We start from the raw sequence: 121,896 nt of genomic DNA, 5'->3' as shown, positions 1-121,896 counted from the left end.
AAGTCGTTCAGTTGAGTTTAATTGCTATATTGTAAGTACTTCGCCACCATGGCCTATTTATTGCCTCACCTCTCTTATCCTACCTCATTTGCACATGCTGTATCTAGATTTTTGTACAGTATTTTGATTGTATGTTTGTTTATTCCATGTGTAACTCTGTGTTGTTGTATATGTCGAACTGCTTTTCTTTATCTTGGCCAGGTCGCAGTTGCAAATGAGAACTTGTTCTCAACTAGCCTACCTGGTTAAATAAAGGTGAAATAAAAAATAAAATTAAAAACACTAAGTTGACTATGCCTTTAAACAGCTTGGAAAATTCCAAGCTGAAAATGATGTCATGGTTTTAGAAGCTTCTGATAGGCTAATTGACATCTTTTGAGTCAATTGGAGGTGGAAATACACCTGTGGATGTATTTCAAGGCCTACCTTCAAACTCAGTACCTCTTTGCTTGACATCATGGGAAAATCAAAAGGCATCAGCCAAGACCTCAGAAAAAAATAGTAGACCTCCACAAGTCTGGTTCATCCTTGGGAGCAATTTCCAAATGCCTGACGGTACCACGTTCATCTATACAAACAGTAGTATGCAGGTATAAACACCATGGGACCATGCAGCCGTCATACCGCTCAGGAAGGAGACGCGTTCTGTCTCCTAGAGATGAAAGTACTTTGTTGTGAAAAGTGCAAATCAATCCCAGAACAACAGCAAAGAACCTTGTGAAGATTCTGGAGGAAACATGTACAAAAGTATCTATATCCACAGTAAAACGAGTCCTATATGGACATAACCTGAAAGGCCGCTCAGCAAGGAAGACGCCACTGATCCAAAACTGCCATAAAAAAAGCCAGACTATGGTTTGCAACTGCACATGGGGACAAAGATTTTACTTTTTGGAGAAATGTCCTCTGGTCTGATGAAACAAAAATAGAACTGTTTGGCCATAATGACCATCGTTATGTTTGGAGGAAAAAGGGGTATGCTTGCAAGCCGAAGAACACCATCCCAACCGTGAAGCACGGAGTGGCAACATCATGTTGTGGGAGTGCTTTGTTGCAGGGGGGACTGGTGCACTTCACAAAATATATAGCATCATGACGGAGGACAATTATGTGGATATATTGAAGCAACATCAAGACCTCAGTCAGGAAGTTAAAGCTTGGTCGCAAATGGACAATGACCCCAAACATACCTCCAAAGTTGTGGCAAAATGGCTTGAGGACAACAAAGTCAAGGTATTGGAGTGACCATCACAAAGCCCTTACCTCAATCTTATAGAAAATTTACGGGCAAAACTGAAAAAATCATGTGCGAGCAAGGAGGCCTACAAACCTGACTCAGTTACAACAGCTCTGTCAGGAAGAAAGGGCCAAAATTCACCCAACTTATTGTGGGAAGCTTGTGGAAGGCTACCCGAAATGTTTGACCCAAGTTAAACAATTTAAAGGCAATGCTACCAAATACTAATTGAGTGTATGTAAACTTCTGACCCACTGGGAATGTGATGAAAGAAATGAAAGCTGAAGTAAATCATACTGTCTACTATTATGCTGACATTTCACATTCTTAAAATAAAGTGGTGATCCTAACTGACCTGAAACAGGGAATTTTTACTAGGATTAAATTTCAGGAATTGTGACAAACTGAGTTTAAATGTATTTGACTAAGGTGTATGTAGTAGGTCCTCTCAGTCATGAAAGATCAATGAGAGAAACGTTTTTCTGTGTAGAAAAGCGTGATCTGGGCCTCCCAAGTGGTGCAGCGGTCTAAGGCACTATATCGCAGTGCTAGTGGCATCACAACAGACTAGGGTTCGATCCTAGGCTGTGTTGCAGCCGGCTGCGACCGGGAGACCCATGAGGTGGCACACAATTGGCCCTGTGTCAACCGGGTTAGGGGAGGGTTTGGGTAGGATGTCCTTGTCCCATCATGCTCTAGTGACTCCTTGTGTTGGGCCAGGCACATGCACGCTGATTTTGGTCACCAGCTGTATGACATTTCCTCCAACACATTGGTCCGGCTGGCTTCCGGCTTAAGCTTGCAGAGTGTAAAGAAGCATTGCGGCTTTGTAAATATTCACTCTTTTGAGAGTTTTCATCGTGTCAGCCTTGGAGAGAGAAAGCACCTGGTAATCCAGAGCAGCGAGAGCTTTCCTGGATGACTCATTATCGTCTGCCTCAAAGCGAGCATAGAATGTGTTAAGCTCCTCTGGGATGGAGGCTTAGGTGGGCACCACACAGCTGGATTTGTCTTTGTAGTCCGTTTGTAGTCCGTGATAACCATGCGTCACGAACATCGATTCATGTTTGAGTTTGTATTGTCTTTTTGCGTCCTTAATGGATTTGCGGAGCTCAACCCTGTTTGCCTTGTACGTGTCTCGCTCCATCGATTTTTCACATACACATATTTAGCAGATGTTATTGCGGGTGCAGTGAAATACTTGTGTTCCAAGCTCCAACAGCGAGGTTAATATCTAACATATCACAACAATACACACAAATCGAAAAGTAAAACAATGGAATGAAGAACTATAAATATTAGGACAAGCAATGTCAGAGAGGAATTGACTAAAACACAGTAGAATAGAATACAGTTTCACAGGGAGGGGTTCTGACCCAGGGCCACATTCTTACATAGGTATTCCTCTTGTCCAGATGGGATAGGGCAGTGTGCAGTGTGATGGCAATTGCATCGTCTGTGGACCTATTGGGGCGGTAAAGCAAATTGAAGCGGGTCTCTAGGGTGACAGGTAAGGTGGAGCTGATATGATCCTTGACTAGTCTTTCAAAGCACTTCATGATGAGAGAAGTGAGTGCTACAGGGCGATAGTCATTTAGTTCAGTTACCTTTGCATTCTTGGGTACACTATTACATGGTTCAATATCTGGCATACGTCAGCAACGCCTGGGCTGAGGACGCGCCCAATATATTCCTTGCAGCTGTCCAGAGTAGTAGGTCACTTTAACAGGCTGATGTTAGAAGTAAAAACTATAATCCCCAGAATTCACCGCGGTTTGCTTCCTCGAACAAAAAGCGGAAACAAAAGAAATCATACATATCTCAAAACTAATTTTTGTGAGCTGAGCCGAGAAACGGGTATACAACTGACAGTGTCCAGTCGTTACATCATACATATAAAGCAGGGGGCTGACATGGCTTTGAAAAGAATACAGAAGGTAAGTGTGTCTATAAATGTTTTTACGTCGTCATGCTAATAAACGGTTGGTCTATGTCCTGACATAAAATCCAACGATAGCAAAACGTTAGCTAGTGGCTATTGGTCTGTATGCTCTGTGCTACAACTAGCTAGCCTAGTTACGTTAACTACCAGCATCAGTCAATCATTAACTAATTAATTATCATTCAGTAAATGGCCAAATTAACTAGCTTTCGGTGCAACTTTAGTTAACTAGATAAATTAGCTACCTTTCGGTAGTTCTGTCGCTGTTCTGGTTATTGCTCATAGACAGAAATGTGGGCCTGAATAAAAACGCTTCTGGAACCGCGATCATCACGAGTGGGCTATTGTATATCTGCTTGGTTTACTTTCAGTGTATATTTCAAAATAACATATCATTTAAGGCGCATTGCTGATATCATTCATTAAATTTGGTAGTAAGTTATTGATATGGCGATCAATTCCAATCTACAGATATAAGCTAGCTATAGCAAGGCCTCCTTGATTCTGTATAAAGTCATGGACCACAAGACTGGCTTGTCAAAGTAACAACATTGTTAAAGTAGTCAATGCACATGTATGGAATTTTCCCCCCTATACAAATTGCATTGTACTACCATGCTTTTTTGTGTGCTTTTTTTTAAACAGGAGTTGCATGACTTGCAAAGGGACCCTCCTGCGCAATGCTCAGCTGGACCAGTTGGAGAGGACTGTAAGTTCCAGTACAGTTGTTGTGGCCACCCCACATAAAGAAAAATTAATGCAGAAATAAAATTGGATGAATACGGACTTTGTATGTGACTCAGTTGATAGGACATGAAGGGGAGTTTACCTGGTCAACTCATTCCTTTTAGATGACTATTTGCGTTGTATTATTGTCAATAATTATGATTTATTCTGTCTCATCTTTATTTTAGTGTTTCATTGGCAAGCCACCATCATGGGACCTGTAAGCCCTTTTCTAAATTCACATTTTTTTCTAGTATAATTTTCAACATTATGTTGATTGCTGGTAGAAGCTCTTTATTCTGCATTGATCCCATTTGTTATAAGCTCAACCTTTTTGCACCACCAAAGAAACAAGTGTTAATGGTCTCCTTGTCTTACTGTATAGCCTTCTGTAAGTGAGTTACTTACATGATATGCTTGGATGTGTATCGTCTCCAGTAAACCCCCATCACATTCTTGTTGCTATAAACAATGACACGTAAAGTGAGGTTGACTGTGGGCTTTAACATTATATGGAGTATTGGATGTTACTTTATGGTTCACATCACTGGTTTAACAATTCACCTTTCATCTCTCTTTTAGACTGACAGCCCATATCAGGGAGGAGTATTCTTCCTCACCATCCACTTCCCCACAGACTATCCCTTCAAACCACCAAAGGTTAGAAACACCTCACAGCTCCTGTTATTACTCAATATTCCCCTGGGTGTAGAGTACCCTCAACCACATATTTAGGCCTGACATTTTTTCTCTGCGTGTATTGTCTTTCCATAGGTAGCCTTCACAACGAAAATCTATCACCCAAACATAAACAGTAATGGTAGCATTTGTCTGGACATTCTGAGGTCACAGTGGTCCCCAGCACTTACAGTTTCGAAAGGTAAGACAAACTGGCTCACATTCACAGTTTGTAAACCAACTTTGTTTTGTCTCGTTTCTACCCTAATTGCACAATATGAAATAATTAAAGCAAAATGCATCTCAAATGTTTTCCTAATTTGTTCAACTGTTGCCTTGACTGTTGTGATGGTGTAATTGCAAAATAAACTCATCCTGGTTATCCTCACCTTTTGTTCTTCCAGTTTTATTGTCCATATGTTCTTTGCTATGTGACCCAAACCCAGATGACCCCCTAGTCCCAGACATAGCACACATCTACAAGCAGGACAAAGAAAAGTAAGTTAACTCTCCCACACACACCCCAATCCCTCTTTTAGCAGGAAAATGTGGATATTTTTTTATATTTTTATTTAACTAGGCAAGTCAGTTAAGAACAAATTCTTATTTTCAATGATGGCCTAGGAACAGTGGGTTAACTGAATTTCTTTCATGTTTACAGCTTCTAGTCAATTATAGAATAAACATACATTCTGAAAATAGACACTCCTACCAGGATATGTACTGTATAGTGATATGGCTGCTGAAACAACAAGACTTGCTGAATGTACGTTTTGGCTGTAGATTGCGCAATCGGTCTTTGTTAAACCTGGTTTTCATTTTCTTTTGTTTTTACAGGTACAACAGATTAGCAAGAGATTGGACTCAAAAGTATGCAATGTAAAGGACTGATGTTTTAGACAATGGAAAAAGCTTAAGCAAATGTATTTCCTGGACACCTCTGAAAACAAAGTACTGTTGCCACCCCTCATCCACACTGGTTCAAGAAAGTGTTTTATATGGGAAGCACTTTCTATGCCCAAATTAACTGTTTTTATGCTTTAAACTCAATATTTTCTTTGACATTCCCAATGTTATATAAATTATTATTCAGTTATTGCTGAGATGGCCATAAAGATTTAAAAATATATATATGAATCCAGTCCCATCCCTCATCTTATAGGTAATTTTTTCTTTCTTTTAGATATTTTTATTGTATAGTATCAAGCTATACTTAATCTATTTTTATTATTTTGCATTAAAAAGTAAAACGAATGGATCTTGTCTTTATTGTGATACTGGAGATGCGTTGTATTGTGATTTCCAGTTCTGGACCTTAGTGTTTAGAGAAGTACAGTATTTCTTTCCCATTTTGCATCAACCCTTTAACTGAAGTGGTTGAAAAGGAAGCTACATTATGGCAACATCAAAAAGCACCCTCTTATCATATCAGAGGGGAAATTGGGGCTTCTAGCACATTGGTTTTTATACCTGTCCATTTCTTTCAGATCTAAGGCTTTTTCTGGTCAGGGCAGCAGATTTCAGATTATCCCCATGCCATTTTTTTACTTCACCACCAGATGACAGCATTTACCTGTTCTCACCTGCTATGCTCAGTTCAATGGCAAATTACACCAATCAATTACAGTTACCTTGTTTTTCCTAATCAATACATCCACAGTTAATGGCATGGTACGGTTGCTTACTTCTGCGACTCTCAGGTTTAATTATTTGACAGGGAATTCTGACTTCACAGAGGCTCTAGGCCTAGGTGAGGATAAAAGTTGACATTGTGAACTTAAACATTGAATTATAATAAAATATACATACTGTTTGTTCAGTCCCCTTGATGTAGCCTATGTACTACCTGAATTGCTGTGGAATAGAGCTGTAAAATGTAGGCCTAAATTAAATTGCGTGTGAATGTTTCAATTTCAGAGGTAATTCAACTATCTACTCGTATCAACAATGTTATCTCACGGTATCAACTTGTACAGAAGCAGTTGAAAGATTAAGGCTCTTGTTTCTGTATTGCAGGGTTCCAATAGGTGGCCGCGGGTGATTTTATTTGGCCCCCAAAGTTTTCTGAGCAAAAAATATATATTTTCATTGTTGGCCAAAGGACTAAAATCACCAGGAAATCAGCTCAGTGATTTTAATTTATTTAGGAAATCTGTTCCTAAGTATTCCCATGGATAAATAGAGGCACGTGCTCATACCCCAATGTAATCAAGGTTTGAATTGATTGTATTCAAGTACTATATCTGTTTGAGCTTCTTGTGGTTATTTTGCAGTGTATATATTATTTATGTTCTGACCTCCTGACATACCACTCAAGAAAAAAATGTGCCTTGGCTGAATGTAATTTGGGCACACTGCCTCAGGATGCTTTAGAATGTGTATTGCTTCTTAAATGTTTCATGAATAGAAGACATATAAGCTGAAGTCTGCATTGGTGGGACACTTTTTGGTAGATAAATCACTCTACCACAAATCCTGTGATGTTCAATTAAGGTAATGTCAACAAAAAAAAATGAAACAAGAATTTATTATTCGGTGGACGCTACAACCCCTAAAACATAACCCTACTTTTTCTGAAGCGTGTCTTTCAGTGTTAGTGGCACACTTATGTACATGAAGTGGACACTTTTCTCATTAGAAATACATTTGTGTCCCACTCTACCTTGTGAAATCGTCAAGACTTTGTAGAGGCTTAGATAACACTGTTTGAAAATGACAACCTTTCACTAGACCCTCTCCATGTCCTTGTAAAATTGATTTGGGGACATTCCAAGCTCTTGGTGAAAATCTAATTAAAGGAGCACAGCTTTTAATTGATACTGAAACACCTATCACCCTCCAAATGCTGTCCACTTTCATAAATGTAGCCTCTTTTCTATCCTCCCTTTCTTACATGTAATGGAGAGAATCCCAATTGCATAGGCCTACTCCTTGAGTTCTCTTTTCTTGCCTCCTCAAACCCCATTGGATCAGATAGCCAGAGGTTCCACCACTCTGAGCTTCGTCTCCAATGGTTCTGAGAAGGTGAGGAGAGACTACGCGAGAACCATGAAATTGAGATTCTCCCAATTGTCCTTTCTTTCCTTTCCTACTCTTATTTCCCTCTAATTCCTTCCAATGTCATCCTATGCTGTTTATGTGCCTTCAAAAAGTATTCATACCACTTACTTAATTCAGACTTAATTCTGAATTAATTTAGACTTAATTCAAAATGGATTACATATTTTTCCTACATACAATACTCCATAATTAAATGGTTTATAAATATTTGCTAATTTATTGAAAATAAAATACAGAAATATCTCATTTACATCTCAATTTAATCAATTCACACCACTAAGTCAATACTTTCTAGAATAGCCTTTGGTGGAGATTACAGCTGTGAGTCTTTTTGGGTAAGTCTGTAAGAACTTTGCACACCTGGATTGTACAATATTTGCCCATTATTCTTTTTACAATTCTTCAAGCTATGTCAAGTTGTTTTTTGATCATTGCTAGACAGCCATTTTCAAGACTTGCCATAGATTTTCAAGCCGATTTAAGTCAAAACTAACTAGGCCACTCAGGAACATTCAATGTCACATTGGTAAGCAACTCCAGTGTAGATTTTGCCTTGTGTTTAAGGTTATTGTCCTGCTGAAAGGTGAATTTGTCTCCCAGTGTTTGTTGGAAAGTAGACTCAAGCAGGTTTTCCTTTAGGACTTTTCCTGTGCTTATAGCTGTACTCAGTGTCTTCTATTGGGCACCCCTCTGAGGCTGCATAATAATTTACTCTGTCGTCACAGAAAATGATCACAGTGGCATGCCATTCATTTTCTAATAAAAGCTGAGTACTGGGATATTGTCCAGACAAATATTTTTAGTGTAGCAATATTAAGTTGTATGAAATTAAATCAGATGTGAAAAATAAGCTATGCAAAAATGTGGGCACCCTTGTCATTCTGTTGATTTGAATACCTGTAACTACTTAGCACTGATTAATTGGAACACACAATTGGTTCGGTGAGCTCATTAAGCCTTGACCTTCATAGACAAGTGTATCCAATCATGAGAAAAGTTATTTAAGGTGGCCAATTGCAAGTTGTTGTTCTCTTTGACTCTCCTCTGAAGAGTGGCAACATGGGGGCCTCAAAACAACTCTAAAATGACCTGAAAACAAAGATTGTTCAACATTATGGTTTAGAGGAAGGCTACAAAAAGCTATCGGCAGAGATTTAAGCTGTCAGTGTCCACTGTGAGGAACATAGTGAGGAAGTGGAAGACCACAGGCACAGTTCTTGTTAAGGCCAGAAGTGGCAGGCCAAGTAAAAATATTGGGGAGGCAAAGGCGAAGGATGGTGAGAACGGTCAAAAACAGCCCACAGACCACCTCCAAAGACCTACAACATCATCTTGCTGCAGATGGTGTCACTGTGCATCGTTCAACAATTCAGCGCACTTTGCACAAGGAGAAGCTGTATGGGAGAGTGATGCGGAAGAAGCCTTTTCTGCACACACGCCACAGAGTCGCTTGAGGTATGCAAACGCACATTTGGACAAGCCAGCTTCATTTTGGAATAAGGTGCTGTGGACTAATGAAACAAAGATTGAGTTATTTGGTCATAACAAGGGACGTTATGCATGGCGGCAAAAGATCACAGCGTTCCAAGAAAAACACTTGCTACCCACAGTAAAATTTGGTGGGGGTTCCATCATGCTGTGGGGCTGTGTGGCCAGTGCTGGTACTGGGAATCTTGTTAAAGTTGAGGGTCACATGGATTCCACTCAATATCAGCAGATTCTTGGGAATAATGTTGAAGAATCAGTCACAAAGTTTAAGTTACGCCGGGGCTGGATATTTCAACAAGACAACGACCCAAAACACTGCTCAAAATCTACCTGGGCATTTATGCAGAGGAACAAGTACAAATCAAATCAAATCGAATTGTATTTGTCACATACACATGGTTAGCAGATGTTAGTGCGAGTGTAGCGAAATGCTTGTGCTTCTAGTTCTGACAATGCAGTAATAACCAACAAGTAATCTAGCTAACAATTCCAAAACTACTACCTTATAGACACAAGTGTAAGGGGATAAAGAATATGTACATAAAGATATATGAATGAGTGATGGTACAGAGCGGCATAGGCAAGATACAGTAGATGGTATTGAGTGCAGTATATACATATGAGATGAGTATGTAAACAAAGTGGCATAGTTAAAGTGGCTAGTGATACATGTATTGCATAAGGATGCAGTAGATGATATAGAGTACAGTATATACGTATACATATGAGATGAAAAATGTAGGGTATGTAAACATATAGGTAGCATTGTTTAAAGTGGCTAGTGATATATTTTACATCATTTCCCATCAATTCCCATTATTAAAGTGGCTGGAGTTGAGTCAGTGTGTTGGCAGCAGCCACTCAATATTAGTGGTGGCTGTTTAACAGTCTGATGGCCTTGAGATAGAAGCTGTTTTTCAGTCTCTCGGTCCCAGCTTTGATGCACCTGTACTGACCTCGCCTTCTGGATGATAGCGGGGTGAACAGGCAGTGGCTCGGGTGGTTGCTGTCCTTGATGATCTTTATGACCTTCCTGTGACATTGGGTGGTGTAGGTGTCCTGGAGGGCAGGTAGTTTGCCCCCGGTGATGCGTTGTGCAGACCTCACTACCCTCTGGAGAGCCTTACGGTTGTGGGCGGAGCAGTTGCCGTACCAGGCGGTGATACAGCCCGACAGGATGCTCTCGATTGTGCATCTGTAGAAGTGTGTGAGTGCTTTTGGTGACAAGCCGAATTTCTTCAGCCTCCTGAGGTTGAAGAGGCGCTGCTGCGCCTTCTTCACGATGCTGTCTGTGTGGGTGGACCAATTCAGTTTGTCTGTGATGTGTACGCCGAGGAACTTAAAACTTACTACCCTCTCCACTACTGTTCCATCGATGTGGATAGGGGGGTGTTCCCTCTGCTGTTTCCTGAAGTCCACAATCATCTCCTTAGTTTTGTTGACGTTGAGTGTGAGGAATGGCCATCCCAGACCTGAATATCATTGAGAATCTGTGGGATGATTTGAAGCGGGCTGTCCATGCTCGGCAACCATCAAACCTAACTGAACTGGAGATCTTTTGTAAGGAGGAATGGTCCAAAATACCTTAATCCAGAATTCAGACACTCATCAGAGGCTATGGGAAGTATCTAGAGGCTGTTATTTTAGCAAAAGGAGGCTCTACTAAATATTGATGTGATTTTTCTATTGGGGTGCCCAAATATATGCACCTGTCTAATTTTGTTTTGATGCATATTGCACATTTTCTGTTAATCCAATCCTCATTTCACTACTGAAATATTACTGTGTCCTTCAGTTATTTGATAGATCAAAATGAAATTCCTGATTCAAACACCCAAATATTTATAAATGGAAATTAACAGGGGTGCCCAAACTTTTTCATACGACTATATGATAAACAGAGAGTAGCAGCAGCGTAAAGAGAGGGGTTGGGGGGAGGCACACAATGCAAATAGTCCGGGTAGCCATTTGATTACCTGTTCAGGAGTCTTGTGGCTTGGGGGTAAAAACTGTTGAAGCCTTTTTGTCCTTGACACTCCGGTAGTAGAGAGAACAGTCTATGACTGGGGTGGCTGGGGTCTTTGACAATTTTTAGGGCCTTCTTCTGACACCGCCTGGTGTAGAGGTCCTGGATGGCAGGCAGCTTAGCCCTAGTGATGTACTGGGCTGTACGCATTACCCTCTGTAATGCCTTGCGGTCAGAGGCCGAGCAATTGCCGTGCCAGGCAGTGATGCAACAGGATGCTCTCGATGTTGCAGCTGTAGAACCTATTCAGGATCTCAGGACCCATGACAAATCTTTTTCGTTTCCTGAGGGGGAATAGGCTTTGTCGTGCCCTCTTCACGACTGTCTTGGTGTGTTTGGACCATTCTAGTTTGTTGTTGATGTGGACACCAAGGAACTTGCTAAACTTGTAATTTGACATTTGAATACATTCAATAAGATTAGCAAGTATTCATCTTCTGCCGATCTAACTTTCCAGTGTTTAATTGCTATATTGTAATTACTTCGCCACCTTGGCCTATTTATTTCCTTAACTTACCTCATTTGCACTCACTGTATAGAGACTTTTTGTTTTCTTTTGTTCTACTGTATTATTGACTGTATGTTTTGTTTATTCCATGTGTAACTCTGTATGTGTTGAATTGCTACGCTTTATCTTGGCCAGGTCGCAGTTGCAAATGAAAACTTGTTCTCAACTAGCCTACCTGGTTAAATAAAGGTGAAAAAAAAAAAGATATTTTATGAGTATGAATATTCTGCTGTGAATAAAAATACCCTTGCAGATTTTGAATCTGTGCACGTTCTGAGTTCTGTGACTGTTATCACATTACCAAGAGATTTATAAGCTTGTAGAATGTTTTGTATGTTTGTAGAAAGATATTTGGAAGTGAAAATGTGATTTGCGCTCTGGGTGCAGGACCTTTTACTCCTGACAACCAGTTCCCTCTGCCAAAATTACAACCGCCTAAACATTGGCTGGATTGTTCCATCAATCAAATCTCAGGAAGTAGCTCCCCACATGAGCAATAGAGGATGAGGGCAATTAACTGAAAACAATCTACTTGAAAGTAATAGTCTCTTTTATCTGTGTTCATCTTTTTTTTGGTGTGTGAAAAGGCATGACAGCAGTTTGCTTATCATGTGAATATAATGGTACATTTCAGACAAACTCCAGACCAGGGGAAAACAAATATATTTTCTAGTTAGTGAACCATCTGATTGTTGAAGTAGACTATAAATGCCATTAGCTAGCTAGGTAGCTAAATTGAAACTGCTGGGGCAAATCTAGCTAGCTAGCTAACTCCCGCCATCATCACTGCAGTGTAGTTAATGTTAACTAGGTTTGTAGAGAATATATATTTGCAGCTTTATTTTAAAGACTTGTTACTGACTTTTGAACACTTGTCAACCTACTTCTTTCCACTGCTTGTTTATTGAATAATTAGTGACTAAAAAAGTTGAGAAGAAAAATGCTCCTCCCTATTTCACTTTAAATAGACTTTTAGGCTGGTTGGGTATCATTTGGCTGATGTGCATATTTACATGTGTTTAATTAGCCTAGTTAGCCAAGTTACTGACTGACTAGGATTATTGTTATTTATTTGTTTTCGTTTCCATCCACAACTTGTATGTGAGGATAATCATACTGTCTAAAAAATTTTTTATGACAGCTGTGATGGAAACAGGAAGTTTCAGTATAATTTTATAAATGCCGGCGGATCATTTGTTAATTCGACATGGTAGGAACTTTTTGTATCGGTAAAATTAACTATACGAGAAATGGTGGTGGAAACACCTTTATGTGCAAATATTGATATAACAACCATCATATCAAAGTAAATTTATTTGGATTCATGCGATGATATGGTGGTGTGTGGTCCTCCCACTATGACTCGGGAAACCATACAGTTTATTAGGCTACAGATTAAATAAATGAGGATGAACTTCACAGGGTGGTGAAAGTGCACAGTGATTTTGATGCTCCTTTCAAGTAAATATCAACAGGTTTATTCTGGTGACAGGATGATCAATGCTTGACTGCTGTTTGACAAATACAAATATTCTTGCTCTTATCCATAATAATCTCATCATGTAGACTAGCCAACCCGCAAAGCCTACCGCACTGTATCTGCAAACTGTTGGCTAGAGTGCACTTGCCAAGACCAGAGTAGGCACAGTTTGCTATTTAACACAACAGTTTTTGTGACAAATCTATTGGTAGAGAGCAGACAGTCTTGCGACATGCAGGAGACCTGGTTCAAACCCAGTTAGTCACAAGAGCAAGATTAAATAGGGAGGGGAAAGGCTATCCTTAGGACGCCTATGACAGGGCCTGTCAAAAACTATTCAACCCCTTTGTTACGACAAGCCTAAATAAGTTTGGGACTAAAAATGTGCTTAACAAATCACATAATAAGTTGCATGGTTAACATGATTTTTGAATGACTACCCCATCTCTGTACCCCACACATACAATTATCGTCCCTTAATTGAGTAGTACATTTCAAGCTTGGATTCAACCACAAAGACCAGGGAGGCTTTTCAATGGCTTGCAAAGAAGGGCACCGATTGGTAGATGTTTTAAAAATAAAAAAGCAGACACTGAATATCCCGGAGTTTTTAATTACACCTTGTCATTACAAAGATACAGGCGTCCTTCTAACTCAGTTGACGGAGAGGAAGGAAACTGCTCAAGGATTTTCACCATGAGGCCAGTGGTGATTTTAAAACAGTTACATGGTTTAATGGATAAGATATCAGAAAACTGAGGATGGATAAACAACTCCACAGTATTAACATAAATGACAGCAATATTAACATAAGGAGCATCAAGCACTTTCACCACCCTGTGAAGTTCATCCTCATTTATTTAATCTGTAGCCTAATAAACTGTATGGTTTAAAAGCCAGCATGGATAGACATGTTTCTAGCATAAAGCATTGCGGACCAAATAAAGGGATACCTAATCAATTGTACAACTGAATGCCTTCAACTGAAATGTGCCTTCCACATTTATCCCAACCCCTCAATCAGAGAAGTGCAAGGGGGTGCCTTAATTAACATCCACAGCGACTGGGGAACAGTGGTTTGTTAACTGCCTTGCTCAGGGTAGAATGACAGAGTTTTACCTAGTCAGCTCAGGGATTTAATCCAGCAACCTTTCGGTTACTGGCTCAACACTAACCACTAGGCTACCTGCCACCCTAAATAACTGTTATAGATCACTTTGTATATTCTGATCTGTTTTATTAAGCTAACAAGGGATAGGCGTGTGCTTTTTGCCATTTTCTTTAATAAAAGGTAGGCCTATGACATACCCTCTTTTACCCCATCAATTTGAGTCTTGGTTTTAACTTACAGCCCTTCACTGACACAGAGGCGGAATTGACCGACAAAAATCTATGTATATAGCAGCCTAATTGAATCTGTCAAACAGGCAGATTGATTGTGGCATAGCTGCTGCTGCTTCATGTTTCAGCACTAAAATGTAAGTTACTCGAATCTGCCTTATTGTGAGGTCAATAACGCTGATAAATACATCATGGGCAAGAAACCTATTGATTTTAATCAAATAAATGATAGTAGTAACAAGCTATCAATGCTGACCTTCGGTCCTCCTCATCATGTCATTTACACCATCTCAGCAGCTATAATAGAAATATAATTTTGCTCTGTGCTTTTCCCGAGCATGCATTCCGTAGCAGGCGCACTTGACATTGCAGAACCAGCTGAGAATCAGAGATGAGGGGCAACATCGAGCACACATAAATGTATAGCCTAATTAGTAACTGATTCTAAAACACTGAGAATAAATTACACGACCTTCCCCTGAACTAGATTGAACAAAAATACCAAATCCTCCCCTTGATTGAAATTGAAAAAGCATGACCCGCCCCCATTTTCCTCCAGATGACCATTCTGTAAATGTCAATCCATCCCTTAGAATTAAATGTGGAGTGGAGCTTTATAGTTAGGGTAGGATACTTGTTGACATCATGTGACCTGCGTAACCTTCAAAATTATTCGGCAATCCTAATTTATTCGAAAACACCGTTTACATCATAATTTGTCGCAATGAAAAAAGTTAGACAAAAGAAGATGAACACCTCTCGAACGAATACAAATGTTGTCGATCTATAGAACATTCCTCCTATACCTATCTTCATTACACATTTTCAAATGTTTTTTTTGCGACGTTTTTGTCGGATAAACCTGAGTCAATGGAAAATAAACCTGTTGATTGGGACAAATGAGAGAAATTAATAGTACATGCTAAAGAAACTACATTTGGGAGGAGTCCCACATATTGGAGTTGTGTCTGACACCTGAAACTTTACTTGTGTTCTAGACTCAGCAAACCGCCACTCAATGGGGAAAACAGAGGGGCTCGAGGAAACGGTCGAGGAAGAAGTCAATGCGCAACAATGAGTCTGGACAAAATCTCAAAGTGATAGATAAATAAGGGAAAGTAGGTTTTACAATCCACAACGTGGTAGTTTACATTTTTTTTAGAAACGCAGTGGCCATTGGAAACGTTGCTGTGCGGCGCAATGGCTACCCAGTGCGACTCTCTGAGCGGATACTTGCAACAGTCGGACCAGGGCTCAAATAGCGAGCGTAGTACTGACTCCCCGGTCCCCGGGTCCGAGGATGACTTGAGCGGACCCCATGCCTTACCAGACCCGGAGTGGACGGAGGAGAGATTTCGAGTGGACCGCAAGAAACTGGAAATCATGTTATTAGGTAAAGAAAGAAATACAGATATTTTTGCCATGTTTTGCAAAAGTTAAAAACATTCCTTTGTTTTGAGAATGGGAACGATGCCAACTGTATGCTTCCAAAAACGATGTTTTACTCTTCAAAGGGTATTTGTAGTTTTCTCCTCCACATTCAGTTGCTTATTTTCGTGTCCAGTCATTTGTAGGCCTATGTATTACTTTGTAGCGTAGACTCTCCAGCATAATTTATTTTGTCATCATGATGGGGTAAAAGAGGGTATGTCATAGGCCTACCATCATTTGAAACATTTCTTTGTACTTTCTTTTGACCACAGAAAGCAACTAGATATTGTGGCTTCTGCTGGGATGGAATTGAGATATAATCAATGTCATATATCCCCCTAGGATGGGCATATAGTCTAATATAGTACTTTGCCTCAATCAAAACAAACTTTATAGACACGGTACAATAGTTTATGCAACACTAGTTATTTAATTCTGACTTAAGTTTAGCATTGTTATGTGTGGTCATGGTCACCACTATAGCCGCGGGAAGTAGGGGTGCTGCAACACCCCCTGTTAAAAAATCTATATTTATTTGTTTATTTTTCTTCACAAAAGTAGTGCACTGGGCCTTTACTAATATTAGCAGACTGATATAGAAGTCTGTAGCAGGAGCAAAAAAATAAATATCCACAGTATCTTGCAGGATTCAATGGGTGGAATTGTAAGAGTTGTTGCCCTGTCCCTTTCTCTGTGATTGTCATTCTAATGGTATTCAGACAAAGTAAAAATAATTCCTCAAACATTTACATCAAAAGGTGCAAAGTTATGGGAAAAGACAACATCCACATTCAATTCAAATGTTTTCTTGATCAAACAAACACTTTTTGTGCAGTATTAATTTACCATCCTTACAAACCACGTAATGCAAATGTACACTACTGTATGGTCATGTAGGTTTGTACCCTGAGACTTTCCATCACCATGAAGAATAACAATGCACAATACAATATTTGAGTACATTGAGACATCAAGTGGTTTGTGGCGATGATGTGGCTCATTTGGTAGAGCATGGCGCTTGAAATGCTAGGATTGTGGGTTTGATTGCCATGGGGGATCAGTATGGAAAAGTATGAAAATGTATGCACTGGATAAGAGCATCTACTAAAATGGAAAAGGAAGAGTAGACCATTTCAGTTTTCACATAGAAGTAAGTTGCATTTGCAAAGTATTTCAATAACCTGGAAAACATCAAGCAAGTATTTGTATATTCCACAAGTACTATCAGATTAACGGTGTTGTACAGATAATTATCAGACCCAAGTTACAAATGCTGGGGCCTCCCGAGTGGCGCAGTATTTTAAGGCAGTGCTAGCTGTGCCACTAGAGATTCTGCGTTCGAGTCCAGGCTCTGTCGCAGCCGGCTGCGACCGGGAGACTCATTGGGCAGCGTCATCCGGGTTACTTGTGAGTGCATTACATTTTTAGATAAATAAGCTTTTCGTGTGTATGGAACATTTCTGGGAACTTTTGCTTCAGCTCATGAAACATGGGACCAACACTTTACATGGTGCATTTATATATTTTTTCAGAATACATTTAATTTAAATTTTTTCCAAAAAGTAGTGCACTTGGCCTTTACTAGTCCTGTATTAGCAGACCGATATAGACGTCTTCAGTAATGTTTCTACAGCTCTACCCCACCCCAACCCCTCAGCAAAACGATCGCAGCAACGCCGCACCCAAATTACTTCCCACGGCTATGGTCAGCACACATGCATCAATAATGTTTGTACTGTGGTCAGCAGTTGAGGAGCATGCACACGACTCAACCAATGGGAGTCGCTATGAACAAGTGTGTGTTATGGTCATGACTCAAGTTTTACCTTCCTCAATAACTGGCGAAAACACTTCTCTCAGTAAGACCCCTTAATGAGACTAAACTATCCTAAAAATATGTCCTGGTCATTGGTAGCATCACCATTGTAAAAGCCTACATTTTTTTAATGCTTATTAAACCTCATTAAAAGTGTCTATGAAGACTATTTTAGTTAATAGATCATATAGTCTATATTTGCTGTACTGTACAAACCTATAATCATAGATCTGGCTGAGATACAAAGCGGACCTGCATCCAATGTTATAGTTTTCCAGGTGGTGATCTTTTTTTTTCACTCTCCTATCTAATCATCAATCTCTGTCACTGTCATGTCAGTGAACAGTTAAATGACTGATGTCAGGTTTGTGTGTGGTCAGTCTCTAATGAGACGTCCCTAGGAGTGTGTAAAGGATGAGACCATCATCCGTTATTGCAACACACAATCTTGTAGAGGAAGATTCCAGCGTTATGTAACTGAAGAAGATTCTCTATCAATCCCACATGAAGATAGTGAGTCGCCATCAGCTGGAGAAACAGCCAAAGGAGACCATACGGGGAACATTAACAAGATATGAGATAATCAACCCAATGAAAACAACCCATGAAAGCTCAAATAATATCATACAAAACAAGGGGTTTCATATTCAGCTTGACACAAGACAACCCATGCCTTAGTCTGTCTTGACTGTTATTTCTTATCCTGTTGGATATGAAGATGTCTAGTCAGTTTATTAGTCAGATTATTTTCTTTTTCATTACAGTACTCTTTTGATTATGACGAGTTAATATCTGATGAATGTTTCATGCTCTAAGCCTCTCAGTGTATGAGTGTGCCCAATATTATCCAGGTCTGTTTGGGTGGATGTTATAATAAAAATCATTGTTTAATTGGAGCACAGTTATCAAACCTGCTCTTAAATTCTGTTTTGAAGTTTAAATAAAAACAGTTTTAGGTTAATTAGGCGAGCCTGAGGATTTTGAGGATGCACTCTTTGTTAATTTAATGGCCTTGTTTTCTTTTTTTTGGTTAAAAGAAAATATGCAGTTTGTCTTTTGTATACAGGAATTATGGCAGCTGGTTTTAAAGTAACCCCCATTTTTCTGTCTCTCTCACACACTCACACTCACTTCCAGCTCAGCTCCACCTGGCTGTGGCCCCGTTGCTGCTACGCTGCTCTGCATTCCTTAAAGCTCCATGTCATCCCTGCCTTTTCCAGGAAAACAACTTAACAAGAGGGCGTCCCTAAACCCAAGTCTGCCGGACATACTGTATGCAACGTTGTGCGTGCGTGTGTGTGCGTGCACTGAGGCAATCTCTTTAACATGTTGTTTTCTAGTGCCTTCTATGACCATGGCAGGAATTCTCCACGTTAACATTCAGCCCCATGGCATGAAGTGAATATTACTCTTTGTTTCCATCTCTGGTCAGTCATTGGCCTTTTCTCAATTGGGAGAAGTCAATCCTCCTCAACTCATCCCTTCTTCTTTTCCTCCTTGACCCGAAAACCGATAAGTGGTCGCCATATGTATGAGCGTGTCAATTCGTTAATAGGTAAACAGAGGAGTTTGCTCCTCTCCTCGAGTGCCTCTGGTGGAATCATTTTGAAATCCGCCACACCCCCTTTGAAACAGCTGTTGTACTCTCAGGAGAAAAGCATGCATACATTTACATTACTACTTGTTTTATCAATAAAATGTCTAGCATAACTAGCTACATTTCTTTTTTTAACCACGTTACACATGTATTTGAGGATTCTACCTCTGTAACCATAAATTGCCCTAGTGGAAAAGGATAGTTTTAATTTTATACAAGTGTATTTGTTTCCTCCTCGATTACCTTTCACCTTTTTCAAAAAGGAGGGGAGGAAAGGATGTAAGGAATTAAGGCAATCCAATTGAGAATCTCTAAGTGGTTCAGGGTGAGTGGTCATACAATCTCAACCGTGAAACAGCAATAGCCTTTATCTACTACCTCTTATCTGGTGGAGTTCCAGGATGTACTCTATCCCATGGGGCTTGTCAATTTTTTTAAAGACATTAGTAAGAGTATCCTTGTGTTTTTAAAATGTTATATATGCACAATTAACCAGTGCATTAAGCAGTATTCAGACCCCGTGACTTTTTCCACGTGTTGTTATGCCTCTGCCTTATTCTAAAATTGCTTAAATCGTTTCCCCCCCTCATCAACAGACAATACCCCATACTGACAAAGCTAAAAACGTTCTATTTTTTTACAAGAAAACTGAAATATATTACATTTACATAAGTAATCAGACCCTTTTACTCAGTACTTTGTTGAAGCACCTTTGGCAGCGATTACAGCCTCGAGTCTTCTTAGGTATGATGCTACAAGCTGTATTTGGGGAGTTTCTCCCATTCTTCTCGGAAGATTCTCTCAAGCTCTGTCAGGTTGGATGGGGAGCGTTGCTGCACAGCTATTGTCAGGTCTTTCCAGAGAAGTAATATTGGGTTCAAATCCGGACTCTGGCTGGGCCACTCAAGGACATTTAGAGACTTGTCCCAAAGCCACTCCTGCGTTGTCTTGGCTGTGTGCTTAGGGTCATTGTCATGTTGGAAGTTGAACCTTCACCACGGTCTGAGGTCTTGAGCGCTCTGGAGCAGGTTTTCGTCAAGGATCTCTAAGTACTTTGCTCCGTTCAGCTTTCCCTCAATCCTGACTAGTCTCCCAATCCCTGCTGCTGAAAAACATCCCCACAGCATGATGCTGTCACCCCCATGCTTCATCGTAGGGATGGTGGCAGGTTTCCTCCAGATGTGAGGCTTGGCATTCAGGCCAAAGAGTTCAATCTCAGCTTCATCAGAACAGAGAATCTGAGAGTCCTTTAGGTGCCTTTTGGCAAACTCCAAGCGGGCTGTCATGTTCCTTTTTACTGAGGAGTGGCTTCCGCTGGTCACTCTACCATAGAGGCCTGATTGGTGGAGTGCTGCAGAGATGGTTGTCCTTCTGGAAGGTTTCCCCATCTCCACAGAGGAACTGGAGTTCTGTCAGTGACCATTGGGTTCTTGGTCACCTCCCTTTTTTAATTTGTAATTTTGCAAAGATTCTAAAAACCTGTTTTCACTTTGTTATTATGGGGTATTGTGTTTAGATTGAGGCGGGGAAACAATTTAATCAATTTTAGAATAAGGCTGTAATGTAACAAAATGTGGAAAAGGGAAGGGTTCTGAATACTTTTCGAATGCACTGTATATGTACCTCCAAGCCTGTTTAGGATGCTCTGATTGGTCCTTACATGTTATCGTCAGCGTTGTAACATCTGGCTCTGTTTTCATTAGAGGAGAGGGCTTTGTTGATGTGGGACTCTGTCCTGAAGTGGACACAGCCCAGAGTTTGACCCATAATGAAATCATTGTGTGGGAACTTCCAGTATATGTTTACTCCAGGTTTTATTGTCTGTGACCGTATCTCTGGACTCCCTTGCTTTGAAACTTGTGTAACCTGCACTATGCAAAAGGGAAAGGATCTGTATAAAGCCTTGCTAATGTTTTAAAGGTGCTTAACAACATTTCCTCCCATCTCAACCTCCAGCCTTGAGAAGTTTTGGAAGTCTTCATTTAGAGTAGTAAAAAAAAAAACTGTTAGGAATGTGTGTGTTTTTATTTGTGAAGTAATAAGACATCTTATCTGAATAGCCATACATAGGTCTCTCTTGGCTTGCATTGCAGCGTGACCTTCTTTCCAATCCTCCCTATAAAATCCATTAAGCCAGTATCTGTTGTTCCAGATGGTCATGAGGTGTTGAAATACATATTTTCTCCAACACGTTCACACACACGGATCTACTGTATGTCAAGACTGTTTTTACTTTGAGAGGCATTATATCACTTCTAACTGAATTGATACGTGTATACTAAGTGGGGCTGAGGATATACACGTATTTATAGTGTCCTCTGTTTTGTCTGTTTCCCCTGCTATCTGTATCAGAGTTTTTGAGCTGAAGGGAGTGTAAGATTTTAAGTTGGAGGAGAGTAGGGGTTGTTGTCGGAGAGAAACCGTTACCCAGAAACATCATGATGACTACACTGTACATCACCACATTAGAAGGAAATACCCACTAACACTGTTTAGGCCTATGTGGCATATTTTCCCTACCAGTTTGGATCAGATCCTTTTCTGAAGAATTATGGGAAATAATGAGCTGAATAGTAATAAGTCTCCTGACCATGGAGAACCTCCGTTACAGATTATTACAATTTGTTTTGGTGCCCTACTTCTAAATAAAATCACATGGTCATATTGAAATGCCTCAAATTTCCTGTCAATGCATTACCTGTTTTAAATCCATTAATGATTGTAAGGTGTCAAACTGTCTGCAGCCCTCAAGTTAGGATGACCAGACATCCTTGAATTCCGGGGTAAGTCCCCGATTTTGGTGGCCTGTCCCGAGTTAGAGCATCCCCGGAAATGTCACTGATTAGCTCTCAGAATGAAAAAAGCAACTCTGGAAGTTAAATTGATATTTAAATAATCAAACCCTGTGTCCAATCAGATTTGCATGTAAAACTTGTTTGTTCAGACCTTATAAGACCTTCTGAGAATGTTTGATCAGTGATGGGCTACATTTTAACCACCACATGAACAACATGCCCAGCATTGGCTACAAAACATGGGTGATTCTATAATTACTAGAAAGGATAGAGATAAGATAACGAGAACTGTGGATCGGTTAGTACATATCTGTGCTATAATTAATAAAAACAAAAATCCCTTTTTCCCCTTTTTTTCATGTGCATTTAATTTCCAAAATCTGGTCACCTTACCTCAAGTGCGGAGACCAAAATATAAAAGCAACATGTAAAGTGTTGGTCCCATGTTTCATGAGCTGAAATAAAAAATCCCAGAAATGTTCCGTATGCACAAAAAGCTTCTTTCTCTCAAATGTTGTGCACAAATGTGTTTACATCCCTGTTAGTGAGCATTTTTGCCAAGATAATCCATCCACCTGAAAGGGGTGGCATATCAAGAAGCTGATTAAACAGCATGCTCATTACACAGGTGCACATTGTGCTGGGGACAATAAAAGGCCACTTTAAAATGTGCAGTTTTGTTACACAACACAATGCCACAGATGTCACGAGAGAGTTTACCGGAGCTGTCGCCAGAGAATTTAATATTAATTTCTCTACCATAAGCTGTCCCTCCCAACATTGTTTTAGAGAATTTGGCAGTACTTCCAACCGGCCTTACAACCGCAGACCACATTTAAGGCATTGTGTGAGCGAACGGTTTGCTGACGTCAACCTTGTGAAAAGAGTACCCCCATGCTGGTGGGGTTATGGTATGGGCAGGCATAACCTACAGACCATGAACACAACTGCATTTTATCGATGACAATTTGAATGCACAGAGATACCATGATGAGATCCTGAGGCCCATGGTCGTGCCATTCACCCGCCGCCATCACCTCATGTTTCAGCATGATGATGTCGCAAGGATCTGTACACAATTTCTGCAAGCTGAAAATGTCCCAGTTCTTCCATGTCCTGCAAACTCACCAGACATGTCACAGATTGAGCATGTTTGGGATGCTCTGGATCGAGTGTATGATAGCGTGTTCCATTTCCTGCCAATATCCAGCAACGTCGCACAGCCATTGAAGAGGAGTGGGACAACATTCCACAGGCCACAATCAACAGCCTGATCAACTCAATGCGAAAGGGATGTCTTACTGCATGAGGCATATGGTGGTCACACCAGATACTGACTGGTTTTCTGATCCACACCCCTACCTTTTTCAAGGTATCTTTGACCGATGCATATCTGTCTTCCCGGTCATGTGAAATCCCTAAATTAGGGCCTAATTGACTGATTTCCTTATTTACATTTACATTTAAGTCATTTAGCAGACGCTCTTATCCAGAGCGACTTACAAATTGGTGCGTTCACCTTAAGACATCCAGTGGAACAGCCACTTTACAATAGTGCATCTAAATCTTTTAAGGGAGGGGGGGGGGTGAGAAGGATTACTTTATCCTATCCTAGGTATTCCTGAAAGAGGTGGGGTTTCAGGTGTCTCCGGAAGGTGGTGATTGACTCCGCTGTCCTGGCGTCGTGAGGGAGTTTGTTCCACCATTGGGGGGCCAGAGCAGCGAACAGTTTTGACTGGGCTGCGCGGGAACTGTACTTCCTCAGTGGTAGGGAGGCGAGCAGGCCAGAGGTGGATGAACGCAGTGCCCTTGTTTGGGTGTAGGGCCTGATCAGAGCCTGGAGGTACTGAGGTGCCGTTCCCCTCACAGCTCCGTAGGCAAGCACCATGGTCTTGTAACGGATGCGAGCTTCAACTGGAAGCCAGTGGAGAGAGCGGAGGAGCGGGGTGACGTGAGAGAACTTGGGAAGGTTGAACACCAGACGGGCTGCGGCGTTCTGGATGAGTTGTAGGGGTTTAATGGCACAGGCAGGGAGCCCAGCCAACAGCGAGTTGCAGTAATCCAGACGGGAGATGACAAGTGCCTGGATTAGAACCTGCGCTGCTTCCTGTGTGAGGCAGGGTCGTACTCTGCGGATGTTGTAGAGCATGAACCTACAAGAACGGGCCACCGCCTTGATGTTAGTTGAGAACGACAGGGTGTTGTCCAGGATCACGCCAAGGTTCTTAGCGCTCTGGGAGGAGGACACAATGGAGTTGTCAACCGTGATGGCGAGATCATGGAACGGGTAGTCCTTCCCCGGGAGGAAGAGCAGCTCCGTCTTGCCGAGGTTCAGCTTGAGGTGGTGATCCGTCATCCACACTGATATGTCTGCCAGACATGCAGAGATGCGATTCGCCACCTGGTCATCAGAAGGGGGAAAGGAGAAGATTAATTGTGTGTCGTCTGCATAGCAATGATAGGAGACCATGTGAGGTTATGACAGAGCCAAGTGACTTGGTGTATAGCGAGAATAGGAGAGGGCCTAGAACAGAGCCCTGGGGGACGCCAGTGGTGAGAGCGCGTGGTGAGGAGACAGATTCTCGCCACGCCACCTGGTAGGAGCGACCTGTCAGGTAGGACGCAATCCAAGCGTGGGCCGCGCCGGAGATGCCCAACTCGGAGAGGGTGGAGAGGAGGATCTGATGGTTCACAGTATCGAAGGCAGCCGATAGGTCTAGAAGGATGAGAGCAGAGGAGAGAGAGTTAGCTTTAGCAGTGCGGAGGGCCTCCGTGATACAGAGAAGAGCAGTCTCAGTTGAATGACTAGTCTTGAAACCTGACTGATTTGGATCAAGAAGGTCATTCTGAGAGAGATAGCGGGAGAGCTGGCCAAGGACGGCACGTTCAAGAGTTTTGGAGAGAAAAGAAAGAAGGGATACTGGTCTGTAGTTGTTGACATCGGAGGGATTGAGTGTAGGTTTTTTCAGAAGGGGTGCAACTCTCGCTCTCTTGAAGACAGAAGGGACGTAGCCAGCGGTCAGGGATGAGTTGATGAGCGAGGTGAGGTAAGGGAGAAGGTCTCCGGAAATGGTCTGGAGAAGAGAGGAGGGAATAGGGTCAAGCGGGCAGGTTGTTGGGCGGCCGGCCGTCACAAGACGCGAGATTTCATCTGGAGAGAGAGGGGAGAAAGAGGTCAGAGCACAGGGTAGGGCAGTGTGAGCAGAACCAGCGGTGTCGTTTGACTTAGCAAACGAGGATCGGATGTCGTCGACCTTCTTTTCAAAATGGTTGACGAAGTCATCTGCAGAGAGGGAGGAAGGGGGGGAGGAGGATTCAGGAGGGAGGAGAAGGTGGCAAAGAGCTTCCTAGGGTTAGAGGCAGATGATTGGACTTTAGAGTGGTAGAAAGTGGCTTTAGCAGCAGAGACAGAAGAGGAAAATGTAGAGAGGAGGGAGTGAAAGGATGCCAGGTCCGCAGGGAGGCGAGTTTTCCTCCATTTCCGCTCGGCTGCCCGGAGCCCTGAGCGGAAATGGAGGAAAATATGAACTGTAACTTTTTGTTCAGTATAATAAGAGGATTTTTATTCACTCAAGTGTGGGAAAGCATTGCCTCAATTTCTAAAAACAAATGTGAATATGTCCATGTATGAGTAGTTTCCATAGTTACAAGCAAGGTAAACAGATGTGTATTTGGAGACATGTTATTGTTCATTTCATGCTAACCAAATGTCATAAGTGTGGATAAAGGATTGGATAAAGGATTGTTTGTCTAGAAATCAAAATAGGGCGAGCCAAATAAAGGTTTTGACCTTCCACATCTCTCAAGAGAACTGGAGCACTGGGCCAGCCACTCTTAAACAGTACCTAGGCCAGCACAGGTGAAATACCCTCCCACCAATGATGGCAACCAGCACAGGTGTAACACACACTGACCAACGAGGTGACACCAGTTGGTACGCCCCATGGGCCAATGAGCTATACGTGCTAAAGTCCAACCACAAAACATAAATGGAAAAAACAAAGCCTGTAACCATAACTAACTGCACAGTGACACCAAGTAGTCCATGCCCTGCAACATTACCCACTCTCGCCCAATAGGAATAGAACCGAGTACATTGATGCTGAGCTCGTTTGTAAAACTGATTCTGTATGGAAAAAGGCAGACTCACAAACTGGGTCAAAATGCCAAAAAAGGGTATGTCTCCTCTCTGCTGCACATGTCCACATTCTGTCTTGAAACAGTGTGGAGTGTGCGTGTGTATACAGGCCCCCATTCTTGTCTTCCTCCTTGGTGCTGAGTAAGAGCTTTTGACAGGAAGTGAGTGTCATGTGTGGAATGTGCTGTAGGCTCTCTCTCTACTGCAGGAGAACACAGACCTGTTGTTTTAACCTCCAGAACCACATGCTGTCAGACATTGAAAGGGTCCAAAGTCATATACTATTTTAAGTGGTGTTTACTGTGGATGTTACTGTAACGGATCTTGAGGGAGCTCAAAGTTGTGTAAACCTAAATATACCATAGTAGAATAAAATAATTGGAGCTTTAACAGCACGCAGTGCAGTGCTTCTCAACATCATGGGAAGCATACATTATGCCGAAACGGTATGTGATTAAAAATCATTTAATTGATTTTCTAATCATATTGTTATTTTATCTGGATCTGTGCCTTTTGTATACTGTAGTTCACCTCTCTTCCAACCTTTTCTGGAAAAATGGTGATACAATTATGTTAAACTTTTCTTATGCAGTGAAGTCCTTTCTCCAAAGCATAATGAAGCTTTCAAGATCCCCTAATATAATTTAGCTTGGGTATTGTGGGAAAACCTGTTCCTTTACTCATGAAAATAAAACCTGGAATTGTATTTCAATGGTCTGACTTGACTTGAGCTCTCTGACCCATTTCTCTGCTTCTGGACCTGTAAATGAGGTGAAATGAATACCTGTTTTTTTTTTTTTACTTCACTCAAAGCCCTTTTTCTTCTGCACCTTCAAAGTGCAGATTTACATTCTGTCTGGTTTACGGCTGCTATAAAATGCAAAACAAGAAGTTTGGGGTGAGACACTCCTCCAGCCCCGCTGATGGAGCTAGATCTCACACTACATACCAGGTACTAGGAGAATGCTCAGGTTGTGAAATGCTTCTGGAAAGTTTGCAACAGCTCACTCACAATTCACACATGGGGGTGAAATGGGAAAATACCCAGATGCCCAGGATGTGATAACGCATGATTTCTTCACCTGATTATCTTGCCTTTTACTTAGCAATTAAACCAACAGACTGACTGATTGTAGATATGTTTTATTGTTTGTCTCCTATTTTTTTGTTATGGGCAATTCCATGGTAATGGATTTACGCTGAAACTCAGATTTTCACTTTAAAATGTATACCAAACAAAAACCATTGATTTTCAAAGTTTAACAAACCATACTCCATGGACAAGGAGTACTTTCAACAATTTCCACAGAATATTTGACAAAAACACATTTACAGGAAAAACTGTGCAGATGATACAAACTTTGATGACAGAATAAAACTGAGGTTTTACTGTAATTCTGTTTGAAAAATGTATCTACAAATTTTTTCCAGTAAATATTTTGTTTTACTTTGTAAATTGTTCGAAGTTGTCATTGTGCATAGAGTTTGTATATAGTTTGTTGAACTTTTTGAAATCAATGTTTTTTGTTTGTCATACCTTTTTTTAAAGTGAAAAGTCGGAGTGTCAGAGTAATTCCGTCACTGTGGAATTGCCCATTTGTCTTGTATTTATAGTTGGAAAAAGGAACAATTTCGTTAGCAGTGCGTTTTATTTTTAACTGTTTATGTCGGATGGCTTAAACTGTCTAGTGTTTATGGATGTTGAGTTGTGGGTTGTGTAAGCTCTGTATCATATTTTCTCAACCTGATGACCTTGGTAACTGAGTCCAGTACTGGCACTATGTCAACTCCACTGCAACATTACACATCTGGGAGTTTGTTTATTTATGTATTTATTATTTCACAGTTGCCTGGCAACTGCACATACTTTTTTTCCCTGTGAAAGGAGCCATTTGGAGATGACAGCAGTCTGCGTTCTGGACAGGAACACAATAAGAGCTTGGGTCTTCCTGGGGCATACAGTGCATTTGGAAAGAATTCAGATCCCTTTACTTTTTCCAAATGTTGTTACGTTACAACCTTATTTCTAAAATGGATTAAATAAAAAATGTTGCTCAATCTACACACAATACCCCATAATGACAAAGAGAAAACAGGTTTTTAGAAATGTATGCTAATTTCTTTAAAATATAAATCAGATACCTTATTTACATAATTATTCAGACCCTTTGATATGAGACTCAAAATTGAGCTCATCCTTGACATGTCTCTACAACTTGATTGTAGTCCACCTGTGGTAAATTAAATTGATTGGACATGATTTAGAGAGTAAAAACCAAGCCATGAGGTCTAAGGAATTGTCCCTAGAGCTCTGAGACAGGATTGTGTCGAGGCACAGATCTGGGGAAGGGTACGAAAAAAATGTCTGCAGCATCAAAGGTCCCCAAGAACACAATGGCCTCCATAATTATTAAATGGAAGGATGTCCTTGTGTGGCCCAGCCAGAGCCCGGACTTGAACCCAATGGAACATTTCTAGAAAGACCTGAAAATAGCTGTGTAGAACCTGACAGAGCTTGAGAGGATCTGCAGAGAAGAATGGGAGAAACTCCCCAAATTCAGGTGTGCCCAGCTTGTAGCGTCATACCCAAGAAGACTCGAGACTGTAATCGCTGCCAAAAGTGCTTCAACAAAGTACTGAGTAAAGGGTATGAATACTTATGTACATGTGATATTTTTATTTTAAAAATTTGTAATAAATTGAGAGAGAAAATCCAAAAATCTGTTTTTTTCATTATGGTGTAATGTTTGTAGATTGATGAGGGGGAAAATGATTTAATCAATTTTAGAATAAGGCTGTAATGTAACAAAATGTGGAAAAAGTCAAGGGGTCTGAATACTTTTTTGAGTGCACTGTACATCTATTTAAAGGGTTGGCTACACTTCCAGGATTACAGGAGGTTTCTCGGGCAATTCAATGTTGTAACTTGTCACAAAGTGCATCTTTCAGCGTTGCGCTGCTGCTAAATAAATATAGGCGAAACACTGCTACTACTTCCCTGGTTCTTCTGTCTTTACTGTCTTTACTTGTGTTCATAGTGTGGGAGTTGAGAGCTACTTGGCAACTGAAGTTTAGTGAATGGATGCAAACCTGTGTGATGGTTTGTCTATGGACCACAGAAGAAGAGACTAAATAATACTCTCTGTATCTGTTTTCATTTTGATTTCCCACTCAAGTGCTGCCAGCAACCTGTCTGTTATAAGGTGATACTGTATACTGGATGAAAATATCAGGTCTTTGATCCTGCTCATTTAGAGTAGATTTATTTGAACAGGCTTGTCAGTGACACATCCTTCTGTTTATCGTCCTGCCTAAACATTCCAGTGGTCCTTTATTATAGCTTTACATGTAGATCCATCTTAACCCACTGTCATATCATTTCTCAGAGAGGAGGATGGGGATGGCAAGATTGAAACGGCGTAGTATTGCATGCAGCACATTAATGACTGGTGAATTATTTTTGTCTTAAGCAATAACTAAAGTGTGTATGTGCATGTGGGGGAGTGCGCAGTTAGGCATGTATGCAGGTGTGTTTTAAAAATACTCCCCTATATGCGCACTTTGTTGGGTCCATGTTGAATCAGCTGATAGGTACTGAAGTTCATAGTGTTCAGCTTGAGAGCCTCTGGTTGGTGGAGAATCATGGTGAGAAAACATCCTGCTCTTTCTATATTCCACTCCATTCCATTCTATCTGTGAGTGGTAGTAGTTCGTTCAGACTTGGCCTAAGGACATACAAACCGCTCACAAGTGCACACGAGAGTTTGGACAGAAATTTTGGAAACCTGAAATTTCAGAGGTTCAGAACCTAGAATTTGTTTGCTCCAGCATTTGGCAGATCCATCTCAGTCTTAATATGCTGACATTGATTTCATTGTATCTGTGATATATTAGCTGTTGGTAATTAAGCCACCATAAGTATTCATTTACCTTGTATTAATGGTCCTTCTCTTTTTAAACCGGTGATTACTGGTCATTAAGTATTTATTTTTTTACTATTTGTGTCAGAGCAAAGATAGTTGTATGTGTTTCGCTTTAGTTCTAAAACATAAACGCACTAAGTAGGCTACCAAAGCCTTGCTCTTCTAGTCTATACCCCAATATCATCTGTGCTTAAATCACTCTGTTACTGCCTTTGGGTGCCTTTAGGTTTTCCTTACTTTTCATGCCCCAAAAAGCTCCAAACTTAATAATTCCACTGCTAATGCCTTGTGAGAGTATGACACTTAGTTTTCATCCCTGTCCACTTTGACATGTCAAGCCAATGCCTATTCTCACTTAGTTTTTGTCATGGTTTTTATACCAGAAGGTGATGCAACAATACAGCTTAACACATGCCCTCCTTGTGAACCCTCAGCAATTTTGTACCTTTTATTTATTGATAAGATCCCAGCTCATAAACCACGTGAATGGGGACTGCCGGTAAACGAAAAATTGTGACAGGAGATAAAGATCCTGTTCTTCATTTCACCTAACGTATTGCACAAGTTGACAGCAGATATTTACTTAAAAAGTAGGTACAAATATTGAAATGTACAGTTTAAGTCGGAAGTTTACATACACCTTAGCCAAATACATTTAAACTCAGTTTGTCACAATTCCTGAAATGTAATCCCAGTAAAAATTTCCTGTTTCAGGTCAGTTAGGATCACCACTTTATTTTAAGAATGTGAAATGTCAGAATAATAGTAGAGAGAATGATTTACTTCAGCTTTCATTTCTTTCATCACATTCCCAGTGGGTCAGAAGTTGACATGCTACCAAATACTAATTGAGTGTATTGCCTTTAAATTGGTTAACTTGGATCAAACGTTTCGGGTAGCGGTAGCCTTCCACAAGCTTCCCACAATAAGTTGGATGAATTTTGACCCATTCCTCCTGACAGAGCTGGTGTAACTGAGTCAGGTTGTAGGCCTCCTTACTTGCAAATGCTTTTTCAGTTCTGCACAACATGTCTCTAGGATTGAGGTGAGGGGTTTGTGATGGCCACTCCAATACCTTGACTTTGTTGTCCTTAAGCCATTTTGCCACAACTTTGGAAGTATGTTTGGGGTCATTGTCTATTTGGAAGACCCATTTGCGACCAAGCTTTAACTTCCTGACTGATGTCTTGATGTTGCTTCAATATATCCACATAATTTTCTTCCGTCATGATGCCATCTATTTTGTGAAGTGCACCATTCCCTCCTGCAGCAAAGCACCCCCACAACATGATGCTGCCACCTCCGTGCTTCAAGGTTGGGATGGTGTTCTTCGGCTTGCAATCCTCCCCCTTTTTCCTCCAAACATATCAATGGTCATTATGGCCAAACAGTTCACCATAATCACTGTGCCCAAGAACACAAAGGCAACCTGCTTAAATGACTACAGACCCGTAGCACTCACGTCCGTAGCCATGAAGTGCTTTGAAAGGTTGGTAATGGCTCACATCAACACCATTATCCCAGAAACCCTAGACTCACTCCAATTTGCATACCGCCCAAACAGATCCACAGATGATGCAATCTCTATTGCACTCCACACTGCCATTTCCTACCTGGATAAAATGAACAGTTATGTGAGAATGCTATTCATTGACTACAACTCAACGTTCAACACCATAGTACCCTCAAAACTCATCACTAAGCTATGGATCCTGGGACTAAACACCTCCCTCTGCAACTGGATCCTGGACTTCCTGACAGGCCTCGCCCAGGTGGTGAGGGTAGGTAGCAACACATCTGCCACGCTGATCCTCAACACTGGAGCTCCACAGGGGTGCGTGCTCAGTCACCTCCTGTACTCCCTGTTCACCCACGACTGCATGGCCAGACACGACTCCAACTCCATCAAGTTTGCAGATGACACAACAGTGGTAGGCCTGATCAACGACAAGACAGCCTATAGGGAGGAGGTCAGAGACTTGGCCGTGTGATGCCAGAATAACAACCTATCCCTCAACGTAACCAAGACTAAGGAGATGATTGTGGACAACAGGAAAAGGAGGACCGAGCACACCCCCATTCTCATCGACGGAGCTGTAGTGGAGCAGGTTGAGAGCTTCAAGTTCCTTGGTGTCCACATCAACAACAAACTAGAATGGTCCAAACACACCAAGACAGTCGTGAAGAGGGCACAACAAAGCCTATTCCCCCCCCCAGGAAACTAAAATGATTTGGCATGGTTTCTGAGATCCTCGAAAGGTTCTACAGTTGCAATATCGAGATCATTCTGACTGGTTGCATCACTTCCTGGTATGGAAATTGCTCAGTCTCTGACCGCAAGGCACTACACAGAGGGTAATGCGTACAGCCCAGTACATCACTAGGGCTAAGCTGCCTGCCATCCAGGACCTCTACACCAGGCGGTGTCAGAAGAAGGCCCTAAAAATTGTCAAAGACCCCAGCCACCCCAGTCATAGACTGTTCTCTCTTTTACCGCATGGCAAGCGGTACTGGAGTGCCAAGTCTTGGACAAAAAGTATTCTCAACAGTTTTTACCCCCAAGCCATAAGACTTCTGAACAGCTAATCAAATGGCTACTCTGACTTACTCTGACTATTTGCATTGTGTGCCTCCCCCCAACCCCTGTTTTTACGCTGCTGCTACTCTCTGTCTATCATATGTGCATAGTCACTTTAACTATACATTCACGTACATACTACCTCAATTGTGCCGACCAACCAGTGCTCCCGCACATTGGCTAACCGGGCTATCTGCATTGTGTCCCGCCACCCACCACTCGCCAACCCCTCTTTTACACTACTGCTACTCTCTGTTCATCATATATGCATAATCACTTTAACCATATCTACATGTACATACTACCTCAATCAGCCTGACTAACCGGTGTCTGTATGTAGCCTCGCTACTGTATATAGCCTGTCTTTTTACTGTTGTTTTATGTCTTGACTTACCTATTGTTCACCTAACACCTTTTTTGCACTATTGGTTAGAGCCAGTAAGTAAGCATTTCACTGTAAGGTCTACACCAGTTGTATTCGGCACATGTGACAAATAGATTTTGATTTGTTTTGATGTTTCATCAGACCAAAGGACATTTCTACAAAAGGTATGATCTTTGTCCCCATGTACAGTTGCAAACCGTAGTCTGGCTTTTTAATGGTGGCTTGGAGCAGTGGCTTCTTCCTTGCTGAGTGGCCTTTCGGGTTACGTCAATATAGGACTCTGTTTTACTGTGGATATAGATAGTTTTGTACCCATTTCCTCCAGCATCTTCACAAGGTCCTTTGCTTTTGTTCTGGGATTCATTTGCACTTCTCGCACCAAAGTATGTTCATCTCTAGGAGACAGAACGCGTCTCCTTCCTGAGCGGTATCGCGGCTACATGGTCCCATGGTGTTTATACTTGCGTACTATTGTTTGTACAGATTAACGTTGTACCTTCAGGCATTTGGAAATGGTTCCCAAGGATGAACCAGACTTGTGGAGGTCTACAATATTTTATCTGAGGTATTTTGCTTTTCCCATGATGTCAAGCAAAGAGGCACTAAGTTTGAAGGTAGGCCTTGAAATACATCCACAGGTACACCTCCAATTGACTCAAATGATGTCAATTAGCCTATCAGAAGCTTCTAAAGCCAATGACATAATTTTCTGGAATTTTCCAAGCTGTTTAAAGGGGCAGTCAACTTAACTTAGTGTGTGTAAACTTCTGACCCACTGGAATTGTGATACAGTGAATTATAAGTGAAATAATCTGTCTAATCAATTGTTGGAATAATTACTTGTGTCATACACACAGTAGATGTCCTAACCAACTTGCCAAAACTATAGTTTGTTAACAAGAAATTTGTGGAGTGGTTGAAAACGAGTTAATGACTCCAATCTAAGTGTATGTAAACGTCCAACTTCAACTGTATTAAAGAAAATAGTTTTGACGGTATTGAAAAACCATCCCGTGGCTATTTCCAAATACCCCGCTATACGGTATACCACCCAAGCCTAGTTTGTATGTGGAATGATGGCATAATTCCACAGCTCAAACACTGTTACATTCCTTTTACCCCTCAACCCTACTAAACAAGTGAGAATATCACTTTCTGTACTCATAATGGATACCAGACTTAATTAATCTGCCCAGGCTCGTGCTGCATCCTCCATACTGCTCCCTGGAGCTATTTTATAGTGACAGAAATTATGCTTTTGTTTTGCTGGAATATTCACATGTTAAACTAATGGCTGTGTGGGTATGATTCATTTTGATGGCGTTTTTTTTAATGGTGACATAGGCGATTACTAATCATACATTTACTTAATATTTCACATACACCCCTGACATTACAATGTTGAATGGTGAAACCCACAGATTCTTCTAAGAAGCTGGAAGCATGAGTCCATGGCTTGTCCTCGTTTAACCTCATCTTTATTTAACCCAGTCACGCATTTTTTGTTTTTTATAGAGAAGGCACTCTGATACACGTGCCTGCTTGCTGCAGTTGCACGCCATGCATCTGCTGTCAGGATGTTTTTCACTCCTCACATTGCCTTATGTCCTGTACTACACTACTGTCCCCAGTCATACCACCAGCTCCTCTGGCTGGAAATGCTGTGTTGCGTTCCCTATAGAGTACATGTGTTATCCTTTACACTCGTGGGAATTTGCCTATACGGATAGGGCTACATTGAAATGTTTTCTTACGGAAGAAATATGGAATGCATATGCATAGTTTTTTTTATTTTTTTTTATTTTTATTTCACCTTTATTTCACCAGGTAGGCTAGTTGAGAACAAGTTCTCATTTGCAACTGCGACCTGGCCAAGATAAAGCATAGCAGTGTGAACAGATAACACAGAGTTACACATGGAGTAAACAATTAACAAGTAAATAACACAGTAGGGAAAAAAAAGGGGGAGTCTATATACATTGTGTGCAAAAGGCATGAGGTAGGCGGATTATTACAATTTTGCAGATTAACACTGGAGTGATAAATGATCAGATGGTCATGTACAGATAGAGATATTGGTGTGCAAAAGAGCAGAAAAGTAAATAAATAAAAACAGTATGGGGATGAGGTAGGTGAATTGGGTGGGCTATTTACCGATGGACTATGTACAGCTGCAGCGATCGGTTAGCTGCTCAGATAGCAGATGTTTGAAGTTGGTGAGGGAGATAAAAGTCTCCAACTTCAGCAATTTTTGCAATTCGTTCCAGTCACAGGCAGCAGAGAACTGGAACGAAAGGCGGCCAAATGAGGTGTTTGCTTTAGGGATGATCAGTGAGATACACCTGCTGGAGCGCGTGCTACGGATGGGTGTTGCCATCATGACCAGTGAACTGAGATAAGGCGGAGCTTTACCTAGCATGGACTTGTAGATGACCTGGAGCCAGTGGGTCTGGCGACGAATATGTAGCGAGGGCCAGCCGACTAGAGCATACAAGTCACAGTGGTGGGTGGTATAAGGTGCTTTAGTGACAAAACGGATGGCACTGTGATAAACTGCATCCAGTTTGCTGAGTAGAGTGTTGGAAGCCATTTTTTAGATGACATCGCCGAAGTCAAGGATCGGTAGGATAGTCAGTTTTACTAGGGTAAGTTTGGCGGCGTGAGTGAAGGAGGCTTTGTTGCGGAATAGAAAGCCGACTCTTGATTTGATTTTCGATTGGAGATGTTTGATATGAGTCTGGAAGGAGAGTTTACAGTCTAGCCAGACACCTAGGTACTTATAGATGTCCACATATTCAAGGTTGGAACCATCCAGGGTGGTAATGCTGGTCAGGCGTGCGGGTGCAGGCAGCGAACGGTTGAAAAGCATGCATTTGGTTTTACTAGCATTTAAGAGCAGTTGGAGGCCACGAAAGGAGTGTTGTATGGCATTGAAGCTCGTTTGGAGGTTAGATAGCACAGTGTCCAAGGACAGGCCGGAAGTATATAGAATGGTGTCGTCTGCGTAGAGGTGGATCAGGGAATCGCCCGCAGCAAGAGCAACATCATTGATATTTACAGAAAAAACGTAGCAAGCAAAAGGGAACAGTTTGGAGATTATGGTAAAATGATTAGACCAAAGTTGACTACACAACAATTCACCTGACACAAGACTGAATCCAAACTGTTGATTTTATGTGCATTTGACATTTACTGTACTTTTCACCGCATTTGCTGATAACGAAATCAGAAGATACTCTGGAGACATTCAGTAACATGAGAATATTCCTGAAAAATGTGGGGTAGGGGCAACATAACAACACAAAAAATGGCAAGGGGTTTGAGTGCGATGACTAACTGGTGTCTTCAAGTGGCCAAACACCCCTCCAATGTGTGCCCGTTCCTAATTAATTTCAATGCACTTTTATGACTCGGAAGAGACTTCAACTATAAGGTGCTTTTTTTTTTTGCTCTCCTAGCTGTGTCGTTGAGGAACTAAGCAAGCACACTTAGTTTTGTTTGGAACACAACCCTGCATCCCCGCCATCACACAATTACTGTTGTTTACGCAATCCAAAAATGAAAGCTTGTCCTATTGCCATGTCAAGCTAAGTTATAAAATATGATCTTACAGTTTTTGGATTTCACGGGGAAATTCAGAGAGAACCAATCATAATTGCAGCAAATTTTCTTCACAATAGACAAAACAATCTCATTCTGTTCGCAACAACCCAGGGTATGATGCCATGTCATCTTGTAATTGTAGATCAAACATAGTGATCATAAATGTTGACACTATATGACATGAGTTTTATGATATGGACATGTGAAGCGCACACTTGTTTGGCTTGCTTGTATGACAAAGTGATATTCATTATAGTCCTCAACATCTACAGTTGAAGTCGGAAGTTTACATACACTTAGGTTTGAGTCATTAAAACTCGTTTTTCAAACACTCCTTAAATTTCTTGTTAACAAACTATAGTTTTGGCAAGTCGGTTAGGACATCTACTTTGTGCAGGTAATTTTTCCAACAATTGTTTACAAACAGATTATTTCACTTATTATTCACTGTATCACAATTCCAGTGGGTCAGAAGTTTACATACATTAAGTTGACTGCCTTTTAAACAGCTTGGGAAAATAATGGAGATTTCATGGATTTACAAGCTTCTGATAGGCTAATTGACATCATTTGAGTCAATTGGAGGTGTGGATGTATTTCCACACCTACCTTCAAATTCAGTGCCTCTTTGCTTGACATCATGGGAAAATCAAAAGAAATCAGCCAAGACCTCAGAAAACAATTGTCGACCTCCACAGGTCTGGTTCATCCTTTTGGAGCAATTTCCAAAAGGTACCATGTTCATCTGTACAAACAATCGTACGCAAGTGTAAACACCATGGGACCACGCAGCCGTCATACCGCTCAGAAAGGAGACGCGTTCTGTCTCCTAGAGATGAACATACTTTGGTGCGAGAAGTGCAAATCAATCCTAGAATAACAGCAAAGGACCTTGTGAAGATTCTGGAGGAAACTGGTACAAAAGTATCTATATCCAAAACGAGTCCTATATCGACATAACCTGAAAGGCTGCTTAGCAAGGAAGAAGCCACTGCTCCATACCGCCATAAAAAAGCCAGACTACGGTTTGCAACTGCACATGGGGACAATGATCGTACTTTTTGGAGAAATGTCTTCTGGTCTGATGAAGAAAAATAAAATAGAACTGTTTTGCCATAATGACCATCGTTATCTTTGGAGGAAAAAGGTGGAAGCTTGCATGCCGAAGAACACCATCCCAACCGCGAAGCACGGGGGTGGCAGCATCAAGTTGTTGGGGTGCTTTGCTGTAGGAGAGACTGGTGCACTTCACAAAATAGATGGCATCATGACGGAGGAACATTGTGTGGATATATTGAAGCAACATCACAAGACATCAGTCAGGAAGGTAAAGCTTGGTCGCAAATGGGTCTTCCAAATGGACAATGACCCCACACATAATTCCAAAGTTGTGGCAAAATGGCTTAAGGACAACAAATTCAAGATATTGGAGTGGCCATCGCAAACCCCTCACCTCAATCCCATAGAAAATGTGTGGGCAGAAATGAAAAGGCATGTGCGAGCAAGGAGGCCTACAAACCTGACTCAGTTACACCAGCTCTGTCGGGAGGAATGGGCCAAAATTCACCGAAATTATTGTGGGAAGGCTACTTGGAAAAGTTTGACAGAAGTCAAACAATTTAAAGACAATGCTACCAAATACTTATTGAGTGTATGTAAACTTTTTTTCTCCCACTGGGAATGTGATGAAAGAAATAAAAGCTGAAATAAATCATTCTCTACTATTATTCTGACATTTCACATTCTTAAAATAAAGTGGTGATCCTAACTGACCTAAAAGGGAATTTCTACTAGGATTAAATGTCAGGAATTGTGAAAAACTGCGTTAAAATGTATTTGGCTAAGGTGTGTGTAAACTTCCAACTTCAACTGTATTTTTTGAACATACATTGAGTCCTCTTAATTTACAGCAGTTCCTCACTCAGACAACAAAAAAATTGCAAAAGTTGCCCAATTTTGCGGGTGGGATGTGTGCAGCTTCTTGTTGAGTGCGGTGCTCAAGTTCAGCACGGCTGTCAGTCAAGACCCATATAGCACTGTGAAGTGCAGAGCCTGCACTCTGACATCATTTGTAGCATGTTGCAGTAGCCAGTGCATTCCAAATTAGGCACTTATTAGTAGGGTTGGGCGGTATCCAGATTTTCATATTGTCATACTTGATCTCACACATGGATTCACATTATTACCGGTTTTGTACACAAGGTGTACACAAATCAATTTGGGCGTCTATTAGCAGAATGCTAACAAAATTAGCACGTGAAATATGCCAACCAGCAGAATTGAAAATAAACTAATTGCAAAGAAAGGCAATCCAGCTCATCAAGTTATACATACAGTGTATATAGGTAGGAGCAACCGAATGTCATTTTTGGTGAGTTTGGAAATTTAAAAGGGAATGAACAAGAAACAATATGATAGACCTAAACGTTAGAAATATGATGACCATGCATCGTTTTTGCAAAAAACACCTTGCTTTTTCATTGTAAGCTCATATACTTGTGTGGCTGCCAGCGAAATAGCGCAGCACTTATGTTGTCGTCTGATGAAAATTAAGCTATTTTCTGCCGAATGTCTTGCACTAATGTATTTTCTGTGAATGAAAACTACAGTTGCTTGTCCCTGATCACTCTATTGAAGTGTAACAATACTGACTTTCAATATAAAACGCAACCCCTGTCAATACACAGCTGGACTCACCTGCTCCCGTTGTCTCCCGTTGTGCTATTCACAAACAGATACATGACTGGCTCAACTGGTCTGGAGAACTATGTAAGCTTCATAATGTAAAGTCATGTGACAGCTGACATAAAGAACGTGATGTGCTTTATCTCCTAATGTATTGAAAATGTTGACTGCAGGTATTTACTTTTTAAAAATTGCTACAAATATGAAAATGTATTGAAAAACTTCAAATGAATAGTTTAAATGATATTGATGGTATTGAAAAACCATCCTGTGGCTATTTCCAAATACCCCGGTGGGTGGTATATATTGTACACTGCCCAAGCCTACCCAAATCTGCCATTTTCAACCCGTATATACGGGTATGAGTGTAAAAGTCTACGGAATAAGGAATTTTAGAAAACACATTATTTGTATTCCTCCAGTGCAACACATACCCACTTGTGTGATTATTAAGCCTTTTATCTCAAATCATCATAATCTGTTTATATTTGCCTGCCAGCATCTTTAGAAAACACTGTTGTTGCACACTGTTTTACGACAGTCTTGCATCATATGCCAGAGAATTTTTTTTTCATAATAGAAGGATGGAGTACATTTGAATAGCCAATAACTTCAAACATGGTGACAGGCCTGTTGATCTAGTGGATTTACGGTGTAGGGGATTCAAAGGCATTTATAGTTGGACTATTTGGGTCTGATGGTCCTTCTTGTGCATTACGGATGTTTGTCATTAGTACTTTAATCATTCGATCTAGTTCACGTTTTATTTCAGACTGTTTTTAATTGGGGTCCGCCGGAGGATGAACATTCTTAGATGAATGTGCTTTTGTTTAAGGGCAATCCCACGGTAACAGAATTGCGCTGAAACTCCGATTTTCAGAAACGGAAACCATTTATTTAGAAGTTTAACATACCTAACAACTATGCACAAGGACTAACTATTTACACTGGACATTTTACAAACATGTTTTTACTGGAAGAACTGTTCAGATGCAAAGTTTGGTAACAGAATTTTTGGCAATATCTGCCTCAGTTTTCTTTTTATGTGACCATGTTTTCCAAAAACTCTTAAATCAAATCAAATCAAATTGTATTTGTCACATACACATGGTTAGCAGATGTTAATGCGAGTGTAGCGAAATGCTTGTGCTTCTAGTTCCGACAATGCAGTAATAACCAACAAGTCATGTAACTAACAATTCCAAAACTACTGTCTTATACACAGTGTAAGGGGATAAGGAGTATGTACATAAGGATATATGAATGAGTGATGGTACAGAGCAGCATAGGCAAGATACAGTAGATGGTATCGAGTACAGTATATACATATGAGATGAGTATGTAAACAAAGTGGCAAGTGATACATGTATTACATAAGGATGCAGTCGATGATATAGGGTACAGTATATACGTATGCATATGAGATGAATAATGTAGGGTAAGTAACATTATATATGGTAGCATTGTTTAAAGTGGCTAGTGATATATTTACATAATTTCCCTTCAATTCCCATTATTAAAGTGGCTGGAGTTGAGTCAGTGTCAGTGTCAGTGTGTTGGCAGCAGCCACTCAATGTTAGTGGTGGCTGTTTAACAGTCTGATGGCCTTGAGATAGAAGCTGTTTTTCAGTCTCTCGGTCCCAGCTTTGATGCACCTGTACTGACCTCTCCTTCTGGATGATAGCGGGGTGAACAGGCAGTGGCTCGAATGGTTGATGTCCTTGATGATCTTTATGGCCTTCCTGTAACATCGGGTGGTGTAGGTGTCCTGGAGGGCAGGTAGTTTGCCCCCGGTGATGCGTTGTGCAGACCTCACTACCCTCTGGAGAGCCTTACGGTTGAGGGCGGAGCAGTTGCCGTACCAGGCGGTGATACAGTCCGCCAGGATGCTCTCGATTGTGCATGTGTAGAAGTTTGTGAGTGCTTTTGGTGACAAGCCGAATTTCTTCAGCCTCCTGAGGTTGAAGAGGCGCTGCTGCGCCTTCTTCACAATGCTGTCTGTGTGAGTGGACCAGTTCAGTTTGTCTGTGATGTGTATGCCGAGGAACTTAAAACTTGCTACCCTCTCCACTACTGTTCCATCGATGTGGATAGGGGGGTGTTCCCTCTGCTGTTTCCTGAAGTCCACAATCATCTCCTTAGTTTTGTTGACGTTGAGTGTGAGGTTATTTTCCTGACACCACACTCCGAGGGCCCTCACCTCCTCCCTGTAGGCCGTCTCGTCGTTGTTGGTAATCAAGCCTACCACTGTTGTGTCGTCCGCAAACTTGATGATTGAGTTGGAGGCGTGCGTGGCCACGCAGTCGTGGGTGAACAGGGAGTACAGGAGAGGGCTCAGAACGCACCCTTGTGGGGCCCCAGTGTTGAGGATCAGCGGGGAGGAGATGTTGTTGCCTACCCTCACCACCTGGGGGCGGCCCGTCAGGAAGTCCAGTACCCAGTTGCACAGGGCGGGGTCGAGACCCAGGGTCTCGAGCTTGATGACGAGCTTGGAGGGTACTATGGTGTTGAATGCCGAGCTGTAGTCGATGAACAGCATTCTCACTTAGGTATTCCTCTTGTACAGATGGGTTAGGGCAGTGTGCAGTGTGGTTGAGATTGCATCGTCTGTGGACCTATTTAGGCGGTAAGCAAATTGGAGTGGGTCAAGGGTGTCAGGTAGGGTGGAGGTGATATGGTCCTTGACTAGTCTCTCAAAGCACTTCATGATGACGGAAGTGAGTGCTACGGGGCAGTAGTCGTTTAGCTCAGTTACCTTAGCTTTCTTGGGAACAGGAACAATGGTGGCCCTCTTGAAGCATGTGGGAACAGCAGACTGGTATAGGGATTGATTGAATATGTCTGTAAACACACCGGCCAGCTGGTCTGCGCATGCTCTGAGGGCGCGGCTGGGGATGCCGTCTGGGCCTGCAGCCTTGCGAGGGTTAACACGTTTAAATGTCTTACTCACCTCGGCTGCAGTGAAGGAGAGACCGCATGTTTTCGTTGCAGGCCGTGTCAGTGGCACTGTATTGTCCTCAAAGCGGGCAAAAAAAGTTATTTAGTCTGCCTGGGAGCAAGACATCCTGGTCCGTGACTGGGCTGGATTTCTTCTTGTAGTCCGTGATTGACTGTAGACCCTGCCACATGCCTCTTGTGTCTGAGCCGTTGAATTGAGATTCTGCTTCGAGTTAACATTAAAATATATCAGCCTCCAGAGTGGCGCAGCAGTCTTAGGCACTGCATCGCTAGAGGCGCGTCACTGAGGTCCCGGGTTCGGCGCTCTAGCGACTTTTTGTGGCGGGCCGGGCGCCTGCAGGCTGACCTTGGTCGTCAGGTGAACAGTGTTTCCTCCGACATATAGGTGCTACTGGCTTCCAGGTTAAGCGGACCGGTGTTGAAGCGTGGTTTGGTGGGTCATGTTTTGACGGAATCATGACCCGACCATTGCCTCCCCAGCCCGTTGGGGAGTTGCAGCGATGAGACGATTGAAAGTGGGGAGAAAAAAGAGGCTAAAATACAAAAGAATGGGGTGTCAGCTATGAATTAACTTTTGGTTATTGAACTACAGTAAGTGAAGCGGATTTACATCCGGTAATGGGATTTGATCATGGGTCCCTGATCTGTACTGTACAGAAATGCATAATTATGGATAAGAATGCCATTCTCTTCATGGTGACATATCTTAAGTTAGTACACAAAGCTAAAAGTATGCAATATCCTCGTTTTCATTTGGGGGTATTATTCTACGTAATGGCTATTATGGTTGGTGTGGACCGGACAAAATCAAAAACCAGTCATAGACGTCTATGTTTTACAAGTATGGACATCAAAGTAGGACACAGTAAGTAGAGTTCAGTATAGTAAATGTACACTACTGGTCAAAACCCTTGAATGAGTAGAACACCTCATTTAAAGGGGTTTTCTTTATTTTTACTATTTTTGTAGAATAATAGTGAAGACATCAAAACTATGAAATAACACATATGGAATCATGTAGTAACCAAAAAAGTGTTAAACAAATAAAATAATTTTGAGATTCTTCAAATAGCCACCCTTTGCCTTGATGACAGCTTTGCACACTCTTCGGTAAGAGGTTTTTCAACTGTATGGGCACATTAAGTGTTTTCTTGAGGCAAGCTGAAGTTTCGGAGCTGTAGTCTTACACCCCTTCATCTGTGATTGGTCAACAGTAGGAATTCTTCAAAGTCTTTGTCATTCAAGGAGAGATTACTTGTTGTCATGCACATTTTCTCTTTGAGAAATACTGCACCAAACATCATAGTTTGATTGTAAAATTGTGCGACTAAGGTCTCCACTGCAAAAACTCAAGAAATCTGTCAAATTTTGACATTATCTTAGATTCATTCTATTTTGAGGAATAGTACACTGGCTATGGCATCTCATAATGGACAAAGAGTACTATTGCCTATTTTATTCAACCAAATGTCTTTCGAGAGACACTTGTTCGGCTAGCCGAGTTTGGTTTGTGACTACTATGAATTCCCTTTGTATCCAATTTGATTGCAGAAATTGCATTACCAATTTGTCTGAAAATGTGTTATCGATTTGGTAACAGAATTGAGTTTTAATCACTTACTAATTCATAAACAAAATGTATCTGTAAAAAAATACTATACCTAATTGATAGGTCTACCTTGTTACTTCTGTGCACTTTCATTATTCTCCTCATTGAAAATATTTTAAAGCTATGTGTATTTTTGGTAATGGAATTTCAAGGCACAAGGCAATGTTTCTTAAACTTACAGAAAGCAGAACCATTTTGACTAAACTAAATATAAGTACATTAGATATTAGTTGGCAGGGTTCTTCAACATTATTGTTTTTTGGTGTATTTGTAATACCTTAACTTTTTCTGGTAGATGTTTTCTAAGACCCCTTTTCCATCTGTATGACAAGTAATCAAAGCCTTTGCTTATTCCACATTTTTAGGATGGAAAATGGTTGAATTGATCGAAAATAGTGCTGAGCGATTACTGCTTTTTGAGGATGTTTCCGTTCGATTATTAAAAATAAAAAAAAGTTTTTGGGTTCCAATTGTTTTTTAAACATTAAATTTACTATGAGTTATGTGGGTTGAACGCTGTAATAACACAGAATAAAACAATTAATAAAAGTTCCTTGATGGTAGTGTCTGCCCATTACTGCTTACAGGTAACTATAATTTATTCACATTACTTAACTCTTATAAAATATTTTAGTTGTGTACATTACTTTTGTTTTATTTAATTTCAAGTCATCTATCTATAGAGCTGCTGCCTATGCTGTCTGACAATCACTTTTGTAGTTCTTCAACGTAAATAAGGCATACTTTTATGACTGCTGAATACCAACTATCAATCACTTAGGTCATGTATTTTCAGGTAGAGATACTTCCCGAAGCAACAGCTGCTTTCTATATCACCTAATTATTGGGTATTCTTCTGTCTTTTCTGTAGCAGGCTTAAAAGGAACACAGACCGGACAAGTAGATACGCAATGGATTATCGTCACATTAGTTAATTACCACGTTTTATGTGCTAAACTATGTAGAATTGGCCTGTTAGAAACTCCCTACTACATTGCACAGTTCAGGCTGGATCTGATTTATTTCTAGAGAAACTGTGCAATGTGCGCATTGAGCTCTCAGAAAAAGAAAAAAAATAATAATAATTGTACCGACTAAGGTTTAAAAAACTAAACATAACAGGATTCTCGGTTAATCGCTCAGCACTACAAAAAAAGGCTTTAATTTGACACCCAATCTCTTATGAACTTCATGTTGGTGCTCATGGGTCCTTTTACATGGAAATTACCTTAAATAATTTACAGTCACAGATTTAGTGGCTTTCCTTCCAGGGCCTGGTTTTTGACCCCTGTTTAAATTCTCATTCTACCACTTGAATAATAATGTTATGTTGTGGACATTGAGATTTGATCAACACATTTTCTGCTTGAGAGCCTTACAGAGCGGAGTTTTGTGTGGTTTATTTCTGTCTAGTTTTCTGTGTGTCTTTTAAGAACTGTTGGCTAAACCTGAAAATGCTAAGCTACAGTCAACCTGCTGCTATGTCTCCATTGTCTCATAACCTACAGAACTAAGACAATGTTAGTATTTTGATGAATCAGAGTGTGTATTGTTTTTACTGAACAGTATTCCTTTCTGTTGGTGTTATTCTGTAATTTGATACTGTATGTTTCCAATAATGCCGGCCCACCCCCTACCAGAGTCTTAATCTTTCCCAAAGTCAGACATGCAAGGCCAGTATCATCCCATCTCCTAGTGTGGCCCTAATAGGCTGTACCATCTACCTCATCCATTTGACCTCCAATTCTAATACTCCCACCTCCTCTCAACTGTGTGATTCACCACACTCCTCATCTACAATGACCAACAACTCCCACAGGGCATGCTGACCCCAACCTGCGCCTCTTTTTTCAATTCCAATTTGAGGATTTTAACCTATTATTCAAACACAGCATACTGGCAGCGCCGACATGTCTTACGGGTATATTAGCCAGGCTCCCTGCAGTTAGACACTTTTTTTTTTTTTAAACACAGCAATTCCTTAAAGCCATTGAACATACCGATTTGGCATGTGTTTGTCTGTTGGACATTAGGAAAACGAGATTCCAGTCTTGGAGGTGTGTTTCTGACCGATTTTGCGTTTTTGTTTAATGATGAGACACTAGACGCGGAAGCCTATTTCACTTCCTCAAAATCCCCAGAATGAATCTAATATGACTCAAGAAATCTGTATTTCATTTTGACGTTTTTTGCCGAGGATTTTTCAGTTGCGCAATTTTACATCTGTGATTGGTGCAGTATTTCTCAAGTAAAATAAAATGTGACATGTCTTGTGTAAACAAAGTTGGAGCTGCTGGGCAGGTCTGTCTCACTGTATATACTATTGGATAGAGTGCAATCACCGCAGCTGTTCACCCATGTTAGTGGACAAATGGACATTGTCAAATCAAAACCCAACCTTCATTTACCCTTGAGACGCACGGATGTTTCAAACTCTGTTTTAGACGAGACTGACTTTATGACCAAAATTATCCAATTTACACTTTCTAGTCATTTTTGACACTAGAATAACTGTTTCTGACTGGAATCGATGCCACATAGGCCGTTTTGTTGCTTCTGTTAAAATATCAAACTCTTATAACTATTGGTAATTTTTTAAATAATGTTCCCTGTAAGAAAGCTGCCGCTTTCAGACTAATCGGGGACTGTGAATAGTATTTCATGTGAAATCTATGGGCTACATTGTTCTGAATGAAGCAGGCCCTCGTGTGAAATAGCTGCAGAGGTGTTTTTGCGGGGGAGTAAGTACAAGCATGTGTGCAATGTACTTTATGAAGGTATTACTCCATCACCAAGGGCCAGTTTGTGAGGACACAAAATAAAACACCTGTTGGGGTCATTTATCTTATTCCTACATTTTTTCTTACTGAGGAAATGTTATATTGAGAATGAACAGTGAAATATTTGTTTTCTTTCAAATGTCAAGCCACTAGTATTGCATTTCACCACTCCTTATGGATCACATGGTGACGGATAATTAAGAAGGTACCTTTTTAAATCTAATGAAACTGGACAGGTTTCAGAGTGGGGAAGCAACTTGGATAAATCTCAGGACCAGATATATTGATACTCAAGTTGTCAAACCCTCCACAACATTATTTACATGTTGATATCAAGAAAGCAAAAGTGCTGTATTTCAATAGAAAATCATGGTGACGTATGACTAGGGTTGCACAATTCTGGAAACTTTCAGAAAAATCCAGTTTTTAAAGAACTCCTGGTTGGAGTATTCTGGATATTTTGCTTATTGTGTGAATATTCCAACTGGGTTTTTTGTAAACCCTGTACATTTTGGGAAAGTGGATGGATTTGTTTTATATGTATACCTGTATATTTTTTGCAACCCTACATATGACATTGTCCTACAGTATTTTGCCAAGGTACATACTGTGTGTTTCCATGGACCAATTATAGCCAGTTAATCATTTTGATTGTTGACATTTTCTGTCATTTTTCTGAAGAAAATGCATTGCTATCCAGAGGTGATACTAATCAGAACATTGGGTTAAGTTGATCATAACATTAATTCTTGTCATTACATCAAGGCCATTATTTATCACTGTACACCAGTTCTGTGGTGACCCTGACCCAGTTCCGCTGAAAATGTGGTAAATCCATCAAGTGAATACAGGAACCACCTCAAATGACGGATAAATGCTCTGCGGAGAACAACTATGTATTTTACATCAACAGAAAAGCCACAGGCCAGACAAAAGGACTTGCAGAATGATCTGTATCAGAAACAAATTATTGTATATTCACTGTGGTTGGGAGACTGTTCCTTGCCCATATATAGTACCAGAAGCCGAGGTCTTTAGTATATTTTCATGGCAAGTCTTTCAAATAATGTTTCTTATACTCATGGATATTTTTACACAATTGTGTGCTCTGCCAGGTATCTGTCAGTCAGTTCTCTGGTAGCTAACATTCCTCATGCCAGCCTTACGGCACCATACAGGAGGAGACATTGTCTGGCCAAAAGTGTGAATATCCAAAAAAGATGGATCACCCATAATGGTAGTATAGCACTGAGACCTTTTATACAAAGTTCAGCAATTTGTTAAAAGGAAGTTGTATCTAATTATAAGGATTATCAAGAATGAGTTTGGTCTATCTAAATCCCAAAATTGTATATACTGATGTGCCAATGACAATACCCAAGGAATGGAGATCCACTGAAAAGCAGATTTTTGGATTTAGTCATGGTATCCTCACATTTCCAGGACATTGGATAACCGAAGCGTGATTTGGCTCTGTGAATGTTATACAGTATTGTATATTTAACAGTTAATGGTTTCATCAATTGTTTCTTTTTCCTCTCCTCTACAGCGGCCGCTGGGGGACGAGTCAATGGTGGCGAGGATTTCTTTCAGAAGGTAAATCTCTAATATGTATAATTGGATCATGTTTGGATTGTGTTCAAGTCCAGAGAAGAGCACTTTCCTTCGGGTGATGAAAGTGTCCGGTGTTCATTTAATAGGGTCCTGATTGTAGATACGTTAGTATAATTTTGACTTGAAACAAATGCACCTGAAACTAAACTATTGTGGGCCTTGCACAAGTCAGGCGTGTGCTTGACAGGTTGAGGCTGCACATTTGATAGGCCAATTTTGGACTACTCTCCACACACAGAGCATGTACAGACAGAGATGGATCCAACGCATTCATACACATATGCATCCGCTTTATTGTCATATTTTGTTACCATCAAATATTTTCATTTTTTTCCTAAGACTCAGTTGAGTTTGTACTAGTCTGCTCTACGTTATTGCATAGGCATCCAAGTATTTACCTGAAAGAAAATGGAAAAGTGTTTGAAGACACTGCTCCTGTTTAAAGTGCTGTTTCCTGAAGTGTTTGAACTCCCTCCATAGTATGTTAATATACTTTTTAATTAAATAAGGGATGGACATTGGTTTATTTTAGCATTCTTATTTGTTTATTTTCCATCTCTGGTTTTGAGGGAAGTTAAATTGCCTACTGCTATGTCATTTAATTTAACTGTCCCTACAGCCATTTCATGTCCAAGAAATGCAAACCGGGCGCCATCCCATTATTTTTTAAACCATATATGCTAGACATCTGTTTTATCTCTAAAAACAGTGCCTTCTGAAAGTGTTCAGCCCCCTTGACCTTTTCCACATTTTGTTATGTTACAGCCTTATTCTAAAATGGGTTAAATAAGTACAAATGGTCAGCAATATAAACACAATAACCCATAATGACAAAGCAAAAAACAGGTTTTTTGAAATGTGCAAGTGTATTACAAATATTCAGACGCTTTGCTATGAAACTATAAATTGAGCTCAGGTGCATCCTGTTTCTATTGATCATCCTTGATGTTTCTACAACTTGATTGAAGTCTACCAGTGATAAATTCAATTGATTGGACATGATTTGGAAAGGCGCACACACCGGTCCCACAGTTGACAGTGCATGTCAGAGCAAAAACCAAGCCATGAGGTTGGAGGATTTGTGCGTAGAGCTCCGAGACTGGATTTTGTCAAGGCACAGATCTGGGGAAGGGTACCAAAACATTTCTGTAGTATTGAACGTCCCAAAGAACACAGTGGCCTCCATCATTCTTAAATGGAAGACATTTGGAACCATCAGTATTCTTCCTATTGCTGGCCAAACTGAGCAATCAGGTGAGGAGGGCCTACTTTGCTCAGGACCTCAGACTGGGGTGAAGGTTCACCTTCCAGCAGGACAACGACCCTAAGCACACAGCCAAGACAATGCAGGAGTGGCTTCGGGACAAGTCTCTGAATGTCCTTGAGTGGTCCAGCCAGAGCCCCGACTTGAACCCTATCAAGCATCTCTGGAGAGACCTGAAAATAGCTGTGCAGCAACGCTTCCCATCCAAACTGGGTCTGAATACTTATGTATATGTGATTTTTAAGTTGGGGTTTTTCATTATACATTTGCAAACATTTCTACACACCTGTTTTTCATTATGGGCTATTGTGTGTAGATTGAGGAGAGAAATTATTTAATCAATTTCAGACTAAGGCTGTAAGGTAACAAAATGTGGGAAAAGTCAAGGGGTCTGAATACTTTCCGAATGCACTGTATGTAGCTTATTCAATTAAACTTATCTGACATAATTGTAGGTGATGCCTTGGCTTGCCAATTATGCTTTTCCAAAGCCACTGCCCTGTCTTCACATGCAATCATTACTATGCCAATGTTCCATTCCAATCTATGCTGGTCAGAAGTTTAAAAGGTCAATAATTGTACATTAACTGTAGTTATGTTTGGCGATCGGAAAAGGACAGACTGTGAAGTTTTTATTGAAGAATTTCCGTTCAAATGGGTCTGGAATTTCCCTGCGATAGCATGACCACCACACAGACCCAATTAATGTCAGAAAAATAAACATGGTAGACATCTGGAACGGTTTATTCTAAATAAAATGTATGGGGTGTTTGGACTATGTTGAAGTCGATGAAAATGGGAAGTCTTACTTACACCATTTCCTTCCCTCAAACACACCCATGTACCACACACACGTATGCAGTCCCTCATATATCACACAAAATGCACACAATGATTCCCCCTCCACACACACACCTGCACATACAGTTTTATAGTGAGGGTTGGCGTCCCAGCAATTCCTTGGAAATAAACTGCAAGTTTTTGTGAGGTCAGTAAGAGAAAAACAAAACACTCTTGCAGGCATTTCCCTGTGGTAGATCACTCTCTTACTCATTGTCTGTTTGTCTTCCGTTCAGGCCAGCTCTCAGACCCAACCACATCCAACCCCCTTTTCCCTCTCCCTCTAATGCTGGGTCCAAGCATTGTTTCCCACTCAGATCAGTGTATTAAACCATTTGTAATGTATTGTGACATGGACCTTTTGGTGTATTTGACTGTTGGACAACATACTTTGTGTAGGCTATTATGTATTGTGAAAACTACTTGACAATTTAACTCAAAGACCATGGACCATTGAACAGTTCGACAGGCTGTTGGACCATACGATGTTTGGACGGTGAATAGTTTGACTGGTAGATCGTGGACCATTAAACCTTTTGGCGTGTTGGATTGGTGGGCTATTAGACTGTGAAGAGTTGGACTGGTAGACTATGGACCACAGAGCTTTAGTGGAGGCTTCAGGCAAATGTATTTGAGTGCTGAGCCAGTCCCTCCCTCCCTCCCTCATCCCTCAGCTGTGGTTCTGTAAACAACGCCAGCTTGATATACGAGCACTGATGCACTCTGATCGGAGGCCAGAAGGATTCTACTTCATTATTTTAGAAGTACAACACCGTCCTGTAGTTCTATGCTGTCTAGTGGGTGAGAAAGGAACGTCTTTTGATTATTTTGGTAGAGAAAATGAGTCATCACATCGCAATGAAGGAATTAATTGTATGATTATTTAAGTGAAGTTGCTGACTTTGCGAGGTGTCCATTACAGCAAACCAATAGCCCTCTAAATTGGTTGGTTCCTCTGTAAGTACTTGAAAACTTTTTATGTTTTTAAAAAGTAGCAGATATTGTGCAGTTGCTCCTAATTTGGGATAATCTTTTGAACTATGCACATATTAGTTGAACACCTTAAGGTTAAGGTCTTCTCCCCAAACATAATGGAGCTCGTGAGAGTTAGCGCATGGATTGTTGGCACATGTTAAATTCATACGATCAGTCTCATGGGAAGAAAACAGTGGATGGATCACTAACTAAGACTCTCAACTGAAACAGGAGAACACCCACCCCATCCCTTTAACTCCTAAACCCTCTGTCCATCTCACTCACACACACACACACACACACACACACACACACACACACACACACACACACACACACACACACACACACACAGCTGAATCAACAGTGATACAGGAAGACAGTCCACTCCATCCATGTTGATTGCCACCGTGCCTCACACACACACAGAAAACTCTACAGAAAGTCTACACCCCCTTGAACCTTTTCGTTGCATTACGAAGTGGGATTGAAATAGATTCCATTGTCATTTTTTTTCTCTCATTGATCTACACAAAATACTCCATGATGTCAAAGTGAGAAGAAAATTCTACAAACTTTTTCAAATGAATAACAAATTAAATAACTAAAATATAGTTGTTTAGGCAAGCCTAAATTAGTTCAGAAGTAACATTTTTGCTTAATAAATCCCAAAGCAAGGAAGAGTAGCTGCAGCAGCTATTGGGGATCCACAATAAATACAAATAAGTTATATGGACTCACTGTGTGAAATAATAGTGTTTTACATGATTTTGAATGACTACCCCTTCCTCTGTGCCCCATACAACATCTGTAATGTCCCTCAGTCAAGTATTGAAATTCAAGCACAGATTCAACTACAAAGACCAGGGAGATTTTTAAAAGCCTCATAAAGAAAGGCAGTGATGGGTAACAATAACAAATCAGACATTTAAATATCTCTTCAAGCATGGTCAAATGAATCATTATGCTGTGGATGACGTATTAAACCACTCAGGCACATCAAAGATGCAGTTGTCCTTCTGAATTGAGTTGCAGGACAGGAACAAAACTGCTTAGGGATGTCACCCGAGGCAATTTTTTTAAACCGCTATGGCAGAGTTCAATGGCTGTGATGGGAGTAAACTGAGGATGGATCAACAACATTGTAGTGACTTTACCTTAATGACCTACATGACAGAGTGAAAAGAAGAATACAAATATTCCAAAACATGCATATGTATGCAACGAGGCACTAAAATAAAACTGCAAAAAAACACAACTTTATGTTTCAGTCAAACACAACACATCACAGAGTAACTGCCTCCTTATTTTGAAGCATGGTGGTGGCTGCATCTTGGTATGAGTATGGCTGTGGCGGTCATGAAATTTCATCAGTCGGTGATTGTCAAGCAAATAGCTGTCGATCTCACGGGAATTGACCGTTAATTAACATAAACACATTTAGCATCTTCTGGCTTCCACACACAGCCTACAAGCCACTGATGCAGATGCACATTTTTGAAAAGTCTAATAAATCCATGTAATATAGCCTACACCTTCACAATAAATCCATTCTTTATTTTCGACAGGTCTAAAGAAGCATGATATGAAGAAAATGTAGTCTATTTCAGAAGAACAGAATAGCACACTCTGAATTGTCCTTATGTTCGGTCCTGATCTGGCTATGCCAAATGGCTGTGGGCTACACTAGTTCATTTAGAGGGATGATAGAGTGCTGAGTACCAGTGAGTTATCAAGTTTGGTCACATGGAATTTGACTGCCTTCATGACTCGTGACCGTCGGTGTCACCACAACAGCCCTAGGTATGAGTTTTCTTTACATCTGCAAAGACTGGAGTTTAAGATGAAAGAAACAGGATGGTTTAGCACTGACAAAATCCTAGGGGAGAACCTGTTTCAGTCTGCTTTTCACCAGACACTGGGAGGGGAATTCACCATCAGCAGGACAATAACCTACAACACAAAGCCAAATCTACACTGGAGTTGCTTACCAAGAAGACAGTGAATGTTCCTGAGTGGCCAAGCTACAGTTTTGACTTAAATCTGCTTGAAAATCTATGGCAAGACTTGAAAATGTCTATCTAGCCATGATCCCCAATATCTTAACAGCTTGAAGAAAGAAAAAAAGAAAGACAAAAGGTCAATATTGCACAATGCAGGTGTGTAAAGCTCTTGTGAGACTTACCCATGAAGAATCACAGCTGTATTCGCTGCCAACGGTGATTCTAACATGTATTGACTCAGAGGGGTGAAGACTTACCTAATCAAGGCGTATTAGGGTTTTATTTTTCTTTAATCTTTTTAAAATGTGAGAATTTTTCATCCACTTTGACATTCAAGTATTTTGTGTAGATGGTTGACAAAAAATTACTAAATCAATTTGAATCCCGCTTTGTAACACAATAAAATGTGAAGAAATCCAAGGGGAGTGTAGACTTTCTATAGGCATTGTATACTCTCACGTGTACATGGCACATGTCACTGTTTTTGATGACATTCCCAAAATGACATCCTATTCGATTTGGGTTATAGCACTACGTATGTATCTGACCTTCCTGCTAGATCCAATCAGTGTAATATGTAATGAAACTGATCACAATGCTAAATGTATGCATTACTTGAAAAGGGCACAGTAGCAGAAAGACTGAAGAGTGGAACGTTAAATGTATAGTTAACCTAATATGTGCAAATAGCTGACCCATTTGAGAGGTATTTGCTGGGCCCTTCATAAAAATAAACGCTATCCACCCTTAAAATGGTGTGTGGTCTGTCAGAAATCACTCCCATCTGTATGGCCTTGCCAAGAACCGCAACTATGGAGAGGAAGCAAGTTCATGAACAAGACCCTATAGAGAAGAAATGGAGGGCGGCAAAAAATGTAATTGGCTGTAAAGTTTGGACTTAGGAAATCTATATAATTGCATATATCTCAAACATTTGGTTGTCGGTTTCATCACAATTATCTGACATCCCTTTAATAGGGTTTTGATCTGATTTGTATTAACTGGCTTTCCAAACATGCCTGACCTTTACTGAGGCATACATTTTCTGATTGGATGCAACAAAGGGCAGTGATCATCTCATAACTGTTGTTGCATTGCATGTTGCTATGCTACAGTATACAATCCCTATATCCATTGTATCATGTGATATCATATCTGATCATAGTCCATTCCCTGGCCTTTCCTGGAATGTGTCTAGTTTTGGAAATGTCTATATTTTGAAAGAAATGCATAAATCTGCATACTGTAGTTGCTCTGGTGTACCTGAAGAATTTCAAATCACCATAGAGAATAAAAAGGCGAGTTGTGTTTCTTCACCGGGAGAAAATCATTTTGTGGAATTAAGCAGAAACCCCATTATTGGCCCATGAGACGAGGGGGAGGGAAAGAGCCAAAGGGGGGAGGGGCGCAGAGCGAAATTCCTGATGGATATGATGAACAAAATGTTCCAGAGATGTGTTTGTCATACTGTTGAGTGGGAGCACATAGTTTTGTTTATAGAGTGAAAGTCTACGGGGGTGGTTCATATAAAATGTATGATAATATGCTCACGTGTATCATGGTTGAGAGAATGTGCTAAAGACTGTCTCTCTGATTCAGTGCTGGTGTGGAATGTTGGTAAAGATGTGACTTATATGTTGAATTTGGAAATCCTCGAGGCTAGATTTCCCAGTGTAAAATGTTATTTACAGAGTCCTAGATTATTGGAGGTCAACTGTATACCATGTTTTCCTCATAGTTGGAAGCAAAACTGTTTCCACATTTTTTTTTTTAAGGTAAGGACACATTCTTATTTTCAATGACAGCCTAGGAACAGTGGGTTAACTGCCTTGTTCAGGGGCAGAACAACATATGTTTACCTTGTCAGCTCGGGGATTCGATCTTGCAACCTTTCACTTACAAGTCCAATGCTCTAACCACTAGGCTACCTGCCACCCCCCACATGAAGTCCTTGCAGTTTAGAATCCTATACATCAGTATCTGTTCGATTCAGAAAACAAACGGCTCTATTCTGTTCGTTAGATAGGAAGTCCATCCAAAAATATGTTGATTTTTTTTTTCTTCCCTTCGCCCAAAAGACGACCTTCTTGGTTCTCTATTTAATTTGTATTATCTTGTGAAATGGTTAGAAATGCCACAGCCAAGGGCTTTCATGAGAACTCCAGCTTGGCAGGGCTTTTCTTGCCATTAGACAAAGATAATACCCAAGACCAGTAACATGAGCCAAGGTCTTTAGTGAGAGAATGAAAAATGCAACTCAACAAGACACATTTGTTATACTGTAGGAATGGGTTTTATATCGTGGAAGCATTTTTTAGCTGCCAATACTGTAGTGGATTTGTTTTATTGGTTTCAATGAAGAATGCAGAGACATAGCAACTGGATTAAATTTGAGACTTTTTTTTAAAATAAAAAAATAGTAAGTCTCTTATTTTTTTTCCAAAACCTGTGTTTGTGGATAGGCCCCACAATCAGTAATGCTACATAGCATAATGATGTTCTTGCATGGCAGTTCATCAACCCATCTGTGGTGTGTAAACAACAGGGATGAATAATCTAGCCTAACTCTGACCAGATATTTGAGGTATGTTGTATAGGCTACATTTTCAAAGGTTCAATAAATCTTATCTTTGCCATTTGAATTGACCAGAGCAGTCAAATGTGATTATAAATAGACATAATCATTATTCATGTTTACATGGGGCCCTCTAATAACTGCAAAAATATGTATCCTAATCTTCATATTGTTGGCCCAAAGTAAGATTGTGAAGGATTCTTTTTATGCTCCACTTCACTTTCCATATTTGTGTTTTGATTATAGTATGTTTGAGAAACTCAGTGATGCTTGAAGGGCCATCCACTCAACCATCAGTGGTCTTTAAGAGTGTGTCATACTGGAGTGAAAATGCACACGTTCAACTAGCACTGCCCAACAGGTGTTTCAGACTGGCTCTGGAAAGTCTGTCAGTCAGTTTGGAGGATGCCAAGCAGGCCTATACTTCCCAAACATATGGAAGAATTTTGACATTTCCTCTATGAATAATGTACTGGATTAAGATAGAAAATTGCAGAATGAAGGCTGTGTTCCTTATTGAAAGAGTTGCTTTTCTTTTGTATTTTTCATAGAAATGCATCGCAGTACATACATCTGGGCTCATTAACTAGGATTCAGCCACAATCTTTTTCTTGAACGGTTGATCAGGGGGCCGGAACATAATTACGAATAATTTGTAGACTTCAAAAAGCCCAAACTGATATAATATTTGACTAAAACAATCATTTCAAACCTTGCTTACATTTGTGTACGATCACATACAGTCACGTGAAAAAGCACTTGTCCCTTTTTCCCCACTTATATTTTTGATACTGAATGTTATCAGATCTTCAATTTATTTCATAAACAAAGTTATGCAACACCCAATGTCCCTGTGTGAAAAGGTAATTGTCCCCTTACACTCAATAACTGATTGTGCCACCTAGCTGCAATGACTAAAACCAAATGCTTCCTGTAGTTGTTGATCAGTCTCACATGTCGCTGTGGAGGATTTTTGTCCCACTCTTCCATGCAGAACTGCTGTAAATCAGCGACATTTGTGGGTTTTTAAGTATGAACTTCTCGTTTCAAGTCCTGCCACAACGTCTCAATTGGGATTATGTCTGGACTTTGACTAGGCCATTCCAAAACTTCAAATGTGTTCATTTTAGCCATTTTAATGTAGACTTGATTGTGTGTTTTGGATCATTGTCTTGCTGCGTGACCCAGCTGCGCTTCAGCTCACAGACAGATAACCTGACATTATCCTGTAGAATTCTCTGATACGTTGGAGAATTCATGGTTCCTTCTATTAAGGCAAGTCGTCCAGGTTCTGAAGCAGCAAAGCGTCCCCAAACCATCACACTACAACCAACATGCTTGACTGTTGGTATGAGGTTCTTACAGTGGAATGCAGTTTGGTTTCCGCCAGGCGTGGGACCCACGTCATCCAAAAAGTTATACTTTTGAATCATCTGTCCATAGAATATTCTTCCAAAAGTCTTGATGATCATCCAGGTGCTTTTTGGAAAACTTTGGACGACATGGGCTCCATTATGCCAAAAACCAAACATACTTTTACCACCATGTGAAGTTCATCGTAACTTATTTCATCTTGAGCCTAATAAACTGCATGCTTTCCTGAGTCGTAGTGAAAGGACCACACAATGTTATTGCGTGAATCTAAGTTTCCATCAGGTCTGTCATGACATTTTTTATTAGACTTTATTCACATAACCAGGTTTCCATCCAAACTTTTTATCGACATGGACATCTGCTCTAAGCATATTGTCTTTCTCTGCGTGGGTTCCCATGTGAGGTTTGGAGGTCCTTGCATAACCACTGGAGTCCATGAAGAACATGGAGCAGCTTCATACTGTATGAGGGAACATTCATAGGGTGCTCACGTGTCCAAGCCAGTCTGAGTTCATTCCTTTTCCACCCAAAAACACGAGCCCCTGGTACGTGTTAAAACAAATAATCACGACAGGACCTTTGTGAAAACAAGGAAATTGAAGGACAAGGACAGATATCTGTGTTTTGGAGATGGATGGTTTTCTGAGATTTTAGTTTCTAATGTAAACCACCAGTCAGCAGGTCTCCATTAGGCGATGCAGATGGTTCATGTTTCTCATGGCTGAACTGTTTGATCCCCAGTCTATGTTCAGGAAGTTATGTGACGGTGAGCAGCCTCATGAGCGTGTGGACGATGCCTGTAGTACCTCAGAATAACACACTCTTTCCTCTCGGACTTGTACTTTTGCTCTTTCTTTTTTTGTTTCACATTCATGCATATGCTCCTGGTTACGATGGGTAGCTTTGTAAAAGGGCTCTCACATAGATTGCAGCTGACACTTTTCACGTGTTCCTAAGCCAACAACACCCAGTCCACTTTCACAAAATATGGAGATGTTGGCTTTTTTTTGTTGTCACAGAGTACATTTGTTCCAGTAAGCTTATATCAAAAGCCATGTTTTCGCTGGATCATACCATTTCTGGTTGATTTCTCCCCAAAATGTGTAGATCGTAGACCTCTCTTCATAGGTGCTCTCCAAAGTCAGCATGGCAAGAGGTTGGAGGAGGTGAAGGGCAGTAGAGGCAATGAGGCATTGTCCAAAGTTTAGACAAGCCTCGAGCCACATTCAATCAGCCATAAACACAGCAGACGTGTGAATTTTTCTGGCTAGTGGTTACTAGAACGTGGTCCTCATTTATACTGTTTATTTGAAGTGAGGCTGGATTTCTGTTATGTTTAAAATGACACGTGTTAAGATTTGTATATATCAATGTGTACCATGCAGTTATCTGTCATGTAAAATTGGACATTTAAACTGACTACAGTATAGGCAGTCTCAAAAAGAAGCATTATGGTGTTATTGCTTTCCTGATCTCCATTTTTGTTCAGTATATTAAACATAGATATGTAATGACGCTTTCCTTTTCCTTGTTATTGATTATGACCAATATCTGTTTCAGGTCATGGATGAAACCAAAACACAGATAGCGTGGCCTTCCAAATTGAAGATCGGAGCCAAGTCCAAAAAAGGTGAATGTTGTAGGTTTTGATTCTACAACAACAGCTCAGCTGTGGTTATATCAAAAGTAACAGAACGTCCTTCTTGTTAACTGCTCTACATTTGACTCCAATGTTGCCTTTTCATTACCGGATGTAAGTCTTAAGTTTTGTTTTTGGAAGATATTTGCTGATGTCTGTACATGAAGACTATATAAATCAGTGAATTTGCAATGAGAACATAGGTTTGTTAGTTTTAGCCCTGAATGCCTTAATAGAAAATGACTCAAGTAAAAGTGAGTCACCCAGTAAAATACTACTTGAGTAAAAGTATTTAGTTTTAAATGTACTTAAGTACAGTGGTAGAAAAAGTACTCAATTGTCATACTTGAGTAAAAGTTATACACCAAATGTCTTGTTTTTTAAAATGTTATTTATGGACAGACGGGCACACTCCAACACTTGGAGGCAGTAGGGATGACACAGTTATAGGTGCATGAATTGTACCATATTGCTGCCCTGCCTGAGCATTTGAAATGTACTTTTGGGTGTCAGGCATAATGTACTGTATGGGAGTAAAAAGTACATATTTTCTTTAGGAATGTAGTGGAGAAAAAGTTGTCAAAAATATCAAAAGTAAAGTACAGATACTATTTAAGTTAAAATACTTAAGTACTTAAAGTACTACTTTTAAGTGCTTTACACCACGGGAAGTTATTATAGAGGGGACATGTCATGTATATCAAGGTCGCAGCAGCATTCATTGTTTCACCACTTACTTTAAAAACACTTATGTTTAAAGATGAAACCTTTGTGAGTTTGTACGAGGGATGTTGAGTTAGGAGTTATCTGCATGTAATGTCTGAAATTCCAGTGCACTGCCAATAAAATACTACTGCTATTTAAAGCTTGTCTGGGGGGGGTTTCGACATGCCCCCTTTGTTGACCCCAATGGAATGCCAGTGTGCATCTTCATGCCAGATGTGAAATCCCAAAACAACTTCCTGAACTTGACCCAGAAGTTGATGAGTTTACACTGGATTTTTGTTTTTAGGGCTGACCCCATTTAGTTTATTTTTTGGTCAATAGGCTGTTGGTCGAGCAAAGATTTTTTTTTAGTCGAGTGTATATATGTATGTATGTGTGTGTGTGTGTGTGTGTGTGTGTGTGTGTGTGTGTGTGTGTGTTTTTAAATGATAGCACATGAGACACCTGTCTGATTCACGCCTGTCTGAGTGGACTAATCCATTGTGAAGGCTGCAGGGATAGCACACCAGTATCACCAGTAGTACATTTCTAATCTGCAATGTTTGTTTGGTTAATGTAGTTTCTGTTAATGCATTCAATTTATTATTACCGTCTTACCGTTGTCATTGTACTGTAGGAGTGGACACGTTGTTTGCAGAGCGCACAACCTAGGCTACAAGTTTTGGTTTATTTCATTCCATTTACAAGTTGTCAATATGTTCATTGTCTTTTTGTTTGTAGCGCTCCTGTCCATCTGGAGTAAGGACACGCACCTGATTACACACATAACTAGGCCTAGGCTACCTGGCCTGCTCACAAATGTAGGCCTATAAATGTGCCCATTTGGGGATCTGATTGTATTTCTGATTGTCTTAACTCACCATCACTGTGGAGCTTTTCAAAGTATGTTTTTCTTTGCCTCAAACAGCAAGTCAACAAAGTCTGTTTTTATATCCATTGAGAATGACAATAGTTCCACAATGTAGCCTATTTGAAAAGTCTTCATGCTCTGATCTGGTGGAAAGATCATAAAATCGTCCTACCTGATTACTTCTTATCCCTTGCGCAAATAGCCTACAGCTGTGTCTGTCCGAGCTCACAGGCAGGGAAACTCTGAGGGCCCAGCATATTTTATACAATGTTACAAGTTTGCTAGCATGAGCTTTGGGCTGCACCAATTAATACAATAGTTGGTAAAAATGGAAAATGGAAATGGTACGATAACTTGGCACTCCAAATGGAAAAGATTGTAGAACGAGGAGGGTCGGGAACAGGTTTTTGTTCTTCTGGTTAGGCTATATTGATCTCGGCTCCCTCCCTCTTTAGTAATTTGTGTCTTCATTTTTAATTGCAGTACTTAAAGCATTAGACAACCTCAGTAGCCTACAAGTAGTTGATTTTATTGAAACACGGGCTGTGTCTAAGAAACCAGTGTGAAATGGCTAGCAAGTTAGCGGGGTGTGCACTAATAGCGTTTTCAATCGGGGAAGTCACTCGCTCTTGAGACCTTGAAGTAGTTGCTTCCCTTGCTCTGTAAGGGCCGCGGCTTTTGTGGAGCGATAGGTAATGATGCTTTGTGGGAGGCAGTTGTTTGTGTGCAGAGGGTCCCTGGTTCGAGCCCAGGTAGGGGCGGAAGCAAAACTGTTACATCTATATATTGAAAAAAAATACACGTTTTAAAAATGTTGACCAATCGAGTGGTCTAAAGAACAGACCACTCTTGCTCGACTAAGATTTGTTTGGAGTCGGACAGCCCTAAATCTTTTTAACAGCTCTTCTACTCCTAGTCAACCTCAAGCTCATTCACAAAACGAACTTACATTGGAAGAACAGTTTGTCCATTTTTATTCAGCCCTATGATTTGTTGGCTGTCAGCCTTTTAGTATTATATATTCCAAACGGAGGGGTATGAACAATGTCCGCTAATCTCTTCCAGTTATCTCATGGGTGCATGCACTGCATTTTTGTGCATTTGGAGGAAAAAAGACATGTATTTGTGACCCTTTCTGCTTAACAGCTGGAGGGGAGAGAGTACTCTATCGTCTAGGTACTGTAATCAACCCTGACATCTACCCACAATGACTGGATGTCGTACACCTGTGAGTTTGAGCTGAGGTTAGCCATCAACACATCTACATGAGACTTATGGATACCCATGCCATTCTGCTTCTCCATTATGTTTACATTTGAATCACGAGCTATCTGAAAGTCAATCATTTTTAAATTGGGAGTTGTCAAAAGTCAAACTATTTGTACCACTTTCTGGAATCATAAATATTCTGTCAGTGATTCATAGGAGAAACAGTATCTTAGGCTAATATTACACTTTACCAGAACATTTCACCATGAGAATAAATGGTCACTGTCCTTACACATTTATGTATGACCAGTGGGAAATGCTCTAACTATCCATCTTGAATTGACAGCATTGTATTGTATTTAACTCTTCTTTCCTACATTGTTTTATACTTGGTGTTACCCAAATGAACGATCAACTTCCTTCTGCAGAGAATATATGGTATAGTAAGCTTATCTGTGGTATTACAACAGTAGCCTATCAATTGTTCATTAATGACATCCAGGCATGAAAATGAAAGACTTCATTCATTTTAAACACCTTTTTGCCCTTTATCACTACACTCCACACATAGCCACAGAGTGGTGACTTGTCATGCAGCGCCTTCAGAAAGTATTCATACCCCTTGATTTATTCCACATTTTGCTGTTACAGCCTGAATTCAGTAGTGATTCAATCGTTTTTTTCTCACCCATCTACACACAATATTTGACTTGGTGGGAGATTTTTCGACGTGGCCTTGGGCAGGGTGCTTGAGCATATCCGCAGCGTCTAGGTCAGACCAAGCCTTGTGACGAGGTATTTGGCCTATACTCATGATGAAGTTGCACAGCTAATGTCACGCGACATACATCAGAACATTTGAAATGGTTACATACAGATTAGTCAACCTCCACACACTTAGGGAGGGTGAGTGTGGGGTTTGCTCCGGTAAACTAAGTTTATTGACAAACGAATACTATCAATCTCTAAATTCGCAATGATATGACAAATTAATCGTTTCCAAGTTCGCGAAGCAGTGTTTACAATGTCTATGCACGTGTATAACGCTTGGAGCCATTCCTCTCCTGCTGAAGTGGACTATGGCCATGCTCGCACTTAAAAGTTTAGGAAAAGATATGTGTCCTGCCAGAGTGCTCAAAGGCAACACGTAGCCCAATCAAAGGTAAAAGTGTAAATATGGCTTTATTCTCTACTTATCAACACTACTCGAGGGAGTAGTCTAGATTCAAGGCATTCGGTCAAGGCGCACGCTCTTTACACGCGGGAATCATTTTGAAATTTTTTCGCTTTTCGGGACAGCAGCACAGCGATTAAACGGATATCAACTTCCAACTTTTTCGTTGGTTCAGCCCCCATTCATTCCCCAATCTTTTAAGCCAAATTGACTTAATTCCGAGCTTTTGAATGGTACTTTAGGAAAATGGGAGGCGAAAGAAACCCCCACCTGTTTAGGCGAGGTGCTGGCTAGCGGAGTAGAAAAGAAGAAAGCCGCATACTCTAGCAGCTCAGATGCAATAATTGAATAACATAATATCCAACGTTTCGACAGGCAAGCTGTCTTCTTCAGGATATGACGACATACACTGCGGGTCACTAGTTTTATATAGTGTCAAAGGACACACACAGGTGTATGTAATCATATCCGGGTGTGGCCTGATATCATTGGTTAATTATTAGATATAAAAAATAACATACAAAAAGTGTGAATGATCGCATATGATCATAGATACAATTTGGCTACAGAGGCCTAGAGACATTTTCAATGAATAGCAGAATCACAAGAATGGTTTCAGGTCAAAGTCTACGTTGAGACCGAAGGTAGCAAGGGTTTTTAAATTAAAGATCCAGGCAGCCTCTCGTTTTAACAATAAATTGTCAAGGTCACCGCCTCTCCTAGGGAGGGTGACATGTTCAATGCCGATATAACATAGGGACAAAATCGAGTGGTTCGCTCCACTTTAGGAGAGCAGCACAAGTCCTCCCCCTACACAGAGGAGATCCTTCTGACTTAGATAAATTGGATGGTAGTTATCTTGCCTTTCCAAAGTTTTAGAATCACAGGCCAACTCTCAGCTAATAACTTTTTAAACTTCCTATTCTGTTTTTAAATGTGTACCGGTCAGATTTTATTTGTTCAAAAGTCTGCTATATGTGTTCTAAGAAATGTAAGTTAACACATCATCTAGATCATAAAAAAAACATTGTACTGCCTTATTTATAGACCTTTCCAAGGCTTATGACACTGTTGACCATTATGTTCTAATTCAAAGGCTGGCTCATAGGCCTGGATCAGGCTTCTTGCAAGTGGTTTGAGAATGATCTGTCAGATAGGACACAATGCGTGATTTCTGATGGTGCCAAGTCTGGTTTCCTGTATATTGCTAAAGGTGTACTGCAGGGGTTGGTATTGGGACCTGTTCGCTTTACTATTTACATAGACCAATAATATTTATGTAATATTTATCTATTCATTCTGTGTGCAGACTACACTGTTATGTATGCCATTGCCCCAACTATTGACCATGCTATGTTAGAGCTGCAATCTGACTTTGTTGTTGATGCCTCACAGAAAGCCCTGGTTGGTTTAAAACTTGTACTTAATGCGGGCAAGACTAAATATATGTATTCTAATTCTCGCAATGTTTTTTTGCTGGTCTACATATTTATTCATTGCATTGTTCTCCCAACGATCTGATTCCCACCTATAAATATCTGGGCATTTGAATTGAAAAATACTTTGTTTTAAAAGGTGTATGAATGAGCTAGTTAAAAAGCTACAATTTTAAAGTGGGTAGAAATAGATCTAGCCTCTCCCTAAATAGCAGAAAGCAGATTGTACAGTCAACTTTCCTGCCAGGTCTTGACTATGGTGACACCATTTACCAGATTGCAGCAGCCACTACTCTTAAACCTTTGGATGCTGTCTACCATAGCACCCTTTGATTTATCACAGGTGACAGTTTTAATACTCACCACTATGTCCTGTATCAAAAGGTTGGCTGCTCCTCATTAGTCCTGTAGATCACTTCATTATTCCCTTTTTTGTTTAAAAAGCTCCACTGCACAAGCTTCCGACTTCCCTAACTTTGCTGTTAAAATATAAAAAATATGAGAACCAACCTTGTGAATGGTTTTGGTTTCTCTTGAGGTTCCTCGGGTCTTCACCGAACTAGGTAAATCCACTTTTAATTTTAAAGGCGCTCATTGCAGGAACCAACTACAAAATACAATACAATTGGATGTTCTGGTGCCGGTCAGGCAATTTAAAATATTGATTGGGGACCTTGTTATTAAAGAATGTAGTTGTTTTTCTTGAATATTTGTCTTGTGCTGTATTGTGACACAACCCGGGATTGAATCCGGGTCTGTAGTGACGCCTCAAAGCACTGTGATATAGTGCCTTAGACCACTGCACAACTCGGGAGGCCCTGGTCACTCCCTTTTTAAGGCCAGGCACCACACCCTAATCGGATCATTTTCCCACTTAATCATATCACAGTCAACTTTTACCAGTTAAATGTAGACACAAATATAATAATATATATAATAATGTTTTTTTTGTATATATTATTTTCTGAAATAGTATACTAATACAGTGGCTTGCGAAAGTATTCACCACCCACCCACACATTTTTCTTATTTTGTTGCCGTACAACCTGGAATTAAAATGGATTTTGGGGGGTTTGTGTCATTTGATTTACACAACATGCCTACCACTTTGAAGATGCAAAATATTTTTTATTGTAAAACAAACAAGACATAAAATGTATTTGCATATCATGCAAATACATTTTTCTGGACACCAGATGAATTCCGCCGAAATATTTTTGCTTTTCTTTTGTTAAGACACTCCAGGACTGGATTTATACATAGCAGATTGTGGATGAATACTTTTTTCTTTTTTCTATCTGTAAAATAATAAAGGTACGCTTTTAAAAAGAAAATGTAATCAATAAAAGTGTTTTGACAGCATATCAACAATTCCCTTTGTTCAAGTCTGGAGAATATGTTTAAGAATAACCACGTAGAATTTGGTGAATGCAGATGCTTCTGAGACTGAGAAAAATGTTTTGACGTGTGGGAAGAGTCTGACTTTTGGGAAATGGCATTTAAAGGGGAAATCTGCAGTTGATACATACATTTTTGGGCATATAAATGAATGATATGTACCCATTGATTCTTGAAGAATATAACTTATAAATGGCTAATGAACTTAGTTCAACTGTCGTACCCCATAACAGCCCAATGTATACGCTTGTTTTACTTCAATGTTTGTAAACAAAGTCAATGTAAACAAATACTATATAGACCTAAAAACATAGTAAAAACTATAATTTTGATATTTTATATATCCAGTCCTTGTATCCATAGCGCTGTCTACAGATGTAGGATCTTAATTTGAGCCAGTTTGCTACAGCAGGTAAATAATCCTGCAGTGTAAAGAAATGTGGATTATCATTAATGGGCATTTTTTATAGGGGTTGATACATTTTTCGTCAGGGCCAATCAAGCAAGTCTGACATTTTTAAGTGGAAATTACAAACTGTAGAAGCCTTATTAAACCTTTAATACACTACAAGTTTGCATTACCTGCAGTGCAGGAAAATGATCAGCAACAAAAAAGAGATCAAGTTTTTTACCGAAACGGGGTGAGGTATTGTTTCAGCTCCGGTGATTGCTGCTTTAAAGACCAAGTACAATGGATTTACACTGCCAAATGAGAAACACCTATTAGACTCAATCAGTCACCGTCTCTTCAAAGTAAGTTACTAATGTATGTAGTCCAGTTTGATACATTCTATGAAATTATGGATCCATGTCCATTTGAAAGTGGTTACAATTCCTGAAAGTTTGACGGTAGTATAAACAAATGAAAATATAAATTTATATTGAACTTTTTGACACTTATTTTTTCTTCTTGAAAATAAGAAGAATGGACTAAAATACCCCCCCCAAAAAATCTACATGGATAAGTAGATGCAAAAATGATATTTTAGCCTCTGGTGCCTGGCTTTAAATAATGTAAACCCATTCTGGAAAAAGTCATTACCGTTGACGGTAAGCAGAGAGGGGTCAAATGGTTTCTTTTGTGTCAAGTGTCAACTTCCAAGACCTTTCTTCTCAGCTGTCATATTGTATGTATTTCTGAATGTTTGGTGTGCCAAATTAAGACTTAGGGTGTTCATTTTCTATTCCACAATCAATCATAAGAGTATACGCGTCACACTTAAAAAATGTGGGGGTGTTTAACATCACACATAGCAACACTAATTTAGCCCCCTAATGTAATGAGTGCCAGATGGGTAGGGGAGCGGAAGGCCAACACCCTCTGCTGGTCTCTAGTCACAGCTGTGTGTTTGGAACGTTTCCTGAAACCAAAGCTGTGAGGGTCTCTTCTAATACTGCTGTCATTTTACTTTGTTTTTCTGTCTCAGACGGCACCCACTCCTATCGTGATGTAACCCATTGTGGAAATGAGAGGCTTTTGGGTTGTTTTTGTGGGGAACAAAATATCGTCTCACAGCTGTTTTTTCACCCTTCTGTGATCTCACCTCAGCGTTGAGGCCACAAAAGTCCCATGTCACACTGACGAGATCCACACAGCCTTCCACTGCTCCCACAATCCCCCCATAGGCCCGTAAAACGTAGAGCACAGAGGATCCTAAACGCTTCCCTGCAGCAGCATTCCAGAGCCTAGCCAACCCAGATCTCTCCTCAGTGGGGATCAGGGCCAGTTCATGTGCTCTCCCCTCACTTTTTGTTTTGTGACTCTTTAAAAAAAAAAATCGTACCTTTATTTAACTAGGCAAGTCAGTTAAGAACAAATTCTTATTTTTAATGACTGCCTAGGAACAGTGGGTTAACTGCCTTGTTCAAGGACAGAACAACAGATTTGTACCTTATCAGCGCCGGGATTCCATCTTGCAACCTTTTGGTTACTAGTCCAACGCTCTAACCACTAGGCTACCTGCCGCCCCAAACTCTATGGAGAGTTTCTGTTTGGTTTGTGTAATTGGAGTTTGTTGTGGTGTTAGGTCTATACAGCGCAGTATAACACACTGTTTCTTTCAGTCATTACCTACATTTCCATGTACTATTCTGTTTAACAGTATAGGCTTTTATCTGCATTTTCCTGCTCAACAGCTCTAAAATCTCTAAACCCAACAAATGTCAATAGGTTAAAAAGTGTCTGTAAGTAAACTCTAAATATAAATATTTTCTTCTGTAGGAGTACAGTACATCTGAGCTATTTGTGGTGTGTGGGGAGAGGGGGATTCCTGGAAGGAGCTTAACTGACTTCCTGCCCCTCCATACAGTCAACACAGGGGGCTCCTAGGACCTGGCGGCCAAATGGACTCTACAGTCATGAGCATTGAGCATACGTCCAGCTGTTTTTATCGACACAAGATAGTTAAACGGAAACGCACCCTAGCAGGCAATTGTTGTCTATTTTCTATGCAAACTTTCAAAATGTTTGGGGGGGGGGATCACACATTTGATCCAACATTGCTGTGTAACAGCCCATAATGAGAGTTGGCACATCTGAAATTAGAATTTACCTCAAGTGTTTTGTCTGATGTCATAATCATGAATGCCATCAATGCATTCACCTGGTGCACAGTCTTGGGAAAATGTGATACTATAATCTCTTCATAACCTCTTTCTGTCTCCTTTTGTTCTCTCCGTACCTCAATCTCAACCTCTCCATCACGTCTCTCCCTTCAGATCCGCACATTAAGGTTTGTGGAAAGAGAGACAATGTGAGGGAAGCCAAAGACCGAATCATGTCAGTCCTCGACACAAAGGTGCGTATGAATGATGGAAAGGTGTTTGTTTTGTTCTCATGGCAACACCAATACTGACATTGGTAATTTATCAACTAGGGGATGGTAGTCACAGATGTATCCAGGGAGTGTCTCTGGCTGTCATTTCATGCCCTAAGAAACCTTGGTTTACTTCCTAATTGGTTCTGTTTCTATTTGAGTGGCTTGGTAACACACTGAGAAATGGATTGATGGAGGCAAAGTGAGATGGATGGAGAGTAAGGGGCCCTGTGGATCTCACCGAGGTGGCAGGGGTCCACCATTTTAGAAAATAACTCCCTTCCACATCTTTCCCAGTCCATTTTCCCTCTGTCTCACACCTTATTTGGCTCACTCAGTCCATCTCCTACAGAGTTCAAATGACAGGCGGCTTTCTCAGACGTGTGATATGAATTGCCACCAAGATGGCCAGTACTTAATTTCCTGAGTGTGTATTGGCTCGGCATGGTGCATGTCCTGTCTCTATGGCAACAAACATCCACATCCCAAAATGGGCACACAATAGCACCCCCTGTGGGCAGGTTTTATCCTAACACTCTAAACAAGTATTTTCTCTGCACACAGTCAACACATGATTGCCTACATAAAGGGGATACCTAGTCAGTTGTCCAACTGAATGTATTCACATATTTCAACCCAATGAGTTCAACATGAAACAACCATGATTAGTCGGAATTTTATAGCAATGGATTTGTCGAATGAAACTTTTTTTGAAATATTTAACATACTTTTAGGCTCATCTGCTTTAGCTCTCTGTGTAATTTGCCATCTGAAAGGGTTTATGTTTGATATTATTGGTTATAGTCCTCATGCCTCTCTAAGTGGAGCTTCTCATGGTGGACCCATCTGCCTGGCAGTGGTGTCGGACCAGAGCAAGGGTCTTGGTGTTAGAGATGCATCCTATTTGTCTTCAACTTACTAGCCGAGGGTCATTCAAGCTGTGTCAATATTCACAATATTGCCATGATTTACAGTTATATGTGGTATATAATTTAATATTTATGCATGTAAGATTTCTATCATATCATTCACTAAGCATTATTAAGTACATTGTATGGCAGGCCATGCTTAAGAAGAGTGTCTCCCCCTCCTTCCTCTCCTCCAGCAGACTAACAGGGTAACCCTTAAGAAGAGTGTCTCCCCCTCCTTCCTTTCCCCAGCAGACTAACAGGGTAACCCTTAAGATGGACGTGTCCCACACAGAGCACTCCCACGTCATCGGCAAGGGAGGCAACAACATCAAGAAGGTGATGGAGGACACGGGTTGCCACATCCACTTCCCCGACTCCAATCGCAACAATCAGGCGGAGAAGAGCAACCAGGTACGGAGAGAGACACCACTGTACAAATAACAATGTACACAGGATCTGATAGACTGAATACGAATGAATGTTCTGTGCCATCATTAACCACATTTGTGTGGGACTGTCAAAGGTTCTCTGTTTGCACAGGCTTTATTCACCTGTATTTACTATTTTAACCACATATTAAACTGGTTTGTTCTCATTTGAGTATGTCCCATTTGTTAGTTGCTAGAGTGGCTTTAAATGACCATGTTGCAGAGAGCTGCTGTAATTGGCTGTTTTGATTGGCTGTGCCATAGGAAGCCAGTGTGTTTGGGCTGGATTGGATAGACAAGCAGTTGGAAGCAGCTGTAATTTCCATTTACATACACCTCTGGAGGAGGCAAGCTGCCAAACTCTTCGCATGTGTCATGCAATCACACACCAAACTTTGCAAGCTATCCCTTACCTTGAACACCTTGTACCTCAAACCCAGTGTGTGTGCATGCATTTGTGTGAGGAGGCAGTGCTGACCCAAACTAGATGGTACCGGCTGGTCTCAAATACTGAGTCTTAATTTGTTCAGAAGTGCTGATTAAAGTTGGCAGAAGTTATGGTTCTTTGGGTCAGCGCATGCCTTACTCCATTATGGTGAGTTACAGATGAAAGGTTTGAAAAGGAAGAGAGGAGGAGATAGATTACCGCTCCGCTGGCAGGATATCTAATGAAGGCATTTATCTCCTTTTTAGATTTCTGTCGCAATTATTTTAATTGCAGGCACGCATTCAGGATGTGAAGTGTTGAAAGCCAATTTTTGAAATTACGGGTCGGGGTTTTTAAATATGGTAAAAGCCTACAAACCATTTTTCTCTTTATGATGTTATTCTGATTGGGTTTTGATAAAAACATAACATAAGCTATGGAAATTAGAATGACCGGACCAAATGGAAATAAGAGAGAAGAGCTTTGGCTCTAAGCTTTTTCATTTTTTTCCAGGTTTGATTCCAGTTTTAGTTTCCAGTTTTGATGTAACCGTAATAGCTAAACTATAACAATGACTTCTGTCGCTCCATCTGAACAGGTGTCCATTGCAGGTCAGCCAGGAGGGGTAGAGGCAGCTCGAGCCAAAATCAGGGTAAGTTGGATGTCATTTCTATGGAGGTCTATGAGGTCTAAACTATAGAACTCGGAACAGGCTGTTATATTGTAAGCCTGTGTCACTACAGTCATCCTTTAGTTGTCGTATAACTGCATGTGATAGCTGTGGAGCCTGTGAACTCCGAGGTAATGCTCTGGCCGTAGCACATGTGGCACAGGGCACATAGGAAACAATTCAAACCCAGCACACAGTGCGTCTGGCCTTGTAGAGTGTGCTCGGCTCGCCTCAGATTCAGCTCCAGCTCAGAGGGCGGTGGGCCATTCCGCTCGTGTGAGCCTCTGCCGCCCAGACCTTCCTTGTGTTTCGCCGCCATCACATTTCTTCACACGCATGTGCTTTCTTTCCATGTGGACCAAGACAAATAAGCTCAATGAGAGAGGAAAGAAAGAGGGAGACGAAACTAGAGTGTAAGAGTGCGAGCACACGTGATTGTGTTTTCACAGGCAACAGGGAGCAACCGAGTTCATGCACTTCCTTGATTAAAAAAGTTAACCAATTGAATTTAGAAGTAATGTTTGAGCGTACCATTGTTGTAGGAAGGGGTTTAGAAAATAAGCTGTAATAGCGACATGAATCCTCTCCTCCCAAAGCCAAACACTAGCAGCCATACTCCACCAGTCCACCCAATCACTCAGCACCCCTCCTTTCAAACAGCAGCCCAGCTACTGCCCACTACCCAAACCTGTACATTGTTCTTACTCATACCACTTAGTACAGTATAGATTAATACAGTATTAACACCTGCCCAGCGACCCTCATCCCAAACGTCCAGCAACCCTCCACCCCTTCACCCAAATACAAGCCCTTACCGGTACTTTGCTTCGCACTGATATCTATGTTGTCTGCCAAAAGAAATGAATGAAAAGGAACAAATCACTGTCAGTTGCCACTTCGATATAAATCTTTCATAGTTTGTTTGCTCCGGATCTGACTCTGTACTGTTTGGGTTAAAAGTAAATGGTCCTGGGTGGCCTCATCCCTCTCTGCCTGTGACCAAAACAGTGATTAGATGGGTTTTTACCTTCGCTATAGTTTGTTTGTGCCAGGTCTTTGTTAGAGGTGTTTTGAAGGGAAGGTTAAAGTTGAGTTGTACTGCAGCCCTTGAAGACCTGATGGTGTATGATGAAAGTTTTAGTCTGTAGCTTTGTCCGTGATTTATGTAGTCGTTATACAGTCTTTATACAATATTTGCCTTTCTGCCCTTGTCTGCAGAACTCACGCACACCTTCAGATTGAATAAATATGAAGCTTAAAGTTGCCAGGAAGACCTGTTTTAAAAAGCTTATGTCAGCTCTGTCTGAGCCATTCTTCATTCATAGCCTGGTCGGGGCCATACGGTTTGTCCTCTCTGTGTTTCCCTTCTCACTGACCTAAATATCTCTGCCTTAACAGTGGAACCCCTGAAATGTGATATAAAAGTAGGCCCAGAAACATATGGGATTAATCATGGGCTCATTTCTTTGGTCAGTGTAATTCATGCTGTATGCCCTTCTCTGGCAGCCTAAGCTATGGCGCACTGCCCAAGACGGAGTGTTTGGATAAGTGTGTGCGTGCGCGTACACGAGTAGACTTAAGTGTATGTATGAACTTTACAGCAAAATCTGGCGCCTCCAGGCTGTTTGAATGACTGCTGTGGTTTGAGTGATGGGGTCCACTTTTAGTCAGGTCTCTTCTCTTTGATGGCGTGACTTGATGTATGATTTAGTGACTTGACCTTAACATTTACAGTCTGAATATCAACAGACCGTCTAGGAGCAGACATGATCTGCTACTACAGCGTTGTACTGTATGTTTAATCGGCTCCTAATGGAAGTGTGCTGTAGCATGTGCCTGATGAAGGGCGTAACACGTTAGGTCCCTACTGAGTATTGGCACAGTTCAACGCGTTGTGATAGACACCAAGGGTTTTTGTTAACACTTCTATGCCGTGTTTGGCCGCAACCCAGCTGAAGTGGGACATGTTATGTCTCTGTAGATGTGCACATGCCTCTACCCTATGTTAAGAGATCTCTCTCAACATGTGTTTTCTCTCTTATGTCTTCACTATTCAAATGGACTCTGTTACTTACTACAGGGCATTTGTGTAAAGTTCGCAAAAGAATAGTATGATGATGGTAATAGCAAGATGGCAATAACTGTATGCATCTCTCTCTCTCTCACTCACTCTCTCTCTCACTCACCTACTCACTCACACACACACACACACAATCTTTGTCTATTCGTCGATCTCTCTCAGGAGCTGCTCCCTCTAGTTTTGTCGTTTGAGTTGCCGGCCATCGTGCAGCCTGACCCAGGCTCCCCCACAGTGCAGCACATCTCCCAGACCTACAACCTCACCGTATCCTTCAAGCCCCCCACACGTCTCTACGGGACCACTGGAGTGGTCCGCGGCTCCCAGAACAACTCTAGTGCCGTCAAGGTGAGGCCTGGCCACACCCCACACATCTACCCACCAACACACCACACTACTTACAGAATAGCAGGGGTTGGGGCTTTGTAGTTAGAGAAGTGGACTGCTGTGACCAGAGGGTTGCTTGGTCAGCTCCCTAGTGGGAATTACAGTACTGTTGCTTTTAACGCCAAGCACTGTTCTCTAACCCAGCAAGTAAATCTCCCTCCTGAGTAAATGTCTAATATAAGTCGTCTGGAGCACCCTCTTCCTCTCCCCTTCCCACACCCTCCACCCTGGGCCTTAGAGCTATGGCTGGTGCCTAGAGCCTTTCAATCCAACATCCCTGGACCCCTCCACCCACCTACCGCTGACCCACCCTCACTATGGCCTTCAGTACAACCCAGCCTAGGGGGAGTTGAGTTAGTGGATGGGTAGAGGGTTCATTTTGTCTTGGGATGCTGGCCAGATCAGGGCTGGGGTTTTGGGAGAGTATGTATGCTATGTGGTTGGAGATCTGTAAAAGGGGTCTGTCAAAACCACTGTGGATTGCTGTGCTGGCCTCAGTGGCTGAAGGCTGGAGTTCCATTGGAAGTCCTTCCAATTCCTCCAGTGATTGTTTGCAGAGGAGGCAGGGAATCCGACAATTCTGTCGGCTGCCTGGTGAAATGGAAAAACTATGGTTGAAATGTTGTTTCACTAGCTCTTGGGAGAAGCAAACAGAGGGTGGACACTTTTCATTGGTTTTTCTTCCTGCTCTTCTGCCACATTTGGATGTGCAAATTAATCTAATTTTAGCTGTGTTTTTTCCTTGCCCCAGACTTGCCCCAGGTAACTTTAGTAGGAAGTTCTATCCACACAGTCACTCACTCACCTTTGAGCATTTGTCCACACACTGTAAGATCTTTTTTTTATCCTAGTCAAAATATTACTAGATGCTGCAGATTTACTGATTGAATTGATAGATTTGTGATTTTCTTCTCATCCCAGAGGGGCACTGCCATGCTGCTGGAGCACCTGGCGGGAAGCCTTGCCAGTGCCATCTCAGTCAGTACCCACCTGGACATCGCCCCGCAGCACCACCTCTTCATGATGGGCCGTAACGGCAGCAACATCAAACACATCACCCAGAGAACAGGAGCCCAGATCCACTTCCCCGACCCTAACAGCCCCCAGAAGAAATCTACTGTCTACATCCAGGGAACCATCGAGTCTGTCTGCCTGGCGCGCCAGTACCTCATGGTATGTGTCCATGCATGGTTTGTATAGATTAGAATAATTGCCTTGTTTCTGTTGGAAAATTACCCTGCATATGGATTTTTGTTGATTTAACCCACAGTTTTGTTTTGTCTCTGACCAAGGCACTTTATCAGCTATGTGGGTTGAAAATGTGTAATATGTTGGTCATTTAATTGTCTTTTGGGTAAAAAAAAACTTATTGGCATCCTGCTTAAACGTTAACCATAATATAGAGCAGCTATGCTAGCCAGTGTAGCCATTCTTTGTCTGTGGCGTCAGTCTTAACCAAAGTAGAAAAATGTAGAAATTGTTTTGTAAACTTAACTTTTCTCTGTCGGGAAGTGGGACACACAAGAAGACGCCCCTTTGGGCATTTGACAAGGAGATGAGCCTCCCCCACAGAGAGCCATCTTTAGACCATCTCTCAGACTGTAAATTACAGCTCCGGACCCTGCCTGTCACCACCAGCTTGGCCCAAACTGATTTAATTACACACGATGGGAAGTCCTCTATCGCTCAGCTGAATATAAAGTAGGAAGGAGTTCGTGGTGGGATCATGCAAAACAGGCTGTTTTGGTCAATTGTTTTGGAATTTCCCAAGTAGTGTTGTTTTTCAACTGAGCCTTCTCTCAACCCTTTACACTTGTGACAATTGGCCTATATGGGATGGGTAGGGCCACATTAAAATGTTTCAAACAGAGTAAATATGAGAAGCATATGCATAACCATGGTAGCAATTGAAAGGAGAACACTTTGGAGGTTATGGGGAAATGATATACCAAGTGTGAGGATACAACAGTTCACCTGACACAAGACTGATTCCAAACATTACACTGGATTTGTTTTGTGCATTTTACATTTACTGTGCTTTTCTTGGGCATTTCTCGATAACAAAATCAGAAAATACTCTGGATACATTTAGTAACAAAATAAAAAATATTAGTGGAAATTGTGTGGTAGGTGCAACGTAAGACAAACAAATGTCAAGGGTTTGTGGGAGAGGTCTAACTGGTATCTCCAAGAGGCCGCAAACCTCTCCAAAGTGTGCACAATTTGTTTGCAGCACAGCCCTGCATCCCCACCATCACACAATTACTGTTGTTGTTTATGCAATCCAAGAACATTCCATTATAAATCGCTGTCAGGGTCAGGTGGGCATCATTTGAAAGCTTATTCTATTGTCAACATGACGAGCTAAGTTATACAATACAATCTTAGTGTCAGAAGCACTTTAGGGAAACGGTTGGTAATTGTGATGCGCATATTATGGATTGCATTCAGGTGCAGGTTCCGCAGCTAACTTTCACAATACAACAAACATAAGCTCATTCTGTTCAGAACAACCCAGGGTATGACTCCATGTCATCCTTGCAGCTGTACATCGAACATAGCGATCACAAATGATGATACTGTAAATGACTTGAGTTTTATCATTTGGAAATGTGAAGCGCTGATTTGGACTCAAGGGTGTGTGGTTTGCTTGTATAACATCAAAGCGGTATTTATTATAATCTTACATTTCTCATCTTTCAGAAAATATAGAGTCCTCCTTCTCAGACAACAAAAAAATGTTGCTATGGGGGCATCGTCTAGTTGTGCTTGGTGCTCACGTTTAGAGCGTCAGTCAGTTGAATCTCATACAGCCACTGTAAAGTGGAGACCCTGAACTCTGACAACATAAATAGCATGTTAATAACTGTACAGCCACTGCGTTCCAGTTTAGGTGCTTATCAGTGACCAAATCTGCTATTTTCAACCCCTATTCGGGTTTTGGGGATACTTTTAAATGTCATGTAATTTAAATGTCTGGTCATTTAACAAGGGTCTGTTTCATAGGATGTGATGATGTGTGTGTTCCACAGGGCTGCCTGCCCCTGGTGCTGATGTTTGACATAAAAGAGGACATCGAGGTGGAGCCCCAGTGTATCACAGCTCTGATGGAGCAGCTGGATGTCTTCATCAGCATCAAGCCCAAACCAAAGCAGCCCAGCAAGGTACCACACTAAACATGAACATCAAGTTAGGGCTGACCCCAATTAGGTTTTTCTTCATTTATTTGACTATTTTCTACATTGTTGAATAATCAGAACTAATAATCAGAACTAACTAACGAATTTGGAGGTGGCTTATGGTAGACATAGTGGTCAAATCCAGAGCTACTTTACCAGAGTAATGGTACAACTAGGGCCCAAGATGTTTTCTGGTCAGGTCAAACAGTCAGGAAAATCTCCTGACCTTAACTGTAAAGCACTGCACATCATAATCCAAATCCAAAAAATATATTAGGCACATCAACCTGCCATGTTGTTGTTTTCTCTGTTCCGCTTGTCTGTCTCCCCATCTCTCTCTTTCTCCCACTCTCCCTTCCTCAGTCTGTGATAGTAAAGAGTGTGGAGCGGAATGCAGTGAACATGTACGAGGCCCGGAAGTTTCTGTTGGGTCTGGAGAGCAACGGGGTGTCATCAGCCATGTCCCCCTCCAGCAACGGCCCCACCCTCATCTGTCCTGTCGGCCTGGACATCCTGGCCTCTGCTGGCCTGGGGCTGAGCAGCCTGGGTAATGGAGTTCTCTTTGCATCCACCTCTTACACCATTATGAGAATGCTCATAGGAAATCTATTGTGTCTTTATACAAATGTCATCCCTAGGCCCTTTCCCACACGTTTATAGACCAGTGATTGGAGAATGAGGCTTGTGTCATACTGTATGTAATCCAACTGTATTGTTATCTTGCGAAAATAAATAATAAGAAATACAATTGAAAATAACATGAGACAAACTCCTTTACAACGGAATAAATCATGAGTTATGTATCATGGGATAAACTGTTAGGTTTATGTCTGGAAAGTGACCACATTGACAGTCCCTTCCTGGGGTGTACAGTATGAACCCAAAGGCTCATGGGCAAGATATGGGCCTCCACATCTCAGCCTATAGTTAATTACTACATCCCTCTCCATCAGATTACAGCTCAGCCTGCCAAGGAAATCCGAGCCTTATTTCTGGAGTTAAATTATCTGTTTGTAAAACCCACAAACCTGTTTCAGTCTTCTTTGATACATTTGGTTGAAACATAGAGTAGCGGTTTAACATGGAGTTATTGACTGTTGAGTTATATTTTTCAAAGACTCAGTTCTCTCAAATGTCTCTCTTTATTTTCTGACCACTGATATGAAAGGACTTGATGAGTGATGTGGTAGTGTGCAATAATATCTATCACTGGTGTGGGAAGAAAATATTTTTAGAGTGATACTGTATTAAGATACAGCCTTATCTGTGTTTGTCTCTCCTCCAGGCTTCCTAGGTGCATCAGCGCCCCATTCTCTCAGTAGCTCCCCGGCTCCAAACTCTGTTCTCAACAGTCTGAACTCTTCCATGAGCCCTATGCAGAACCCCAGCCCCAGCACCCCGTCTCCCTCCTCCTCACTGTGGCCCAGCTCTCTCACCAGCACCCAAGGTGAGTACTGACGGCTAGTGCACAAACTCTCTGTCTCACACCTTCAGGTTTCGCACCTTGTTCACAAATAGCTATAAGGGATTGATACCCAGCCTCTGGATTTCCCTCCCGGACTACCTGAAGGCACCACAGACTCTGGCCCTAAATACCTTTGTCTTTAGGAAGGCTTTCTGTTAATAACTGTGTCTTTTGTAGCATCAGCTGTGCTTTTTTTGTCAGTTGCCCTGTCTAGTTGTGTCCATTAAAAAAAAAAATAGTTATGCACTTTGAGATTGTTCTGTATAATGTAATAAATTATTATATGATGAAAATGTTATGATAAAGGTGTAGTATTTTCTCCCTCGTGTATCCAGGCTTCTCGTCTCAGTTGATGATGCACCCTGTAGCCCAGGCCACTCTGAGCAGTATCCTGCTCTCTGGGGTCCAGGGGTACACCCAGAACACCCCCTCCCCTCCCCCCGGGCTTTCCCCAATCGACAAGCAGACCAACGGGGTCCCTGACTGCTCCAAAGGCCCCTGTACCATCAATGGACATGTCAAGGTGAATGACTTTAATAGACATATACTCACTAGCTGTTACATTGAATATATACCTTGCCTATAGTGAGTATAATATATAGAGCTACATTTGTGTTTGTATATGCAGCATCCTGGCTCAGTCTATGGCAGGATGTCCAGCGCGTCACTGGCAGACACGGTTCTGAACCCCAACCAGTGTGACTCGGTCCAGGAGGCCAGCGGACACAACCCGTCAGAACCCCGCTCCAGCAAGTCCAACCAAGACCAAGGTACCACACACACACCGCACCTACAGACAACATAGACATGTATAGCTCTTGTAGATTTACTATAAAGAGGTTTATAGAACCCACAAGGAAACCTAGGTATTTGGCCTTGTAAACTGCTAAATTAATTTAAACCACAATATATTTGTTTTATGCGGTCTAGTCCCCATTCTTAAACCACTTTTATTAGGTTGCAACAAGGTGACATTTAATGACTGGTATTCCAGTGGTTGAGGTCCCGAGATTCCTGCATCTCAAACATGTGTGGTTTGAGTGTAGCCTTGCTCTCACACTCCTCACGTTCCCATGTTGTTGGAGCTGGAGCTCCGTGGACTCCTCAGCCCCAGCTTGGCTGGTGACAGTAGTAACTGTTTCCTCTCCCTGACCACCTCCTGTGTTCTCCAACCTGTCCCAACTGGCTCTGCTCCCCGTTACCATCGAGCCCAGGGTGAATCAACTAAACATAATAGCTTGGAGATGTTAATTAAGGTGACTGACATCTTATTATTTTACGCACACACACAGATCATGTTATGCAGGCTGGGTTACTGCCTGGAAGAAGAAAGCCCCTTCATTATTGACCGCTTCTGTTTTTTAATAACACAGGTGCCAACTGTGAGGTTTAGCAGCTACATTTAGTCATGCTCATGCCATCATGCAGCGTGACTTGCAGGTGCAAAGAACGTACTGTAATATATGCATGACAGGCAATAGAAAGCTAAGCAATAATGCACTCTAAAGAAGAGGTTGCATTGGAAGTACAAAAACTTGGTTGTCAAACACAGGGATTCTATAAGAATCTAGCAATTCTTTGTATCTTATTTGTCACATCTAAATGATATAATAGTATATTTAGCCTACTGATCGACATTATTAAATCATGAAGGAAGAAATATAATATCCCACGTGACCTTTTCTTCACAAATGCTTTTTTACGTTCTCTCCACCAGGCTCTGACACCTTTGTGGAAGTGGGCATGCCCAGAAGCCCATCTCACTCAGCAAATGGAAACGAGCTGAAACAGATGCTGGCTTCCTGTAAGACGTCAGGGAAACGGCAGGCGGTGGAGCTCCTCCAGGGGACCAAGAACTCCCATCTCCAGTATGTCTGTCCAGAGCTACAGTAAGACACTACCTACATCTCAGAGATGTCCTCACTCTTCCATTCCCATGCCTAAAGGATATGAACATAAGACTAGAACTCATTCTAGTTCAGTTGGTATGACTCCCATGCATTCATAGAATAGAACATAATAGCACTTTGTGACAACCGCTGTTGTAAAAGGACTTAAGTTTTCCAGGAGGAACTTCAGTGGGGGAAAGAGCTTGAGGTGGGTGCTATTTGGAGACAAAGCAGGGGACTGCACTGTTGTACTGCATTCTGTCATGCTTTATCTTAACATGCCATACCCTGTTGAGCTGTGCTGTATGTCGTTTCTGTGCTATAGGCTACTCTATTGTGATGGGGTTTGTAACTTGTCCTTTTAATGTAGTTGTTCCTCTCTTTTGTGCCCCTCCCACAGCTCAGACTGCTTACTGTCAGACCCAGAGTCGAGTGCTTCAGACAGCCCAGTGACAGATAAGAGGGCACCGGGCAGTGAGCGGGCAGCAGAGAGGGCAGCACAGCAGAACGAGAGGGACAGGATCCGCTTGGTACCACATTCTTCCTTTGCCAACATGCAGGGCCAACTAGAGGTATTCCAACTCCACTTCTCTCTCTCACATACTCGCACTCACGTATCAATAAATGACTAATGGGAACTTGACAAGTATTAAAACTGACATTGACCTTCCTCTCCATTTCTATTTCAGGCGCTTGAATATGAACAGAAAAAGCTGTTAGCAACCAAGGGTAAGTGTCAATCTTTCAGGCGATTCCTGTCTAGTCTCAAGGGATTCTGTGTTCCTGACGAGTGGCGCAGCGGTCTAAGGCACTGCATCACTAGAGGCATCACTACAGATCCGGGTTCGATCCCAGGCTGCGCCGCAGCCGGGCGTGACCGGGAGACCCATGAGGGAGCACACAATTGGCCCAGTGTCGTCCATGTTAGGGGAGGGTTGGGCCGGCCGGGATGTCCTTGTCCCTTCGCGCTCTAGTGACTCCTGTGGTGGGCCGGGCATAGTGCATGCTGACACAGTCGCCAGGTGTACGGCGTTTCCTTCGACACATTGGTGCGGCTGGCTTCCGGGCTAAGCGAGCATTGTGTCAAGAAGCAGTGCGGCTTGGCAGGGTTGTGTTTCAGAGGACACACGTCTCTCGACCTTCGCCTCTCCCAAGTCCATACGGGAGTTGCAGCGATGGGACAAGACTGTAACTACCAATTTGGATATAACGAAATTGGGGAGGAAAAGGGCTAAATAAATAAAGGGATACTGAGTCCGTTTTTCTGACCTTTCGCACTAATTGGTAACAGAGGTGTTTATCTGTGTCTGTGTCCAGCCATGTTGAAGAAGCCTGTTGTGACTGAGGTGCGGACCCCCACTAACACGTGGAGTGGCCTGGGTTTCTCCAAGTCTATGCCAGCAGAGACCATCAAGGAGCTGCGCAGGGCCAACCACGTGCCCTACAAACCCACCATGAGTACCACCTACGAGGTAAACTCCGACTATGAGGTAAACACCAATGGACCAGGTTTTTTCTGCTGTTGAAGAGAACGTGTTCATAGTAACATTCCTGATATGAAGCTTATGCAAAGACTGTAAAATGAAGCATCATCATGGATTGCATAAAAAATTAAAGCCAACATGTAAATATGTAAAGCAAAAAGTAAATTATTGAAAACTAACTAAATTGATACTCTGATTCACAGAACAAAACGAAATAATGAGAAGTTAAAACTACAGCCCAGTATGATCTGATGTCCCCTTTCTGTGCCCCCAGGGCTCCCCCCTGTCTCTTTCCCGCTCCGGCAGCAGAGAGGGGGTGGGCAACGGCAGTGACTCTGACAACTGGAGAGACAGGAATGGGGGTGGGAACGGTCTTCCCAGCCACGCCGAATTCCCAGTGTCTGTTTGCAGTCCTAAGAGGAAACAGAACAAATCCGGTGAGCTACTCGGCAGATACCCATCTGAACTTTGAATGAAAGGCAAGAAGGCTAGATCATCACACTCCCATGTAATTAAAGTAAACTCTCTTAAAAGTTTTGATGATACATAATTCAAAACATCTAACCTTGAACAGCAGATGCTGTGTAAAGATTGTCTCATTAATTAAAACGTTAGGGTGTGTGGGAGTAGATGGGTTCATTCCTCCAACACACCTGCACTAGAGACCAGATACTTCCGTTCATATCCGACTCCTGTTTTTGCCCTTGTCTCCAATTATTCATCAAAGCCTATCACTACCGGTAATGCTGTAGAGAAGCACATTTTATCCGCAGAGTATGTTGGCTTACATTGCACACATTAAAAACAATCAAAAAGCATTATCTTGCTCTAATTGGATATAAATATTTAGTCACAATGTTTTGGCAGCGAGATATGTCAGGGTCTATTTTACGTTGCATACATTCTTTTTTACAATGATAACTTTCTATGAAAGTCTTTAATGATGACTGTCTGACTTGTCTTGTCTTCCCGTGACACATTGTGATTGACAGCTGCAGAGCACTATCTGAGCAGCAGTAACTACATGGACTGTATCTCCTCGATCACCGGGAGCAATGGGTGCAGTCTCCAGTCCTCTCTGAAAGGGTCGGACCTCCCGGAGCTGTTCAGCAAGCTGGGCCTGGGGAAATACACAGACGTGTTCCAACAGCAGGAGGTACTGGTCTATAGCTGCCGTAGCATGGGATAGCCACCTCCATCCATCCCTGCCCTCCTGACTATATCAGAGAGAGGCTAGAATTTACGGATGGATAGATCAGTGCTTAGGCTAAGATTTTCACGCTGATATTAAACTTCTCCGGTAGAAATTGTCAATAAATAAATGGATTTAAACATTTTGCTGGGAGCTTTGAGTTCCATTTTAGCTGCCCATCGCCTGACCTAGACTAAGCTTTTTTTGCAACATATTTTGGAGTGGTCCTCATGGTCCAGTGACTAGACTATTTATATCCAACTACTTTTATTGAAATCAGAGCACACATATTGCAAATACTTGATAATGGATAGGCTTCAGGGGCCTCATTTATAACCATTGTAAATTTCACACCTACAAAAATATTGAAATATATAAACTTGGTGCACGCCATTCATATGCATGTTTCCCGTTATAAATCAGACCTGTCGTAAAACTGTGTGATTGTGAACGAGCATTAAAACTCTTCCTGGAAAATGCTCGCCATTCACCTTTTAAGGTGACAATAACCACGTTTACATCCAACCATTTCATGCAGATGAATTAACTGATTCATGAAAAATGTCACGTCCGAGCTGATGGAAACATGAAATCCTGGTATAATTTTATAAATGCCGATAGACAATTTGTTCGTTAGACATGGTGGGATTTTTTTTGTATCTGTAAAATGTAATTATGCGAGAAATGGCAGAGGAAACTCCTTTATGCGTAAATATTAATAGAGTAACCAATGTAAACTTGGAGTCACGTGATATGTTGTGTGGTCCTCCCACTACAACTTGGGAAAGCAGGTAGTTTATTAGGACACCAATGAAATAAATGATGATGAACTTCACATGGTGGTGAAAGTGCAAGGTGTTGAGCTTGATGCTCCTTTCCAATAAATAACCAGGGTCTTATTCTGGTGACATGATGATCGATGCTTGGCTGCTGTTTGACAAATACAAATTATATTGTTTTTATCCATAATAATCTCAAAATGTAGGTTATCTTTAGCAGTAATTTATGTTGTATCTGGTAAAGGACTTTGTCAGTTTCTGAAAGAGAAAACAATGGCAAATTGTTGTGGACCTGTCAACAGAATATTTGAAATCAACAATGTGTTTTTTTGTGTGTTTTTTTTTACCCCTTTTTCTCCCCAATTTCGTGGTGTCCAATTGTTGTAGTAGCTACTATCTTGTCTCATCGCTACAAATCCGGTACGGGCTCGGGAGAGACGAAGGTTGAAAGTCATGCGTCCTCCGATACACAACCTAACCAAGCCGCACTGCTTCTTAACAGCGCGCATCCAACCCGGAAGCCAACCGCACCAATGTGTCGGAGGAAACACTGTGCACCTGGCAACCTCCTAGGTCACAGCTGGCGCTGCAGTACAGCGCCCTTAACCACTGCGCTACCCGGGAGGCCGAATTCAACAATGTTTTGCATTAACGTTTCCCCCAACCTAAATATGATGGAATCCCAGCAATTTCTTAAAAGGGGGGGGGGAGAGAAAAGAAAAAGATTACACGAATGTCCCAAAATGCAATTACAGTACTAACAGTAGCATAAATAGGCCTACTTCAATGTAACTGTTCACCTTTTAAATTCGACTGCATATTATAAACTGTGCTGCCTATGGGATTGCAAGACTTGAAATGCATATAGCCTATCTATTTACTTGGCTGCTAGGTCCTATGAAAAGTTGAGGAATTAATTCTGCAATGGTTATGAAAAGAAAATAAATAGGAAAAAGATTTCTATGTTTAGTTATTTTAGATTCTAAAAACAAAACACGTCGATTTTCGCTCTTCTCATTAATGGCAAATGGCTGCATTCTTGTTAATGTTTTCCTGTTTTTCGTTTTTTTAATGAATAAGCTTGTCATATCACCCCAGCTTGCAATACAATAGTTAAACTACTAACAGATGTGTGTACACATGGTCTAATGTTAGCAGGGAGGTGAAAACTCTCACATTAAGTTACATTTTTATAAATGACAACTTTTGTGTGTACTGGTGCACAAACATTTTGAGCTATATTCTGTACGTATGCACAGTTTATAAATGAGGCCCCAGGTATTTTATGTTGCAAAGGGGGATTTTATTTTGTAATCCCAAAAATGGTATTGTGTGCAGTGACATAATAAACATATTGACTGTACACATGCACTATTTTTCAGATTGATCTCCAGACCTTCCTCACTCTTACAGACCAGGACCTGAAAGAGTTGGGCATCACCACATTTGGAGCACGCAGAAAAATGCTGCTTGCCATCTCTGGTGTGAATGACTACGGTAATGTCCAAACATTGTGTGTTTGTGTGAACCCAGTTCCAATGACATGTGGGAGATCAGGCTGATCCTGCTGGGCTGTATATGCTGATAATAGCTCCTGTCAGAAGTCTGTCAGAAGTGTTGAGGGGTGTGTTGGGCGTGCCAGAACCTCTCCTGATGGAGACGGTGTGAAATGGACTTCAATGCTTTTCATTAAATCTCTCATTTCTGGCCCTGCCACATGCCTGAGTATAGCCACGTACTTCCACTGACCCATAGCTGAACATTAATTACAATCTTCACTACCATCCATTGGTTTCAGTAGGCCGTGGTGCAAGTCATGTTCCTCTTTTTGGCTGACAGAGAGGAGCTCGGATCCTCATACGGTTCCAAGGCAATGAAAGCCCGACATGTTTGCTGTTCCATGAACAAATCCTTGTTTATAAATGCATGACTACAGGAGTAATACCTTTTGTCTGCCAGGAGTGAACAGCATTCAGAAGGGTGGCATTTTGATTGAATTTATACTGAGTGTACTAAACATTAGGATCACTTGCTCTTTCCATGACATACAGTGGCTTGCGAAAGTATTCACCCCCTTGAAATGTGTCCTATTTTGTTGCCTTACAACCTGGAATTAAATTAGATTTGGGGGGTTGTATCATTTGATTTACACAACATGCCTACCACTTTGAAGATGCAAAATATTTTTTATTGTGAAACGAACAAGAAATAAGACAAAAAAACAAAATTTGAGTGTGCATAACTATTCACACCCCAAAGTCAGTACTTTGTAGAGCCACCTTTTGTTGCAATTACAGTATGTGTGACAGTCAGAGGGTGAATGGGCAAAACAAAATATTTAAGTACCTTTGAACAGGGAATGGTAAAATGTGCCAGGTGCACCGGTTTGTGTCATGAACTGCAACGCTGTATGGGTTTTTCACGCTCAACAGTTTCCTGTGTGTATCAAGAATGGTCCACCACCCAAAGGACATCCAGCCAACTTGACATAACTGTGGGAAGCATTGGAGTCAACATGGACCCGCATCCCGGTGGAACGCTTTCGACACCTTGTAGAGTCCATCCCCTGACAAATTGATACTGTTCCGAGAGCAAAAGGGTCAGCAACTCAATCAGAGGAAGTGTTCTTAATGTTTTGTACACTGTGTATATGTATTCCTTTAGTTTCTGGGATGTTACATTTATAACATGTTTTGTCCTTCATCTCATGTATTATGATTTCATGCGTTTGTAGTATTGTTAGAGTGAAGGGATTATATCTAGAAGGGATCATATCTAAGTCAGTTTGCTGTTATTGGTGCAGTAGGGGGTCACATTGAGGTTGGGAGAGGGAGGTATTTGTGTTCTGTTGTGAGGAGAAGGGCTCTAGGCGTGAGTTAGTTCCACTGATGCGCTCCGTTGCAGAGCTCAGATCAGCTCTAATCTCTGTTGAAGGACTCTAAGGGCTCCAAAACCGGAATACACTCCCTTTCCCCCTTCTTTCTTTCCTAAAGGCAACCCCAACTCATTAAGGTCCACTTCCTGTATTTCTGCCAGTAAAAAGAGCAATTTTGAAGCTACCAGTCTCAATTATCGTATGTCAGGTTTTTGCTGACAGAGGGTGATGATTCAGCCATAAAATGAATAATTCAAAGGATGCTGAACTGTTTTATTGACGCATTTTGAAAGAATTGTGTCCAATTAGTTTGGTGATCTGCCCGGCAAACTCACGGGCCACAAAGAGGGGTCTTGTTGATGTGCGCTTTTCTCATTTTTCATTGGCTATTTGATTTTAACTCATGACTGCATCGGAAGACCAATAAAATGGAATTTCCCTTCATATGGATTACAGTTTGAATTGACTTGTCGGACTTGTATTTCTTAATGGTTATTTAACATTTATATCTGTAAGAATTGCAATTGATATGCAATATTGTGTACTTTTATCTTTTCCAGAACTGAACACGAACCGAAGGAAGCTGTTTGAGGCTCCTATCAGATCCTCCTTCCTGGAAGGGGGAGCCAGCGGTCGTCTGTCTCGTCAGTTCCACGCTGACATGGCTAGTGTCAGTGGTCGGTGGTAGAGCTCCACTCCGCCAGGACTTAACACGACAGAGAACCAGCCTTCAGTGCCTCTCTTTGGGCTTCTGTAGGCCAGTCTCCAGCCTATCTGGTTCTCAGTTGTCCACCCTCCAGCTTATGCTGAACAATAACTATTCAACTCTTTTTTTCTTTTTTTTTAAGGCCATAACAAGAAGCCATAGTTTAACCAGAAGTGCCAAAAAAAAGAGAAGAGCCATCTGTGGTATAGAAAGTCCAGTGTTCACTCCACATAGTGGTTAGATGTTTCTGTGGAGTATCTATGCATGAAGGGTATTTTACTAATTATGAAGGACAGGTACTGCCCAGTAGTTGTCCATTTTTGTTAAAGGGAACAGGCCAAATGATTAGTACAAAATAATTACATTGATACTGCATTCGTAGTATGCTGTTTTATCAATGACATGCACTTTAACAATTTTGCCTGTGAAAGCCTGATTCCTCATATTGGAATACCTATGCATTTTGTATTAACTCAAAGCACAGATGTATTTGTACCAAGCCAAATGTAAGCACTTAGTGAGATGGGGAAATGAAGTCAATAAAGTAACATCAACAACTAAACGCAGAACCTAGTGGATTGACCTTGGACCACTCAGTGTTTTGATTGATTGACATTCCACAAAGGTCGGTGTTGTATCCACCAGCAGCTGCTGTAGTTGGGCTGCAGTCTGTATGTCATATGTATTTAGAAAAGTATTATTTTGTATTCACATTATTATTTTTTATCTTTCTGAGGTAATAATCAGTTTCATGTATTTTTTTATGTTTTCATTACTTTATACATTCACAAATGAGTTCCTGTGGTTTCTAATTAGTTCATTATTAGTCTCTTTGATAATTACCTTTACCCCATAATCTTTGGTGCCGTCAGGCTGTGTCATGAGACTGCAGCAGAGAAAGAGAGCAGTCTGTCAAAACAGCAGGCCCCTCTCTCTGATTCTGTTTGTTGGCCTCCTGTGGTTTTCTTAGTCATTGTCATTATGTCTCCTGTAGTCATGTCAATGGGCTTTGTCAGTTAGTCTTTCTGTGGTCTATATTCTGTGTTGAATCCTACTATGTGTTCCTCTATCTATTTAGGAGACATGTCATTATTCCCAGACTGTGTGCTTTTATCTTTCCTTAAACTTTATCCGCTTTTAGAGCTCTGGACAGAGAAGCAACCTACTACATTGTCGAATGCCTCCACACTACTACAGTGTCGAATGCCTCCACGCCACTACAGTGTCGAATGCCTCCACACTACTACAGTGTCGAATGCCTCCACACTACTACAGTGTCGAATGCCTCCACACTACTACAGTGTCGAATGCCTCCACACTACTACAGTGTCGAATGCCTCCACACTACTACAGTGTCGAATGCCTCCACACTACTACAGTGTCGAATGCCTCCTTTACTTCTCTCTCTAAGCTGCTCAGCAGGGAATTGTTTCTATTAGAATATAGCTATTTGGACTCACACTACCTCTCACCTAGGAGGGAACTCACACCATAGGTGTAAACTCAACTTTATTTCATATGACAGCCCCTAGCCTAGACACATTTCTACATTTACCAAGATTGTGTCCTCAACATGTATTCTAGCTTAAATTAAGAATAGTGGAAATATACAATTTTCAGGCTCAGTTGTGCAATCAGATATCTGGGATTCTTGTAAAGCTATATTTGATGAAGTGACAGGATTAGGTGTGCAGTGGTGCTGCTTATCATCAAAGGACGAAGTCACTCTGATCTCTGTATTATGTTCATGTAAAACAGTATTCTCATACCCTTTTGTTAACGCTGTCTGACTCTGGAAGGTTTTTGCTGTAACTGTTTTAGATTGAACCCCCATATTAAGCCTGGAAGTTGATAGTCTTTGTGCATTCTATCATATAAGACTGTTAGTTTGAAGTACTCTTCATTTGCAGAATGTTTGTTGGTCGATGGTACGGTATTTGACGGACAATGCAGTGAACTCTATGTAGAGCCCAAAGTGAAAAACGAAATCTTGAAGCTAAACGACAGTAGGTACAGAATGCTGAAGCAGATGTAGAGAGAACATTTAAAAGCAACTTACATGCCAAAGCTTTGTTTCCACACAGCAGCAACATCACTGGCAGCAGACGTCTTAGCATCAACCATTCTGTACTCAAGCACAGAGAGAAGTCACTTGTTTCTCATGTTGCATGCTTTTTCTCATGAAGATCTGTTGTATCCTGTTGATTACGCCATACCACTTCTTCTAACTGATTTGTGCCCATGTCACTATCGTATCAATAAGATATCCTGACTTGGTTGTCATTTCTGACCTGTAGTGTGTCATTTTCTTTGAAATCTTGAAAAGACAGGATATTAAAAGGGATTTGTTCCACCACAAATATGGGTTGTGTTCAACCCTTTATCATGGTACTATATTGAAGCTGTTCAGCATTGATTATGTCAGTGCAGGTATGTTGAGCCATGGTAGCTACCCTGCAAACCAGACAATGTTTTTCTTTCTTCTTTTGCTTCTGTAAAGTTAAGCCTGCGGTCATTTGTGTGCTTGGAGGGTAATAGAGATGTCTGTCAAGTGAATGTTGTTAGTGAGAATTATTGCTTTTTTATCTGGTTTAATGAGTCATTTGCAATCAAAGTTTACCACCAGCCTTCTGTCCCTACACTTATTATGTCTTAAATGTTTGTGTTTAGTTCCTGTTATTCCCAAAGGGATACATTTGAAGGGTCTACTTTATACTGAGTTGGATGAAATGGTACAACATTTATAATGAATGTAAACCACTAAGGAATTTATGTATGTTTTGCATCTCTTTTGTATCCTGTGCAGCCATGCTTGTTAGCAATTTATCTCCAGTTTTGTGTGAGAGAAAGGTACTGTTCCAAAAAAAGTTCTACAGAAGAATTGAGGAACTTTGCCTAAAGCTCTTGTTGATACGATTGTTGAGAAGGACATTGTTTTAGCTATGTTGTTATATCTGTAAATATAGTACAGATGTGTTTTGGAGGAGTTATCAAATAAGCAAAAAAGTTTGTTCAAAACATTGAAGTGTTATTACAAAGGTAATAAATGTATGCAGTAAGATGTTTCCTTTAGTTTTTGTTCATAGCACATACATTTGACTATTACAGTGAGGAAGAATATTCAGTGCAAAAGTGTGAAGCATGACATTGATAGAACACTCTGGTAACCATAGCTGAGGTAAGCCTGTGTGTGAGACCCACACGCTCCGATAATCAGTTCTTGATGTCCGATTGGTGTCAGAGCTTTCCACTAATCCCCAGAGGCAGGATCTACTTGATCTAATCACAGAGAATTGATCCACTCCGTAGAGGAACCACACTAACCCATACCATCCACTCCATAGAGGAACCACACTAACCCATACCATCCACTCCATAGAGGAATCACACTAACCCATACCATCCACTCCATAGAGGAACCACACTAACCCATACCATCCACTCCATAGAGGAACCACACTAACCCATACCATCCACTCCCGAGAGGAACCACACTAACCCATACCATCCACTCCATAGAGGAACCACACTAACCCATACCATCCACTCCATAGAGGAACCACATTAACCCATACCAGGGGCGGCAGGGTAGCCTAGTGGTTAGAGCGTTGGACTAGTAACCGGAAGGTTACAAGTTCAAACCCCCGAGCTGACAAGGTACAAATCTGTCGTTCTGCCCCTGAACAGGCAGTTAACCCACTGTTCCTAGGCCGTCATTGAAAATAAGAATTTGTTCTTAACTGACTTGCCTGGTTAAATAAAGGTAAAATTAAATTAAAATAAATAAAATCCATTCCTGAGAGGAACCACACTAACCCATACCATCCACTCCATAGAGGAACCACACTAACCCATACCATCCACTCCATAGAGGAACCACACTAACCCATACCATCCACTCCATAGAGGAACCACACTAACCCATACCATCCACTCCATAGAGGAACCACACTAACCCATACCATCCACTCCCGAGAGGAACCACACTAACCCATACCATCCACTCCATAGAGGAACCACACTAACCCATACCATCCACTCCATAGAGGAACCACATTAACCCATACCAGGGGCGGCAGGGTAGCCTAGTGGTTAGAGCGTTGGACTAGTAACCGGAAGGTTACAAGTTCAAACCCCCGAGCTGACAAGGTACAAATCTGTCGTTCTGCCCCTGAACAGGCAGTTAACCCACTGTTCCTAGGCCGTCATTGAAAATAAGAATTTGTTCTTAACTGACTTGCCTGGTTAAATAAAGGTTAAATTAAAATAAATAAAATCCATTCCTGAGAGGAACCACACTAACCCATACCATCCACTCCATAGAGGAACCACACTAACCCATACCATCCACTCCATAGAGGAACCACACTAACCCATACCATCCACTCCATAGAGGAACCACACTAACCCATACCATCCACTCCATAGAGGAACCACACTAACCCATACCATCCACTCCATAGAGGAACCACACTAAGCCATACCATCCACTCCATAGAGGAACCACACTAACCCATACCATCCACTCCATAGAGGAACCACACTAACCCATACCATCCACTCCATAGAGGAACCACACTAACCCATACCAACCATCCTGCGTGCATTGACACCGTACTGAACAAGGATGCTGTACTGTTATCTTTCCACTGTATCTGCCCCTCCTCTCTATTTCCCTCTCTTTCCTCAGATGACCTGTAGAGAGGAGGGAGTGCGAGAGGCACCAGCTGGCAGATGTAATCCAGTCCTGTGTAATAGTGACACAAGGGTCAGCGGTGCACTGAGGGTAGCGACGTGTTCTGCTGAATGCATCATCCTTCCACTCAGGTCACAGCTATACCCTTTCCCTTTTTCACTTTGACAATCTTTTGTATTTCTCTCTCTGGTGTAAAATGGCATTACCCAGGTGGGTGCTACACATTGGTGGTGGATGTGGGCAGTTTCTGCTGCATGTGATGTAAAGCCCTATCAGCACCTGGTGGAAAAAACACTATGTAAATCTAATCCATGACTGACTGAATGGTTGTGTTTATCTCCTCCAGGGGGTACTACAGTAACACAAACACTCCACTTGGCCTACCAGTATATTGAGCTAAATTACAAAAAAATCATTTATGTAATAATTCAGCCTTAGTGGTTAATATCAGAACATGCTCTTTAAATTATTTATTAGGCTTTCACAGAAATGAAGAGGAAATAATTGTTAATCCTTTTACTGGTGTTAACATTTCAAATTATTGTATGTAGGACTATGTTTCATGTAGGCCTATTTATGGTACGTCTTATTTAGGTTACAGAATGATTTAATTATGCTCATTTTATATGAGGTTGTAATATTTGAGGCCCATTGCCGCCCTCTTTCCCACAGCAGATTCATGGTCTCTGATGTAGAAATCTTTCATCCATTGCAAATGGATCTTCTCCTTTCACCCTAGAAACAGGTGACTTCATTTAACTGTTTTCTAAAGCATAGTGTGTAGACTATAATTCCCCTCATTATCTCACAGAGCATCATTATCTGAATAGGAGCCATGCTGGGGAGAGAAAGCTGAATGTGTTTATGTTGCACAACATAACACTGCATTTATGTGAATCTATAGTTAATGTGGTGGGAAGAAGAAATACCTCTTGGAATTGTTACTCTGTTTGAAATAAGTTACTTCAATAACAACAGAGAAATATTTCATCTGTCCTGTAAACAGTGTTGCCCTTTTGACATCAACGTAGATGGTGTGATATCTAAAAAATAAGAGTTAAAAATATGGCATTCAAAAATATGTTCTCCTCCCCTGCAAATGTCACTGAGGATAGTTCCGGACAGGGAAGGCTTTCCAGACAGTGTCATCGCCTGATCTCTTGTCACCTTAGTAGCTTCGCTGTTTTAATGTATGACTTTTGTAGAAATACTCTGTACTTTCTATTCAACTTCTTGACTTGCCTAGTTACCTAAAGGTTAAATAAAATAACAAATAAAAACAATGCATTGATTGAAATTCAAATGGATTTGACTCCGACCCTGGTCTCCACAGTATATTGCTTTTGAGAGGATTCATTTTTAGAACACTTATGCCTGTTCTTTTGGGCAGCTGCCACATGAATGAAATGTACAGTTGAAGTTGGAAGTTTACATACACCTTAGCCTAGTACATTTAAACTCAGTTTTTCACAATTCCTGACATTTAATCCTAGTAAACATTCCCTGTTTTAGGTCAGTTAGGATCACCACTTTATTTTAAGAATGTGAAATGTCATAATAATATTAGTAGAGAGTGATTTATTTCAGCTTTTCTTTCTTTCATCACATTCCCAGTGGGACAAAAGTTTACATACACTCAATTAATATTTGGTAGCATTGCCTTTACATTGTTTAACTTGGGTCAAATGTTTCAGGTAGCCTTTCCACAAGCCTCCCACAATAAGTTGGGTGAATTTAGGCCCATTCCTCCTGACAGAGCTGGGGTAACTGAGTCAGGTTTATAGGCCTCCTTGCTGTCACACGCTTTTTCAGTTCTGCCCACAAATTTGCTATAGGATTGAGGTCAGGGCTTTGTGATGGCCACTCCAATACCTTGACATTGTTATCCTGAAGACATTTTGCCACGACTTTGAAAGTATGCTTGAGGTCATTGTCCATTTGGAAGACCCATTTGCGACCAAGCTTTAACTTCCTGACTGATGTCTTGAGATGTTGCTTCAATATATCCACATAATTCCATTCCTCATGATGCCATCTATTTTGTGAAGTGCACCAGTCCCTCCTGCAGCAAAGCACCCCCACAACATGATGCTGCCAACCCCGTGCTTCGCGGTTGGGATGGTGTTCTTCGGCTTGCTAGCCTCCCCCTTTTTCCTCCAAACATATGGCCAAACAGTTCTATTTTTGTTTCATCAGACCAGAGGACATTTCTCCAAAAAGTATGATATTTCTCCACATGTGCAGTTGCAAACAGTAGTCTGGCTTTTTTATGGCAGTTTTAGAGCAGTGGCTTCTTCCTTGCTGAGCAGCCTTTCAGGTTATATCGATATAGGACTTGTTTTACGGTGGATATAGATACTTTTGTACTTGTTTCCTCCAGCATCTTCACAAGGTCCTTTGCTGTTGTTCTGGGATTGATTTGCACTTTTCGCACCAAAGTACATTCATCTCTAGGAGACAGAACACGTCTCCTTCCTGAGTGGTATGACAGCTGCGTGGTCCCATGGTGTTTATACTTGCATCCTATTGTTTGTACAGATGAGCGTGGTACCTTCAAGCGTTTGGAAATTGCGCCCAAGGATGAGGCAGACTTGTGCAGGTCTACAATATATTTTTTCCCCATGATGTCAAGCAAAGACGCACTGAGTTTGAAGGTAGGCCTTGAAATACATCCACAGGTACACCTCCAATTGACTCAAATTATGTCAATTAGCCTGTCAAAAGATTTTAAAGCCATGACATCATTTTCTGGGATTTTCCAATCTGTTTAAAGGCACAGTCAACTCAGTGTATGTACACTTCTGACCCACTGGAATTGTGATTAAGTGAAATAATCTGTCTGTAAACAATTGTTGGAAAAATGACTTGTGTCATGCACAAAATAGATGTCCTAACCGACTTGCCAAAACTATAGTTTGTTAACAAGAAATTTGTTGAGTGGTTGAAAAACGAGTTTTAATGACTCCAAGTCTATATAAACTTCTGACTTCAAATGTATATCTAAAATTAAATCATAGAGTATAATTGTAATGGAGCAGCAGAAGTTATTTATTTGTGTGAAAATGTATATTTTAAGTGCTGTTCCAAAGCGAGAGGCTGCTACTGCTAGTACTACAATAGCGTCACAGGATGAACCATGGAGACTAAAGGGTATTTAATTGCAAACTAACCATGCGTTCAATGACAGTTATTTAGTCTACATTTAGTTTAGTTTAATCAAGACCGTCCTTGTGATTCAGAGTCATGTTTGGGCCTAAGTGAATCGGATATACTTTCATTTCAGTTTACTCCCACATGACATCCTGCAAGTAAGCATTTCATTGCGCTGTGTACCCCATGTACAGGTAACTGCAAAAGTGTCTTAATAGGGTGTTAGGCCACCAGGAGCTGCCAGAACAGCTTCAAAGTGTCTGGAAGTCTATTCAAATCAAACCAAGCTTTATTTATACAGCATATTTCAGACATGCAATGTGATGTGCTTCACATGAACAATCTAATAAATAACAAATAAAACTTGAAATATTTACTACACAACAAACATAAAAAAACAAAATAACAAAAACTGAACAACTAAAAAACACCGTAAGGAAAAGCAAAGCTAAAAAGGTGTGTTTTAAGATCTCTTTTAAATCTGTCCACAGTTTCTGGTCTTGGTCAGTACCTGTGCTGCAGCATTCTGCATGTTTTGCAGTTAACCAATGGCTTTCTTGGGTAGTTCAGACAGGAGAGCATTACAGTAGTCAACCCTGCTTGTAATAAAAGCATGGATGAGTCTCTCTGTATCAGCCTGAGAGAGAAAAGTGGTAAAAAGCTATTTTGGTCACATTCCTAATGTTTGATTTGAAATTGAGTTCAGAATCTAAAATAACAACCAGGTTGTTTAGATGGTGTTTTATCTTTATTGCCCGTGAATTAAAATGTGTGGCTGGATTCTCTCTCGGTGCTTTGGCTCCAATAATAAGTGCCACAGTCTTGTCTTGATTTAGCTGGAGGAAGTTGTGAGCCATCCAAGTTTTTAAATCACTAATACAGTCTAATAATTTATCTGTGGAGCTAAAATCCTCTGACACATTTACACTCTTATCCATAGCAATTAGGGTTAAGTTTACACACACACACACACACCCTTTAAACACCCTACACTCCTTTGAGTCCCCTCTTTCAAAGTCACAAAGATCTCTTCTAGCCATGGTAGCAAAAATAATGGGCAACTGGGTATTTTTGTACATGACCCTAAGCATGCACAGTAAAAAAAAAAAAAAAAAAGAGTTGATTCAACTAATCATTATATAGTAACTGGTTCCATAGACTTTGTTTTACTACACTTTTCGATCAAAGTGTTAACTGAATTTAACATTTTTAGTTGGCCCACATTTAGCAAAAACATTTTGGACACCAACACACATTCAAAAGTGCTTTTAACATACAATGTTTTCAACTTACATAAACTCAGCAAAGAAAGAAACGTCCTCTCAGTGTCAACTGCGTTTATTTTCAGCAAACTTAACATACTTTTAACACTGGTTGGTCGGCCCAATTGAGGTAGTATGTACATGAATGTATAGTTAAAGTGACTATGCATATATGATAAACAGAGAGTAGCAGCAGTGTAAAAGATGAACTGTGAGATGATCTGTGTTGGTAAACTGTAATGGTAATTTCAAAACAACTGAGATCTCTGAAAAAAAACAGGGTCAAATCATGACGTCTGTGATATTAAAGGTCGGAGCTCTAGAAAGAGGCTTGAGTTCGCGGCTTGAAATCCCGAGTTGGATAACCGTTAAAAAGAAAAATCCCAGTCAGAGCTAGTTTTTTTCTAAAGTTCCTAGTTGTCTTGAACGCGCTGAAGTCGGAAGTCAGAGATTTCAGCGGCCCATGATGACTGTGACACCATTGCATGTCCAGTGTTCACCCCAGGGGGGCAGTCATCAGTAAGATAAGTGTTAAGCCCTATAAGAGGACTGCTACTGGGCTTCTGCCAGTCTCCACAGTGGCTGTGAAAAGGCTAAATTAGCTCTCTGGTCCAGATGAGACCAAGATGAGAGTTGTAGATTAGATGGCCACTAAAGGAGTCCATAGACACATACATGTTTAGATACACATTGAATACACATACCAACACTGGTCTATAAAGGTCACACTCCCCCATTAAACTACCCATGTCAGGCTGCCTAAAGCCAATACACACACATACACCCTTTAATCTGTAGCAAATTTATTTTATTTTGACTTATCAAGTCACTCCCTTTCCCCCTGTGTGTTTCTCTCCTCTCTCTCCTTCAATCTGTCACATTGGTCTCACGTGGGCTCTGTGATCGAAGTGCAACAGAGTGAGCAATATGATGAAACTACCAATACAGTATGAAGACATGACACACACACACACACACACACAAATGGGCCACATGTGTGCATTTAGTAAGAGCCTTTGCAATGAGAAGCGAGAGGGAGTCAAGAAATGGACTGGTATGGCCACAGATCAGTGTGGAAGGCGCAGCGACATCCCCTCCCACGGCTCTGATGCTAATGCAGGGTGACTCCCCCTAGGGCTGAGTATGGGGGGGGGGGGGAAGGGATACAGACTCAGTCATCCTTATCTTCCTCCTCCCTAGAACCAGATAAGCACAGAGATAATGCTCAAATTGTAAGTGAGGAAAATGATAGAGGTAATACTCTTGTTATACATGATATAATTTATATTCCTGTTAATTAGCTAGTAGAGGTTATAGAGGTTATACTGACTGTGTGACGCCTGTATATGGATTACCTTTCGGTTAATTACATTAAATTGTACTGTAAACAGACCATCCAAAACAGATGCTGTCTTAATCTGTTTTCTCTGTTAATCAAAGCACTGCAATAACACAACAGGGGGTCATTACCAAGTATGTCTCTCCAACACTGACCTGATATAACACTGTGTGCAAACATACACAGAAACGACTCATGTTGTCTACAATCCAGGGGCTATTATAGTAGGTCTACATTTTACATTATACTGTAACAGTTTCCAGACTTTATAAAGCATACTGTGTGTATTTGGTTATATTTGATTTAATAGCTTGGTTTGAGAGTATTATTGCTCTGGCATCTTTTGTCATACAAATAGCTTTAGAGAAAGCAATAAACATATTGACCTTCAATTTTAGTGAGATATATTTTTGGCCAGGAAATCTCATTACTGAAAGTGAGCACTGGCCTTGGTATGGCAACTGCCTTCGACCCCAAAGCGCTACAGAGGGTGGTCCGGACGGCCCAGTACATCACTGAGGCCGAGCTCCCTGCCATCCAGGACCTCTACATCAGGCGGTGTAAGAGGAGGGCCCGAAAAATTGCCAAAGACTTCAGCCACCCAAGCCATAAACTGTTCTCCCTGCTAGTGTCCTGCAAGCGTTACCGGGGCATCGGGTCTTCGGACCAACAGGCTCCAAGACAGCTTCTATCTCCAAGCCAGAAGACTTCGGAATTGGTTATCGAATGGTTACACAGACTATCTGCATTGACCCTATTTTGCACTGACCCTATGCATACTCACACGACTCTATCCACGCACTCACTACACGGACACTCACACAAACCCACACAAACAAACAAAAATACACTACATACTGTATGTACACACACATACACACACACTCATCATATACGTTGCTGCCATAAAACCTTAATCACTATGGCATTCCAAATGCAGCACATTGATCCGATTCTAACTCAAAATCAAATGAAATGTTATTTGTCACATGCGGCTGAATACAATGTTGTATTTGTATTTGTATTTATTATGGATCCCCATTCGCTGCTGCCAAGGCAGCTACACCATTTTCAAAATATTACATTCATTACAGAATTCACAACACACTAAGTGTGTGCTTTCAGGCCCATACTCCACTACCACATACGGTATGTACAACACAACATTCATGTGTATGCGTGCCTATGTTATCATGTCTATATGCATGTGTCTGTGCCTACGTTTGTGTTGCTTCACAGTCCCCACTGTTCTATAAGGTGTATTTTATCTGTTTTTTTCTCAATCTGATTCTACTGCTTGCATCAGTTACCTGATGTGGAATTGAGTTCCATGTAGTCATGGCTCTATGTACTATTGTGTGCCTCCCATAGTCTGTCCTGGACTTGGGGACTATGAAGAGACCTCTTGTATGCATGGGTGTCTGAGCTGTGTACTAGTCGTTTAAACAGACAGCTCGGTGCATTCAACATGTTAATATCTCTCACAAATACAAATAGTGATTAAGTCCTCCTCTACTTTGAGCAAGGAGAGATTAACATGTCATGTTTGCTCCCTGTGTACATTCACGGTGTGCTGCCCTGTCCTAAGTTCCTCTTTGTGGCACCTGACCACACGACTGAACAGTCCAGGTGCGACAAAACTAGAGCCTGTAGGAGCTGCCCTGTTGCTAGTGCTGTTAAGATGATAGAGCCGCACTTTATTATGGACATACTTCTCCCCATGTGAGTTGTACCAATATATTTTTACCATGACAGTTTACAAGCCAGGGTTACTCCAAGCAGTTTAGTCACCACAACTTGCTAAATTTCCACATTATTTATCACAAGATTTAGTTGAAGTTAAGGGTTTTGCTTTTTGAAATATTTAGGACTAACTTCTTCCTTGCCACCTATTCTGAAACTATCTGCAGCTCTTTGTTAAGTGTTGCAGTCATTTCAGTTGCTGTAGTAGCTGAAGTGTATAGTGTTGATTCATTCAGATACATACTGGCTTTATCCAAAGCCAGTGGCATGTCGTTAGTAAAGATAGAAAAAAGTAAGACAGCTGCATTAGGGAATTCCTGATTCTACCTGGATTAAAGAACAACATATGTGTTCTGTTAGACAGGTAACTCTTTATCCACATTATAGCAGGAGGTGTAAAGCCATAACAGATACATTTTTCCAGCAGCAGACTATTATCGATAATGTCAAAAGCTGCACTTAAGTCTAACAAAACAGCCCCCACAATATTTTTATCATCAATTTCTCTCAGCCAATCATCAGTCATTAGTGTATGTGCTGTGCTTGTTGAATGTCCTTCCCTATAAGCTTGATGAAAGTCTGTCATCAATTTGTTTACTGTAAAATAGCATTGTATCTGGTCAAACACATTTTTTTCAACTAAGGGTTGGTAACAGGATGATTGGTCGGCTATTTCAGCCACTGAAGGGGGCTTTACTATTCTTAGGTAGCGGAATTACTTTTTCTTTCAGGCCGGAGGGCACACGCTTTCTAGTAGGCTTAAATTGAAGATATGGCAAATAGGAATGGCAATATCATCCTCTATTATCCTCCGTAATTTTCCATCCAAGTTGTCAGACCCTGGTGGCTTGTCATTGTTGATAGACAACAATAATGTTTTCACCTCTTCCACACTCACTTTACAGAATTCAAAATTACAATTCTTGTCTTTCATAATTTGGTCAGATATACTTGGATGTGTAGTGTCAGCATTTGTTGCTGGCATGTCATGCCTAAATTTGCTAATCTTGCCAATTAAAAATGTATTTAAATAGTTGGCAATATCAGTCAGTTTTGTAATGAATGAGCCATCTGATTCATTGAATGATGGAGCTGAGTTTGCCTTTTTAACCAAAATTTCATTTAAGGTGCTCCAAAGCTTTATTTTATCATTCTTTATGTAATTTATCTTTGTTTCATAGTGTAGTTTCTTCTTCTTTGTGTTCAGTTTATTCACATAATTTCTCAATTTGCAGTATGTGTACCAATCGGTTGTCCAGCCAGACGTATTTGCCATTCCTTTTGCCTCATCCCTCTCAACCATACAATTTGTCAATTCCTCATCAATCCACATGGGTGCATGCTTATTAGTAACTGGGATAAGCAATTTCATAAATGTGTCAAGTGCATTGTCTGTTTGCTCCTCATTACGCACCACAGACCAACAAATATTATTTACAACAACATAGTAATCACTACAAAACTTACTGTATGACCTCTTATAAACTATATTAGGCACAGCCTTTGGAACTTTGGTTTTCCTAGATATGGCTACTATATTGTGATCACTACATCTGATGGGTCAAAATACTGCTTTCAAGCACATTTTTGCAGTATTAGTAAAGATGTGTTCAATACATGTTGATGATTTCATTCCTGTGCTGTTTGTAACTACCCTGGTAGGTTGACAGATAGATAACCTGAACCAGATTGCAGGCACTGGTTACAGTGTGAAGCTTGTTCTTTAGTGGGCAGCTTGATAAAAGCCAGTCAATATTTAAATCACCCAGAAAATATACCTCTGTGTTGATATCACATACAGTATATTATCAAGCATTTCACACATGTTATCCAGATACTGACGGGTAGCGCTTTGTGGTCTGTAGCAGCTTCCCACAAGAATGGGCGTTAGGTGGGGCAGATGAACATGTAGCCATAGTACTTCAACAGTATTTAACATGGCATCCTCTCTAATCTGTACAGGAATGGAGTTCTGAATATAAACAGCACACCTCCACCACTGGCATTTCTGTATTTTCTGTACATGTTATAACCTTGTATTGCCACCACTGTATCATCAAATGTATTGTCTAAGGGAATTTCAGAGATAGTGAGAATATGAATGTCATCTGTTACTAGCAAGTTATTCATTTCATGAACCTTGTTTCTTAAGCTACATATGTACACATGGGCTATTTTGAGCATGTTTCGGGGATGCTTGCTTGTTTTCATTGCTTTACTGGGAAGCTTAGCAGAAGTAGATATTCTCATGTTATTTATGTTTGTGCAGGGTGAGCTGCACACAGTGGACTTCCTACTAGGGCACACCACCTCAGTGTTAATAGCATAAATCTGGTTCATAGATACATGAGTGCTGCATACAATAGGCAGCATTGTCAGGGCAGTTAGAGGGACATACATTAGGTTACTTACATTGTGTCTATCAATACCCCTGGTATAATGTACATTTGCGAAAGCATTATGATGACTCTGCGACACAATGGTAGGGATTAACTGAGCTGGGCTTGGGTAATTGATAACTCATCGTCTCAACGCAGCCTTATAATGCCTTGAAAGGGTCCAGGCACCCAAATGTCTTGGGTGGATCCCATCCTCCAAAAGGTATTGAAATTGTCAACTAAAGTTACACCCATTGAGCTGCAATAATCCCATTGCCAATTGTGAAGAGAAAGAATACTGCTAAAGTGTTCAATGTCACGATTCGGAGAGGGCGCAGGGCCAGATATAAGGGGTATTTTATTAGTGTCTCGCAGAGAGTCAATCATCTTTTAAATCCAGTTTCAACTGTTCAGAGCTGCCTTTCATGATATAATCGATGTCCATGTCCTGGTGTAGTATACATTTGGGAGCAGCTTAGTGATGTAATTTACTCAATCTCCGGGATAAGACATTGTTTTTGCACCAGGAACAGTCACATTTATTACCATGGAGCTGCCCAAAATCACGGCTGGAGAGAAGGATGATGGAATCCGCCCACTTCCACAGGATGGTGCAGGTCTCCGATAGATGGAGAAGCCCCGCTCAATCTAGAGCAGAGACGGAAGGTAGCCGACGTCAACTTCGAAATCGTAGGGGAAGGAGTAGGAGTAGCCACAGCGACGAAGGTGCAGGAAGATCAGGATCCAGGGCAGCAAAACTATTTGTTGTTTGTATCCACTCCGGGCCTCTCGTTGGGAGTGTAGGCTGCTTTGCGGTCAGGCTGCTGTCTTTAGCTTCCATGCAGGGGCAGAGCAAGAGGGGTGTTTGGGGTGGCACTGGACACCCCTGACATCTGATTTGCCACCCCCAAATTGTATTCACTACTGGCAGTTTGATGCTGTTTGACATCTCATTTCACCTCTTGTTGAAAGAATAATTTATTTTGATGTTTTCAAATCGAGGATGAGTAAGAGAGAATATTAACGTTGGTTGCTAGATACAGAAGAAGAAGAACATAAAGAAGATGAAGAGAGTGTTTCCACAGCTCCACAAACTCTTTTCACAATCGGCGAAGCATCATATTTGAAGTACTTTTTAAGGTTTAGCATCGGGTTTAGGTTTCCTGAACAACTTTTACAACAGTAGAGTCGCTGTGTAAGTTAATGTTAGACCTTTGGCTCCATTAACAGATAGTTACTCAGATAAGAGAGATTGGTTCCCAATTTAACCTAACATTATGTTTACATCTGTGCTAGTAATACACGCATATACAGTGCAGTGTCGTAAGTTACAGTATATGACTGTTTAGCTAATGTGGGGTAACTAGTAGGCTACAGCTGTCAGTGTTCAGCAAGTTAACATTCAGTAACTTGAAATCCATTAAGTCAGTTAGATTTTCGTACTTGAAGTCAAAATGAACCATTGTTATTATTAATCTGTTAACGTTACTCAAATGATTACCACAATTTTTAGATAGCCTGTTTGCTATCATAAAGATGTAAGAAATTATAGCTAGCTAAGTTACTTACTGTCATGACTTCCGCCGAAGTTGGTCCCTCTCCTTGTTCGGGCGGCGTTCGGCGGTCGGAGTCACCGACTTTCTAGCCAGCGCTGATCCTCTTATAATTTTCCTTTGGTTTTGTCTTGTCTTGTATAACACCCGGTTCCAATCCCATCAATTACATGTGGAGTATTTAACCCTCTGTTCCCACTCATGTCCTTGTCGGTGATTGTGTGTTTGTAAGCTATGTGCAAGTTATGTTCTGGTGTGCGACGGGTTTTGTACCCACGTGTATTATTTAGCATATTTTGGTTTTCAGAGTTTTTAGCACTTATTAAACTGCTCCGTTTATACCAAGTTCGATCTCCTGCGCCTGCCTTCCCTGCCACCAGCACGCACCCCCTTACAGAATCACCGAGCCAACTATGGAGTCAGCAGGAGCAGGTACCCTGGTTATAGGGGTGGAGGAGCGCATCCGGGAGCACGCAGCAATGCTTCACCATCTTGGCACCGCCATGGACCGCGTTGTCCGGACTATGGACCGCTGGAAGAGACAGGGAGTTCTTCCAGCGCCTCCACCAGCACAACCGGGGTCTTCTCTGAGCGTCCCTTTTCCACCTGGTTCCAGTGGAAAAGGAACCAGGTGGTTCTCTCCCTGCCCCAGGAGTACGACGAAGAGGCTGCGAACTGCCAGGGGTTCCTGCTTCAACTGGAGCTATACCTGACCACCGTCCACCCGGCTCCATCGGGCCGTGAGAGGGTGTCCACCCTCGTCTCGTGCCTCACCAGGAAAGCCCTGGAGTGGGCCAACGCTGTGTGGAGAGAGGGAGATGCGGCGTTGGACCAATTTGAGGAGTTCACCTGCCTTTTTCCGGGCAGTCTTCGACCACCCACCCATCTGAGGCAGGAGACGAGGAGCGCCCAGGAGTTCACCTTGGAGTTTAGGACCCTGGCTGCCAGCGCGGGATGGAGCGACAGGACCCTGATTGACCTCTGCAGTTTGCGCGACGACATCCGCCGGGAGTTGGCCTGCATAGACACCACCCTTACGTTTGACCAGCTGGTGGACTTGTCCATCCGGCTGGACAACCTGCTGGCTACCCGCAGACGTTCTGATCGGGGTCCGGTGGTTCCATCTTCCCGCACCCCCTCTCCGATACCCATGGAGCTGGGAGGGGCGGTGCGCAGGGAGACCGGAGGGGGTTCCCGCTCGTGCACCATCTGTGGCCGCAGAGGTCACACTGCTGGTCGGTGTCGGGTTTGTTCCTCTGGGGATCGAGGCAGCAGTCAGGGCGCTCTGGCGTCACTCCAGGTGAGCCGGCACCATTCTCACCCAGAGCCCTCTGTTGCACAGATGTTTCTGTCTGTCACTTTCCACGAGTTTTCCCCGCATTCCCAGCATAAGGAGCTCGTCGATTCAGGCACGGCTGGGAATTTTATTGATAAAGCTTTAGCCCATAGTTTAGGGATCCCCATAGTTCCCGTGGATGTGCCTTTCCCCGTTCACGCCTTAGATAGTCGACCATTAGGGTCAGTGTTGATTAGGGAGGTCACCGCTCTTTTGGGCATGGTGACACAGGGGGTGTAACGGCGTTCTTCTATCTCCTCCTCTGATCAAGAGGTAGAAAAAGGATCGGACCAAAATGCAGCGTGGTGGTTACTCATGTTCTTTAATGAAGAAACGACGATACATGAAATAACTAATATATACAAAACAACAAACGGAACGAGAAAACCTATACAGTCTTTTTTTTATTTTTATAAAAATAGTTTATTATCTTCAATACCTTTCATTCTTTACAACTCATAATTTACATACATACACAAATAATGGTATTTTAAATAAACTAATTAAACTAAAACATAAACCACAAACAAAACCTCAGGGGAGCATCTTCCCTCCCCGTTACCCTACAAAATACATCTCCCCGTCCCTAATCTATCCTCTTACAAATCTAAATGACACCCAGCCCTAAACCCCCCTTCCACCTCTCCCGAGCACCATGCTGCCCCCACTTCCTCTCCTCCCTCTTCATCCTCCCCCTCAAATCTCCTTCCACCCTCCTCACTATCCCTTCCACCCCCCAATCTTTCCCTGTCTTCACCATGTTCTGCCTTGCTTCCCACAGCCCCCGTTTAAAGAGACTCATGAGAAGCCAGAGCAGAAACCTGTCCCTATCCGTCCCTCTCGCTCTCCCTACACCCCTCTCTAACCTGGCCCACGTCAATACAAAATCCCCTTTACCAAACCTAACAACACCCGTGCCCTAGCCCATACTACTCCGGCAAAGGCACAGTCCCAAAAGACATGGCGCACAGTCTCCTCCCTGCCACAAGAGGATCTTAGACAGGTGGGGGATTGCACCAAATTATACCGGTACAAGATGGAACGTACCGGCAAACACTTATGAAGGCTCAACCAATTCAGGTCCTTGAGCCTGTTATCCAGACCCCGCGCCTGCACTCCCTCCCAGACCACTTCCGAGATGCCCACTACAGGCGCCGGACTCCTGCCTTTCTGACCTCCTCGTACAGGTGCCTGTGATCTAAACCTACTCGGGCAACTTCAACCTCAGGGTGCGCACGCAGCCACTTGGCCGCATGACCAAAGTGCCACGGCAGCTGTTCCGCCCGAGGACCGTGTTAGACCACACCATTATGCTTCTCGCCTGATACGAGAAAAACACCCGCAGGAGGTAACCGGACGGGTGTATCACTGGCTGAGCAAGCTCCGTTAACAAGAAGGAAACAAAAATTGAGTCCAGCTTGAGGGGGAAATGTGGTACCCCCCTACCTCCCTCCCCGATGGGACAGATCATGCGTGCCCTTGCGACCCACTCGCACCTGCCACTCCACATAAACTGAAACACAAGCCTCACTAGAGGCCTCCTCAGACAAGCCGGCAATGGGTAGATGTATGCCAAATACAAAAGAGACGGCAACACATCCACCTTTAGGACCAGGACTTTGCCCATAAAAGACAAATACCTAGCTTTCCACATTGCTAGCTTCCTCTGTACCACTGCGATACGCATGTTCCAGTTTAGCGTCGCTGAGCCGGAGGTCTCAAAATGGACCCCGAGAATCCTCAGGGCCCCCTCACAGAGTGATAACCCCCCAGGCACATCCGTTCTACCGCGCCATCTTCCGAAAAACTTGACTGAAGACTTTGCATGGTTCAGAACTGCTCCCGACGCCGGGTGAAATCCCCAAAGATGGCAAGGGACCTTGTCAGGCACGAGTCCTTGCACAACAGCAAGGAAGTGTCGTCGGCGTACTGCGTCATCTTAACACGCAGCCCACCACTTCCAGGGATCAGCAAACCTTCCACCTCTGTGGCTGCCCTAATGGCAGCCCCCAGAGGCTCCATGTACAGAACGAAGAGGAGAGCCGAGAGTGGGCACCCCTGCCTGACCCCAGACGAGAGGTCAAAAACATCACCCAAGTGACTATTTACACTAACTCGGCACCCCGCTCCGACATATAATGTACGAATCCATCCTATAAACTTCTCCCCAAATCCTAATCGACCTAACACTCTGAATAAAAAGGATCTATTCACGCGATCGAAGGCTTTCGCCTGATCTAGCGCTGCTACCATTAAAGGCAGACCTCTATCTTCAACCCAAGCGATGGAGTCCCTGATTAACTGTAGGTTCCATCTAATAGAGCGGCCCTCTACCCCGCACGTCTGATCCTCATGAACGACATAGGGAAGGGCTGTGCGCAACCGGTCTGCTAAAACCTTTGCAAGTAGCTTGTAATCTACACACAGCATGGTCAACGGCCGCCAGTTGCCAAGGTCTGTTACTTCCCCCTTCTTATATAAAAGTGACAGCACACCAACAGCCATTGATCCCCCGGGACCCCGTCTCAAGGATGGCCTTCAAGACTTCGAGGACCACTGGTCCAAGTATACCCCAAAACTTGAGATAAAACTCAGCCGGAAGCCCATCTATCCCAGGCACCTTCCCTTTTCCCATCCTCCTAAGAGCGCTCTCAACCTCTTCTAGTGAGATCTGGGCCTCCATCACTTCTCTAATGTCCTCCGGCAACCGCATGGACAAGTGTTCTAAAAACACATTTCCCTGCTCTACATCTATTTCCCTTTCCTTAAATAAACCTTGGAAATGATCAGTTGTCACCCTGACCATATCCTCTGGTTCTCTAACTATACTACCATTTTCTTCCCTAACACCATGCATTACCTTCCTACTCTGTCTTGCCCTAACCAACTTAAAGAACATAGCAGAACAAGTCTCATTATGTTCTAGAAAGCCACTATGCGCTCGCTCCAGGAAAGCTCGAGCCTTCCGCTCCTGCAACTCCCTGAGCTGCGCCTTTAGGGTTGCGGATCTCTCCCAGTCAAACGACCCGCCGAGGTTGCCTGCCTCGTATTCGAGTTCAATTAACCTCTGGATACGATCCACCTCCCTCCTCTCCTCCCTTTTTTTCCTCTTGCAATACCCTATTATAAAAGCCCTAATCCTCACCTTAACTAATTCCCACCACTCTAACACCCCTCGCACATGGACCGGAGGCCCTCAAGCCTCCAAAAGAAACCATAAAACCCGTCAACAAAAGCCTGCTCCTCCAGCACATCCCGATCTAGCTTCCAGTACCCTCTACCAAAGAGGCAGACTGGCAACCCCACCTGCAGGAGCACCCCGTCGTGATCCGAAAGAAAACAGGCAACAGCCGCCCAGACAACTTACCCAAAGACCTGGGTACAAAAATATAGTCGAGCCTCCGCTCAACCCCCTGGAGTTACGCCATGTAGGACCGTCCATTTTCGGAGTAGTGTGCAGACCACCATCTACCAGACCATGGCAAGCCATTAGCCTGGCAATGGCGCCCGCACTGCTATCCCCCTCTTCCTAAATCTGTATTAAAATCCCCCTATCACTAATTTCCTATTTGTGACACACAGGGGCGTCAGACAGTCCACCATCTCCCTCCTGTCTGCCACCACCTGTGGCCCATACACCACCACTAATCTAAATTTACAATCCCTTATCGTGACATCCACCCCTATAACCCTCCCCTGCATTACCACGAAAGAATCCTCCACTTTTACCTCCCTGTGCCCACACAAAATCCCTACCCCCGATGAGTGCACCCCCCCAACACCCCAAACCGACTCCCCCTTGTCCCACTCCCTCTTAAACCTAATAACATCCCCTCCATCCCTCAGGTGAACCTCCTGTAAAAAACAAAAATCAAACCCCACACCCTCCAAATAACTAAAAACCGCCCTCCTCTTAACAAAATCCCTTAGACCCCTTACATTTAAACTAACAAAAGTAAAATTAGACTCCATGAAAAATAAATACATGTAATACACTCAAATTCTAAACCCAGACAGAAAAAACAGAAAACAGGATACTCACCCGATGCTCCCCTGCTCCATATCTACCGGTGAGAACACCATCCGTAATCCCGACATCCCCCCTCTTCCTCCATCACACCATCCCAGGATGCAGGAATAGTGTTTGGCTCCGGGGTGCCCTGCACCCTGGGTCTACCCCCACAATCCTCCCCCTCCCCAGTGTTGCAGCTGGTTTGGAAAAAAATTGGGGAGGCTGAGTCCCCAAACAAAAAAACTCCCCACCTCCTCTTGTACCCAGTCCTGAGTCTTGTTATGTGTGTCCCCACCCAACAGAAGTTGAGGGCCTGGGGAAACCAGCAGCAACCCAGAGGTTTCTCCCGCCCCCATCACTCTCTTGGTCATCCCTTCCCCCTCACTGTCGGCCAATCGCCCCCTCCTCTTCATACTCTTCTTTGGTGATGGCGGCAGTGAAGAGATACCACCCTCCCCCCCTGCCAGCTCCTCCACCATACCCCTCATCTCTTCCACCATGGCACTTTCCCCCCAGTCCACTTTCTCTTCCACCGTCTCCTTCTCCACCACTCCTCCCTCGCTTTCTTCTCTCTCATGCTCCTCCACTCGGTTGCCTTCTTCCGCCGCTTTTTCTGGTTCTCCTACTCCCGTGCCTTCCGTTTCCTTCTCTCTTCCATCCGCCGCTTCTGGCTCCTCCTCCTTCCTTGTGGCCTTCCCCTCTGGACCTGAACTCTGGTCATGAGGCGTGCTTCCTTCCCCTCCTCTTCTTCCCCCATCCCCCGCTCCTGCTCCCCCCCCAGCCGCAGACGCATATGACCTCTGACGGGCCGGGCACCCCCTCCACAGGTGTGCTGACGAGCCACACCCATGGCACGTCTTAGGCTTGTCACAATCCCTCGCCTCGTGATCCTCAGATGCACAAAATCTGCATTTTCTTGCACTGCATGAGGCGAATATGTGACCATAGGCCATACAGCGTCTGCAAAATGGGGGCTGACGTGCATAATACAACGTCCCCCTGTCAGCCCCTAGGGAGAACATAGCAGGAGGATGGAGGTAGCCACCATGTCCCCTTGGGTCCTCTCTGAGGAGGGCCTGGAAGCCTCTCCTCCCATTCCAAAACCCAAGGGAGTCTTTGAGGTGCCTTGCTGAGGAGACGTTATCCATGTATCTCCCCAGAAAAGCCCTCACCTCTTCGTCCTTAACGTAAGGGTTGTAAATGTTTACAGTTACAACCCTAAAGTTATTCTTCGCCAGGCTTGTTATTTCGTAGTGGCACATCGGCCTCTCACCTCCCACTGCTCTTGCCCTTCTCAGGATATCATCGTGTTTTTCCTCTGTATATAGTGCAACGTCGTATGCTCCCTCCAACGAGTTGCCTTGGAAACAAAACACGTCCTTCACCGTCAGCTTTAGAATCCCCATCAATATTATCCTTCCAAAGGATTCTCGTCCTAAAGGCTCAAACTCCTTTTCCTTCCAAGCAAACCGAATCGTGTTGGCCAGCCCAATCCCAGGGACCGACCGTGTTGATGTATTTAGCACCATCTCCGCAAGGAGAATGGCGCTCGTTCTCTTCTCTTCCAAAACAATTGAAAAGAAAAAACCAAGTGACTGAGCCTATCTTTTTTTTTTTTTTATAAAAATAATTTATTATCTTCAATACCATTCATTCTTTACAACTCATAATTTACATACATACACAAATAATGGTATTTTAAATAAACTAATTAAACTAAAACATAAACCACAAACAAAACCTCAGGGGAGCATCTTCCCTCCCCGTTACCCTACAAAATACATCTCCCCGTCCCTAATCTATCCTCTTACAAATCTAAATGACACCCAGCCCTAAACCCCCCTTCCACCTCTCCCGAGCAGCATGCTGCCCCCACTTCCTCTCCTCCCTCTTCATCCTCCCCCTCAAATCTCCTTCCACCCTCCTCACTATCCCTTCCACCCCCAATCTTTCCCTGTCTTCACCATGTTCTGCCTTGCTTCCCACAGCCCCCGTTTAAAGAGACTCATGAGAAGCCAGAGCAGAAACCTGTCCCTATCCGTCCCTCTCGCTCTCCCTACACCCCTCTCTAACCTGGCCCACGTCAATACAAAATCCCCCTTTACCAAACCTAACAACACCCGTGCCCTAGCCCATACTACTCCGGCAAAGGCACAGTCCCAAAAGACATGGCGCACAGTCTCCTCCCTGCCACAAGAGGATCTTAGACAGGTGGGGGATTGCACCAAATTATACCGGTACAAGATGGAACGTACCGGCAAACACTTATGAAGGCTCAACCAATTCAGGTCCTTGAGCCTGTTATCCAGACCCCGCGCCTGCACTCCCTCCCAGACCACTTCCGAGATGCCCACTACAGGCGCCGGACTCCCTGCCTTTCTGACCTCCTCGTACAGGTGCCTGTGATCTAAACCTACTCGGGCAACTTCAACCTCAGGGTGCGCACGCAGCCACTTGGCCGCATGACCAAAGTGCCACGGCAGCTGTTCCGCCCGAGGACCCGTGTTAGACCACACCATTATGCTTCTCGCCTGATACGAGAAAAACACCCGCAGGAGGTAACCGGACGGGTGTATCACTGGCTGAGCAAGCTCCGTTAACAAGAAGGAAACAAAAATTGAGTCCAGCTTGAGGGGGAAATGTGGTACCCCCTACCTCCCTCCCGATGGGACAGATCATGCGTGCCCTGGCGACCCACTCGCACCTGCCACTCCACATAAACTGAAACACAAGCCTCACTAGAGGCCTCCTCAGACAAGCCGGCAATGGGTAGATGTATGCCAAATACAAAAGAGACGGCAACACATCCACCTTTAGGACCAGGACTTTGCCCATAAAAGACAAATACCTAGCTTTCCACATTGCTAGCTTCCTCTGTACCACTGCGATACGCATGTTCCAGTTTAGCGTCGCTGAGCCGGAGGTCTCAAAATGGACCCCGAGAATCCTCAGGGCCCCCTCACAGAGAGATAACCCCCCAGGCACATCCGTTCTACCGCGCCATCTTCCGAAAAACTTGACTGAAGACTTTGCATGGTTCAGAACTGCTCCCGACGCTCGGGTGAAATCCCCAAAGATGGCAAGGGACCTTGTCAGGCACGAGTCCTTGCACAACAGCAAGGAAGTGTCGTCGGCGTACTGCGTCATCTTAACACGCAGCCCACCACTTCCAGGGATCAGCAAACCTTCCACCCCTGTGTCTGCCCTAATGGCAGCCCCCAGAGGCTCCATGTACAGAACGAAGAGGAGAGCCGAGAGTGGGCACCCCTGCCTGACCCCAGACGAGAGGTCAAAAACATCACCCAAGTGACTATTTACACTAACTCGGCACCCCGCTCCGACATATAATGTACGAATCCATCCTATAAACTTCTCCCCAAATCCTAATCGACCTAACACTCTGAATAAAAAGGATCTATTCACGCGATCGAAGGCTTTCGCCTGATCTAGCGCTGCTACCATTAAAGGCAGACCTCTATCTTCAACCCAAGCGATGGAGTCCCTGATTAACTGTAGGTTCCATCGAATAGAGCGGCCCTCTACCCCGCACGTCTGATCCTCATGAACGACGTAGGGAAGGGCTGTGCGCAACCGGTCTGCTAAAACCTTTGCAAGTAGCTTGTAATCTACACACAGCATGGTCAACGGCCGCCAGTTGCCAAGGTCTGTTACTTCCCCTTCTTATATAAAAGTGACAGCACACCAACAGCCATTGATCCCCCGGGACCCCGTCTCAAGGATGGCCTTCAAGACTTCGAGGACCACTGGTCCAAGTATACCCCAAAACTTGAGATAAAACTCAGCCGGCAGCCCATCTATCCCAGGCACCTTCCCTTTTCCCATCCTCCTAAGAGCGCTCTCAACCTCTTCTAGTGAGATCTGGGCCTCCATCACTTCTCTAATGTCCTCCGGCAACCGCCTGGACAAGTGTTCTAAAACACATTTCCCTGCTCTACATCTATTTCCCTTTCCTTAAATAAACCTTGGAAATGATCAGTTGTCACCCTGACCATATCCTCTGGTTCTCTAACTATACTACCATTTTCTTCCCTAACACCATGCATTACCTTCCTACTCTGTCTTGCCCTAACCAACTTAAAGAACATAGCAGAACAAGTCTCATTATGTTCTAGAAAGCCACTATGCGCTCGCTCAAGGAAAGCTCGAGCCTTCCGCTCCTGCAACTCCCTGAGCTGCGCCTTTAGGGTTGCGGATCTCTCCCAGTCAAACGACCCGCCGAGGTTGCCTGCCTCGTATTCGAGTTCAATTAACCTCTGGATACGATCCACCTCCCTCCTCTCCTCCCTTTTTTTCCTCTTGCAATACCCTATTATAAAAGCCCTAATCCTCACCTTAACTAATTCCCACCACTCTAACACCCCCTCGCACATGGACCGGAGGCCCTCAAGCCTCAAAAGAAACCATAAAACCTGTCAACAAAAGCCTGCTCCTCCAGCACATCCCGATCTAGCTTCCAGTACCCTCTACCAAAGAGGCAGACTGGCGACCCCACCTGCAGGAGCACCCCGTCGTGATCCGAAAAGAAAACAGGCAACAGCCGCCCAGACAACTTACCCAAAGACCTGGGTACAAAAATATAGTCGAGCCTCCGCTCAACCCCCTGGAGTTACGCCATGTAGGACCGTCCATTTTCGGAGTAGTGTGCAGACCACCATCTACCAGACCATGGCAAGCCATTAGCCTGGCAATGGCGCCCGCACTGCTATCCCCCCTCTTCCTAAATCTGTATTAAAATCCCCCCTATCACTAATTTCCTATTTGTGACACACAGGGCGTCAGACAGTCCACCATCTCCCTTCTGTCTGCCACCACCTGTGGCCCATACACCACCACTAATCTAAATTTACAATCCCTTATCGTGACATCCACCCCTATAACCCTCCCCTGCATTACCACGAAAGAATCCTCCACTTTTACCTCCCTGTGCCCACACAAAATCCCTACCCCGATGAGTGCACCCCCAACACCCCAAACCGACTCCCCCTTGTCCCACTCCCTCTTAAACCTAATAACATCCCCTCCATCCCTCAGGTGAACCTCCTGTAAAAAACAAAAATCAAACCCCACACCCTCCAAATAACTAAAAACCGCCCTCCTCTTAACAAAATCCCTTAAACCCCTTACATTTAAACTAACAAAAGTAAAATTAGACTCCATGAAAAATAAATACATGTAATACACTCAAATTCTAAACCCAGACAGAAAAAAACATAAAACAGGAGACTCACCCGATGCTCCCCTGCTCCATATCTACCGGTGAGAACACCATCCGTAATCCCGACATCCCCCTCTTCCTCCATCACACCCTCCCAGGATGCAGGAATAGTGTTTGGCTCCGGAGTGCCCTGCACCCTGGGTCTACCCCACAATCCTCCCCCTCCCCAGTGTTGCAGCTGGTTTGGAAAAAAATTGGGAGGCTGAGTCCCCAAACAAAAAACTCCCCACCTCCTCTTGTACCCAGTCCTGAGTCTTGTTATGTGTGTCCCCACCCAACAGAAGTTGAGGGCCTGGGGAAACCAGCAGCAACCCAGAGGTTTCTCCCGCCCCCATCACTCTCTTGGCCATCCCTTCCCCCTCACTGTCGGCCAATCGCCCCCTCCTCTTCATACTCTTCTTTGGTGATGGCGGCAGTGAAGAGATACCACCCTCCCCCTGCCAGCTCCTCCACCATACCCCTCATCTCTTCCACCATGGCACTTTCCCCCAGTCCACTTTCTCTTCCACCGTCTCCTTCTCCACCACTCCTCCCTCGCTTTCTTCTCTCTCATGCTCCTCCACTCGGTTGCCTTCTTCCGCCGCTTTTTCTGGTTCTCCTACTCCCGTGCCTTCCGTTTCCTTCTCTCTTCCATCCGCCGCTTCTGGCTCCTCCTCCTTCCTTGTGGCCTTCCCCTCTGGACCTGATCTCTGGTCATGAGGCGTGCTTCCTTCCCCTCCTCTTCTTCCCCCATCCCCCGCTCCTGCTCCCCCCAGCAGCAGACGCATATGACCTCTGACGGGCCGGGCACCCCCTCCACAGGTGTGCTGACGAGCCACACCCATGGCACGTCTTAGGCTTGTCACAATCCCTCGCCTCGTGATCCTCAGATGCACAAAATCTGCATTTTCTTGCACTGCATGAGGCGAATATGTGACCATAGGCCATACAGCGTCTGCAAAATGGGGGCTGACGTGCATAATACAACGTCCCCCTGTCAGCCCCTAGGAGAACATAGCAGGAGGATGGAGGTAGCCACCATGTCCCCTTGGGTCCTCTCTGAGGAGGGCCTGGAAGCCTCTCCTCCCATTCCAAAACCCAAGGGAGTCTTTGAGGTGCCTTGCTGAGGAGACGTTATCCATGTATCTCCCCAGAAAAGCCCTCACCTCTTCGTCCTTAACGTAAGGGTTGTAAATGTTTACAGTTACAACCCTAAAGTTATTCTTCGCCAGGCTTGTTATTTCGTAGTGGCACATCGGCCTCTCACCTCCCACTGCTCTTGCCCTTCTCAGGATATCATCGTGTTTTTCCTCTGTATATAGTGCAACGTCGTATGCTCCCTCCAACGAGTTGCCTTGGAAACAAAACACGTCCTTCACCGTCAGCTTTAGAATCCCCATCAATATTATCCTTCCAAAGGATTCCCGTCCTAAAGGCTCAAACTCCTTTTCCTTCCAAGCAAACCGAATCGTGTTGGCCAGCCCAATCCCAGGGACCGACCGTGTTGATGTATTTAGCACCATCTCCGCAAGGAGAATGGCGCTCGTTCTCTTCTCTTCCAAAACAATTGAAAAGAAAAAACCAAGTGACTGAGCCTATCTTTTTTTTTTTTTTTTTTTTTTTATAAAAATAATTTATTATCTTCAATACCATTCATTCTTTACAACTCATAATTTACATACATACACAAATAATGGTATTTTAAATAAACTAATTAAACTAAAACATAAACCACAAACAAAACCTCAGGGGAGCATCTTCCCTCCCCGTTACCCTACAAAATACCTCTCCCTATCTCCCCGTCCCTAATCTATCCTCTTACAAATCTAAATGACACCCAGCCCTAAACCCCCCTTCCACCTCTCCCGAGCAGCATGCTGCCCCCACTTCCTCTCCTCCCTCTTCATCCTCCCCCTCAAATCTCCTTCCACCCTCCTCACTATCCCTTCCACCCCCCAATCTTTCCCTGTCTTCACCATGTTCTGCCTTGCTTCCCACAGCCCCCGTTTAAAGAGACTCATGAGAAGCCAGAGCAGAAACCTGTCCCTATCCGTCCCTCTCGCTCTCCCTACACCCCTCTCTAACCTGGCCCACGTCAATACAAAATCCCCCTTTACCAAACCTAACAACACCCGTGCCCTAGCCCATACTACTCCGGCAAAGGCACAGTCCCAAAAGACATGGCGCACAGTCTCCTCCCTGCCACAAGAGGATCTTAGACAGGTGGGGGATTGCACCAAATTATACCGGTACAAGATGGAACGTACCGGCAAACACTTATGAAGGCTCAACCAATTCAGGTCCTTGAGCCTGTTATCCAGACCCCGCGCCTGCACTCCCTCCCAGACCACTTCCGAGATGCCCACTACAGGCGCCGGACTCCCTGCCTTTCTGACCTCCTCGTACAGGTGCCTGTGATCTAAACCTACTCGGGCAACTTCAACCTCAGGGTGCGCACGCAGCCACTTGGCCGCATGACCAAAGTGCCACGGCAGCTGTTCCGCCCGAGGACCCGTGTTAGACCACACCATTATGCTTCTCGCCTGATACGAGAAAAACACCCGCAGGAGGTAACCGGACGGGTGTATCACTGGCTGAGCAAGCTCCGTTAACAAGAAGGAAACAAAAATTGAGTCCAGCTTGAGGGGGAAATGTGGTACCCCCTACCTCCCTCCCCGATGGGACAGATCATGCGTGCCCTGGCGACCCACTCGCACCTGCCACTCCACATAAACTGAAACACAAGCCTCACTAGAGGCCTCCTCAGACAAGCCGGCAATGGGTAGATGTATGCCAAATACAAAAGAGACGGCAACACATCCACCTTTAGGACCAGGACTTTGCCCATAAAAGACAAATACCTAGCTTTCCACATTGCTAGCTTCCTCTGTACCACTGCGATACGCATGTTCCAGTTTAGCGTCGCTGAGCCGGAGGTCTCAAAATGGACCCCGAGAATCCTCAGGGCCCCCTCACAGAGAGATAACCCCCCAGGCACATCCGTTCTACCGCGCCATCTTCCGAAAAACTTGACTGAAGACTTTGCATGGTTCAGAACTGCTCCCGACGCTCGGGTGAAATCCCCAAAGATGGCAAGGGACCTTGTCAGGCACGAGTCCTTGCACAACAGCAAGGAAGTGTCGTCGGCGTACTGCGTCATCTTAACACGCAGCCCACCACTTCCAGGGATCAGCAAACCTTCCACCCCTGTGTCTGCCCTAATGGCAGCCCCCAGAGGCTCCATGTACAGAACGAAGAGGAGAGCCGAGAGTGGGCACCCCTGCCTGACCCCAGACGAGAGGTCAAAAACATCACCCAAGTGACTATTTACACTAACTCGGCACCCCGCTCCGACATATAATGTACGAATCCATCCTATAAACTTCTCCCCAAATCCTAATCGACCTAACACTCTGAATAAAAAGGATCTATTCACGCGATCGAAGGCTTTCGCCTGATCTAGCGCTGCTACCATTAAAGGCAGACCTCTATCTTCAACCCAAGCGATGGAGTCCCTGATTAACTGTAGGTTCCATCGAATAGAGCGGCCCTCTACCCCGCACGTCTGATCCTCATGAACGACGTAGGGAAGGGCTGTGCGCAACCGGTCTGCTAAAACCTTTGCAAGTAGCTTGTAATCTACACACAGCATGGTCAACGGCCGCCAGTTGCCAAGGTCTGTTACTTCCCCTTCTTATATAAAAGTGACAGCACACCAACAGCCATTGATCCCCGGGACCCCCGTCTCAAGGATGGCCTTCAAGACTTCGAGGACCACTGGTCCAAGTATACCCCAAAACTTGAGATAAAACTCAGCCGGCAGCCCATCTATCCCAGGCACCTTCCCTTTTCCCATCCTCCTAAGAGCGCTCTCAACCTCTTCTAGTGAGATCTGGGCCTCCATCACTTCTCTAATGTCCTCCGGCAACCGCCTGGACAAGTGTTCTAAAAACACATTTCCCTGCTCTACATCTATTTCCCTTTCCTTAAATAAACCTTGGAAATGATCAGTTGTCACCCTGACCATATCCTCTGGTTCTCTAACTATACTACCATTTTCTTCCCTAACACCATGCATTACCTTCCTACTCTGTCTTGCCCTAACCAACTTAAAGAACATAGCAGAACAAGTCTCATTATGTTCTAGAAAGCCACTATGCGCTCGCTCAAGGAAAGCTCGAGCCTTCCGCTCCTGCAACTCCCTGAGCTGCGCCTTTAGGGTTGCGGATCTCTCCCAGTCAAACGACCCGCCGAGGTTGCCTGCCTCGTATTCGAGTTCAATTAACCTCTGGATACGATCCACCTCCCTCCTCTCCTCCCTTTTTTTCCTCTTGCAATACCCTATTATAAAAGCCCTAATCCTCACCTTAACTAATTCCCACCACTCTAACACCCCTCGCACATGGACCGGAGGCCCTCAAGCCTCCAAAAGAAACCATAAAACCTGTCAACAAAAGCCTGCTCCTCCAGCACATCCCGATCTAGCTTCCAGTACCCTCTACCAAAGAGGCAGACTGGCGACCCCACCTGCAGGAGCACCCCGTCGTGATCCGAAAAGAAAACAGGCAACAGCCGCCCAGACAACTTACCCAAAGACCTGGGTACAAAAATATAGTCGAGCCTCCGCTCAACCCCCTGGAGTTACGCCATGTAGGACCGTCCATTTTCGGAGTAGTGTGCAGACCACCATCTACCAGACCATGGCAAGCCATTAGCCTGGCAATGGCGCCCGCACTGCTATCCCCCCTCTTCCTAAATCTGTATTAAAATCCCCCTATCACTAATTTCCTATTTGTGACACACAGGGGCGTCAGACAGTCCACCATCTCCCTTCTGTCTGCCACCACCTGTGGCCCATACACCACCACTAATCTAAATTTACAATCCCTTATCGTGACATCCACCCCTATAACCCTCCCCTGCATTACCACTAAAGAATCCTCCACTTTTACCTCCCTGTGCCCACACAAAATCCCTACCCCGATGAGTGCACCCCCAACACCCCAAACCGACTCCCCTTGTCCCACTCCCTCTTAAACCTAATAACATCCCCTCCATCCCTCAGGTGAACCTCCTGTAAAAAACAAAAATCAAACCCCACACCCTCCAAATAACTAAAAACCGCCCTCCTCTTAACAAAATCCCTTAAACCCCTTACATTTAAACTAACAAAAGTAAAATTAGACTCCATGAAAAATAAATACATGTAATACACTCAAATTCTAAACCCAGACAGAAAAAAACATAAAACAGGAGACTCACCCGATGCTCCCCTGCTCCATATCTACCGGTGAGAACACCATCCGTAATCCCGACATCCCCCCTCTTCCTCCATCACACCCTCCCAGGATGCAGGAATAGTGTTTGGCTCCGGAGTGCCCTGCACCCTGGGTCTACCCCCACAATCCTCCCCCTCCCCAGTGTTGCAGCTGGTTTGGAAAAAAATTGGGGAGGCTGAGTCCCCAAACAAAAAACTCCCCACCTCCTCTTGTACCCAGTCCTGAGTCTTGTTATGTGTGTCCCCACCCAACAGAAGTTGAGGGCCTGGGGAAACCAGCAGCAACCCAGAGGTTTCTCCCGCCCCCATCACTCTCTTGGCCATCCCTTCCCCCTCACTGTCGGCCAATCGCCCCCTCCTCTTCATACTCTTCTTTGGTGATGGCGGCAGTGAAGAGATACCACCCTCCCCCTGCCAGCTCCTCCACCATACCCCTCATCTCTTCCACCATGGCACTTTCCCCCAGTCCACTTTCTCTTCCACCGTCTCCTTCTCCATCACTCCTCCCTCGCTTTCTTCTCTCTCATGCTCCTCCACTCGGTTGCCTTCTTCCGCCGCTTTTCTGGTTCTCCTACTCCCGTGCCTTCCGTTTCCTTCTCTCTTCCATCCGCCGCTTCTGGCTCCTCCTCCTTCCTTGTGGCCTTCCCCTCTGGACCTGATCTCTGGTCATGAGGCGTGCTTCCTTCCCCTCCTCTTCTTCCCCCATCCCCCGCTCCTGCTCCCCCCAGCCGCAGACGCATATGACCTCTGACGGGCCGGGAACCCCCTCCACAGGTGTGCTGACGAGCCACACCCATGGCACGTCTTAGGCTTGTCACAATCCCTCGCCTCGTGATCCTCAGATGCACAAAATCTGCATTTTCTTGCACTGCATGAGGCGAAAATGTGACCATAGGCCATACAGCGTCTGCAAAATGGGGGCTGACGTGCATAATACAACGTCCCCCTGTCAGCCCCTAGGGAGAACATAGCAGGAGGATGGAGGTAGCCACCATGTCCCCTTGGGTCCTCTCTGAGGAGGGCCTGGAAGCCTCTCCTCCCATTCCAAAACCCAAGGGAGTCTTTGAGGTGCCTTGCTGAGGAGACGTTATCCATGTATCTCCCCAGAAAAGCCCTCACCTCTTCGTCCTTAACGTAAGGGTTGTAAATGTTCACAGTTACAACCCTAAAGTTATTCTTCGCCAGGCTTGTTATTTCGTAGTGGCACATCGGCCTCTCACCTCCCACTGCTCTTGCCCTTCTCAGGATATCATCGTGTTTTTCCTCTGTATATAGTGCAACGTCGTATGCTCCCTCCAACGAGTTGCCTTGGAAACAAAACACGTCCTTCACCGTCAGCTTTAGAATCCCCATCAATATTATCCTTCCAAAGGATTCCCGTCCTAAAGGCTCAAACTCCTTTTCCTTCCAAGCAAACCGAATCGTGTTGGCCAGCCCAATCCCAGGGACCGACCGTGTTGATGTATTTAGCACCATCTCCGCAAGGAGAATGGCGCTCGTTTTCTTCTCTTCCAAAACAATTGAAAAGAAAAAACCAAGTGACTGAGCCTATCTGGTGAAACTACACAGAGACAGGAACAATCACCCACAAAATACACAGTGAAACCCAGGCTACCTAAATATGGTTCCCAATCAGAGACAACGAGAATCACCTGACTCTGATTGAGAACCGCCTCAGGCAGCCAAGCCTACTCTAGACACACCCCTAATCAGCCACAATCCCAATGCCTACAAAAACCCCAATACGACAACACAATGAACCCATGTCACACCCTGGCCTGAACAAATAATTAAAGAAAACACAAAATACTAAGACCAAGGCGTGACAGGGGGAATAAGTCTCTTCCTTATTGACTCTCCTGCGTTTCCCGTGGTGCTGGGCCTACTCTGGTTAGCTTGTCATAACCCCACTGTTTCTTGGCCACAGAGGGCTCTCACCGGGTGGTCGCGGGAGTGCTCAGGTAGGTGTTTAGGGGTTTCCGTTGGTGCTACTATGGTGGAGAGTCCAGACCAGGTTTCCACCGTCCGCATTCCCCCCAAATATGTCGATTTGGCTCTCGCCTTCTCCAAAAAGAATGCGACTCAATTACCACCTCATGGACGGGGCGATTGTGCGATAGATCTCCTGGTAGATGCTGCACTTCCCAGGAGTCACGTGTATCCCCTCTCACAGGCGGAGACGGTGACTATGGAAACATGTGTCTCCGAATCCCTGCGTCAGGGGTCCTCCATTTCACCCGCCTCCTGGAGTTTATTTTTTGTGAAGAAGAAGGAGGGAGGTCTGCGCCCGTGTATTGACTATCGGGGTCTGAAGCTTCTTCACCAAACTAGGTCTCAGGAGCGCTTACAACCTGGTGCGTATCCGAGAGGGAGACGAGTGGAAGACGGCTTTCAGTACCACCTCTGGGCACTATGAGTACCTCGTCATGCCATACGGGTTGATGAATGCGCCATCAGTCTTCCAAGCCTTTGTAGACAAGATTTTCAGGGACCTGCACGTGCAGGGTGTAGTGGTGTATATTGATGACATTTTGATATACTCCGCTACACGCGCTGAGCATGTGTCTCTGGTGCGCAGAGTGCTTGGTCGCCTGTTGGAGCATGACCTGTACGTCAAGGTATCGCATTTCCACCTCTGGGTGGAGATGGAGAGTGACCGCATTGCAGCCGTGCGCAATTGGCCGACTCCCACCACGGTACTGTCACGACTTTCTAGCCATCGCTGATCCTCTTTTCATTTTCCTTTGGTTTTGTCTTGTCTTGTATCACACCTGGTTCCAATCCCATC

General features: G+C 42.7%; 2 protein-coding genes across 5 annotated transcripts; both read left to right on the top strand.

The window, feature by feature from the left end:
* The first annotated feature begins 2,945 nt into the window (after positions 1 to 2,945).
* On the top strand, positions 2,946 to 5,837 carry LOC115113182 (ubiquitin-conjugating enzyme E2 D4-like). The gene is made up of 7 exons (XM_029640533.2): positions 2,946 to 3,174; positions 3,825 to 3,888; positions 4,094 to 4,125; positions 4,488 to 4,565; positions 4,680 to 4,785; positions 4,988 to 5,081; positions 5,421 to 5,837. Exons 1-7 carry the CDS (start codon positions 2,971 to 2,973, stop codon positions 5,464 to 5,466), a joined length of 624 nt encoding a protein of 207 aa, XP_029496393.2. The 5' UTR covers positions 2,946 to 2,970; the 3' UTR covers positions 5,467 to 5,837.
* A 9,583-nt stretch (positions 5,838 to 15,420) lies between these two features.
* On the top strand, positions 15,421 to 90,205 carry LOC115113181 (protein bicaudal C homolog 1-B-like). 4 transcript variants are annotated; one of them, XM_065012778.1, is made up of 21 exons: positions 15,421 to 15,879; positions 48,334 to 48,380; positions 58,990 to 59,059; positions 68,580 to 68,659; positions 69,838 to 69,999; positions 71,042 to 71,095; positions 73,356 to 73,538; positions 74,499 to 74,750; positions 76,610 to 76,741; positions 77,120 to 77,303; positions 78,042 to 78,203; positions 78,557 to 78,744; positions 78,850 to 78,991; positions 79,939 to 80,110; positions 80,511 to 80,682; positions 80,800 to 80,839; positions 81,428 to 81,582; positions 81,869 to 82,031; positions 82,587 to 82,750; positions 84,948 to 85,062; positions 87,001 to 90,205. In XM_065012778.1, exons 1-21 carry the CDS (start codon positions 15,687 to 15,689, stop codon positions 87,126 to 87,128), a joined length of 2,958 nt encoding a protein of 985 aa, XP_064868850.1. In that variant the 5' UTR covers positions 15,421 to 15,686; the 3' UTR covers positions 87,129 to 90,205. The 4 variants fall into 4 exon arrangements, with proteins under 4 accessions (XP_064868850.1, XP_064868851.1, XP_029496390.2 ...); XM_065012779.1 differs by having other exon boundaries at positions 15,422 to 15,879; positions 69,841 to 69,999; XM_029640530.2 differs by having other exon boundaries at positions 15,424 to 15,879; positions 81,428 to 81,600.
* The last annotated feature ends 31,691 nt before the right edge of the window (positions 90,206 to 121,896 follow it).

Source organism: Oncorhynchus nerka, linkage group LG28 (genome assembly GCF_034236695.1).
Source record: "Oncorhynchus nerka isolate Pitt River linkage group LG28, Oner_Uvic_2.0, whole genome shotgun sequence".
In the NCBI taxonomy this organism is placed as follows: domain Eukaryota; kingdom Metazoa; phylum Chordata; class Actinopteri; order Salmoniformes; family Salmonidae; genus Oncorhynchus; species Oncorhynchus nerka.
The sequence above is the reverse complement of the archived record's forward strand: the minus strand, read 5'-3'. Positions and strand labels throughout refer to the sequence as shown.

What these genes read in the sequence shown, in the direction of transcription:
- LOC115113182 (XM_029640533.2), top strand. Translation starts at nt 2,971, where the DNA reads ATGTTAGAAGTAAAAACTATAATCCCCAGAATTCACCGCGGTTTGCTT. An exon ending in TGGACCAGTTGGAGAGGACT is followed by an intron (nt 3,889 to 4,093) that starts GTAAGTTCCAGT and finishes TCTTTATTTTAG; the next exon opens with TGTTTCATTGGCAAGCCACC. An exon ending in AAGCCACCATCATGGGACCT is followed by an intron (nt 4,126 to 4,487) that starts GTAAGCCCTTTT and finishes TCTCTCTTTTAG; the next exon opens with ACTGACAGCCCATATCAGGG.
- LOC115113181 (XM_029640530.2), top strand. Translation starts at nt 15,687, where the DNA reads ATGGCTACCCAGTGCGACTCTCTGAGCGGATACTTGCAACAGTCGGAC. An exon ending in ACATGCAGGGCCAACTAGAG is followed by an intron (nt 80,683 to 80,799) that starts GTATTCCAACTC and finishes TTTCTATTTCAG; the next exon opens with GCGCTTGAATATGAACAGAA. An exon ending in AAAGCTGTTAGCAACCAAGG is followed by an intron (nt 80,840 to 81,427) that starts GTAAGTGTCAAT and finishes GTCTGTGTCCAG; the next exon opens with CCATGTTGAAGAAGCCTGTT.